The following is a 135,494-nucleotide window of genomic DNA, read 5'->3' as shown; positions in this document are numbered from 1 at the left end:
TAACAGTGCGCCCCAGCGCCCACAGAAACAAGGGACCTGCTGGGCGGCACGCCCGACCCCAGCTCTGGAAGTTCGGCCGCCGCGGCCAAGTTGCCCACTTTCTGTTCTGCGCGGCGCGGCGCGGCGGAGGCTGGGCGTCTGCTTCCCTGCGTTTGGTTTGAACTCCGGCGATAGAGCGCTCGCCCCCTTCACCCCTCCCACCCTGCATTTCCTGAGGGGCGGGAGTGGGGGCGTCCGTCCCCGGGAGAAGAGGAGGAGGAGACTGGAGACAGAAGCAGGAAGAGCCCCGGGAGGGGTGGAGACAGCCGCCAGCAGTGAGACAGCGGCTGACCTGCCCCAGACACGGGGCAGGAGGAGGGAGGAGGGAGAGCGAGGCGCCTCCCCTTTCCTGAGAAGGGGAGGGGAGAGCGGGGGAAGAGGGTGGAGGGTCGGATGTGAGTGAATAAATAAATAAACTTAAAAAACTAAATAAAGAAGCCAGAGGTGGTGGCGCACGCCATTAATCCCAGCGCTCAGGGAGGCAGAGGCAGAGGCAGGAGGATCTCTGTGAGTTCGAGGCCAGCCTGGTCTCTACAGAGTGAGTTCTAGGACAGCCAGAAAACAAAACAGAATTTTGGAACCTAATAGAAACCTTTATTATCTAGCAGTGACAATATTTCACATGAAGGAATCTTACAGTCGGCCAGCAGATCTCACTAGGAGCCAAGCGTTAGCTGTTTCAGGGCCAGGATGACACTGGAAAGAACAGAAAAGCTTCCTGCTCTCTACGTCCCACAACCGGTACACCCAGAGCGTCCTGTAGCTGGACATTCCTGGGGCCACTGGCCAAAGAAAAACAATATTGTCTAGTGACCTCCCCCCACCCCCCGCTAAAAAAAAAAAAAAAAGATGACCACAGCCCAGAGAAGAAACACCAAACAGCCCAGCCACACAACAGGTTTCTGGAAACTGGAGTCTAAACGTAAGACCCAGTATTGTCCCATGTCTGAGAGCCCAGGCTTCTGGGTTCTCAGACTGCAGGACTTGCAAGGGCCAGTCTTCCCTCCTCCTCCTTCCCTGGGGCTCCGTGGGAAAGTATACTTTCACTCCACAAGCATTTGTGGAAATCCCGCTGTGGTGGTTTGCATAAGAATGGCCTCATTCGCTCACCTGTTGAATACTCAGGGCTCCAGGAACTCGGCCACCAGTGGAGCTCTGTGATAGGATTAGAAGGAGTAGGGGCGTGGCCTTGGTGGAGGAAGTCTCTCTCCTGGTGGGTGGGTTTTGTCAGTTCAAAAGCCCAAGCCAAACCCAAACTCTTCCCCCTCTGCCTTTCTCTCTCTCTGGGTCTCTCCCTCTTGGCCCATCTTTCTGTGTCTGTCTCTGTCTGGCTGGCTGGCTGCCTGTGTGTGTGTGTGTGTGTGTGTGTGTGTGTGTGTGTGTGTGTGTGTGTGTGTGTGTGTGTGTCTGCCTATCTCTCTGTCTCTGTCTCTGGCTTCCTCCCTCCTCCCTGCCTATCAGCTCCCTCTCCAGCACGGTGCCTGCTCTGTTTCCCTCCATGGCGACAATGACTAAACCTCTGAACTGTAAGCCAGCCCTCGATTAAATGTTTTCTTTTATAGGAGCTGCCTTGGTCATGGATTCTCTCCCCAGAAGAGTAAGGAAGACACCTACTATGCGCAGGGTCTCTGCTCCTCACCAGTGTCTGACCAAGCCGGCCTGTGTCTCCTCCCCTCAGCCATGAGGCTTGAAAGCCGGAGGTTGTACTCTGGCTTCTCTGACGGCCACTCCAGACTCCCACCTCCCTGCTGCCTGGTCCTTCTTGGGTGAAGATTCCAAAAGATGTCGCCAGGACTCCGTCACTCAGTCACTGTCCTGGAGCCAGGCAGAACTCCCTCCATGTCTCCCTCAACTAGGCAAACTCGGAGGTCAGGAGCACACACACACACCCATCCCACGGCGAGGTCAAAGGGGGGAGACCCACTGCCAGCCTGCTGCACACTGACAGCCTCCAGGAATTCAGGGGAACACCCGGTGCCTGGGCCAGTCACCTGCTCCTGCCGAGCCAGCTCTACCTCCGTCCTGGGTTCTGAGGTGGTGTGTCTTTAAAGAAAACCTCAGCAAGTTTTAAAAAAACTTAAGCACCAGATAGTGGGCTGCAGGGCAGCTGAGTGGTAGGGAGCGCTAACCATTTGAAATCCCAGCCCCTCCCCACGAAAGGAAAAACCCTCTTCACACGAAAACTGGATGGGTTCCCACTATCCCAAGCCATGGCCCTGCAGCTTGAGGCTCTCCAGGGGCTCCTTGCTGCCCACAGACAGGGTCTGCAGAACCCAGCCAGCATGCAGACCCTCACCCCCGACTGTCTCTCCCTCCCCAACCTTGCATCCTCTACAGACACCCAGCTTGCCTTCAGCAAGGAAACCTGCTGTGGCCCAATCCAGGGTCCAGGAATAGGTCTGTGGGTGTGGCTCATTCAACAGCGTGCTCGCGCAGCAGGCAGGAAGCTCTGGGCTCCATTCCCAGCACCTCATCAGTCAGGGGTGGTGCAATCTCAACACACTGGAGGCAGAGGCAGGAGGATCAGAAGTGCCTTGCCTACAGAGGAAGTTCAAGGCCAGCAGAGGCTACCCGAGACGATGCTGTCTTAAGAAAGAGGGGAAAGCCAGGCATGGAGGCGCACGCCTGTGATCCCAGCACTCTGGGAGGCAGAGGAGGTGGATCGATGTGAGTTCGAGGCCAGCCTGTTCTACAAAATGAGTCCAGGACACCCAAGGCTACACAGAGAAACCCTGTCTGAAAGGAAGGAAGGATGGAAGGACGGAAGGACAGAAGGACTGAAGAAAAGCCAGATTCCAGGAAAGCCATGTGGCACACCTCTCCTTAACCCCAGCATTCCTGAGGAAATGCAAGGGTGACTGAGCTCCAGGCCAGCCTGGGCTGTGCAGTAAAGACCCTGTCTCAAAAATATCAGTTCCTACTGGGCATGGTGGTACATATCCTTAACCCCAGCATTTGAGAGGCAGGGGGACCTCTGTGAGTTCAAAACCAGCCTGGTGTACCAGGTGAGCTCCTGACCAACCAGGACCACATAGTATGATCCAGTCTCAAAAAACAGACAGCCGGCTGTGGTGGTGCACGCCTGTAATCCCAGCACTCAGGGAGGCGGAGGCAGGTGGAGCTCTGCGAGTTCAAGGCCAGCCTGGTCTACAAAATGAATCCAGGACAGGCAGGACTACACAGAGAAACCCTACCTCAAAAAACCAAAACAAACCAACCAAACAAAAAGGACAAAGACAGCAGGAAAGAACACAAATTAACCCAGAAGCCAGGGTCTAGACGCCTCAGTTGTGGGGGAAACTTCAGGAGATGCCCTGAAGGAGTGGGGGAGGAGCACGGTGGCCCACCTCTTCCGAGCGGCCAGAGTGGCCATCAGGCTGGGACCAACTTCCTGAGAGAGAGGTTGCCACTCCCAACAGAGCAGCCTAGCCCAGGGCCTCTCCTCCGTGACTATCTCCCAGCATCCGATGGTCCCAACTCCAGGGAAAGCAAGCAGAGGCGACGGGTGATGCTGCCAGGAAATGCCAACTAGGATCCCCAGAAGCCAGACCTTTGTACTGAGGATCAAGCCCAAGCCCTCCCGCATGCCAGGCAAATGCTCTACCACGTGCTACACCCTAGCCATCTTTTTAAACTTTATACCCTGAGGACAGGGTCTTTGTTGTGTTGCCCGAGGCTAGCCCTCAACCGGTGGTCGCACGGGCAGACCTTGAACTCCAGATCCTCTCCCGTCAGCTCTGGAGCCGCTGCAGCTACAGGCCTACCTTAGCAGGCCCGGCAATTTCACACCTTCCTTCCTTTTCTGTCTTTTTAATTTCAGACAATGCAGAGCTCCAGCCAGAAGAATGAAAATGTTCAGACAGCACAGCAAAGTGCCCGAAGGCAGCCCCTTCCATGATGCCCACTCAGGCTGAGGAGGCCGGGAGGGGCCTTCTCCCTGAGGAGAGCAGTCTGGAACCCAGGTTTCCTGCACCACTGTCCCCTCTCAACGCACCCCCCCCCCAGAGCCGACCCGGCTCTGTTGTGTGGTGTTGGGAAAAGTGCAGAACTGTCTGCAGGTCCTCCCGGTAAACAGGTTTCTTGCCACCACCCAGGTGCTAGCACAGCCTGGCCTGGCCCTCACGGACCCTCAGATTGCAACTGGAAAGGCTAAGGATGCCCCACCACCACCCGCTCACATCTCATGGTTTGGGATGACCAACAGTTCTTGAGGGGTCTCCTCTGTCCTTACTTCCATAGGACAGCAGGAGTGGGGAGGAACCTGGAGGGGGCGGGACCGGGGTGAAACCAGGAATGGGCGGGACCCAGCCAGGCCTGACCCAGTGTGGCAGCCACCAGCTGGGTCACCCCTGTGGGTGTGGTGCCAGTCCAGGCCCACTGGGTTCCCAGAGAATTCCTTCCCGATGCCATCAGCTCCCTGGCTGGGCACCCCACCCACAGCGGCAGGGGAGCGTGTTCGGGATGCCCAGGAGCCTTCCTTGTTCAGGACACTTTTGCTCACGCCCTTACCCAGGAAGCCCAGACTCAGAGTCTGGGGAAGCCGGAGGCTGAGAAAGTGCTTGCCTTTTCTTTACCCCACGCCCTCACTGAGGTATCTGCTTATTCCGGACGTCGTGTGACCACATACACCGCACGAGAGGAACTGACTAGGAGACCAGCCAGAAGACTGGACCACAGGCCGTGGGTTCCAGCAACAGAGGAGATAAAAGAGACCAAGGACTGGGACTCGCTGCTGGTCACAGAAGAGAGCCCCTCCCCCTGCCTCCAAAGGGCCTTCCTACAGTACAGACTCTGGTTCTGGAGTCCCCAGGCCAGATGGCCTCTCCTCCAGGCCTTTCCTGACAATGCCTGACCTGGAAGTTTCCCATGCTGGGCCCATCTCAATCACAGTGAAAGCCGAGCCTGGAGGCCGAGCCTGGGAATCTCCAGCCGCTCACTGATGCAAAGAAAAGCCTGTTCCATGCCTTAGCATACTGGGAACACAATTCCGTGTCACCAGGCAGATACCAGCACAGTCCAGCTACACATGCCCAGGAGTGATTCAAGGGAGGCTGGGACAGGCCTGCAGAGGCAGGACAAGGTGAAGGAGTAATCAGGACGGTGAGGTGCCCTGGAGCTGGCCGCTGAAAGGGCTACCCCTCCTCCCTAGGAGGACGCTCCAAGAGGCAGGCCCAGCTACTGCCGACCCGGGTGTGGCTGAGGGAGAACAAACACCCCCACATTTTTCTCTTCCAGCTCTCCAGTCTCTCACCAGGGCCTCCCCCTAAAACTGCAGGCAGCCAAAGGGGAGCTGGGTAATGCAGGCCCCATAGGACAGCCCCCTGGGCAGGAGGGAGAGAGAGAGGGAGAGAGGGCAGAGCAAGCCCACAGGTCTGGGCTGTGGGTCTGGGGGGCCAGATCGGAACATCTGGTGGACGGACATGATTGTTCCGCACGGCTGGGCTGTCAGTCTGCACTTTCTCAGTCGGGTGTGGTGGCACACACCTACAATTAAAGCAGAGGAAAGCAGAGGGAGCACAGGTGGAGGCCCAGCCTCGGCAAAACACCAAGACCCTGTGTCAGAGAGACAGTGAGAGGGCTGACCAGAGGGCTCCCCAAGCCTGCCTACCCAAGTCCTCCCACCGTCCACCCCCCAGAACCTGCGCGGCCGGAAGAGAGCAGCCGACCCTGTGGGTCACATCACGCCATGACACACTCACGCTCTCACACATACACAAGCAAAATCAGCTACTTAATTACAGGCCAGGGCTCAAAAAAAAATAAAAAATAAAAAAATCAGAACCAGAAGAAAAAGGGGGAAATCAAGGAGCCCGGGTGGTGGCTCAGAGGGGAAAGCGTTTGCTAAGCTCCAGCGTCCACAGAAAGCTAGGATGTGAGTCTGTGTCACCTCCTTGGGGCTGACCAGCGGGTGGCTTGGCCAGGCAGCCTAGCCGATCACCGAACCCGAACGGTGCTGTGTCCAGGTGGGAATTGCCCGAGGAAGACACCTGACATCAGCCTCTCACACGCACACAAATACACACAAACACAGAGATACACGCCTGCATGCACGAACACAAAACCACAAACACACACACACACACACAAACACACACAATTGTTTTTTGTTTTTTTTTTAAATGCAGCCTGGCCGTGGAATTTGGGTTGTATGGACGACCCAGGATGGGGCAGGACATTTTATCTAGATGTCCACAAAGCAGACCCAAATCGCCTTGATCTTGAGTAATGTGTGGGGACACGCTTCCCACGTTCAGAGACTGAGGGAGCTGTCCGTGCTTCAGCGAGGTGTCTGAGGGGGGGTGGGGGTAGCTGCAGTGTGGTCACCCTCAGCCTCACACCCAGACAGGCTTGGCGGGAGCTGCCGGGGGAGGCGTGTACACGGCCACCTGCAGGTGCGTCTGCTTGTGCCTGAAGCCACGGGGAGTTGGAATACAGGGATCCTGGGCCTTGGAAGTTTGTGGTGAGGGAAAGCTACCTGGAAGGCTGCCCAGGCCGTGGTCAGGCAGGAGCAGGCCTTGATCGGCAGGAGGCGAAACCCTGGCGCCAAGTCTACCTGGGACTGGCTCTGGCCTCCAGCCGCACCCACACCTACCTTGGCAGGAAGGAAGCGTTCGAGCCAGCCTTGCCCAGACTGCCTGGCCTGGCCTGAAAACTGTTAAAACACACATGGCCGCCCACTCCACAGCTCCCACAGGGCCGCTCCCACACCCAGATGGCTGGCCTGCTTCTAGAGCCTCCGTAACTAGGGGGTCATGAGGAGGGTGTGCCATGCCCTCCTCAGGGGGCAGGAACGGGTCACGGCCCAGGCGCTCTGAGTGGAGAGGGAGAGAAAGGCCCGCTGTTTGTCCAGGAGCTGGGCAGACACTGGGGCCCTTGTCCTGGGTCAGTCGGGGAGGCCTCCTCCGGCCAGATGGAGAGCAGCCGGCCTCTTCCTCCTACACCCCTTTCCAGCTCCTGTCTGTGAGAGGACGGAGGAGCGTTCCCTGCAAAGCCTGGTGAAGCGCAGCCCCAACCCCAGCCAGACACCAGGCGCTGGGACGCCTAGCCCCAGGCCGCCTTGCCAGACCTCAGGCCTGCGGAGCTGGGGAACCCTTCTCTGTGAGGGGCTCTCCGGCTTCAGAAAGCAACCCCAGCTTTAGAATGTGGGGCCAAAAGCCTGGTTAGGGGGCTGAAATGTGTGCTGGCTGCTCAGGGAAATGCCAGGGCGCAGGGAGATCCTGAGGGCGCACGCCCCTCCCTCCTGGAATTGGGGTTCTGGTGCAGATCCGGGTCACTCCCCTAAATTACATGCACGTTGGCTGCGTGCTGTGGAAGTGTGGGTGTGACGCAGAATGGAGCTCCCAGAGAGGCCGGGGCCATAGTGGATGGGCAGGGAGGAGCCGAGGCTTTACCTGGCAAGCCGGACACAGCAAAGACTGGGCAAAGATCCTGAAACAGGGAGGCGTGAAGAAGGGAGGGGCGCCAGAAAGGAGACAGCACTGCAGACACAGCAGTCAGTAGAGCTGAGAGAGGCTCCATGGGTCAGGCAGGGCTTGGGGGTCGGGGAGGAGGCCCAGCAGTTAAAACCACTGACTGCCCCTGAGAGGACAAAATTGGGTTCCCAGCGTTGTAACTCCAGTTCCAGGAAGATCTGACGCCGTCTTCTGGCCTCTGTGTATACTGCATGCTCATGGTACACAGCCGTACATTCAAGCAAACACTCATAAAATAAACATAATTTTGATGGTTTTGTTTTGTTTTTTTTTTTTTTTTTTTGAGATGGGGTCTCACTATGTAAGCAGCTAGCTTTCCTGAAACTCATTATGTAGACCAGGCTGGCCTCAAGCCCACTGATATCGGTCTGCCTCTGCCTCTGGAGTCCTAGGATTAAAGGTGTGTGCTATAATGCCTGGCTAAGATTTTGTTTTCCAAAATAAATAAATAAATAGGTTTTGGTTTTGTTGTGGTTGAGACAGACCTATGTAGCCCAGGCTTGCCTCAGCCTCAAACTTACTATTTAGCTAAGGATGACCCGAACCTTCTAAGCCTCCTGCCTCTGCCTCCTCTTCCCACCTGCTGGGATTACACGCCTCCAATTCCTAGCCTAGACTTATTATTTTTTTTTTTAAGAACACTCTAAGGTTCTAGGAACCCTGGGTGATGGCTGGGAGCGCAGTCCGGTTGGCAAACTGCTTGCCTAGCATGCTGGACGCCCCCAGCTCCATCTTTAGCACTACGTAAACTAGGGCGGTGGTGCACCTCTGTGATCCTGGTACTGGGGAGGCAGAGGCAGGAGGGTCAGAGTTCAAGGTCATCCTTGGCTACATAGTGAATTGGAGACCAGACTGAGCTGCAGGAGACTGCCTCAAAGGGGTGAGTGAGCTCCCATGGCCAGACCTGCTGTCCCCTACTGTCACTCCCTACGGCTGCCCAACGCTGACGAAGCAGCTGAATCTCGTGTTTGCAGCAATGCTTACTTCGAGGTCGATTCCGTAGGGTTTGACAAGGTCACGTGTCCTCCCTCACCACATCACACAGGAGTCCCCCCGGCCTGGGAGAGCAATCCTGGTGCAAAATCCACGGGACTTCCCAAATCCTCGTCTGGGCGTGGGCACCATTAAGACTCTTCAGTGGGCGAGGAAAACCCAACCCAGAGACAAGGCCTGGGATCTCATTTCACTTGGATTCCCCCAAAGCTGAGCCCAGGGTTATGTCCTGGGAGACAGTTTATGCAGGAGGCCCTGGGAGCTCAGGCCCGGTGAGTCCCCAGAACCTGCTGGCGGCTGGCGCACTCAGGCTGGGCGGAGTCTCAGTGTCCCGGGTCTCAGTGTCCCGCCTAGGGGTGGAGAAGCCTGCAGGGTATTCATCCACCTACCCGCCCGCCCTGGGTTCGTGCCAGCCTGGGGACTTTAATCCCAGCCAGTCTAACCGCCTGAGGCAGGGTAGATTCTAGAAGGTTTCTATGGAGGAAGTCTGCAGCGCTGGGCCAGCGGCCAGTCCAGGACTTCTGGCTTCTCCTCCAGGAATCTCCACCTAGTCCTTCGTCCCACACGCCTGCTGTGCCCAGCCCTCTGCCCAGCCTGACTTACACTGTCACCCAGCTGCAGGAAACAGAAGAGCTCAGACTCTTCAGGTCTCTGGAATAGGTCGCCCAGGGCGGCCAGCCTCCCTGAGGCCTGAGAGGTATAGTCTTAGAGCTGGTTCCCACAGATCCCTGTACCCTTTAACCTGCAATCAGGTCAGCCAACTCTAGAGGATGCTGGAACCACCTCTGAGCTGAGACCGGATTCCCTCTTCCCGGCTAAAGCATTTAGCTGGCTGTGACTCTTAGCCCTGGCCTGGCCTACGTGACCCCCAACCACAAAATTATTTTTGCTGATACTTCATAACTGTAATTTCGCTACGTTATGAATCATAATGTAAAGATCTGACATGCAGGACATGAAATAGGTGTGGAAGGGTCGAGTTTTTCTTTTTTTGTTTTTCCTTCAAAGGGATCCCAACCCACAGGTGGAGAAACACTGATCTATAGAGTCCAGGCTCTGTATTGAGGATGACCTTTGACCTTTGGCCCCCCTGCCTCTACCTCTCACGCACTGGGATACTGGCCTGTGACATCACACCGGCTTTTAGGTGCTGGAGGTCAAACCTGGACACATGCTAGTCTGGTCACTCTAGCAGTTACACCCGCAGCCGGCTGGTTGGCTGGTTATTTTGTTTCTTTGGTTGTTGCTGATACATTGATACAGGGCCTCACTCTGTATCCCCAGGGCGGGCCTGGATCTTCCCGTGCTGGGTTACATTCAGACCTGTGGTGTTCCTCTGCGCCAGACTCCACAGTGCTAAAAAGTAACAGCTGTGAGCCAGCCCGCCTAATCCCACACTGAATCTTCTGTTTGTTTTGATTTTTCCCTTTTTTCTTTTTTCTTTTTTTTTTGAGATGAGGTCTTGCTGCGTAGCCCAGGCTGGCCCAGAACTCCCTGCAGAAACCAGGCTGGCTTATCCACCTGCCTCTGCCTTGCCATTTGCTGGAATTAAAGACCTGAGCCACCATACCTGCCTTAGCTGGGCTCATCTTATACACAGGGAAACTGAGTCTCCTGGGGCTGAGAACGCGTGGGTCCCCAGCAGCTGATGGGACAGCCCATTCCAGAGCTTGGCTGCTGCGGATACGAAGCGGGCACACCGCCGTTTGACATCTGGCCTTGCCGGCAGCCTGCTGCAGCGAGGAGGGGATTGAATGCCTCTCACGGACAGACAAGCAGAGAGAAGAACACCACCAGACCACAGAATCCGGGCCTGGAGCTCAGTCTCAGACCTACAAAACACTAGACCCTCCCCGTGTGCCAAAGAGTCTCCGGCAGCAAACAGGGAGAACCCTCAACATGGCAGTGCCCAGAGGACAAGGGCAGCCGGCAGAGGACCATTCAAGAGGAGCCCAAATCAAGACAGGATCCCAGCTGGGCACGGTGGCGCACACCCGTGATCCCAGCACCCAGGGAGGCAGAGGCAGGCGGATCTCTGTGAGTTCCAGGCCAGCCTGGTCTACAAAGTGAGTCCAGGAAAGCCAAGGCTACACAGAGAAAAAAAATCTGTCTCAGGGAGAAAAAAAAAATCTGCGTTCAGCCTCCTCCTACAGCAGCTAGACCTCTGCTTTGGCGCCATCTTCCAGAAGGGGCCCAGTCAGCTTCCACCACAGCCCTGGGCCTCTCCGCGTCCACCTGCTGCTCTCTGGCCACCAGTCTGTGGATCACGTGCGGGACTGCTGCCCCGGTTTCATGTGACTCCAGCCTGGCAGCTCCTGTCCCCATCGATAGGGTTCAGGCAACAGGAAGGCCTTCCTGGTGGAGAGAGGCATGTCAGTGGTGCCAACTGAGCGCTTTCTAAAGGGACATGCCAGGCTGACTATGCAAAGGCTCAAGCCTGGGACCTGTCAGCCGTAACTTCTGCTCTTCCAGATCCCTAGCACCCACAAACCAGGCATGGTGATAGACCCCTGTAATACCGGCACTCCGGAGGTGGAGGCCAGAGGATCAGAAGGCCAAGGTCATGCTTGACTGCATGGTAAAGTTAAGACCAACCTGGGCTACCTGAGACCCTGCCTCAAGAATGAAGCACAGAAACACGCTCACACATGCACACTGGAGCATGCACACACGCACAGGCATGAATTGAGATACCATGCTGTCCAGGACATGCTGTGACAGGCCTCAAGAGCTAGCTCACAGACGCTAACCCCGAGGTCTGCACGTGGTCAGCAGCCAGTGAGGGCCAGAGCCGCCCTACAGGCACTGTCCGCCTGGATGTGAGCCCTGGCTCTGCCTGCAGCGGGCTCGTGGTTCTGGCCCAGGCTGGGAGCTAGGATGGAGCCTAATGACCCTTTTTCTCCTGCAGCTTCAAAATCTTGTGGCAGCTGACTTCTGTGTTGATGTTTTTGAGACAGGGTCTCATGTAGTCCAGGCTGGCCCCGAACTTGCAATTTTCCAGCCTCTCGCTTCCTAGGTGCTGGGCTTTGCTGGCGTGACAGCTACAACTGTGCTGTGGATTCAACTCGGGGCTTCACGCATGCTGGAAAAGCACCCTACCCACTGTGCAGACGGGGACACAGACCCAATCTCTGGGTGCCAAAGATGCCAGGAAAAAAAATACGGATAGGTATAGATGCAGACGGCTACTCTGTAGTCCAGGCTGGCCCTGAACGTCTCCTGCCTCAGCCTCCCTGTGCTGTGATTACAGATCTGGGTCACCGCGCACCACTTAAGGGCTAGATCTTAAAAAACCATCATAACCAACATCTCCAACAGGCATCTTCCGTACCGCTCAGCACAGCCCTGATTCTGATTCCAAGACCGGGGACCTGAGAGCATGAGGGGCCCGTCCTGTGAGCTAGGCCATGCAGAGAAGGCTCCCGAGGATGCTGAGTTGGGAATGGGGCCTGCAGGAGAGGTGCATCTGATTCCAGGCTCGGAATGGAGCTTCAGAGTCCTTAGAGACACTGGTGGCTTCTTGGTGGCGTGTGGTCAGCCACAGAGACAACCTCTGCATGGGGGAGGAGGGAGAGAAAGCCCTGCGATGGCTGGAGTGGTTCTGGGTGACCCTCTCTGAGGGGAGAGGGCAGGAAGTGTCCCTCCCGCCCCTCCCTCCTCTCTGCAGAACCTGCAGGCAGGCCTGGCCAGGCTGCAAGCACCAAGTACCCCGCCCTGGGCCACTCCACGGGGCCACCCCCAGGCCCTCAGGCAGCCCCTGAGGAGTGGGGTTCATCCTGCCCTTCAGCTGCACACACGGCTGAACAGCCAACATCCGAAAGGAAGAGCTACTTTGTTCACCTCTGGTCCTCTGCCCGGCTGGAGCTGCCGTGTCCAGGGCTGGGTGAGCAGGGCAGAGCCCAGTGAGAGGCTGGAGAAATCAGGGTAGAAGGGCCGGGCCAGGGTGTGGCTCCATGTCCTAGGCTCCGAATCCTTTCTGGCTTTCTTCCTTCTTACAATTTCACTTCCTCTGCCCATCCACGACTTTCTCTCACACTCTACTCATCCATCCACACCTCGAACACCCTTCTGTCTCCCAACCATCCACCCACTCATCTACCCATCCACCATCCTTCTATCCGTCAGTCAAGCCAAGCTCACAGACTGCCTCCTAGACCTATAGTGCATCTTTAATCCCAGCACTCGGGAGGGAGAGGCAGGCAGATGGCCATGCACTTGAGGCTAGCCTGGTCTACATGCAAGTTCCAGAATACCCAGAACTACAGAAAGACTCTGTTGCCAAAAGGAGGAGGAGGAGAAGGAGGAAGAAGAAGGGGAAAAGAGAGAAGAGAGACAGAGAGAAGTGGAGGGAGAGGGAGAGAGAGAGAGTGTGAGAGAGCGTCATGTCTGTGCCAGCTCAGGGACCATAGCAGGCAAAACAGGCACCAGACAAACCCGTGACACTGGGGTTCCAGTTGAGACAGACAGTGTGTAACCAACTAGAGGACGACAGACATTAAAGGAAAAAAACAATGCAGCCAGGAAAAACAAAACAGAAAAATAAAAATAACAGAGGGCAGGGTGGCTCGTGCCTGAAGCCTCAGCACTTAGGGGGCAGAAACCGGAGGATGTCTGCAACTTTAAGGCTAGCCTGGTCTACAGAGTGAGTTATAGACCAGCCAGGGCTACACAGCGTGACTCTGCCTCTAGTTTAATATAAACAGGCATGGCTTGGGCACGTGCTTTCCTTTATATAGAGTGGTTTAAAAAGAAAAAAAGGAAACAAAACAAGAGTAAAAATAAAACTTACAAGCGCCCCCACCTCAAGGTGGGGCACAAATCTAGCATCCTGAGTTCTTTCCCCTGAGTTCAGAGATCTCTGGGGGACCCTCCGATCCCTAGAGGCAGAACCTCCAAGGGAGAAGAGCAGCAGGTGCAAAGGCCCCGGGGCAGAAGTGTGGTCAGGCAACAGCAAAGAATCCAGTGTTCACCGAGCACCAGGCAAGAAGCGGAACCACAGATGGGGCTGAACACACAGGAGGAGCCCGGGGCCTTGCCAGCCTTGGGAGGACTCTGCGAGAGGGACTAGGGCCAGGGCTCTCAACAGAGGACTGCTGTTTCCAAATGGCAGGAGCCTCCGGTTACACAGAGCCTGTGTGTGTCAGCCGTCCTCTGCACTGGCACGCCTGGAGGTCTCCAGTAACCCGAGTGAGACAGGAAGCCGGATGTGTAGAGTGAGTGCAGTGACTGCCTGGGGCTGTCACACAGCTGATGTACACAAGAGCCAGGCTCCGGACGACCCCAGGCAGCCGGCCTGCTAGAGCTCAGGTGTGTTTCCGGTGCCCTCCACACAGGAGGCGCTTTCTTTGAGACAGGAGCTGGTAGCCCAGTCTGCCCTCTGAGGCCCCGCTACCTGAGACTAACCTTGAACTCTTAACCCCCCACCTCTGGGATTGCAGACTCGTGCTACTGTGCCCAGCTACTCTGCTCCCTTCAGCATTGCCATCTCCCCCTGCCAGTCGCCCCGACACATCGACCTTTAGAGCCCAGATCACTTAGGTGGCCTCAGGCAGCGCCGGGAAATCTGGCTGCGGCTGTCGGTGGGTAGCCAAGTGCTCTGGCTCCCCATTCACTCCTGTGCTGGGGTGGCCCTCTGAACACCACCCCAGGACCACCCACCAACCCTGCCACGGTGCCATGGAAACAGCCCCATGTGCCCACCGTGGAGATCAACAGCCCCGGGGCCATTGCTGTGGCTCCTGAAGGCCCAGGAGCCTGCCTGGGAGCCAGGAGCTTCGGCACAGCAGGGCCGGGCGAGAACAGCCAGGACCTAGGTTGTCGCAGCCTCAGTGAAGGCTGGAGGGATGCTGGGCTGGGCAGGCCGGCTCCGTGGACTGGGGAGGAGCTTGGAGTGACCGAGGGCCCAGCCCAGACTCTGAGGAGACTGGCGGCCTTTCAAGGGTCTAGCCATCAACTGAGGGAACTGAGTCAGGAAAGCAGCCGGCCTCGGTGACAGTGACACTGTTGCCCCAGCTTTTGGGAGGTGGAGGCAGGAGGATCAGTTGAAGGCCGTCAGATCAGAGGATAGGGAACGTGGCTGTGGGGTCAGAGGTTATCCCCCCCAGGCCCCTGTGGAGAGGCCCTGCTCCCTGTCTCCCCAGTCCAGGTCCTGCTGCCTCCTCAGCCCCTATCCATGCCACTCGTGACCCAGGCTGGGGACCCCATTTGCAGACAGGAGCGCCTGCAGTCCTTTAACAGGCTGTAGGCCTCTGTGCCTTGGGCGCCGGAGGCCGGGAGCAGAACCTCGCACGGCTGGGTGGCGGCAGCTGCGTGGTGGGCCGACAGCTTCTCCGGGCTGCTGTGTGGCCCCAGCCTGCCCACCGCTCTCCAGCTGCGGATGCCCGAGGGCAACCCTTCCAGTACTCCACGCCCCGGGCCTTGCTTTCCACGCTCTGCAGGGGCAGGGGCACGGGCACCACCTGAGGGACTAGGGCACTTCGCAGGGATACACCCCCAGGGGCAGCCTTCAGGGGCAACCCAACCCATTGCATCTCATTTGGCAGGGTCTCAGGTAGCCCAGGCCAGTCTCAGGTGTCCAAGCGTGACCTTGAACTTCTGAGCCTCCTGCTGCCCCCTCCCAGTGTGCTCCACCAACACCAGTTGTGCCTGGGAGGGAACCCAGGGCGGCACTCCCTAACACGGAGGTGTGCGTCTCTCCTCTTTAAGGATGCTCCGGGAGGCAGGGTCGTCTTTGGCTCTTCGGCAGCCTACAGGAGGGGCGTGTGGCTTTCCGATTCAGGCTGAAAGCTGGACTCAGCTGTTACAGTGGGAGTGTCCCGCCCTGTGGTCCTGGCCTCCTCCACCGCCCCCTCCCCCAGCTAGAGAACAGAGACTTCTGCCGGTGCCTGCTGGTCCCCCCCACCCCAGGCTGGCAGAGCCCGCGTACCAGCTCACCTGGGAGTCCTGCCCACCTGCCAGGCTCCCAGCTCCCAAGTGCCCACACCTCACGCCTGACGCCTCCAGATCAGCCCTAGTAACAGACCTGGAGTTGCTTAAATACAGTCCAACCCCACAGCACAACACGAGGCAGTGTGCGCAGAGACCTTGGATTCCAGCAGAGAGAGAGAGGAGAAGCCCTGATGGAGACTCAGCACCCTCTGCCTAATGGCCCCGGCTACAGACACCTGACCCCGGCCACGGCCAGTCCAACTGGTCCGAGTGAGCAAATCGGAGGACGTTCCCTGCCTGGTGCGCTGGGCCTAGACAATGGACTTCAGGCCTGCGAAGCTCAATTCGTTTCCGGCATGGAGCCTGCGCAGTGAGGCCTAAAGGCCTCCTGGCTCTCACAACACACTTAGAGATGTCCCTAGTCCAGGCAGGACCCAGGGGTGTCTGCAGGCTCCCACTCACTGCCGGGGAGCCCCCTCCTCCCCACTCCACAGAATGTCTACCATCATCACCGTGTGCCAAGCAAGGCCTAAGCCAGCCCTGGTCCCCTCAGGGCTGGGAAGAGACCTCGTGCCTGTGCCAGCACACACACACACACACACACTCACATTCTTCCTGTCCCCAGGACAGCAGCTGCATTCATGCCCTTGCCCCTCCCCCCATCTTTGTGGTTCACAGGAATCCTGAAGGAGATGGAGCCATGAGGCTGGCCCACAGACATGGCAGAGGAGGGAGAGAGAGAGGAATGGCAGACAATGTAGGGTCACACACTGAAGCAAACCTTGGCCCCCGGGGGTCCTTATGTCCCTTAAAACCCTGCTGCCTGCCAAGGCCTCACCCTTCCCAGCAGCCCCATTCAAAGGAAGTGATTAGCAGAGAGCAGTTAGGGCTCAGGTGGGTGAGTCATTGGTCACAAGGCGGCCTCCTGGCTGACGCAGCACAGCTGGCCCTCCACCAGCCTCCAGCTCAAGACTGAGTCAAGGCCTCCATGGGCCATGGCCAGGAAGCCTTGGAGAAAGCTCCTGCCCCTCTGTCCCTACTCCAACAGTGATAGCTGGGGGGGAGGGGGAGCAGGCGGGGAGCCCCTCACCAGGACAGTGGGTGTGATCGCTGTGGCTCTTCAGCAAGGCCAGGCCATGCATGGCAGCCCTCACCTGCATTCCCAGAACTCGGAGGCAGGGCAGAGAGAACGAGTCGGGAGCCAGTCTGGCTTGCTTCCTGAAACCCACCTACCCAGAAAGATGGTGGACCTCAGCTGATACCGACCTCCGGTTCTCTGACCGGGCTGAGGGTGGGATGTGTGGGTGAACAGGAGCCAACTCTCTCAGGGACGCCTTCAGCCAGCCGAGGCAGCAGAGACCTGGAGCATGGCGCTGCTGGTGGGGTCCCAGGAAAGCAGGCTCAAGGCCCCTCCACGCCCAGGCTCCCCTTACCTCTGCTTTAGGCAGCGCTGGGCATCCCCGGTAGCCACAGGGCACCCCCATAGCCTCCCTGCCCAGGGTCCCCGAAATGCCCGGCTGTGAGCAGGGAGGGGTCAGCACCTCTCCAACTGCCTCAGTGCACGGTGACTGCAGGACTGGCAGACTGGCCTGTGGGGTGTTTGTGAAACCTTCTCTTGACTGCTAATTGATGCCCGAGGGCCCAGCCCACCGTGGGCGGTGCCGTCCTCAGGCGGGTGGTCCTGTGCGGCTTCAGAAAGGTAGCGGAGGGCCCAGGGCCCAGAGACTAGGGGACGCGGCCTGGCTCCCAGCCACCACACTGGGCTCCTTACAGCTGTCTGTAACTCCAGCCCCAGAAGCCTGACACCGTCTCCTGGATGCTGAGGTCACCTGTACTCAACGCGCTCGCGCTCTCGAGGACACACACACACAGGCACCACACACACGCACCTCACACGTGCAATTTCAAATAAATCAAAAAAAAAATAAAAATAAAAAAGGTGGCTGCCTTCGGGTTCCTGCCTTGAGTTCTGGCCCTGACTTCGCTCCAAAGCAGACTGCATGCTGTAAGAGCAAATAAACCCTTTCCTCCCAGACTTGCTTTTGGGCAGTGTTTTATCACAGCGTCAGAAAAGCAGCCTAGAACACACAGCAGCGTCAGGGAAGCCCTCCTCGCCCATGCCCCTCTGCCCCGCCGCCCTCCCTGCCAGCTCTCCTGAGGCAGGTCCCCGAAGTTCAGGGCCCCTTTCCTGGCTTTGTCCGGGAGCTGGCTGGGCAGGAGCTTCCTGCTGGGAGAATTCCCGGATCCTCCCGGTGAGTGTAGCTAGCCTGGGAACTCAGGGAAAGGGGGGAGTTTGGTACTCTCCTTCCTGCTGGCAGGCAGCACCCCAGGTTAGCCTGAATCCTCCTGCTGCACCCCCCCTGCCCTGGCGGTGGCCAGCGGTGGCCTCCACACTAGTTCTGTGGACACAAGTTAGGGACTAGAGACCCTCAGAACCGGCCCAAGCCAGGCGCGAGGGGGCGGGGCGAGGCCCAGTGACAGACGGCTGAGGAGGCTAATGTCAAACTAAGTTTTTAATAACATCGTCTGCAGTATCTGGTGGGCAGGGACAGCGCTGGGCGGGCCCACCGCACACACTCAACATGCTTCTCATCCCAAAGCCCAGGGCCCCTGACTGGGGTCCCAGGGGTGTGGGCGAAGTGGGCTCCTGCCGGCACAGGCCTCACTCCGGAGGGGGCCAGTTCCCCATCTCGTCCATCTCCTCCAGGAGCAGGTGCTGTGGGCGGACATGGGGGGAAGGAGATAGCCCCCGCTTGGCATTTCCCTCCGCCAACTCACCCGGCACCCCAAAGCTGGCCCAGGTGCACACACACTGAGCCAGCTGCCCCACCACGTAGACTCTCCTTCTTCCACCTCTGGGTTCCTTGAACACTAAGGACCCCACAGTTCCTTCCCTTTTGCCTCCGTCCTGGGGGTCTGCACTTTTTCCAGCTGAGTGGAGGAGCTTCAGCTGCCTTAATGAACAACGCTCAGGGCCCCAGCATTCCCCAAAAGCTGAGGGTCTTTCTCCCCCTTATCAAGTAGCCCCAAGAGCAGAGGAGGAGAAAGTGTGGTGGGAGGTGATGACTTTGAAACCCCCCACTACAGGAGATGTAGAGGATTAGCCCTGACTCCCGCAGAGAGGACTCGGGCCCTGCATGCACTCCCCAGGGAGTACACACACACACACCACAGGTGCCATGGTGTTGCCAGTGCTAGCCCAGGACTGAGCCCAGGATGGGTAGGGCAGGCAGGCACACATGGTCCTGGAGATCAGGTCCCAGGACCGGAGCCTCTCAGTGTGAGGGGAAATTCAAGGGCCCAAGCAGCTCGTGTGGTTAGGGGTGTGGGGCACGTGGGCAGCCTCAGGACAGCCTCAGTGCCCGACAGGTGTGACTCCTGGGGGGGTGTCGAGGCCTGCTGCACAGCCCGCCAAGCCGAGGTCACCCAGCAGGACGGTCTCTGATGTCTCTGGTGAGACTGGCTCGTGAGCCCTGGGCTCTTCCCTTTGGCAAACCACAGACCATCAGAGCAGACAGCACACTGAGTCATAGAGGGGATGATGAATGGGCGGAGGCTGACTCGGAATTGGCGCGGATGCTAGGTGGTGGCTCCCCAGAGCCTGTGTGTGTCTGTGGGCTTCGGAGGGAGTGGGGAGGGGAGGGGGGGAAGAGGAGCGAGACATCTGCTTGGGTGCTAGCCCATCTTGCCAGATCTCCCTGTCTGTCATTCCAGCACTGGGGAGGTGGAGGCAGGAGGAACAGAAGCCCAAGGCCAGCCTCTGCCAAATAGCAGGCTAGCCTGGGCTACAAGATAACCTGTCTCCACCAAACAAAACGAAACGGGGACAATAATGAGGTGTCTGTCTGTCTGTGTGTCTATGTGTCTGTGTGTGTGTCTGTCTGTCTGTGTGTATGTCTATGTGTATGTCTGTGTGTGTGTGTGTGTGTGTCTGTGTGTATACATTACTCCCAGAAGGAGGGTAGTACTCAGGCCCTCCCCTAGAAGAACCTAGGCAAATGGGGGCTGCAACCAGGGTCCAGGGCCACGTGAACTGGGGGGCCCCACCCTCATGAGTTAGCGGATCTGATGGACACCCAGGCATACCTGGCCGTCCACCATCCCTGCCTCCTCCAGCGTGATGTCTGGCCGGGTCATCAGCTCCCGGCCCTCCGGGCTGCCCACCTTCCAGAGGCGGCACTCCCGTTGCACTGCCAGAATCTTCTTCAGCTCTGACTCCACGAAACCTGAGGCAAAAAGACGGGCTGTGAGCTGTGGAGACTCACACTGGGTCTCTGGTCCTCTTTCCTGGCATGTGGCCCTAGCACCCACAGACCTTCAAAAGCACCGGGTTTCCTGTAAATGATAATGGCAACCAGCTCCTCTGCAGGCAGGGTGGGGGGAGGTTGGTCCCCAGAAAGATCGGGACAAAACCCTGGAACTTTCAGCTCAAGAGGTAGAGGCAGGAGGATCACAAGTTCTAAGAGAATAAAAAATAAATCCCTCATACCCTCAACTCTGAGAGATGCTCAAATAAGTTATCTGAGCATCAGGGACGGAGTCACAGAACCCTGCCCGCTGGCACAGGCAGAGCGACCTAAGCTTGAGATCAGGGTCTGGAGGGGAGGACAGCGTGGCCACATGAGGCCCTCAGCCAGCAGGGATCTGGTGCCATCTCCAGGATGTTTTATCTTCAGGGCTGAGGAATCTGCATGGCTCGTCAACTGGCTGGGGTGTGGGAAAACTAAGCCACCCATCTGACGTGACCGAGCGTGCAGGAGGAATGGAGTTTGTGGTCCCCGGCTTCCCAGAGCGTGGGACAGGCAGAGCCTGGGCGGTCTCAACCCCACGTCCCTCTCAGCTCTGCGATACGCCTCAGATCTGCAAAGCCTCCTTTGGGTACCTGCAGCCAGCCAGCCACTGCCCATCCCACGCTTCATTTTCCTGAGCTTGCCCGCTGCAGCGGGGGCTGGGAGGCTGCTCCTGGGCAGAGCACACCAGACACTGCCACGAGCCGCCTGAGGCGAGGCCCCAGCTCCTCCGTCATGAGTGGCAAGCTGCTTGACCTCTCTGGGCTTCAGTTCCCATGCTGCTGCTGCTGAGGTTATGCTGGCGCCCTCTTCAGAAGCACCAATTCACATTTTTAAAGAACAGCCCCAATAATGGCTGTGTAAACAAACAATATTTGGGGAGTATTTTTTGCTATTGTTTTTACTGCCTCATTCGTTTGTTCTTTAATGTGTGCCTCTGTGCACAGGAAGCCGGAAGAGGGTGTTGGAGCCTCTGGGGCTGCTGGGAACTGAACCAGGGTCCTCTGTAAGAGCAACAAGTGCTCTTAACCGCTTAGGCCCCTCCAGCTCTCCAGGCCTAAGGAACCAACAGCTACTGTCTGGCCTACACTGTGCAAGGCAGAAACCAGGCTTGGGGGAGCCCTCTCCTCAAAGCGGAAGCCATAGCTCCCCCTCTGGTTGGAGCCTGGGGCTGGGGGTTGGGTGGCAGGTCGCCGAGGGGTCCCACTGAGTCCTAGCCTGGGCCTGGAGGTCGGCCAGGCAGCCTTTCCAAATCAGCCATCCTTGTCCTCTGCTGCCACCTCGTGGTCGGTGCTCGAGTTTCCTCCCCAAGCCCCTGGCCAAAGCCGGACTTGCCGGGCAGACACGCCTACCCACTGTGTCAGTGGATCTGAATGTCTTCTGCAGCAGGGATGGGAAGGCGGCAGGGCGTGGGGCGCACAGATTGGCGCAGCTCTCCTCCTCCTCAGCTTCTTCTCGCTCCCCTTTCTCCTCATGGGGCAAGCCATCCTTGAGAGGAAACTGAGGCAGCCCCGGTCTCTGAGCCTGTGAAGGGGGGATGGGACTCTAGGCCTGCAGTCCCTTCTGCCCAAAACCAGGAAACAAGAAGGAAGGCGGGTCCCAGGTGGTCAAGAGGGAGAATTCCCCCCTGGGGACCCAGGCGAGCGGGGGCGGGGAGGGGGAGCAGCCCCGCTGACCTTGCCCAGAGCTGATTTATGGAGCTGCTTGTACAAGCCGAGGATATAGTTCCACGGGTTGGGCCCCACCTTGCGAGAGGACAGCCTGAGGTCTCCTGTGGGGCGGTAATGGCAGGGTGAGGGGCTCCAGGCTCCGAGGGGGGGGGAGGGCACACACGGCGGCATGTGTACGGGTTCCCACCCTCTGCATGAGTCCAGGGAACCAAACTTGGGTCCTCAAGCTTGGCAGCATTCTCCTTTACCTGAAGGCCCATCTTGCTGTTCCCTGGCCTCATTACTTTTTGTGATTTTTCTTGTTTTACGTTCTTGAGACAGTTTTATGTTCTGCTATGCAGTCAAGGCTGGCCTTGAACTCCTGACCTTCCTGCCACCTGGGAGTCCAGGTGTGTGCCACTATTCTCACTGTTTGTTGTTGCTGGTAGTTTTCTTGTTGAGGGAGGTACGTCACTACAGAGCTGGGCTGACCTTGAGCTTGTGGCATTTCTCTTGTCTCCTTCTTAAGTGCTGGAACTAGAAGCCTGAGCCACCGCGCCTGCCTCTGGCCTACTGTGAGCCAGGGCCAGATGTGGCCCTTGAAAAGAAAGCATCTCACTGATCCTAGCAGTGCACCTAAGAGACCAGTTTTATCTGGTTTCCATTTCATAGATGAGGAGCGGAGGGGCAGAGACTCAGCAATGTTCCACTGTCATATAGCTTGACGTGGAGGAAGTGGGGTTCAAACCTCAGATATGTCTCATGTCCCGCTGGGCTCCCCGCCCCCAGGGGCCAGCCCCCCCCCACTGCATACTTACGGATCTCCATTAGGCAGTGCCCGTCCTCTTCCTCTTTGACGAAGACCCCAGGGGTAAGTGCCAGCGGTCCGGGAACCCACTGCAGACATTCTTGTGCAGCCTCCAGGGCCTGGGTACAGTGTTCCCTAGTCCCAAAGCGGTCAGGTGACGGGGTCAGACGCCCACAGAGCCAAGCCTCTCCACAGACCCGCTTCATCTCCCTTCCTCTCTCCCAGGCCCCTGCTCTGTTCCCAGGGGTCGCTAACGTGGGGGTTTTTCTACCACCCCTGAGAGCCAGAAAGTAGGGGTCAGGGAGCCGGGCCCCTTCCACGCAGGGAGCGGCTGCTGAGAGCAGAGAAAGCCAGGGTGGGAGCGCGGGAGGACTGGCCACAAAGGAGCCGAGGGCACAGAGCCCCTCCAGCACACCCCTGTCCAGACCCTTTGTCATCTCCGCTATTATTTTGTCTTGCCGTCTTTGGTTTTCCAGCCCCGGCTGCCCTAGAACTCGCTCTGAAGACCAGGCCGGCCTCGAACTCAGAGATCTGCCTTCCTCTGCCTCCCAGGTGCTGCCGCCATGCCTGGCTGCTATTTTCTCATTGTGCTGGGGACTAAACCCAGGGCCTGGCTCATGCTAGGCAGGGCTCCACCCCAGCGCCCTCTTCGGTGCTCATCCCGCAGTCCACCCCCCTCCTTCCCTTGGCACTACAACCCTCAATCATGACCTTCACCACTCAGGACCCTCACCCCTGCCCTTTCCCCATCCATGGGCTTCCACTCGTGGGCCTCCTGTCTGCGTCCTGTTTCCCCTCTCTGGACTGTCCTCCTCCTCCCTCCTCATCCCTGCCACTAGCCCCAGCCTCTCACCTGTCTGAGGCCCCAGAGGCCTCCCCTGCTGGCTCTTCCCCGTGTCTTTTCTTCTTCTCAGACAGGTGCCCCAGAACCTCCTCTGCTCCTCTGCTGGGGACTGATGTTACCTCTGTTCCGTGGAACCTGAGCTTTGGGGCACGCTTGCAGGTGGAGGTCTGGGAACCTGTGTCCCCGGTGCCCAGGCCGAAAGCATCCTGCAGAGGTGGGTTTGGGGGAGCCGCGGAGAGGATCCTGGGTGCTGCGGTGTGCAGCTGCGGCTCTCCTCTTCCATGATCTTCCCCGTGGTCTACCCTTGGGGAGGCAGCATCCTGCTCCGGTGGGGGGTTGGGCCGGCTCCTGGTCAGGGGCGTGTTAGGACCCTTAGAACTGCCCTTACTCCCCACCAGGCTTCGGAGAAAGCGCAACACGGAGGAGCAGCCCAAGATTCTTGGCCGTGACCGAGGGGTCCGAGCCTGGGCCGCCATCCTGAGAGAGACCCTGGCTCAGGGAGAAGTCATGGCAGCCAGCCCAGGACCAACTGCTAATAGAAACCTCCAGTTGGAGACTTCCAGGAGTTCTAGAAGGCAAAGAAAGGGTGGGGGTGGGGTGGGGGTGGGGAGAATAACTGGAGACAGTGGACGCTGCTGCAGGGAGGAGGGTGGGTACAGGGAGCCAGCCAGGGCCCAGCTCAGCGGGCATCAGGGCCAAGCTGGAGATCAAGGGAAGCTGAGACCCAGAAAAGGGGCACCCTCAGGCCATGAAAGGGGCACCTCTCCCTGGCTTGGGGAAGGACAGGAAGGCTGGAGGGTACAGACCCTGAGAACAGGACTCCGCACAATGTCTCTCTGGAGTTGATTCTGTGCTTGAGATCAGTCCCTAAGGCCTGGCAGTTTGCAGAGGACTGGGTGACTGCACAAATTCCTTCTCCTCTTCCTCCTCCTCTTCTGCCTTCTTCTCCTCACCCCACTTCTCCTCTCCCTCCTCCTCCTCCTCCCAATCCCCGACTCCCATTCCTCCTTTTTGGTGTCACGTAAACAGGGTGGCCTGTTTTCTCTACCCTGCCTCAGCCTCCTGAGAGCTGGGTCTGCAGGTCTGCACGGCCACCCCCAGCTCCGTCCTGGTTTCTGTTGTTTTTCTGTGTTTTGCTTTTCCCTAGAGGGAGAAGATGGAAAGTGAGGACCGGGAATCAGAGGCAGGAAAGGCCGTGAACAGAAAGCTTCTCCCCTTGTCTGGGACAGGGCATGCAGGGGGAGGGTGCACAGCAGCTGCTCCCAGGCCTGGCCCACAGGACCTTCCTCCAAGCAGCAGCCTCCCTGTGTGTCTGCATCCGGCGGCCGGCCAGCAGCTTCCTCTAGAGGGAGCTGATCACTGCCGGGAGCTGCCGGCTGCTCTATGGTCACAAAGTCGCGAGGCTTCCTGGGCCGAGACGACCCGTGGCGGCGGCATCTCGACACCGGGAATTCAGACGCCGGTCCCTGCAAGTCAGGCCTGAAACCTTGCCCCTGGAGGAAGCCAGCAGCCCCTCGGGATTCTGTCTCCAGACCGCTGAGCCAGCCCACATCTGGAGCAGAGTCCGGCAAGTACCCCGGAGGCCAAACCCCATCTTCCTAATCCTGGCAGCTCCTGCCCAGGGTGGGGCAGAAGGCTCCATCCAGAACCGGGTGAGGAGGGGAACCTTGTAGTGGCTTCCCTGAGAGCTCCTTGAAGCCAGGCTGGAGGCCTAGTGCAAACAGAGCTACCTCCAGCGTGACACCAGAAAGCACACTTCTGCCTAGGCTCTGGTGGCCCGGGGTGCCAGACAACTGGGACTTTAGCTGTCTGGAAGTTGGGGCAAGTCAAGGTCACCACAGAGGCACAAGTTTCACGGTTGACCCCCTGCTGTCCCAGGCCCACCCTCCCCTCCCACACCGATCCTAGGTAAAGCCTGTAGTTGGCTGTGGGGACGTGCATGCTGGGATGTAATTCGAAGTCAAGGCCACTCGGATGGGCTTGGGGGAGGAGGCCCAGGACTGTCCGGAGACGCCACCTGCTTCCCCAACAGTGAGCTTCCAGGGTGGGTTTCTGGGAAGGTCTGAGTGGGGTCAGCACCCCTGGCCCTGCTGGCCTTCCTTTCAGGCAGAATATGCCAAGTGGGTGGCTGCCTTCGTGAGGCCTGGCTCTCAGGGATGAGGAGAAGAGGCCTGCCCGCCCCATCTCTGTCACCGAAGCAGACGGTGAAAGGGAGCTGGCCCTCCCCGGCCCCCACTCAGAGAGCTCCTGAGTGACCTTTAAATACGGCCCCAGCCTGAGATGAACGGAGGTGAGTGTGGGCGCTCAGCCCCACGCAGGTACAGACGGGGCTACTGTGCTTGGCCCTAGCTGGGTCTGCACCCTCCTCCCTGACAGGAGGGTCACTTCCTGAAGTGATGGAGGCAGCTTGGAGAGGAGGGAGACTCTTGAAAGGGGTGCAAACTGAAAGTGAAAGGTCTTGCCTCAGGAAATAACTGTCGACACAGCGGAGGCCAGGACGGGTCAGAAACGAGCGTGGTTTGGGCGTGGTGTGGCAGAGAACAGCCATAATACCCGAGCACCGATGTCTGAGGCCGGAGGGTCAAAGGGCGCAGGGTCCTCCTGGGGCTGCCTAGGGAGAACCTGACTAAAACAAACAAACAGACAAGCAGACAAACAAACGTATAACCCAAAGAAACCACTTAGCACCAAAGAGCAGAGAGTGGTGAGGTCGCGGTGTGGGGCAGGGTGGGGAGGCCGTGAGGCCTGCAGTGCAGGGCGTGGAGCTCAGCTGGTAAAATGTGTGTCCAGCACTCACAGGGTCCTGGGTTTGAGCCCCAGCACCAGGTCACATGCGGTGGCGCACGCTCCGGTGGCAGACAGTGGAGGCAGGAGGATGTTTCTCTGCCCCATACTCAATTTGAGGCCAGGGCGGGCTACGTGAGACCTGGTCTCAAAAACGAAAAATTCTGAGCCCGTGAGATAGCCCAGCAGATGAAGGGGCCCGCTGCCAAGTGGGACAGCCCAGGTTCTATGGAAGCCACAGGGTAGAAGGAGAGAATCCACTCCCGAAACCTGTCCTCTGACTCCACACACCCTTCACCATGCATGTGCATGCACGAGAGCGTATGTACGTGTATGTTAAAGGGGCTGCAAGGATGGCGCAGCAGTTAAGAGCACTGGCTGTTCTTCCAAAGAACCAAGGTTCAATTCCCAGCACCCTGTGGGCAGCTCATACCCGTCTGTAGTTTCAGTTCCAGGGGACCCGACACCCTCACACACCCACAAACAGGCAGAATGCCAATGTACATAAAACAAATAAATCATTTTTAAAAAACGAGACAAAACAAAAACTCAGAATTTTTGTGCCTGACCGTGTGGCCCAGATATTCATTTCTTTCTACCCTCACTTTTACAACCTGTAAAATAGGTGCAACCTGTGTTGTGGGAACTCTCCCCCCCTTTATTTAATTGGGACTGGATCTCACTACGTAGACTTTGGTGAGCCTGGGACTCTACGTGTAGACCAAACTGGCCCAGAACTCACTAGCATCAAAGCTCGCCCCACCACAAGCGGCCAGTCATGGGGACTTTGAGCACATCACATATTGAAGGTCCCCTGAGTGGCAGGAGTGTGGAGCAGACTCTGAGAGTTTGCTGCCAGAAGGCCCTACTGGAAAACACGTATGTCCCAGCAGCCATGGGGAAGTGGACCATGGAGGAAGGTCTTTGTGGCTGGGGGTGGTGGGCCGAGGAAGGGTCAGGGAGCCTCCGAAATAGCAGCAAGGACCCCCAGTCTCTCGAAGCAGTTCACACTCTCCAGGAGTGACTGAAAAGGGACTTGAGAGCCTTCATGGCAAGGCTGTGCCACAGCCTCAAGGCCTTGACCCCACTTGTTCTCTGCCTGGCTTCCCCAACGGTTATGTCTCCCCTGCAGGGCTGCAACCAGGTCCTGAGTTCCCATCACTCCCCGGGGTACCGCCAGGGCCCCAAGGTGGCAGGACTTTAGTCCCAGAGAATTGCAAGGTCTTCCTGGCAGTGGGGGAGGTGGGGTGCCCTCACTCTGGGTGACCAGGCCAACCTCTCTGGGGTCTTCAGCCAAATGCCCCTGCTCTGTGCTCTCTCTCTTTCTCTCTCTCTGAGATAGGGTCTCACTGTGTAGCCCTGGCTGTCCTGGAATTCTCTCTGTAGACTAGGCTACTTTCCAACTCAGAGATCCTCCTGCCTCTGCCTCCCGAGTGCTGGGATTAAAGTCATATGCTGCCATGCCCAGCCTCATCTCTGCTTTTTCTCACCACTTTTTTCTCTGCAGGTGAGACCTGTCCACCCAGACCTGACAGATGGCATCTGGACAAGGACCAGGTCCTCCGAGAGAGGGCTGTGAAGAGCCTCCCTCCCCTTCTGGTAAGGGTCCTCCTGCCCCTCGCCATCCCCTAGCACAGGAGAGAAGCACCTGGGGCTGGTGTGCAGGTGGCACAAGCCTTCTCAGGGTGGAGGGGGGGAAGGAGGCAGAAGAACCAGGCCCGGCTGCCATGTCCCTGCAGAGGGAGAAAGAAGGAAGTGACCTACCTGGCTTATCACAGTCAGGTCTGTGAACAGGGAATGCCATTCTCTTTAACCTTGGGTGGGGTGGGGGCAGGAAGTGAGATAGCTACCCTCTCCGCTTCCCTCAAGTGGATGGGCGGGGAGGTCAGGTTGGTCCCTGGACCTGGGGTTCATATTCCAGCTGTGTGAGCGGGGTGTGGTAGCTCCTGTCTGCAATCCCAGGTCCATCTGTCCTACAGAATGAGTGTCAGGCTAGCCTGTGCTAGAGAGAGGCAGACTGAGACCCCGTCTCAGAACAAAAACACCAATCCAAGCAGTGCATAGCGGTGCACGGCTTTTTTGCAACAGGGAGGCAAAGACAGGATGTGTGTGAACCTGAGGCCAGCCTGGTCTGCATGCTGAGTTCCGGGCTTGCCTAGGCTCCACATCCAGACCTTGTCTCTAAAAATGAAAAGACAGAAACCGTTGTCCTCTGCCTGATCTTTCTGGGTCCAAGGTGCCCAATTTCAGCTTGGGTTTCTCCTGCTGCCTGCAGCCTAAGGACTTGGGGCGTGTCCACCTGGGAGCGCAGGGGCCCAGTGCCGGGCTGTCCTTCCTCAGTGCTGCTCCTTAGAACAGCACAGTGCACACAGTGAGCGTAGATCACAGGGGCCCTCGTTAGACTGGGGTGCAAGACGGGCTGAGCAGCAGTGCAGTGATAGCCATGATCCACAAGGTGCAACACTCGGTGGTCCCAGCTGGTGCCGAAGCCCAGGAAGATTCCTGGACAGCCTTGGGTCTGTTCACAGCAGAAGGCCGGGGTGGCCAGGTTCTGGTATCAGTGAAAGCAGCAACATCCTGGTAGACCTACTTACCCACAGGCAGTGGGGAGGGCAGGTAGTGGGGGAGGGCAGGCAGTGGGGGAGGGTGGGCAGTGGGGAGGGTGGGTAGTGGGGGAGGGTGGGCAGTGGGGAGGGCGGGTAGTGGGGAGGGCAGGCAGTGGGGGAGGGTGGGCAGTGGGGAGGGTGGGTAGTGGGGGAGGGCGGGCAGTGGGGAGGGCGGGTAGTGGGGAGGGCAGGCAGTGGGGGAGGGTGGGCAGTGGGGAGGGCGGACAGTGGGGGAGGGTGGGTAGTGGGGGAGGGCGGGCAATGGGGAGGGCAGGCAGTGGGGGAGGGTGGGGAGTGGGGGAGGGCACGCAGTGGCACTGCCATTGGACAGTGCGTGCTCACCATGGGGAAGGCCCGTCCTTCCTCAGTCCTTCTGGGAAGCACCCGCAGGCCTGCCCGGAGTTGACCCATGAGTTGACAACCAAGGCCAACAACTCGTCCCCAGCCGCATGACCAAGCTGCACGGATTGGCCACCTGTGCCTCTGTTTCCCCATGTGTAGGCTGGAGCTCACTCACATGGCAGGACTGCCTTTCCTGAGGGCTGAATGATCACACTGGCCCTACTCCAGGGGGCAGTACCCTGTGTCCATGAGGGGCCGGGGGAGTCATGAGCGCCGAAAGGGAGGGGGCTGGGGAATGGCCTTCTTGACCCCCACCTCTGATCCGCAGAACAGCAGGTAGCCCGGGACACAGAGGAGGTCTTTCGAAGCTACGTTTTTTACCTCCACCACCAGGAGCAAGAGACCCAGGGAGCGGCTGCCCCTGCCAACCCCGAGATGGACAACCTGTCCCTAGAACCCAATAGGTGAGCCTCAGCCCAGGGCGGTCCAGGGTCCCTTGGGGTCTTGTCTCCCTCAGCCTGGCTTCTCGCGGCCCCCGTCTGCAGTCCTACACCCTTTTCCAGGACACTCCTGCCCTTTGTCCTGTCTACCAACACTGTAAACACTATCAGGGACCCTCAGAGAGGGGCAGGGTAAAGGCGTGCCCCGCCCCAGCCCGGGAGCGCCCCTCTGCCCTGAGCCTGTTCCTGGGACTTCACACTCCTGGACTCTGTCCCCGCAGTGTCTTGGGTCAGGTGGGTCGGCAGCTCGCGCTCATCGGAGATGACATTAACCGGCGCTATGACACCGAGTTCCAGAATTTACTGGAACAGCTTCAGCCCACCGCCGGGAACGCCTATGAACTCTTCACCAAGATCGCCTCCAGGTACCGGCTGGTCCCTGCCTGCAGGTCATGGGCTCCCTGGCTGGGGTGCAGTGTCGGGGTGCACTTACAGGCGGTTCCCACCGTCTCCCCGTCTGGCCCCACTCACCCTCTGTCGCACGTGAGCGCCAGTCTCTGGAGCTCTGGCACCAACGACTAGTGAGTGCCCTGGGGTGGAGATGTATCCAAGCACCAGCTGGCGGTCGGGCCCCCAACATCTGTCAGGTCAATTGGGATTCGATGGCATCTAAGAGGCCACCTGATGCTGAGGCCTCATCCCGGCCACCACTGTGAGACCTCCTAGGAAGCAGGGAAAGCATCTCAAATCAGTGTTCCCACAGTTGGCCACAGCCAAGTTGGCTTGAGTTTTGTCGGTGTTTGATTTTTAGCTTATGTGTGCAGCTGTTTTGCCCAAATATGTGTGTGCACCGCTTGCGTGCCTGGTGCCTGAAGTGGCCAGAAGAAGAAGGTTGCTGGGGCTGGAGTTACACAGTTGTGAGCCGCCGTGTGGGTGCTGGGAATCAACTCGGATCCTCTGGAAGAGCAGCCAGCGCTCTTAACCACCTCTCCAGCCCCTTGCTGTTTCTGAGCTAGCGCCTCATGTAGCCCAGGCCGGCCTTGAACTTTTGACCATCCTGCCTCAGCATCCAAGTGCCAGGATCCCAGGCATATGCCACCAAGCCTAGCTGTGCTCACTGCTCCTTCCCTGAGCCAAGAGTCAGAGTCAGCACAGGTGGAGGAGAGGTGACAGGCTTAAAATGAGTACTTGGAGCCGGCATGTCCTGTCCTCAGCCAGGTCCCAACCCGTGCAGGCCCCTGTGACTTTGGGATCTGTTATAATCTCTCTTGTGCTTTTCTCTCTGCTGTCCCTCCGGCTGCTAGGCCTGCAGCAACACTCACAGGTAATCCCCTGACGTCTCCTCTGCTCAGTCTTGCCTCTCTGGGCCCTCTGTACCAGCCTCGGCCAGCTTACTGCTCTGTCCGCTTTCTCCTCTCACAGACAGCCAGGCCCTCCCTGACTGGCCACCAGGCAAAGGCAGGCTTTCTGACCTGGACTGGCAGCTCAACCGTTTAGCTTCCCAGCTTGGGGGAGGGGGCAGAGGAGAAAGGAAAGGGACAGGCTCCCAAGCGGGCTCCCGTCCTCGTCATCCCGGAATCCTCTGCCCACAGCCTGTTTAAGAGCGGCATCAGCTGGGGCCGTGTGGTGGCTCTCCTGGGCTTCGGCTACCGCCTGGCCCTGTATGTCTACCAGCGTGGTCTGACCGGCTTCCTGGGCCAGGTGACCTGCTTTCTGGCTGACATCATACTTCGCCACTACATTGCCAGGTGGATCGCGCAGAGAGGCGGCTGGGTGAGTGCCTGAGGCTGGGCCGGGCCCCTGCTGCTGCGGCTGTCCGGCCACCCTATAACCTGCCGTGTCTCCTGACAGGTGGCAGCCCTGAATCTGCGCAGAGACCCCATCCTGATCGTAATGACCATTTTTGGCGTGGTTGTGTTGGGCCAGTTCGTGATACACCGATTCTTCAGATCCTGACTCCCGGGGCGCCCTTCGAGGCCCCAGCCGGAAAGCCTGCCTGGGCTCCGGCCTCAACCTCTCCCCACCCCAGTCTCTCGTTCCTGCTTTGGAGAACCACTGGCCAGGGTCATCGAGGCAGCATGCGTACCCCGACATTGCATGGTGCTACTGGACCCCGTCCTGTTGGGGGGGCTGACTGATGCCCTGCAAGGGCCATAGACTGGCAGTGCTTCACAGGAAGTTTTTAACGGTTTTGCTTTTTATACTACCCTTTGGATACAACACCCCTCCCCACCCCACCCCGCCCTTTTCTTCCACTGTGCTGGGGACCAGCCCTTCTAACCTGCCTTCCCAGGACTCCTCCCGTTGAGGAAGGCCAGAACTTGAGAGGGGCCCTACCCCAGCCCCAGGAATAGGGTGCTAGCTGTAGGTGTACATGACCTGCTCAGTCCCCATTTTCTACCCCCACGCTCACCCCGTCCACCCTCCACTTCCCCCTGCCCCCCTTCCCACCTCCTGCCATGTTCCGGTTTGCCTTTGTGGCTGGACTCTCAGGGATTCTGAGCCCGGAGTGATGGTGGTGAGAGTTCAGGCCATGGCTGTCTGAACGCGTCCATCACTGCCCTCCAAACCTGCATCCCTTCCTGACATCCACCCAGTTCTCAGCCATCCCCTGACCTAAAGACCACTCCTCCCAAGCCGGTGGGGAGGGGAGGCTCTTACCTTCTCCCCAGGGCCCTCAGGTGAGCCTGCCTGCTGGGGAGGCCCCGTAACCCACTGCAGAGCCTCGGACTCAGGCATTAGGACAGGGGAAGGGTAGGCACTCACTTGGAGGTGTCCGGGCAAGAGAAGGACTACACCAGCAGGGACAGTGTGGACCGGGTGCAGTGTCACCCTGGAACCTGCGAATACTTGAACCCCACCACCCATGCTCCTCATCGGCCGAGGCCCTCCTTGGGTGGGCTAGGCCTGTCTTCTCTATCTTGTACAATAGAGAGTTAAGGGGAGAGAAAATTCCTGACTAAGCCAAATGCAAGGAGGGAAGGCAGAGGGGGTCCCCCCCCTCGACTGTGTCTGGAAATAAACTGTGCAATCCCCCCCAACACCTCACCTGGCGTTTTTATACTCTGCTACCCCCCCTCCTATGCTGGACTTCCGGGGGCCGCACGCACTGCTGTAATGTAATCCTAGCTCCATGCTTCCCAAGTCCTTACACTGAGATTGCAGAACCCTGGGTATGAAGCTGCGGATGGTTGGAAGAGCAGAGCTAATCCCAGCCAGTCCTTTGTGACATTCCCACCAACTCTTTAGCCCCTTACTGACTTTTTTTTCTTTCTTTCTACGCATGTCTGATGGGATACACGTGCACTGTGTATGTGTGTGTAAGTCGGATGACATCAGGTGGAAACCAGTTCTCTCCATCACATGAGCCCTGGGCATCGGATTCAGGTTGCAGGGCCTGTAGCCACTGAGCCATCTCACGCCCCTCTTACCTCTGTATTCCAGGCAGTTTTCCACCACCAGGAAAGGCAGGGACCCCTTGCCTGGGGAGCTGATTGGCAGGTGCACCGCTGTGGGGAGCCACAGCCCACACCAGCCCAAAAGGCCCCTTTGCACACTCAGCTCTGCTGGGGACGCATTGTTCCAGCTTCCCCATTCCCAACGTCCCCACAGCCACACACGCACACACACAGAGCTTTTTTGATCCTGTGAGTTTTGATGTTGCATAGGAGCCCCTACAGAGAGGCAGCCAGGGGGGTTAAAAATAACAAGCCGGGGGCGTTGAAATGTTCCGAAATTCACAAAGATTCCTTTTCCCCTTCAGTCCTGGGCACCCGGGTTTGTGTTCCTGACACCCGCCCCAGCCTGTCGCATCACGTGTCGGTCCGAGGGGCCTGTGAAGCTGCACTTTCAGTGGCCTGGCTTGGCTCTCCGAGCCCTCCTTCAGCGTGCCCGCAGGCGCTGGAGGCTGGAAGAGTGTTTGCACCCGCCACGCCGAGCCCAAAGCCAGCGCTTATGGCGCCATGCACCAGGGTGTGTTCTGAGAACTTTTTGATACTGGGACAGTATGTGATGGGTGGGTGCGTTAGCCTCCCACCTCCCCGAATGGCAGGTGCCTTTAGGAGTCACATGGGGAGCAAAGACTACTGAGCTAGAACGCGCCGCAGGGCCGCTGGCTCGAGGTTTTACCTGCAGGCAGGAGGGGAGGGCCGCTGTCCTCGGGACCACAGGCCCGCCAGGGTTTAGGGGGACAGAATGTCGCGGTAACTCTCTTGGTCCTCGGGTGAGCCCAACAGCCTCAAGGGGAGGGCGCTGCCCGGGTCCAAGATGGCCGTCGGAGCTTCGCGGGCGCATGCGTGCCCTTTTGAGGGTGGAGCCAGCAGGGAGCCAAGTTTTCCTGGCTGCTCTTTGGTTTGGAAAGGAGGGTAAGGAGGCCGGAATTTCCATCCGCCAGGAAGGCGGGCGCCAGGTTGTGGGCTTGACTTCTCTGGTCCCCTCCGCACCGAGATGACGCCCCCCCCTACACCTGACTCCCCGTTACTTTCCGGAGTTGCCCAAACCAGGGGGCGAGAAGTTAAGGGTAGCAGAAGGAGCAGGCTGAGAGGCTGCTGGGCACAGATGGACCCTGCAGGTGCCGCGGTTATATCGAGAGCGTGCACTCCTACGCTTCAGCATTTGTGGGTCTCCTGAAATTGTACCTTCTTTGCTCCAGATACATCTGGATTTCGTGAGGCTACAAAAGCGAGTTTGAGGTCAGCCCGAGCTACGTGCAGTTTAGGTCATTAGGTCATTAGTTACCTGTCCAAACAGTTTAATTGGAAAAATCCTTCCCTTGCCCCAAATCATTCCTTTTTCTGCCGTATCCACCTACACAGTACACGCCTGAGATGTCGGGAATCCCAGGCGAAGGCTGGAAAAAGCTAGGTTCTAACGCACGTTCCTGGTGGGTGGGAGAGCCTGTTGCAGAAAACGAAAGGTCACAGCTGGAGAGACGGCCCGCGGCCATGAGCCGTAGCTGCTCCTGCAGAGATCTGAGGCCAGTTCCCAGCGCCCACACCGGGTGGCTTAGAGCGGCCTGCCCTTCCAGCGCCATGGATCCGCCGGATCCGCTGTCCACTCCCGCCTCCACAGACACCTGCGCCCCTGTGTACATACCTGACCACATAAGTTAAAAATTAAGAAGGGGCGGGGGCCGCAGTAGGTACAGGCTCCTGCGTGATGCCCTGGCCCATCCAGCCCTGGGACCCACAGGATTCCTGGGAGTCCCCTCCGCCCCCGACAGGCGCACCGCACACACGTAATTACGAAGAACGTAAATAAACTAAATAATGGATGATAAAGTTCTCTGAGAATGTTTTATGTGCCTGAAACTTTTTCTCATTTGACTTGTAAATCTGTCCTGTGAGGAATTTGTGCTTGGAAAATAAAATCAAGTATGTTAAATTTGCAAACATAGTTTAAATATTTACAAGAACTTAATCAGCTAAGTTTGTAAATGGTACGGGTTATGCTCAAGCAAATTGCTGTCAGCCCACCGGCTAACCAAACACCAACCAAAGGGCATGTGTTCACTTTTCCCCCCATGCACACTTTTTAATACACTGTATATTTTAGTATACGAAATATATAAGGATTCTAAACGGAACACCAGCATAGGAAGTTAAATGTAAAAATTTAGGAAAGTATGCCTTTAAATTTACAATCTTAACTAATATATATTTAACTACGTATATACATATGTATTTGTTAAAGTGAGTTTACAAACTTAACTAATATATATAAAATTAAGAGAGAGGGAACAATGTGACATGGGCTAGCTTTGAACTTGCTGGGCAAAGGATGACCTTGCTAATCTTGCAGGGAATTGCCCAAACGTGGGTGCTGAAGATTGGCAACTGCTGAGCCACCTGTCTAATCCTGAGAAAGTCCTTTTAAAAAGTCATACCAACAGCTTCTTTATTTGATCTTGATGATTTTAAAGTTGAACTATTCAAAGGATTGAATACGAAGTTGTTACGTTTATTTCTTTTTAACATTTATTCACTTTCTGGGTGCCGTGGCGCACACCTTTAATCCCAGCGCTCGGGAAGCAGAGGCAGGCAGATCTCTGTGAGGCCAGCCTACTCTACATAATGAGTCCAGGGCAGCCAAGGCTACACAGAGAAACCCTGTCTTGAAAAACCAAGCCAAACAAACAGACAGAACCGAAAACATTTCTTCTTTTATGGGGGAGACACATGTGCTACCGAGACCTTGGAGGTCAAAGGACCCCTCTCCTTCCACTTTCCTTGGGCTTCAAGGATGGAGCGCCTCTACCCACTGAGCCTCCTTCCAGCCCCTCAACAGGATTCTTTGAGACAGGGTCTCTATGCAGCCCTGGCTGTCCTGGAACTCTATGTGGACCAAGCTGGCCTCGAACTCACAGAGATCTGTCTGCGCCTCCCTGCACCGGGGTTAAAAGCGTGTTGTCTTGTTAGTGAGACTTTCTTGGTTTGTTACTGTTTGAGGGGCTTTCTCTTCCCATGTATTCCCACTTTTCCTTTCTCTCCTGCGTCAGTTTCTTCCTCTGCCACTGGAATGGAACTCGTGAAAGCGTTAACAATGGTGACTTTCTATAGGACAATGCTAGACTATGCATCATCATCGTTATTGTTTTAAATGACAGCGATTCGCGTTTCTCAGTCTGGCTCTGAACTATGTAGTCGAGGCTGGTGTGAACTCCTGGTCCTATCTTTAGCCTCTCACCTGAGGTGCCCAGGGAGAGACGCAGGGGAGCAGCACAGGGGACTCCAAAGCTGGGCTTAAAGGCCTGTGGCGCCAAGCCCAGCACACTTACTTGTTTTTGATTAAGACATGGTCTCACACTGTAATCCAAGCCATCCCAGAAACTCTCTGAAATCCCCTGCCTCAGCTTTCCCAACACGGGGCTGACAGGTGGGAGCCACCACAGCGGCCTGCAGATTTTCTGAGGTCCTTGCTCCCGTGAGTTCACATCAACACTGTTACACAGCGACTTGTCGCTTTCACCGGTAGAACAGCAGCCCTTGTCTTAGTCACTGTTCTAGTGCTGATACAAAGACTGATAAAAACAAGTGTTTCCTCTGGGAGCTCATGGCAGAGCGTGAGAGTCCTTGACGCTCACGGCAGCAGGCACGCATGGCGCTGAAGCAGTAGCCCAGGGCTCACGTCTGATCTGCAAACAGGAGACAGAAAGAGAGAGCCGACTGGGAATAAAGCTTTTGAAATCTCAAAGCCCACGCCAGCGGCAACCTCCTCCGAGCAGGCCACACTCCTAATCTTCCCCGACAGTTCCACCGAGGACCAAGCTCTCAAATGTATGAGCCCATGGGCACCACCCTCCTTTGAGACTCCAATGCCTCCATCTCCCCCTTACCAGCCTCTGGAAACACCCTCCCTCTGCCCACCTCTGAGAGCCTCACAGTGTACCCAGCTTTATAAAAGTGGGGGCAGGGGAGTGGCCAGTCAGACCACATCAGGGTCTCCCCTCCATCTCAGAACTCTCAGTAAGGAGCCAGTCAGGGTAAATCTGTAAATCCTAGTCTGGAGCATGAGGCAGGAAGATTAGGAGTTCAAGGCCAGCCAGGGCAAAAAAGCGTAATATCTCAAGAAAAGAAAAGAGAAAGATATTCAGCAAGTGACACAGTCGAGCCTGTGAAGAGGGCAAAGGCTGGTGCACTCCCAGGATCCCGGTCTACACTGCTGGGCTTACAGTGCCCACACAGGTGCCCACCAGGAGCTGGGGAGGCAGTTGAGAGCACTCGTTCTTGCAGAGGACCTGGGTTCAGTTCCCAGCTCGCGTGGTGTTTCACAGCGGCCCATAACTCCAGCCCCAGGGGATCTAACACGCTCTTCTGGCTGATCAGTCACTGGCACACACATGCAGGTCCCCAGAGACATAGATAGATAGATAGATAGATAGATAGATAGATAGATAGATAGATAGATCTTTAAAAAGAAAGAGAGCTGGGTATGGTGCCACATACCTTTGATCTCAGCACTCAGGGGGAAGAGCTCTAAATTCAAGGCCAGCCTGGTCTACAGCTACATAGTGAGTCCTAGGCCAGTCAAGCCAAGGCCACATAGTGAGGCTCTGTCTCACAAAGAAGGAAGGAAGGAAGGAAGGAAGGAAGGAAGGAAGGAAGGAAGGAAGGAAGGAAAGAGAAAAACTCCACTCGGGAGGCTGAGGCAGGAATTGAATCCCAGCCTAGCCTGACCTACACAGCAATGCTGTTTCAAAACCAGAAAATACCGGACATAGAGGTGGCGTGTGCCTGGAGTCCCTGTGTTTGACCACAGAGCCTCTCGCAGCCTGTCTCTCTCCAGGAAATCAGGCCACGCCATCCGGCAGCCTCTGCTGGGGCAGGTTGATAGAATGAGCTGTGACCTCATAACTCTTCCGGAGCTCAGCCTTCTCCCTCCCACTCGCAGCTGTGAACGCGCCCAGCCTCCCTGACACTCAGACCAAGGACAACCGTGAATTATAACTTGACTTTTGTCTAGGGCTGTCTTGCCTTGTGCCTCCTGGCATGTGGGCTAGTCAGGGCTAAGTCACATGGCGCGACCTTCGCCTCCTCTCACTCTGAACCTTAAGGGTCGGAAACCCCTTCCATCCTTCAGAACTAAAGGCTCACTGTCCCTTCAGGACTCCATTGTGTGTGTGGAGAGACGGCTGCATGGTTAAGAGTGTTTGCTGCTCTCCCAGCGGACCTGACATCAGTTCCCAGCACTCACAACCGCCTGTAACGCCAGTTCCGGGGACTCTGCCTCCCGCTTCTGGCCTCGGGGATGTCTGCACTCATATGTGCACGTAATTAAAAACAACATAAAATGTAAAAACACAATAAATATTGTGCTGTCTATACTGCAAGCCGTTTCTCAGAAACCAAGGGCCACGGCTCCCAGAGAAGCCAGGTCCATCTATCGCTGGCATCCCCCACCCAGGACAGCCCTGTAGAAATGTGAGAAGGCCAAGGACAACGGCTCTTGGCTGTCCCCTCTTGGCCCTCTCCCCAAGGGCTCACCTGACACAGCACAGGTAAACAGAATGAAGGATGACGGCAGAGGCGCAGAAGTAATCCATCTTCTGAGCATGGGGGAACAGCCCACGAGGGAAGCAGAGCATGGCACCACGGAGCGGGGCCCACAGAGGAGTCACAGGGGGTGAGGTGGGGAGGGGACAGAGTTTGGGTTTGCAGTCAGCAGGGGCCCCACCTTGCACCCCCTCTTCCTATGGCTGATTCACTGTGTCCATGTTATAAAACGTTTAGAATGGTTCAGCAGGGAGGTATTCACAGCATCTAGAAAGTATTCCCTAAGAGGGGACAACATGGAGGACTTGGAATGTCATTTGGGATGTGATTGACAGACATGGACTCCCGTTGTGATTACACTAGCTGGGTGACCCTGGGAAAGGGACTTCATCTCTCCCAGGCTCAGTGGCCTTATAGGGCAGAAAGCCAATGACAAAACTCTCCTGGCAAGGTCTAGGGAAGGCTCCATGCGCTGCCAGGTTTGGGGTGCCAGGCAGAAATGTGGTTCTGCAGATGGAGCTGCCTTCACTCTGTGGAGCCTGCCCTGCCCTCTCCTGGGCTCCTAACTCTCTTGACACCAGTCATAGCTGCCCAAGGCCGTGGGGCTCTGTCGTGGGTGGAAGAGGCTTGGCCTCCATAGACTCTTGTGTGTGAATGCTTGTCCCATAGGGAGCGGCACTGTTAGGAGGTGTGGCCTTGCTGGAGGAAGTGTGTCACGGTGGGGGCGGGCTTTGAGGTCTCATACGCTCAAGCTATGCCCAGTGTGGCATACCGTCTCCTGCTGCTGCCTGCGGATCAAAACGTCGAACTCTTGGCCCCTTCTCCAGCACTTCCACCCAGTGCCACGCTTCCACCATGATGACAATGGACCGAACCTCTGGAACGCCACGCCAGCCCCGATTAAATGTTTTTCTTTGTAAGAAGTGCCTTGGTAGCTGGGTGGCGGTGGCGCACGCCTATAATCCCAGCACTCAGGAGGCAGAGGCAGGCAGAGCTCTGTGAGTGTAAGGCCAGCCTGGTCTACAAAGTGAGTCCAGGGCAGCCAAGGCTACACAGAGAAACCCTGTCTCCCTCCCTCCCCCCCCAAAAAAAAACAACCAGTTTCCTTGGTCACAATGTCTCTTCACAGCAACAGAACCCTAAAACCCTTCTCTCCTGATAATGCTCACCTGAAGACTGATTTCACCTCGGCTCCACCCTACTAACCTGGTTTTTTTGTAGCAAGTCATAACGCTCAACACATGGGGGTGGGTGGGTGGAAGGATCAAAGCCACCCTTAGCTACAGCGGAGTTTGAGGCTACCCTGGGCTACAGAAGACCCCACGGCAGACCACCAAAACAGCCATGAGCACAACCAAGTCCGGAACTCAGCCCTCTTCCTCTCCTGCGCACGGGTGAAGAGCGTGCTTCTCCCTCGCTGCTTTTGAGAGGGCCAGGCCTGATCCCCCTTCCCCCCAAGTCACCAGTCCCAGGAACCAGGCCATAGGTCACCAGTCCCAGGAACTAAACCATAAGATTCCCTACCCAATGAACAGCCTGGAGGTAACCGAGAGGATGGGAAGGTATCTTATCTCAGGGTGGGGCATCTGTGCCGGGCATCGCCCGACCTGGTAGTAGAACATTCATGGCACAGAGCTCCCTAACACCCCTGAGGTGTACGGCTAGCTCGCCCGATGTCAGTTATGCTAGTTAGCCACAATCACTCTGTAACAGGCCTGCCCTTGCTGAGTGTCCCCCAATCCTGTAACTGCTAAGCTGGGAATCCCCCAACTCTGCTGTCATCCTAAATAAAAACCCCCTCTCTCCCTGAGCTCGGGCTCTACCCTCGAGAACCGATGCAGCGGTGCCGGTGGGGGCCCGAGCTTGAGCTTGTAAAATCATTGTTTGCCTCGGAATCGGCTTCTCGGTGGTCTTTGGGTTCCGAGGGGCTTGGGCAGAACACTTTCCTGCTTGAGCTGTAAGTCTCCCCCCGATCACATCTCATGCCTGTGTGTTCTGGGTGTCTCTAGACTAGAACGTATCTAGCCAGTGGTGCCATTTTGAGCTGTGTGGAGCCGCGTGAACAGGAGGCCCAGCTGCCGACACAGGATGTAGGGGTGGGGCTTGAGGGTGACAGGCAGGCAGGCTCTACTTCCTGGTGTGACCTGAGCCTCACGTGGCATCCGGCAGGGGGGTGAGCCCGTCCCATTGCCAGGATGGGCTCTATCTCTTGAACTATGATCTGGAATTGATCCTTTCCCAGGTTGAGGGCTTGGTAAAGTAGAGGAAAATAACCGGCATTGTGGCTACACAGGACACTGCCCTGTCTCCACACGGGGAGCCTGGGGGATCTTCTTATTGGAACATTTTCCTTTGGCAATATCTACCTTTCACTTTTGTTTGTTTGTTTTTTCAAGACAGGATTTCTCTGTGTAGCCCTGGCTGTCCTGGAGACCAGGCTGGCCTTGAACTCACAGAGATCTGCCTGACTTTGCCACTACTCCCATCTTACCCTTTCACTTATATCTTATTATTTTGGCTTTTAGATATAAGGCTTTCTGTGTGGACCTGGCACGTCAGTCATGTGGGCGCAAGGGGGCTTCTGATTGCTGGACTTCGATACTTCGATAGCCCGACCTTGGTGGTCAGCCTCAGGAGGACAAAGTGGCCAACCAAGGGAGCAGGCCTTGAGGGCTGGCTTTAGGCCTGGAACTCACTATGTAGACCAGGCTGGCTTTAGGCCTGTACTGGAACTCACTATGCCAGGCTGGCCTCAAACTCACTGAGATCCCCCTGCCTCTGCCTTACAAGTGCTGGGATTACAGGCATGTACCACCTGCCTGGCTCTCTTTCTCTCTTTCTCTTTCTCTCTCTCTTCCTTCCTTCCTTCCTTCTTTCTTTCTTTCTTTCTTTCTTTCTTTCTTTCTTTCTTTCTTTCTTCCTTTCTCAAAGGACTCACTCTATAGGCCAGCCTTGAGCTCCTTACGTAGCCCAGGCTAGCCTTGAACTCTTCAGTCTTTTGCCGCAGATCACAGGCGCGGGGCACCACACCCAGCGATAACACTGTTTTTAGTGGCCATGTAGCCTTATATTATACTTAGGCACTATAATGATTTTATTCTTAAACTGATTCTCTATTGTTGGACATTTATGTAACTTCCAAGCTGTTAAAATTAACCAGCATGCCAATTTATGGGAAGTCTCTCTGGCAAGTGAGTTAGATCACTCTGCAAGCTGTCCCGCGCTGTTTTCCCACGAGAAAGCACACGGGAGCACTAACTGGATCTCAGAACTCCAAGGTTCCTATTGGCCCAGTGCCCGGAGTCAGCAGCCGTGTGACGCTCTGTCCCGAGTGTTGGGATACTGTCCAGTGAGACCCTTCATTTCAGCTTCCATCCAGCGTGGTCCCGCACGGTTAGAGGGGCCCGAGGGATGGCGCTGCAGGGAAAGAGTATCAGTTCAGGACCCCCAAGACCAAGTTCTCACACCAGAGAAGATTTATTTGCCCCAGAAAGACAGAGGGCAAAGATAACGGACAAAGAAAGAAGACAGAGGAAGGGGGAAGGGGAAGGGAATAAAGGAGAGGGAGGGGGGCAATGGAGACGGGTAAGAGGCATTTGTCCTGGAGAGACAAAGGGCTGTTCTGGACGGAGGAGATAGACAGGGCTGCAGCAAATGGCGGTTTATAAAGCTAAAGCGGGAAAGCCCATATTAGGGTGAGTGAGCACGTCAGTCATGTGGGCGCAAGGGGGCTTCTGATTGCTGGACTTCGATACTTCGATAGCCCGACCTTGGTGGTCAGCCTCAGGAGGACAAAGTGGCCAACCAAGGGAGCAGGCCTTGAGGGCTGGCTTTAGGCCTGTGCTCTAACAGTTTTTAGCAAGGCAGATGGCATGGGCAAGAAGAGCAAGGCCTGCCAGAGCCATGCTGGCCAGGGTCCCCTCAGGCCCTGCAGCCTGCTCACCACCTTGGGGACCCTGAGTGCTGGTCACCAGCATTTGGTCTGACCCTGAACGGTTCACACACTCCTTCAGGACAGTGGCCCACCTATCGATCCTTTCTGTTTCTTTTCTTTTTCTCAGCGTTCACCTGGCAAACTCTGGTGCCGAGGACTATCGGAGCGCTAAGGCGGAGGTGGTCAGTGCCCTCTTCTTCGGGGAGACATTTGCGGGATGATTCTTTTTTTCAAGACAGAACTCACTCAGTCCCCACCTCCCGGGTGCTGGCAGCCCAAACATGCTCCAGCGCGCCCAGCTTTCCACGGCGCTGAGAGTCGGATCCAGGCTTTGACAAGGCAGCGGCCGCTCTGCCAATAGGGCTGTCTTCCCACCGTTTCATTTAGCGCCCCCTAGCCGGCAACTCAGTAATGCCGCGAACCTCCGGCCCTCACCCGCCCCGCCACACACTGATAGGGCCTGTTCCTACTGTAATTGACTTTCTTATAGGTTGACAGGATGTGTTCCAGGTACCACGAAGCCAAGCACACCTGCGATCCCAGCATTCAGAAGACCGAGGCAGGGGCATCTCTGTGAGTTCCAGGTCAGCCTGGTTTACACAGTGAGCTCCAGGCTAGCCAGGGTTACAAGTGAATGCCTGTCTAAATAAATAAGTAGATAAAACCGAGTAGGAGCATGAGATGAGTCTGTGGGAAAGGCGCTCCCCACCAAGCCTGACAAGCTCAGTTTGATCCCCAGAATCCATATTAGAAGGCACGGAAGGGCCCTGAAGCGGTCTTCTGAGCTCCATGGCACTTGAGTGTGCGTGCACACATCAATCAATAAGACAACAACAACAAGAGCCACGACCTGAGCATCTGAGACAAAGCTAGGGGAGGGAGAGTGTGGGTCAGTGTGTCACAGAAAGGGCCGAAGGGGCGCGGCCTCAGGAGTGGCCAAGGAGGGTAAAGGCAGGCAGGGTGGGGGAGGGCTGGGGGAGGTTTGGAGCCCACCAGGGGGCCTGGCAGTGAGAAGAGGGCTGGGGCAGAGTCCCTGTGGGTCCTGGTGACAGTTTGAATGAATCCTCTCCCTGAGGCCATGTGTAGAACTGGCAGCAGAGTGTTGGCATGAGGAAGGGACTAAGAGGCCGCCGAGTTGCCCGGTGGCCTCGACTGGGCTGAAGCTAAGCAGCCCGTCTGAGGGTTGGGAACCTGGCCGCAGTTTTCCTGAGCCCTGTGCTTCTGTCTCATGAGGAAGTGACTGTCCTGCCAGCCAGGGCTCTAGTTATCTCAAGACTCAACTGGGGAACCTACTTCAGAGCTCGCTCAAGAGTGGGCAGTAGCGGGCAGGGCTAGACTGGCCAGAGCCCCGATGTTCCTTTGCCGCTGCACTGTGCTGAGGCCTTCCCCCAGATCGAAGGCTCATGGGTAATGCTGGCATCCTAAGTAAGTGCCCACACCAGTCAGCTCAGAATTGCCTATGACTCTAGCTCCAGGGAATCCAACACTTTCTGGCCTCTGAGCTCTCGCACCCACCCACCCACCCACCCACACACACACACACACACACACCCCACATGCACAAATGAAAATAAAAAAAACATATGGGCATGGTGGCACACACCTTTAATCTCAGGACTCGGAAGGCAGAGGCAGCTGAATCTCTGTGGGTTCAAGGCCATTCTGATGTATATAGTGAGTTCCAGGGCTTTGTAAAGAGACCATTTCAATCCACATATTCACACACAAGGGAGGGCATGTATTAGTCAGGGTTCTTATTCGGATGATTTACAGGCTGTGGTCCAGCTAATCCAACAATGGATGTCTACCAGTGAGTGTCCAAGAATCCAGTAGCTGGTTGGTACACGAGGCTGGACATCTCAGCTGTCTTCAGGATATGCAGGAATCCTGTGAAGGAGGCACTAATGTGAAGAGAGAGAGAGAGAGAGAGAGAGAGAGAGAGAGAGAGAGAGAGCAAACAGGCAAGAGTGCAGACTTCCGTGTTTCCAGCGGAAGGTGTGGCCCGGATTAGAGGCGGGTTTTCCCATCTCAAAAGATCTGGATTAAAGGTGTTTCTTCTCACCTCATAGCTCCAGATTTGAGGTGGATCTTCCCACTTCTAAAATTATAAAATCCCTCACAGGTGTGCCCCATTTTGGGGTTTTAGCTAATTCCAGATGTAGCCAAACTGACAACCAAGAATAAACATAAGCACTGGCTGAACTCTTCAGCATCCTGTTAGCTAATAGTAGCAGTAAAGGCTCCCTTACTGCTCCTTTTTATCCCCATTGTGTGTGTGTATTCATGATCACACATACTCATGCACACATGCATATCCTATCGCCTGCATATGTCATACACATGCTGGACACAGGACAGTTGTAGGACCCAGATCTAGCCGTGGATACTTCAGACCAAACTCAGGTCATGCCAAAAGTGGCAGTGCACACCTTTAATCCCAGCACACAGTGAGCAGAGGCAGTGAGTTGAGGCCGGCCTGGTCTATAGAGGCAGCTCCAGACCAGCTGGAGGTCAGGCTTGGCAGCAAGAGCTTTTACCTTGTGAGCCATCTCACCAGCCTTGGTCTTTCTAGGCAAGGTTTATTATCACTTCTCTTATGGGTATGAGTGTTCTGCCTGCACCACATGTGTGCCTGATGTCGTCTTCTGGGGCCTGAAGAGGGTGTCAGATCCCCTGGAACTAGAGTCACAGTTGTAAACTGTGACGTGAGTGCCGGGAATCATCTCTGGGTCCTCTAGAAGAACAGTCAGTGCCCTGAATCTCTCAGCTCTCTCTCCTCCCTAGCTGTGTACCTTTGCTTGTGGTGGCAATTCTGCAATTTTTGGTTTCTTTAAAAAGAAAACCAAAACAAAACACAGAGAGGAGTATTATAAGAACATGCCTTCATTTTAATCCCAATTCAGGGCTGCCTGGGACTGTCCGAAGCAGCTGACTGACTTACCTCGCGCTCCAGCAGAGGCATGGTTTTGCCTGCTGCAGACAGTTTCTGCAATTGTGTGACATTTGGAATTCTGGGAACTTTTCAGAGGATACATAAATGCTAGAAGCCAGATTTTGGGGGTGGCGGGTTGTTGGCTGTTGGTTGTGCAGGGAGTTTGCTTGTGGCTTGTTAGTGGTCAAACAAAGAAGAAAAAATAAATTAGTTTTAGGTACCTCTATCTCTCCCCCACTCCCCATCCTTCTTTCTCTCTTATCTGGTGTTAGGAGGTGGATAAAGGGTAGGGAAAAAGAAGATACTGAGAAGTAGCAAAGCCCAGCTACATCTGCTCTTTTGAAAAACGGCATTTGGAATCCAAGACCTTGCAAACACTAAGCGCACGGTCTGCGGTTGAGCTTGGCCCCAGCCCCTTTTCCTGATGTTTTCCTTCTCTTCTTTCTTTGTACATTTATGTATTTGCTTATTTATTTATTTATTTTGAGACATTGTCTTTCGCTGTAGCTCTGGGTGGCCTGGAACTCACTATGTAGGCCAACCTACTCCCGAATTCTTGGCAATCCCTCTGCCTCAGCCTCCCAGGTGCTTACAGGCATAAGCCACCATGTCAAGCTGCTACATCTTTCTAGAGGAATAATCTTTGGAAGTGTTTCTAAAAATACAATGGGATGTCTCTATTCAATCTGCCCAGGCAGGCTGTTTCCAGGGTTTAGATGCGTTAACCCCCAGAAGAGCTTTAAACGCTGCATCTGCTGAGGTGTGAGGGGTGGCTTGCCGTGTGGGACGTAAGGTACTGGCGGAATAAACAAAGCTTAAAAGCATGATGTCTCCGGGAAAGTTAATACAAGTGTGTGTGACTCATTAGGACATCTTAAATAACTGAGCTCTGGATGGATGGAAAACATGTCCAGGTTTACCTAAAATTAGGTGGTGGTGGGGAATGTTACATAAACGGGAATATTTAATAATGGAAAACCAATGCATGTTAGCTGTCGGCAAGCATGCCAAGCTGCCAGAATTGCCTCTGAATTGTCCTTTCCGAGACACTGGTAGGTCTGACTCAGGGACACGGGGAAAGGTTCCACGTCCCAATGGTTACGGCCCAGGCACCGAGCAGAGCCGGCTCCGTCTGCGGGGTTCTTTTCAGGAGCCGGGCAAGGTTGTTCTGTGTGTTGGAGACGGCTAGGGAGGGCAGCCCAGGCAGCTCCCCGGCTCCTCTTTTCCCAGGTCCGTCTCCAGCACGTGACCTCCTCACGGTGACCTCCTGCTCTGAAAATGGCTGCTGCGGCTCTCCCCGTACTCTTGCACCAGGCAGAAGCAGAGCAGGAGCTCGGTCCGGGAACTGAACACTTGCGGGGCTGGAGACATGGCTCGGCACCCACCGCGTGGCTTACAACTGCTTGTGGCTGCAGGCTCGGGGGAGCCAGCGTCTTCTGCTCCGCTGTGCATGAGCTACATGCCAGCCTCCCCCTGGCTGTTCTTGCTTTTCCTTTGGAGACCAAATTGGGGGTGAACTCCCCCAGTACCTCAGGTTGGCCTTGAATTTCCCATTCTCCTGCCGCAGCCTCCCAGTGGCCGGGGCTGCGGCTTGTGTCTGGCCCTGCTTCTCCCTGTTCCTCTGAAGTCAGTGTTTATGAGAACGCAGGTCAGGCCACGTAGTGCCCCTCCTCCAGAGCAGAACAGCGAAGTGTCGGCTCTGAAGCACTGCGGGGCTCAAGGCCTGCCCTGGGCGAGCCCCCGATGTCTGCTCCATCCTGAGAGACCAGGGGCTGCCCAAGACAGTGAGGGAAGCGCGGGAACTGCCAGGAACTCAGGTCCTACAGAGATCCTTACCGCAGAGCATCCGGAGCATCCTTTGCACAGCCCTGAGGGTGGCTTCCTTTGGAGTCCTTGAGCTTGTAGGACGTGTGAGAAGTCACGGTTTGGGATACGCTGTCTCCTGCTCCTCTGACCTCATGCCAGCGCAGCTGCGTACTGCCACGAGCGTGGGAGCCTTGCCACGTACTGCCGCCTCTGCCCAGCGCAGAAGCTCCCCACGCCAGGAAACATGGCTCAGGAGCTGCCCTAGGCTCCTGAGAGCGGAGGCAGCAGACCCAGCAGGAAAAGCCTGGGAGATGCAGCAGCAGGCGTGGAGGGCCTTCCGGGGGCGGGGAGAGGCCTCTCCTCACACCAAACTGGCACGTGCAGAGAAGGCGCCGGAGGCCACCTGTGTCGTGTCGGCAATCAAGCGATTCCTGCAGGGAGAACTTCCAAGGGCATGAGGGAGCCATGAGGGAGGAAGTCTGGGGAGTGGCTCCGAGGTCAAAGTGCCCACTGCTCTTCCAGAAGACACAGGCTCAATTCCCAGCACCACCCCAGGGCTTACCGCATTCAGTAACTCCAGTTCCAGTGATGACACCTCCAGTGGCCTCTGTGGGCATCACATTCGAGAGGTGCAGGGACGGACGAGTGCTGACCAAACACCCATACACACGACGTAAAATACATCTTCAGGGCTGGAGAGTCGGCTCAGAGGTTAGCAGCACTGGCTGCTCTTCTAGGGCTCCTGAGTCCGATTCCCAGCCACCACACAGTGGCTCACAACCATCTACAGTGTGATCTGGCGCCCTCTTCTGGCCTGCAGGCACAACATACATAATCAGTTAATCAATCAGCCTTCCAAAAGATCCAGGTGACAGGTGGTGGTGACATCCACCTTTAAATCCCAGCACTTTGGAGGCAGAGGCAGGAAGAGCTCTGTGAGTTCCAGCCAACCCTGACAGCCAGGGCTACACAGATAAACACTGTCTCAACAAACAAATAAACAACCCAAAACAAAACAAAAAGATGTGGGGACTCAGAGGGGAGAAACCTTCTGTGATAACTGGACTCTCAGAGCCCGTCTCAGCCTGACAGCAGGGAGCACCCGGAGGCACCGCTGGGAGGGAGAAGGGAAGATGGTGGAAGACTACAGGAGTCACGCCGGTTCAAACCGGAGTGAGTGATGGGTGGGATGAAGGAGAGGACCCCTCCCCAGAGTTCTGGCGGACTCGGAGAGCCTTCACCTGTGGCTGATTCACTCTGGCAGGCTGCCTCCTCAGGGCTGCAGAGCGGGCACACGAGGCTGTGTGGGCTGCTGGCTGCTGCACAGCTGTTCCTCTCTGCTGCTGAGCCCTGAGCAGCCACGGACAGTGCGGACAGGGATGATGTGGCTCACGGGACGCTTCCTTGACAAAAGCAGCTGAGCCCCCAGTGGTGGGCTGCCAGCCTCTGTGGCCAAGGCCCCAGGGAGGGGTGCTGCTGGACTGGGTGCCTGCAGAGACATCCAGCAGAGTCAAGCTAGCCCAGTGCCACCAGAGAGGCCCAGGGGCCTGGGCTTGGCCACCAGGCAGCTGCAGGACTAGCACCCTGTTAGGGGCCACTGGGTCCTGTGCAAGAGCAGCAGAATGCATGGGTTCAGCTTGGTAACTACAGTTCATTTTTAAGACAGGAGCTCAGGTAGCCCAGGCAAGCCTGGAACTTTTCTTTTTTTGAGACAGGGTTTCTTTGTGTGGCTCTATCCTGGAACTCTCTCTGTGTAGAGCAGGCTGGCCTTGAACTCACAAAGATCCACCCGCCTCTGCCTCCTGAGTGCTTGGATTAAAGATGTGTGCCACCACCCCCTGGCTCACTCTTTTCTAAGCTGCTGTTGAGCCCCTGCCATGCTGGCCTCCAGCCTGAGGAGTTTCCAGGCTGCTGCCCTCCAGCTGGTGGTCACAGTCTCCTGACTGGAGGTGTGGGCGATGTTAACAGCTGTCTCGGGAAGGCCCAGTCAGGACCTCTGCTGCCTGGAAGTCAGGATCAATAGGGCTATCCAGTGTGAAGATCATGAAAAGGCTCTGTGCAGCAGGAGACCAGCAGCATGGGGCCAGGAGGGCAGAGGGGGTGACAACTGCCCTTCCCTAGCTCAGAGAGTGTTCGGGAGAGGCGTCTGATTTGCCAAGGTGCTGTTTCCCTTTCTTAGAGCGAAGTGGCTTAAAACAATGCACACGTATTCGCAGAGTTTGAGAGGCTAGGAGTGTAATGTCAAGATGCCAGGTGTGTGAAGGTATGTACGCACAGGTCTGCGCATGTCTGTTTTGATTAGTAAATACTTTCTTTTTGGAGGCAGGGTTCTCTGTGGTGGTCTGAAAACAATGCCCCCATAGGCTCAGAGGGAGCAGCGGGATTAGAAGCTGGCCTTGTTGGAGGAGGTGTGTTCCTTTTCCTTCCTGCTGCCTGCTGACCCGGATGTAGACCTGCCTATCCCTTCTCCAGCACCATGTCTGCCTGAGTCCAGCCATGCTCCCCACCATGACAATAACAGACTAAACCTCTGAAACTGTGAGCCAGCCCCAGTTAAATGTTCTCCTTTGTAAGAATGGCTGTGGTCATGGTGTCTCTTCACAGCAATAGAACCCTAAGGAAGACAGCCTCTCAATGGTCTGAGCTCACCAAGTAGACTGGGTTCGCTGACCAGTGAGTCCCAGGGGTCCTCTTGTCTCCATCTCCGGGGTGCTGGGGTTATAAGCATGCATCACCACATCTTGCTCCTCCCCCACATAGCCCTGGTGTGATCGTGACCATGAACTCAGAGAGATCTTCTGCCTCTGCTTCCCGAGCGCTGAGACTAAAGGCGTGTGCCAGCACAACTGGCAACGTCAGAACTCAGGCTGTGTTTGCACAGCCAGCACTTCACTGACTCATGCCCACCGCCTCCCAGCCTAAGACAAGCCGGGTGATCCCCACTTCTGAAGACACCCCTTTTACAGTTCTGGTCACCTTACAGGTCCCAGGACTAGGGGGTGGACATATATCTTTGGTGGGAAAGACTTTTTTCACTCTATTTGTATGAATGGAGAGAGCAGATATAGGGGGCTCTGGGAAGAATGACGGGTCAGCATGGGCTCAGACAGCAAGCAGGCCTCACCACACAAGGATGACTGGGCATGGAAGCCAGGGCCCTACTGCTGTACAGCCATTTGGTCCTGGGGAGAGGAAGGAGGCTGGAGAGATGGTTCAGCAGTTAAGAGCACTCAATGTTCTTTGAAAGGACCAGAATTTGGTTCCCAGTACATTTCAGGCAGCTTACCACCAGCTCCAGGGGGACTCCAGTGCCCTCTGTTGGCCTCCGCAGGTACTGCACTCACATGCTAAGACACAAGGCCACATAACTAAAGAAAACCATAAAGGGCCCTTCGGGCAGTAGGCACTCCCTGCACTCACTCACTCTGTGAGTCTTCACTGTGCCAGCGTTGTTTTCAGTGATGCTGCAGCTCACTAGTCACCGATGCTCTGAGAAAAGCCCTTTCCTACTGTACATGCCCGCTGGCTCAACAGCTCAGCCTTGGGTGGGACTGCTCCATGGGGATGTGTTGGGCAGGTAGATGTTTATTCATGTCTTCCCAGGAAGAGCTGCGCAGCAGCTACCATCAACTCGGCCCCTGCCATACCCATTCCTGTCGGGGGAAGAGGGAGAGACTCTAGCTACACAGCCCTGGTTGCTGTCTTTCTGGAATCCAGAGCCTCAGTGGGCAATTTCTCCAGGGTCTCCTGTTGTTAATTTAAAAGTATGGTCTAATAATGTTTATTAGTCCTATGGTTATTGCGGCAGTATTATCTAACCTCTTATTATAATCAATAAAAGACACAGACACCTGCTAGGTTTTAGAACAGCTTTGTTTCACCGGGACAAGGCAGACATTACCCCTAAGCTACCTTTACCTCCCTAGACCCCACCCCACGCCATCTGCTCTAACAATTGCTAACTGGGCTACCTCCCAGTCATAATCCCAACATACTTGCTAATGTTCTTCATCCTGTCTGCTTTCCTCCATCCAGGCCATCCAGCCATGTGCTTCTCTCCGAGATAACCCATGGTGGCTCTCCTTCCCAAGATCCTCCTCTCCTCAAAGCCCTAGAACTTTGGCACACCTACTCTACTCCGCCCTGCCCGTATGTGTAACCATTTATCCAGCCCATCGGAGATAATTGGGGCGCATTCCTTCTCATCACACGGCTAAAGGGGATGGTTCAACACTCATAACAATGCCCATGGCAGGGCGGTCACCAGGTCTCCAGGCACTGAAGTCAGCATCTGAAAACACAGTTGGACCTTCCTCCCACAGTCTCTAGGTCCTTTTATCTTCCTTTTCCCCCCAAGACAGGGTGTCTCTGTGTAGCCCTGGCTGTCCTGGAGCTCACTCTGTAGACTAGGCTGGCCTTGAACTCAGAGATCCACCTGCCTCTGCCCCTGCCACATGAGTGCTGGAGTTAAAGGTGTGCCCCCATGCCCAGCTGTCTCTAGCCTTTTAGTGGCCAAAGGAGCTGACCAGCAAGAGGGGGAAACAGTGCTGCCAAAGCCAATGGACAGAGGTCCAAGGGAACAGCCTGGTAGGGCCAGAGTTGCTCTTTGCCCTCAACTGACATGCCTGGGAGGCTGCCTGCTGGTGGTAACGCCCTGTCCTGTGGTCTGTTCCTGAAGGGGGCACTGCAGACTTATGGAGATGGGATTGCCTTCTGTCAGTGGCAGTGATGGGTGGGGTGGGCACTCACTGTGTCCTCCCTACGGCCACCCTTCCTTTTTCCACAAGATTCTTGCCCTTGGCTAGGTGAACAACCCAGCCCACCTCTGACTGTGAGGCAGGTCTTGTTGGATGTGGGGTGTCCCGACTGCTGCCCAGCCCCTCTGTGCAGCCCATTCCGCAATTTCAGCTTAAGAGCGGAGACACAAATGTGTCTTTGGGGAATGGTGGGTTGAGGCCACCTCAGAATCTAAGAAAGAAGGTCGTGGTTTCGGCCAGAGTTGGCAGGTTCCCGTCCGCAGTCTTTATGTGAAACCGAGACTGGAGCACTGAGGATGATGTCTGGGATGCAGGCTGTCTTTCAAGCCTGGGATTAAACATGCCTTTTTGTTTTGTTTTCTGAGACGGGGTGGCTAGCCCGGAAGGGGCCGTGTAGACCAGGCTAGCCTGAAGTTGCAGCAATCCTTCTGCTTCTGAGTGCTGGGTTTACAGGTCCACACACCCCACGCCCAGCCCTTATCCTTCCCGGGCCTCCGACATCCCCACCTCCGTGTGAATGAACAGAGGAGGGCGGAATAAGCCACTCCTGTGGTCTCTGTGTGGCTCGCCCAGCACAGACCTGCCCGACCTTCCGCTTCCCAGGTCTGGCTGAGCCTGAGGTTTGGAGAGCCTGGGGTAGAGGAAATGGAAGTAGAGTCTAATTCTATTTCCTCCGGACCCTCCTTTTAGCCTGGAGGGGTGGTCCTCAACAGCCGAGTGTGGGCAGGGCAGCCTAGCACTGCCTTCCAAACTGCCTGCAGTCAGGCAGCAGGCCTGCGAGGGGGAGGGTTATGAGCCTTGAAACCCCGGGAGAGGTGAGAGAGAACACCGCAAAACCTAGAATTGCTAGAAAGCCACAGACTCCTCCTCTGAAGTGCCGGAAATAGAAAGTGGGAAGTCAAATTAATAGCACCGGGGCTGACAGAGGAAACGAGGCCGTGTGTGCGGATCTTTAAAGGCAGACGATGACACCCACCCCGGAATGCCTCAGGAGCCAGGTGCTGAACTCAGCGAGCTGCACTTTCCATTTTACCCCCATCACAGCCTGAGGAAAGTGTGCTAAGTCACTGGTCCAGAACTGCCTAGTGAGCAAGGCCATGGGAGAGGGATGCACAAGCTGGCCAGTCAAGACGGCTCAGTCTGCAAGGGCACTGGCCATCAAGCCTTGGTCAAACTCAAGGGTCCTCCTGAAAGCTGTCCCCTGACATCCACTCATGAATTCACACACACACACACACACACTGTATAAAAACGTAGGAAGAGTTAAGAGAGAGGGGCTGAAGAGATGCCTCAGTGGTCACTGCCTTTCCAGAGGACTGAAGTTTGGTTCACCACTGGGTGCTCACAAGCCCCTGCAGCTCTGGCTTTAGAGCTCCAGCGCCCTCTTCTGGTCTCCTCAGTCACCTGCACACACGTGGCATACACACATGAATTCTTTTAATTAAAAAAGAGAGGGGATTTGGTCATGTTTCCCACTATCCAGTCCTTCACCTGCTTATGCTGAGCTGGAAAACTCCTTTCCCCTTGACCTCCCCGTGCTGGGATTATAGGTCTACACCACCATACCTGGCAACATACATTCTCTTCTGAGTCAGAGTATGTAGCCCAGGCTGGTCTCACACTCACTTTGTAGCAGAGGATGACCCTGAACTTCTAACACTCCTGAGTCTACTTCCTGAGGGCTACTGGAATTTCATGTCGACATTACTACACCAGTGTGCTAAGGAAAAAACCCAGGGCGCTTTTTTTTTTCTTCTTTTCTTTCTTTCTTTTTTTGGAGACAGAGTCTCTCTGGGTGATCTTGGTTGCCCTGGAACTCACTATGTAGACCAGGCTGGCCTCAAAAACTCACAGAGATCCACCTGCCTCTGTCTCGAAAAAAAAAAAAATTGTTTTCCGTCATCTCTGATTGGTTAATAAAGAGCCAATCAGCCTAGAGCTGGGCAAGAAAGGACAGGAGGCAGGACTTCCTGTTGTAAGTGGCGATTAATATTTACTATTGGTTTATCTTTTATTAAAGCTGCTGTTAATCCTAAACAGCTGTATAACCAAATCACCACACAGAGACTATGTAATTTAATTAACCTAGAACACAATGCTGGGCAATAGTTACTCCATCCTAAACCTCCAAGCCCACATAGTTTCCTAACATTCAGATTTCCCACATTATACTTGCATTTAGTGAAATCTTAGGTCAGGTTCATTTCTCCATATCGGTCCAAGACCTCTCCTCCAGCCCTCTCTCCTAGCTTTCTCCTGCCCTTCTCTCCTCCTCTGCCTCCCATACCTTCCTGTCCTCTGGCTCCTCCCTCTCTTCCTGCTTCCTTTCCATTGCTCAACATTGTGGCTGGTTGCTTTATTTTGGCATGTTTACACAAAGTTGAGACAGGTGATAAGTATACTTCGAATAAGTATCACAACACAATGTCCGGATTGAAACCAGAGAGTGGGGGAGAGAAATCAGCATGTGAATGAACAAGGGTAAGGTGTGTACATTCCAAAAGAACATTACACCAACAACTTCCCATCCATCCCAGTCAGGGCGTCTCAGGTACGGACCAGAAGGAAAAGAATGAGAGAAAGAGAGAGATGCAACGATGAGGAATGTTCCACGAGGAGTTAACAGACAGATGGAGCAGAAGCAGCCAAGGAAGACAAAGGGCATGTGGCTGGGAGTAGCGAGGCTAGTATAGACGGCTTAGAATAGATCAGTATCTGCCCAGCTCTAGTGCTTTAAAGGCTTTTAACAAACCTAAGACATCTCTGTGTCATTATTTGGGAGCTAGAATGGATAACAGGAAAAGCACCAACTCGTACTTGATTTCAACAGTGAGCTCCTGAGAAACCCAACTTTGCCATCTCTTCAGCCCCAACGGTGAGGACACTGAGAGTCCTGTCCCGTCCCAGGCCTGGGAGTTGGTTCTGTGCAGCACAGCAGAGACCCTGCCTTGGGTCACTGAGGAAGTGCCATGGGTAATGCTGGCAGTGAACTGTGAGCAAACCAATGGGGCAGCTGGCAGAGGGAGCTGCAGCGTGCTCAGGGAACACACCAGGCTCACCCCAGCACCCCTCAGGTTGAGGCAGGAGAATCCTCTGAACCCAGGAATTTGAGGCCGGCTTGGGGGATGGGAAGAGTGCCTGTAGCTGGAGGCCTCTGTGAGGCACAGGATGAGTTACAGCCTACATTACAGCTTTAGGGCCTGTTTCATAGAGCCACTACCCTGCTAAGCTCAGGGACCCCCACTGCGGTGTACACGTAAGAAGTTTCCATGCTCTGTGGCCGCTGTGTGCTCCGGGAGCTCCTACTGTAGCTTCTCCTGCTGAGCAGCCTGCCACTCGAGAGCCTGATTACCTGAACTAGGTCTCAGCACCTCTCTATAGGCAGCCTGCTCTCCACGCTCGCAGCTGAGTTGGCAGACGCTGGCCTAGCACTCCCAAAGCCCTGTTCTTCCTAGCTCCGTACCCACCAGGTGTAGTGGGCACCCCTGTGACCCCAGTACTGAGGAGGCGCAGGCAGGACGATCAAAAGTTCAAGGCCGGCTCAGCCACGAGAGACTCCTTGGCCATCTAGGCTACATCAGAGCCTGTCTCAGAAGCAGGCAGCAAATAAAAGAAAGGGTGAAGGACAGGACATTGCTTTAATCAAAGTGGCCAGTTTAGGAAGAGGAAGATCGAACAGCCCATTTTCTGGGTCTGGGACCTCAGACTCTAACAGAGGGAGACCCAGGCAGGGGAAGAAATCCTGTGTCTCCAACAAGGTGACTCCAAAGAGGAACTTCTCTGAGAAGACGTCCACGAAGGAGAGGGGCAGCCTCGGTTTCCACCCAGTTGGAGGATGATCTCATCACAGGGTGACCTTGCAGACCCCTGGGTGCAGAACAGGGTGCTGTGAGAGCTGACTCTAAAACACTTTCCTGTGTGACTCAGTTGCCCCGTGAATGACGAGCAGAGATCCAACCCACAGTCAAAGTCAGAAACGGAAGCGGAGAGGAGGCTTCCGCCTTGCGAAGAGCTGGTCTACAGCCTATCACACAGCTTCATCTAAATGAATCCATGAGCTATGGGTCTGGAGAGATGGCTCAGTGGTGAGGAATGCTCCCCGCTTCTTTCGGAGGAGTCCAGTTCGGCTCACAGCATGCACAGGGCGGCTCACAACCATCTGTAATTCCTTCCAGTTCCAGGGATCCCACGGCCTCTTCTGACCGCCAAGGGCATTTGGCACACACGTTACAAATACAGATGCCCAGGCAAAACACTCATGGAAAAAAAAAAATCAAATCAGACCATCTAAACAGCAAGAAAGAGAGGCAAACCCGTGCCATCTCCTCCCATGCACTGAGGCTGTTCAAGCACACACCACTCGCCTGAACACGGAGGCGGAGTCAAGCAGAGGGGCCAGCAAAGCTCCCCATTATTCTTTGTCTTCGCTCCCCCCATCCCAGGCTCCTAAGTTATTTTGGGGTTGTGATTCTGTCGTCCAGCACTTTGACTGTCCCAGTTTCCTGACATCTGAAACTTTGATGATGTGTCATCCATTTCCAGGTCCATGTCACCGTGCAGAGTGCTGAGCACGAAGGAAGAAGACCACAGCCCTGGCCTGTGTTCCCAGGTCCTCCCAAGTGGCAAGCGGTGAGTTCATGGCACCGTTCTGAGGAGCAGGTCTTTAACCCTGGCCGCTGGGTTAGGAGCTGAGCGCGGAGAGTCGGTAGACTGGAATAGGTTCTGAGCCCTGAGGGCATCCTCAGCTTCTCGGAGGAAACAGACGTGGTAATGTCCAGTACCAGTACGCCACAGCTCACACTCCGCAGACCCCTCCCTCCCGGATCCTCTCCCTACCACAATTAGACCACAGTGGAAGAATATCAGCTCCCGAAAAGTAGCCTCCAACCTCCCCACATGCATTCCATGGCACATGCATGACTGTCCTTACACATCTCTGTCTCACATACACTCACACACACACACACCTTCTTAAAAGAAAAGACAGAGGGCTGGAGGGCTAGCTCACCGGTAACCTAAGGGCACACACACATGTACACGCACATAAAAATAAAATAAATCTTTAAAGAGAAATTCATGGAAAGAAAAGTATTCAGCTGGGTGTAGCAGTGCATCCCTTCAGCCCCAGCACTTACGAGCAGAGCAGCCGGACCTCTGTGAGCCTGAGGCCTGCCTGGTCTCAAGCCAGTCAGGGCGCACGCGAGACCCTGCCTCAAACAACAACGACATTTTAGAGAGAAAGAAAATTCCTTCCTCCACTCCTAGTCTTACGGCAACTTGATACGCCAAGGCTGGTTGGCATCTGTGGAAGGCCTGCCCTTTTCTGAAAAGACAAAGAGGAGGAGTGGATGGGGACGGGGGCGGGGGGTGCTGGGAGAAGAGGGAGGGGAAACTGAGGTCAGGATGTAAAAAAAATAAATAAATGAAAGTAATTTTAAAGGGGGGAAAAGGAAAAATACTGAGAGAGAAAAGAAGGGGGACTGGGGAGATGGCTCAGTGGTGAGAGTTCTTACCACACAGATAGAAGGGCCAGAGCTTGGATCTCCAGACCATGTAAAGCTGTGGGCATGGGAGACACGCAACTCCAGCCCCTGAAAGCACACACAGGGGCCTCCTTGCTGGCCAGGGAGGCTGGCTGTGCTCTGGGTTTGACTGACAGCCCCCGCCTCGGGCAGGTACAAACAAAAAAACAGGCGGAGGGAAGGGGTTCTCTGTGAGTTCTAGCTGATCCTGGTCTACATGGCAAGACCCAGGCTAGCCAGAGCTACACAGTGAGACCTTGTCTCAAAACAAACACAATAGCCAGCTATTGTAGGGACAGCTCAGCGGGTAAGAACTCATGGTTCTTTTAAAAAGAAAAAAAATCCAAGTCTGGCTCCCAGTACCCATGTCGCGAAGCTCCACCTGAAACGCACGCTCTGTGGGTAGGCACATACATGCCTGTACACACACAATACAGACACATCGTCACAAATGAAAATTTACAACTAAGCCCCACAACACCACCTGTGTATGACTGCCGATGCCTCGGGCCTCCCTGTCCCTCTCCTCAGGAAGAGGATTCCTAGAGAGCTGCTCAGGGCGGGGCCAGAGCCAGCAAGTCCAGGGGACATGGGCAGCAGGGCGGGGCCAGAGCCAGCAAGCCAAGGGCCCCTCCCCCCCCAGCAGCAGCGCTGCGGGCTAGTCTCTGTGAGGCTGCGTTTGCAGGCTCCCTGTTAGCAGCTTAGAGCCACAGGGGTGTGCTCCCGTGCCCAGCTCAGATAGGCTTTCCTGGGCTGAGGAAGCTCTAGGGACCTCTGAAGAGTAAGCCGCCTGTTTAATGGCTTTCTGTGGTATATAAACAAAATCCCAAACTGGAAAAGTGAGAGAAAATAGGGTAGGAAAATTTCTCTCCTTAAAATGGTAATTGTTTTGTGGTTTTAGGCATCCTTTTCCCCATTCCATCAATTATTTAACACATCTTTATGATCCGTGGAAGCAATTGGCCTGATTCAAAATTAAAACTGGGAAAAAAATACTATGTGGGGCAGGCAGCGCCGTGTCTCCCCACCAGCAGGCCTTCAGGCAAGATGAACTCTATTTCCACCGGGACCTGCTTCGCGGCAGGGTTTCCCAGTGAGCTAAGTCCATGGCTGCCTTGCAGCTGCAGATCTGCAAAGAGGCACCCCCTTCCCAGGCATCAACCGAGGGGCACCAAAGAACACACAGAGAGGAGGGAATTTTTAAAATTATTTGTGTTTACCTGCATATATGCCTGTGTGACACATGCGTGTCTGGTGCCAGAGGAGGCCAGAAGAGGACCTTAAGCCTCCCGGGACTGAGTTACACACAGTTGTGAGCGAGCCGGCAACCTCCAGAAGAACGGCCAGTGCTCCTAACCACTGGTCCATCTCACCAGCCTAACTTTTTAAAAGATTGAAACAAAATTATCTTTGTTTTGTGTGCGTTGGTGTTTGGCCTGTGTATGTCTGTATGAGGGTGTCAGGCCCCGTGGAACTGAGATTACAATTTTGAGTAGCCATGTAGATGCCGGGGATTGAACCTAGATCCTCTGAAGAGCACCCAGTGCTTTTAACCCCTAGGCCATCTCTCCAGCCCCCTCTAAGATTTATTTTTATTCATGTGTATGTGTGTAGGAGTGTGTACCATGTGTGTGCAGGTGCCCACAAGGAGCAAAGAGGGCGTCAGATCCCCTGGAGCTGGAGTTATAGGTGGTTGTGAGCTGCCTGACCTATGTGCTGAGTCTCTCAGTACATGTGATTACAAACACCCTTGAAGGCCAAAAGAGGGCACTGGATCCCCGGAGTGGAGTCAGAGATGCAGATGGTTTGAACCACACCTCACAGGTGCTGGGAACTGAACTCGGGTCCTCTGCGAGTGTTCTTAAGCTTCTTAAGTGCTGAACCGTCTCTGCAGCTCTTCAGAATCTTGTTTGGAGTTCTGGGTTTTAAGATAGGGTCTCACTGTGTAGTCCTGGCTGGCCTCAACACAGATCTACCTGCCTCTGCCTCCTGAGTGCTGGGATTAAAGGTGTGGCCACCACACCTCCCGAGTCCTTAACCTGGTATCTCACTGACTCCTGACAAGCTTGGTAGCTCCCACGGGCTTCTGTGTCTGTGTTCGTTGGGGGATGGTTTTGTGCACTGTGTATTCAGATGCTGACTTCTGTACCCAGAGAGCTGGTTTCAGTCCAGACTTTGGCCTTGTCGTTATTGAAGCATCTCCTATGCCAATGCTGTGCAAAAATTGTTCTGCATCACTACTGATTGGTTACTAATGAGCTGAATATCCAATAGCTGAGCAGGAGAGTGAGGGTAGGACTTCCCATCCCAGGAGGGGGTCACAGGTGGAGAGGGAGAGGGTGGAGGAGGGAAGGGGAGAGGCCATGACGATACAGATGCAGCAGGAGCAGCCAGGGCGAGATGAAGATAACAGGAGTGTGGCTGGGAAGCAGCCAGGCCAGCATACTCGGGCTAGAATAGATGAGCATCTGCCCTGCTAGAGTGCTCGAAGCTCCTAATACATATAAAGGTCTCCGTGTCATTATTCAGAGCGGGGTTGGGCATAGAAAACTTTTTATTTTACACATGTTTCTTATATAACTTGGGTCTTGCTTACCTTACTACCAATTCCTTTCATATGATTTCATTTCTCCACAGACTTGACACACACTTCCATAAAAAAAAAAAACAAACAAATTTAACAGAACCCCAAGGAACAGAATCCCAAGGCTGTTCACGTGAACTCATAGTCTGAAATCAGAAGGTACCTAAGGGTGTACGCTTTTAATCCCAGCACTCAGGGGCAGAGTCAGGTGGAGCCATGAGAGCAAGAGGCTAGCCTGATCTACAGAGTGAGTTCCAGGCCAGCCAGGGCTACGTGGTGAGACCTTATCTGGGGTGGAGGGGAGGAACACATACAAGGAGTTAACCCGCTGTGTGTATGCTTACACAGCAAGCAGCAAGGCAAGAGCCCAAGGCACTTGAGCCTCCCAGGCGCAACCAAGGCTGGGTGACCTCACCTGTGGTTCTGCATTTAAGGTCATCCTGCTACACAGCAAGTTCGGGTCACCCTCAGCAAGGGCTGAGCCACCTGCCTCCCGCAAAAGAAGAGGTATGGCAGGTAAAAGGAGCAGTTCCCAAACATCTCCAGTATAAGCAGGTGGGAAAGAGAGGGGAAGGGAGGAAGAGGGAAAGGGCTGTTTACAAGCTCCTTCAACAACTATTTCTGGCACCAACTTGCACCAGGCACTATTCCTGACTCTTAGAACAAACAAGAGCAGAGAGGAGGCTGAGGCTGAAGATCTTCCAGAACTGATCTGGGACAAGAAATCTCAGTGTCAGGAAATAAATCCCAAGATAGACCAAATCCTCTGCTGACATACCAGACGAACTCAATTCAAGGGAGGGGGCGGGGCTTCCACAAATCAGAGCGAGAACTCAGCTTCCCACAGAGCCCTGATGCCCAGACAGATGGCAAGCCTTTCAGTAACTGCAAGGGCACTCTGTCTTCATGGCGGCTGCAGTGCTGGGCATGGAGTCTAGCACTCGGGACATGTTAGGATGTGCTCTGCCACTGAGGGCACCGAGCATGACTGTGGGGCACAGACAGACATACAAACAAAAGACCCATGCACAGAAGATGAGTTTTTAAAAACTTAGTTAAACAAGTAGGCTATTTCCACGGCTATAGCAAAGCTAGGCATGACAGTGCGTGCCTGTGGTCCAAGCATTCAGGAAGATCACAACTAAGAGGCCAGCCTGGGCTACACAGTGAGAGACCCTGTCTCAAAAAAAAAAAAAAAAAAAAAAAATCTATGCACCAGGCTAAAGGAGGTTACCTAGGGAAGTGTAAGCCATGACAGCATGCACCCATGCAAAAATGCTGACAGCTACTCTGCGTACCTATAATCAGTCCCAGCCCTGGGAAGGCAGACAGGAAGATCCCTGAGGCTTACTGTCCAGCCATTCTAGCCTAATCTATGAGTTCCAGGTTCAGGGAGAGACTCTGTTTCAAAAAATAAGGTGGCGGGGTTGGAGAGATGGCTCAGAGGTTAAGAACACCAGCTGCTCTTCCAGAGGTCCTGAGTTCAATTCCCAGCAAGCACATGGTGGCTCACAACCATTTATAATGAGATCTGATGCCCTCTGCTGGCCTGCAGGTGTAGATGCAGATAGAACACTGTATACATAATGAATAAATTAATTAAAAAAAATAAGGTGGCAAGATGGCTCAGTGGATGAAGACGCTGTACGAGTCTGAAAGCCTGAGGTTGATTCCCAGAACACACACAAAGATGGCAGGGGAGAGCCAACTCGACAAAGTTGTCCTCTCATAGTCACAGGTGCACTGCGCGCGCGCACACACACACACACACACACACACACACACACACACACACGCACACGCACTACCGTAGGAGCTCATGTCCTACAATCCCCAAACCTAGCTGTTTCCTGCTCCTCACAGCACAGTCCTCAAGCATTGCTGCAGACTCCTCAGAACAGTTGGGCATATAGGTACCAGGTCCCTCCTCACATACATACTGCCATACCAGACAGAAAGCTATCAACAAAAGACGTTATTTGGGGGCTGAGAATTCAGCTTAATCACAGAGCATTTGTCTAGTGTGTGTTCAACCCCAGCACATAGAAAAAGTCTCGCTTTGAAGCCCTGGCTGGCCTCAGACTCAGAGAGATCCGCTGCCTCTGCCTCCAAGTGCTGGAACCAAAGTTCTGCTGTTTCCAACTTCTTAATTAAAAAACAAAACAAAACAAAATCTTTATTTCACTAGCTGGGCATAGCAGCACACATACATGTTTAATCCCAGCACTTAGGAGGCAGAGGCAGAGGCAGAGGCAGGCGCATCTCCATGAGTTCAAGGCCAGCCTTGTCTACAAAGAGTTGCAAGCTGCCAGACCTTGTCACAAAACGAGCAGTCAGCATCTGACTGGAGAGATGGCTCAGCGGTTCAGGGGACTTGTTGCTGCTGCAGAGGACCCCTATGGTGGCCCACAGCACACCGCCCCCCAGCACAGCACAGGCCTAAGGCGGGGCCACCTGCAGGTGCAGCCCCACAGGCTGCAGACCAAAGACAGGCAGAACTCACCTGTCCTGCTTCTACGCCGATTGTCTCAGCTTTTGCTACAGAAAGAGAAGGCTCACACAGAATTCAGAAGCCACGTCACGCCCGGGGTTGCGACTGGTATCTCTTAGCACAGTTCGGATTCTCCTGGCCCCTCGGCAATTGCCTTCAGCCACTCCTGCCACACTCTAAGATCTAGTGGGAAACGCGCTGTTGTCGTGGGTCTGGAGGCAAGTGCCCGTCGAGGTACCAGCCTCAGGTGGTTTTGTTTGCTTTGGGAGACGAAGTCTCTGTAGTACAGGCTGGTCTCAAACTCTGAAAATGACCCCAAGCTCCGCTTCTCCTGCTGTGTCCCTAATGGAGGAATCACACCGTACCCAGTTTATTCTGTTAAGTTTTTGTGCAGAAGAGAACGGTTATCCTGACCCCAAAGGGCAAGCCATCGGCCATCGAGGGGCTCCCTGGGGTCCACCTCGCAAGTGGACGCCCTATTTCCACATCTGGCCTACAACGGCAGGCAGTTGTCCCCCCTACCCCAGCGACTCACTTGAACTTTAACCCTTCGAGATGTCTCAACCTCAAGCTTCGGGGTTCTGAGGTTGCTGATGTCACTGGGCGACACGGCGCTTGCTAAGCATGCCCATGATGCTGGCTCAACCTCAGGGTCCCGTTCTTTCCAGGTCGATTTCTGTCTTGATAAGACACCACAACCAAAACAAACAAACAACTTGGAAGAAAGGCTTAGCGCCCGTCTATCACCGAGGGAAGTGAAGGCAGGAACTCACACAGGTTAGGAAGCCTGAGAGCTGCCGCCTGGCTCGCTCGCTTCCACAGCGCAGGCGCAGCTGCCTGGGGTGGCACCGCCCACAGAGAGTGAGGCCCCTCCCACATCAATCATTAATCAAGAGAATGCCCCCACAGGCTTGCTTACAGGCCAATCTAGGAACATTGTTGTCAGCCGAGGATCTAGCTTGACTGAGTCAAGTTGACTAAAAATTAGGACAATGTCTGAAAGCTGACAAGACCACAAGTTCGATTGTCATCATTTGACAACCTGGATAATTCAAATGTGCTTTTCAGCAGCATCAGCTTTGCAGGCATAGGCGGTCCTTTCAGGCTGTCATGGACGGTGAACACCAGCATCTCAGGGTTTCATTGCTGTGAAGAGACACCATGACCACGGCAGCTCTCTCTCTGTTTTTTTGTTTTTTTTTTTGTTTTTGTTTTTGTTTGTTTGTTTGTTTGTTTGCTTGTGCTTGTTTTGGTTCATTTTCTTGACAGGGTTTCCCTGTAACTGCCCTGGTTGTCCTGGAACTCACTCTGTAGACCAGGCTGGCCTCAAACTCACAGAGATCACCTGCCTCTGCCTTCCGAGTGCTGGGATTAAAGGCGTGCACCACCACGCCCAGCAACAGCAACGTTTCTTTGGGGCTAGTTTACAGTTTCAGAGGTTTGGTCCATTTTGTCATGGCAGCACGCAGACAGAGGTGGTGCTGGAGAAGGAGCTGAGAGGTCTGCATCTGAATCAGCAGGCAGCAGGAAGTGGGTGTCACACGAGACCTGGCTTGAGCATTTTAGATCGCAAGGCCCGCCCCCTGTGACACATTTCTTCCAACAAGGCCCTACCTCCTCATAGTGTGGCTCCCTGTGAGCCTACAGGGACCATTTTAATTCAAACCACCCACAAGGAGGGTCTTCCAGGTTCCCATCGACACTCTCTTTCCAACCCGAGACGCAGAGGACTGGCAGACCTTTCCCTGCATGCAAACTCATCAGAGCCTGAGCCCACAGAGAGTGTCGCTCCACAGCCAGACTCTCTCTCACGGAGATCCGCCCGCCTCTGCCTCCCAAGGGCTGGGGTTAAAGGCATGTGTCGCCGACTGGCTGCCAAGCAGCTTTCTAATTTTTTAAATAAAGTTTTGTCTTATTTAACCCTTTGACAGAAAAGAGGCTAATTTTCTTTTACATTGCCCACAGATTCTCATCAGCAAGGAGGCCGCCACTGTTCAGTCCAAGAACAATCAACCCAATGCCCAAACCTCTCCTGAGCTTCGTTTTAACTTTCACTTGTACTGGGGCTTTGCCTGTCTGTATGTCTGCAGGAGGGTATCAGCTCCCCTAGAACCAGAGTTACAGACAGCTGTGATCACCATGTGGTGGCTGGGACTGAACATGTGGGTTCTCTGGGAGAGTAGCCATCGCCCCAGCCCCTACTGCTGCTTTTCTGGGCAGAGCCTTCCATAGCTCAGGGTACCCTCAACCTTGCGATGCAGCCAGGGGCTCACGCAGGATTCAGACTGGCCTCAAAAGATTGGAGCTTAGTGTGAGCGACCCCACGCCTCTAATTTTGATCTTATGTAAGCAAACAAGATCTAAAATTCCCCTTAAAGACTTGTGAAGGAAGACTGGCTAGTCAGGGGGGATGGTTAGACATAAGTGTCATGGACAAGGTGCCTCTTTATTTTTCTATCTGTCTATCTATCTAATGAGACAAGGTCTCACTATTCTATCTACCCCCAGCTGGCCTGGAATGTGTTATCATCTCCCGATACACACAGCATAATCAATGGCTGAAAACAGAAAGGGGGAAATGCAGTGAGGATTGTGGGATTTTAGTTTCTTTAAAAAACAAAGAATATGTTTTCATTTTAACCCCAGGTGTGGGGAGGTGGGGCTGCTTTGGATTGTCTGCAGTGGCTGGTCATGATTTGCCCTGTGCTCTGCCATGGTTTTGCCAGCTGCGGATAGTTTCTGTGATTGTGTGGTATTTGGAATTCTGAGGACTTTTCAGGTTATATAAATGCTGGAGCCCTGAGAGGTGGGGTAGATGCTTGGTTTCAGTTTGTTAAGCAGATGTGAGCAAAGAAGAAGAAAGAAGGAAGAAGGAAAAAGGAAGAGGAGGAGGAGGAGGAAGAAATAATTAGATATCCTGATGGCAAAGATCGAACTTGCCCCAAGGAGCCTGACACCCCCCCATCAGCAGGAAGTAGTCTAGCGATAGCAACAGCCTCCTTCCTCTCTATCCTTCTTTCTCTCCTATCTAAAGGGGTTGAAAGAAAGGGTAGGGGAAAGGAGGAAGAAAAAGGAACCCACAAAGTAGCAAACACTCCAACGCTGGGTTACAGAGACCCTGCCGCTCCTGCCTCCTGAGTGCCGAGGTCAAAGGTGGGTGCCATCGTGGCCAGCCACGAACTTCTTTTACATCATCCTTTCCCCCTTGCAAAGTACTTCTGTGTGTCGAGCTGCGCTGCCTGCCCTCCGTTCGGCTTTGTTGACTAACATGGTTCCCCGCCCTAGACATCTTCTGTGCATGTTGGCTCCGAAGGCGTCATCATTTTCAGTGTGGATATTTTGGGCAAGACTAACGCATACGCGGTGGTGGCATTCTCTGTAAGTGGAACATAATGTCTGCTTGTCTTTTTGTGAAGTAGTCACTGATGCTCAGTGCCTTCATCCACTCATTCACTGGGGGCTCTCTGTTTCTGAATTCCGACTAAGTAAGTTTACCACTTTTGCCCGTTTTTTTGTTTTTTTTTTTTTTTTTTTTCTGTAGTTTTGACAGTAAGCATGCCCACCCTGCTGTGGAATTATCACTACTGTCCACCCACCTCCAGAACCCAGTGCTCTGCTGAAACAGAAGCCACACACCTATGAGCCAACAGTGCTCATACCCTGTCCATCTGTGACAGTTAATCTCGTCATCTTGACAGGATTTAGAATCACCTGGGGAACAAACCTGAGGCTTTCCAGGGAGGCGCTCCTGACATGAGTGCAGGTGACATCCATAGGCTGGCTCTGGGCTGAAAGAAAAGGAGCGAGCGCAGGAGTGATAGAACCCACCTCTCCTGGCGCCAACCAGACTGCGGCGGAACACCAGCCGCCTCATGCCGCCCCGCCCCGCCCCATCCTAGCAAGATGGACTGAGTCTCCTCAAACCAGAAGCCGAAAATAAACCTGTAGGTTGCTTCATGCCAGGCATTTGGTCACAACAAGAAGAAAAGCACCATTGGAGGCTGGGTATGAGCCAGGAGGGCCACACACTGGAGGTGGAAGCAGGAGAATCCGGAGTGCAAGGCCATCCCTGGCACACAGTGAGCCTGCTGTGTGCTCCTCCGGGCTGTCTCAAACAAACACAGGTGAACAGCTTCCACAACGTGCACGTCACAGCTGCGTCCTGGGAGTGCTTCAGTCAGCACAGGTTCTCATGTGGCACGTTCCCTTCAGCTCTGCGCAAGCACTGTGCAATGTTCCTACAATGGCAAGATGACCAAGGACACATTTCCCTGAGTGTGTCCTCACTCTAAGTGAGGCATCCTGGCACAGGGATAAAGGGACAGAACAGTCCAACTGCTGTGAGGGCCAATCCTGGGAGCACAGGGGAAGAAGTGCCTATGGTACAGCAAGGCAGGGTGTGGCAGGGAGGCTCAGTGGGCAGAGGTGCTGCTGCTGAGGCTGACAGCCTGAGTGTGCGCTCCAGAACTGACACGGAGAACTCTGGCAGCACACTCTGGTGCTTCCTATCTGGTTGTTAATTCATCTGCTCCCCAAGGTCAGCTTGCCGTCTCTTAGGAGCACATCCTCACGCACACCTGTCCCTGTTGTCTGACCCTTGCTCCATTTAATTTAAAGTTGATTGGTTTAAAAAAAAAATGCCAACACACTTGGACAGGGCAGAAGTTTGGGAGACGTGGCCAAGGCCAGGGCTCTTGGAGGGAAAAGCAGCTTAGGGGTAATGTCTGCCTTGGCTCAGGTGAAATAAGGCTGTTCTAAAATCCATCAGGTGTCTGTGTCTTGTATTGATTGTGCCAGTGGGTTAGATGACAGCGCCGTAATAATTATAGGGCTAATAATAAACACTATCAGACCACAGTTCTACATTCTCTACAGCAGAGAACAGAGTCTGCAAGCTGTCCTGACCTCCACACACAAGCAGCCTGTGCGTGTGCACACACACACACTCACACACACGCAAACAAACACATTCAATAAAAACCTTATAAAGAGCAAAAGCTGAATATCCTGACTTCCCCAGGCGCACAGAGGGTCAGCGACTTGAGCTCAGAGCAGAGGCTGGGGTGTTTCTGGACATGCCTGTCACTCTGAAATGGGAAGGCCATCGCCTTGGACAAGGTGTGCGGTGCCCAGCTATTCAGCTACACCTGGGTCAGACAGTATACCCTAATGGTGTCCTATAGGTGTGCTTAACTCCTGCAGTCCCTGACTTTCCATACAGATCACCCTCCATGAAGGGGTCAAGCCTTGTCTACTAGGCCAAAGGCCTTAAGAGGTCGTGAGCATCCTGCCTGCCCGCCTTCCTCCAGGCATGCCCTCACCACACCTGTGAGGCAATCCCTTAAGACTCTGAGGACAGGCACACGTATCCCTCAGTTCTCTTCCTCCACAGAAACTTAGCCAGTGTAACTGCTATTATCAAACCGTGACGGCTCGGGAAATTAGCTTTTGCTGTAGATATGGAAGTGTCTTGATAGCTTTAAGCTAAAATTATAAGGCAGAAGGGTGCTTACACGGGGGGTTTACACTGCGAAGCTGTGTGGGTCACAGGTGAAGCCAAACTGCCTCTTATGTGCCCTGTGCTCGCTCTCAAACTGCAGCAAGGTCCCCAGGAACTTGGGTACACTAATGTGTTCAGAAGTATTCTCCGAGCTCAAACTACAATTTCAGTAAGTGTTTTGGACTTGATTCAAGCGAAAAGGAATTTCCACAGTGCCTGCCGTTAGTTTAGTTTTGAGACAGGGTCTCGTGTAGCCCAGGCTGGCCTGGAATTCAGTGGGAGAGGAGGAGAACCCTGAACTCAGGATCCCCCTGCCTCCACGTGTGGAGTGCTGGTTTATGTGGACTCCTGGCCTATGCAAGGCAAGCATTCTAAAACGGCCCCGGCCCATAGTTCACTAAATCGTGGAACGGAGGAGCTTCCCCCAAAACTTCAATTGGAGGTGACTAGCAATGTAATGACACTGGCCAAAAAGTGAGTGTCAGGGGAGAATAATGTAGAATCTTAAAATCCCCTCCACGTAATACATAGGCCCAACTGAAATCTTAGGCTACACTGCGCGGTGGTGGCGCACACCGTAATCCCAGCACTCATGGAGGCAGAGGCAGGTGGCTCTCTGTGAGTTCAAGGCTAGCCTGGTCTACAAAGTGAGTCCAGGACAGCCAGGGCTACTCGGAGAAACCCTGTCTCAAAACAGCAACAAATCTTATGTTTTGGGGGTCACTATCACGGCTACAGCCATGAAATGTTGAAGCATGATTGAGACAGTGTGGACTGCCTCAGAGAACCAAGTGGAGAGTGAGAAAGGACATCCAGGGCCTTCTTTTCACAGGTATGCATGTGCTCACGTGCACACACAGTAGAGACTCGGGAGCCAGAAGCTGGGTGGAAGCCTGCCTTTGTTCTTACACGGGGCCCTTAAACTCTCCGTGTAACAGGCTGACGCTGGATCCTTGCCCTCCTGCATCACCACGCCCAGCTCGGCCCAACAATCTCGGCCCATACCTGCAGGTTCACTCGTCGTTCATTTATTCATTTGTGGTTTTTGAGTCAGGGTTTCTCTGTGTAGCCTTGGCTGTCCTGGAACTTGCTCTGTAGACCAGGCTGGCCTCAAACTCATAGGGAACTGCCTGCTTCTACCTCCCAAGTGACAGGATTAAAAGTGTGTGCCCCTACCACCAGGCCTCTCTTTATTTTTTAAAAGTTCATGTCTTTATGTGTATGGAGGTTTTGTCTACATGTATTATCTGTGCACTGTGTGCATGCTTGGTGTCCTAGCAGGCCACTTGTGATATGTAAATATGTTTTTGTTTTAGTCCCAAGTGTGGGATTTTGGTTTGGGCTTCAGAGTGTCCGCAGCTGATATCTGGCTCCTGCTGGGCATGGTCTTTGCCAGCTGGTAATGCCTGCCTCAGGCAGCATGAAGGAAGGGTGGTCTAGGACTCTGAGAGCCGGGAAAGAGAAGGTGTGGCAGTTTGCAGAGACAGAGACAGACAGATGGTGTGGCGGCCTGGAGGAGACAGAAAAGTTTCAGCCTGGAGGAGACTCCTTGCTGCGTTTGCCCCCGAAGAATCCATCGGTCCTCAAGAGCCAGGAGACGAAAAGGGGTCTGTGACCCCTCTCCCCACGAACCTTCTCTCTTACCTAGGTTAAAGGGTTGGTGGAAGGGAGGCCAAGGCTTAACTACCCCAAATAAGAGTTTAACAAAGAGTGCAACAACACGCATTTTTCCCTCTTCTACCTCAGGACTTCATCTCTTCTTTGAAGACTTCACAGTCACACTGACGGGAGGTCAGGGTGCCCTAGCTGGAGTGTAGGTATGAATCTAAAAGTTCCAGTGAGCATTACTTATTTGTGGGCCTGGTCAAACCAACCTTTTGCACTGGCAAGTATCTACCACTGACTTACAGCCCCAACCCTCTCCTGAGAAATTTATTTTCAATTCAGTGCCACAGCAAGAATCAAGGGGGCTGGAGAGACGGCTCAGTGGTTAAGAGCACTGGCTGCTCTTCCAGAGGTCCTGAGTTCAATTCCCAGCAACCACATGGCTGCTCACAACCATCTACACCTTCTACTGCCCTCTTAGAGTACTAATATGCATAAAATAAATAAATAAATAAGATCTTAAAAAAAGTTAAAAAAAAAAAAAAGAACAAGAATCAACCAGGCTTGTAGCTCACTTGTGCGATACATAATTCCAAGTGTGAGGTCCTGGACTCAATTCCCAGCATCAAAATCAAACGAAACAACCCCAAGCAACAAGAAAAACAAAATGACACTTGGTGATGGCACACGCCTTTAATCCCAGCACTCGGGAGGCAGAGGTAGGTGGAGCTCTGTGAGTTCGAGCCAGCCTGCTCTAGAGAGCTAGTTCCAAAACAGTCAGGGCTACACAGAGAAACCCTATCTCCGAAAACCTAGGAAGAGAGAAAAACGAAGCAAGCAAAACCTGGCAAGAATGACCTGGTGTGGCAGTGTGCCCTGTGACCTCCTCACTCAGGAGGCAGAGGAGAGAAGGCCTAACAGAGGAGGCCCTGGATACAAAAGGTTCAAGACCACTCTGGGCACAAAACAAACCACTCTGATAGCAAGGTCCACACCAAGAACAGGAACTCTTGTACCATGAGCCCTGAGGGGACTTGTCCTTCCACGGGCAGGCCTCCTTTCCTTCCACTGCAGGGGCCACTTCCCAATCTTCCGTAACTCTGATTTTAGTATGGCCATCTGCAGCCAACTTCCTATGCTTGCAAGTCGAGACAAGGATATGACCATCTACCTAATGTATGCCAAGCAGGTTCGTAGTCAACCCAAGACACCCTCACTACTTTCTTTCCCAGTGCAACCTCCCTTACCAAGGACAAAAGACCATGGCATGTCTCTTGAGAGTTTGATAAACCCAGCTAGAATTCACTATCTTAGCCACAAACCTCATTTTTCTTTTTCTCTTTTAAAAAACTGTGTGGGTTTGGGTATGCACATGTCCGCTATGGAATGCATGTGAAGGTCTGAAGGTCTGAGGGCGACTTGCAGAGCCATATGTTGTGATCGATGTCATTGTGCCTTTCACTTTTGGGCTCTGGTCTCTGGGTGTTGCATTTTGGAGGACTTTCTGCATTATGATTCATCTTATGCCTTTTCCTAAGAAAACTATGCCTGAGTCTTCTTAGGAAAATCCTAAGGTTAACTTTATCTGGCCCTATTTGGAAGTCTTCCTTATGCCCTGGAGATTAAACTCAGAAAAGAACATTGCTAGATAAGGACATTACTTCAGGAATCTTCTTGGGGTATCTGCCCCCCCCCCCCCCCGCAAACTTAAACAGTGTAACTGGTGCAGGGTAAACAGAGACAAGTGACTACCTCTGGCTAGGAGAACAGGTTACAAATTCAAGTTCTTTTTATTATATGCTTAGAGCTCTCTGAAAATGTAGTTTCAAGATAGAGGGTCATACAGGGTACAGCCCCGGAGAAATAAAACTCAGCAAATATGAGACTGACTAAAATAGACTTTTCCCACCTTATAGCGTAGAGGATAAAACATGCAGTGTAAGAAGTCAGGTATTCGGACTTGCTAGTCATAAAAAGGCTGGTTCAGATGTTTTCTGTTTGTCTGGAGTGCTTTCAAACTGCAAACACTGCCAGACTAAAACAGGCTGTAACAAATACATTTGCTTTGAAGAAGACATTCTTTAGATTCTTTAAATTGGAGCTATAGGGCTGATGATAAAGAAAATCTGTTCTATTTGTACTTTCTAATTGTGATTGAACTTGTAACCCTGGACATGTAATGAAAAGCCAAACACATAACCTGTACTCCTTGGATAATCATTAGTCTGTCTTTGTTCTGTGAGACCTATCTAAACAAAAAAGCACCTGATTGCTAGTCAGTCAGAGCTCTGAGATTCCCCGAAGCTCCCATGCTTTACTCCCTCTCCCCACTACTGCCTCCTTCTCTCCTCCAAGGGGCCCCTGTCAGCAACACGTGACCCCCCTCCTTCTCAGGCAGGTTCTCCTTCCATGTGGGTTCTGGGGCGCAAACTCGAGTTGTCAGGCTTGGAGTAGGCACCTGCTAAACCTCCCTGTCAGCCCAACTTGTTTTTATTTCACAGGTGCTGGGATCTGAACTCAAGTCTTCATGTTTGGGCAGTGGGTATTCTTATTCACTGGGGGAACACTGCCCAGTGAGGGAAAATCAGGGGCTAGCGAATTGCTCCCCTCTAAGTATTTGTAGAATAAATCAAAGTACTATCCAACACTATGCATAATGCAGTAAGTTAGGAAATAATTTAAGCTAGTATTATGTAACCCAAATTTGCCCTTTCAAATAGTGGGCATAAGCCAGGCATGGTGATACGTGCTTGCTGAGTGAGGAGGATCGTGAGTTCGAGGCCAGTCTAGGCTAGATGGTAAGGTGAGGTCTCAGATAAAGCAAGCAGAGAACCAGGTAGTTCAGAGTCTGGAGTAGCTCACGTGAGGTTCCTCAGCAGCAGGGCGGGGCCTGGGCCCCGTGACTATCGGAGACAGTCTCATCTGTTCCCATCAGTGTAACTGGACGCAAAGGAACACATTTGTCTCCCACAGCACCCTGCTCTCACACCTCTCCCACATGCATTACTCAACCCAGTCTGTCAGTCTAGATATCAGGGTGGACTTTATTAAAGTAGCTTCACATCTCCCTTCATCTCATTCTACTAGCTACCCTGCTACGGCTACGAAGGTGTTGTTTCTATCGGATGTGGATGGGATGGAAAAGGAAACAGTATGGTCCCACTGTAGTTACTCTGCAGACGTCACCATGCACAGTCCCAACCCTGAGTCCCTCTAATCAGGGCAATTTGTTCAGAGAGCAATGGTGCTACCCTAAGAGCATTTTAGGTCAGCTGCCATCTCCTGAGTTCACTGGTCACATTTGTCACTGTGATCATAAGCAGGTTATCAGTGGTAGTCAAAGGTAGACAAGAGGCAAAGGCTACTGAGGGAAAACCCTCTATTGCACGGTTTCGGAATGACATGTGAAATGCTCAATTTGTTAAAGTGCTCAAGTACTTTTTTTTTTTCTCCCTAAAGACAGGGTCCCACCTTGTGGCCCTCACTGGCCTGGAACTCCTTTGTAGGCCAGGCTGGTCTGGAACTCAGAGATCCACCTGCCTCTGCATCTCAAGTGTTGGGATTAAATGCATGTGCCACGACATCTGTTGCATGCTCTGGTACATTTTTTAAAGGATACTTGGGGAGGTGTCTGCTGGTGAGAAAGCAAAATAGAAGCTAAAAATCTGGAAAGAAACGACAAAAAGAAGTATAGAACCAACACTTCCAACAGTGAGGGAGAGGCCTCTTAGAGCTTGGCCTGCCAAGTACTTGAGCTCATGAATCACACACACTCCTAGCTGGAAGCTCCCTTTCCTCTGGAAGCTTCCTTTCCTCCTCATAAAGATGAAGTAAAAGTTATTAGGTTATTTTGCTCCAACTCTTCTCCCACTAATATCATCTCAAGTCAGTGGTTTCCTCACTGGCTATCAATACAAAAGGGCCATTTAGGTTAAGTGCTCAAAAGTATGATGTTCTCTACAGTCTGTTTAATGCCTGGATTGAGAAACCTGAACTTCCAAAAACACCGGGAGAGGCCCACACCCAAGACTAAGGGGTTCATGGCATATAGAATCTCTTGGAATGATGATTACACAACCCAGGACTGAGGCGGTGAAGGGCGAGAATTCAGCAGCAGCAGCAGCAGCAGCAGCAGCATCGGCAGCGGCAGCAGCAGCGGCGGCAGCAGCTCTCTTGTCCTTGAAGTCAGTACAGAGCAGCAGCAGTCATTTGTAAGTCCAGTGGGCAGTGGCCCAGCCCTGTCCCTTGCATAAGTCACGATGGCGAAGGTAGAAGGCATGGACACGGAACCGGCGGCCACAATGGGGACATGCATGCAGAGCTCTAGCATGGGTTTTCATGTGTTCCGTCAGATGGTGCTTCAACTTGAAGCGTTTATTACAGATACCACATCCAAAGGGGCGAAGGCTGAAGGTCAGCATGATGTGCCGGTCTCGTTTTGGCTTCACTGCAAACCGTTTTCCACACAAGCAACCGAAGCATTTTCCATCTGCAGGCGGTGTCCCTCCTAGCTTCACAGGCCCATGCACAGCCTGCCCTGTTCCTCCCGGTCCTCCACCCCCAGACAGGATTTCATTCCCATGAAGGTCCACCGGTTTCCAGGATGCATCTCCTGCCCCCAACGTTTCCCCTCCTCCAGAGGACAGCAAGTACCTTAGCTCCCCGTTTCCCTCCGAGTCCCCTCCTGGCAGAACTTTGGCCTTCTCCTTTGCTCCTCCAGCTGGAGTCCCACCTCCTGAGGTCACCTCCTTAGAGTCCAGGGTCTCCTGATTAACATATATGATTTGGGAAGCTCGAACAGGAGGGGCAGGAGCCTCAACTGTTGGACTCTCCTCCTCTGGAGGCCTGCTGGGGAGAGCAGATGTAGGCAGTGGGTGGGACCCACAAGCTTGGGGAAACCCTTCTGATACACTCTGGGCTTGAGGAGTCGGAAAGAGCGGGGCCGCTGAGCCCTGCTCCTCCTCCTCCTCTTTCACCTGAATCTGTAACACTTCTTCCAGTTCACTCCCGTCCCCTCCGAGGGGGCTCTCAGCAGAAGCAGAGGACCTCGCTGGGTTCTGGAAAGGGGAAGAGCGAATGCACCAGCCTCCGGAAGAGGTTGTGGAAAGCAGTGTGTGGTAGGAGGCTCCACCACCGGCCGAAACACCACCGGCCGTTTCTAGTTCTCGAAGAATCTCAGAGCACTGATCTACTACCTGCCACATCTGAAGGCCACTGGCTACTAGGAGATGGGCAGGGAGAGCATCCAGTGGCAGGCGGAGACGCCCCGAATAAATGAGCTGAAGCAGTCCCTCGAAGGCGTCTGCCTCAATGACGCTCGGCAAAGTGAGTCGGGGCGCATCCCCCAAAAGCAGCTTGTCATGGAAGTAAGGAGAAGCGGCGGCCAACACTGCTTTGTGAGCCCTGAGCTCCCTGCCCTGAACCAGGACGGACACATCACAGAACTTCCCCTCCAGCCTGTGGCGGTTCAGGGACTCCAGCAGCGAAGAGCTATGATGAGGGAACTCAATGTGGATTGTGCGTGGGGCCGGGTTGCACCTCGGGGAAGGGGATGCGGGAGGTAAAGGAGTCGAAGCATCCATGGTCACCTCGGAAAGAAATCCCAGGGGGCCGGGAAGAGTAGGGCTCTCTACCGGGAGGAGGCTGCAGAGGAAAGTCACTGGGGTCACACAAGTTGGCGGTGTGAGACCTGTCTCAGCGGCTCCCCACCGACACTTGGAAACTCTTCAGTGACAGTTTCTGGACATTACTTCCGCCCACCACGAAAACCGACCAAACCCCCAGCGGGGTTTTCACTTCCAGGCCCCGCGGAAGCCGGGGACCGGATCGCGCCCACCTCGCCAGCACGGGCCGCTCTCCGCCGCCGCTCGCCCCGCCTCACCGTGCTCACACAGGCCGGCTCCGCCAGCTCCGGCCCCGCGCCTTCCCGCCGACACGCCCCCAACCGCACGCGCGACCGCGTCCTCGCTCCTCGCCCTCCACGGCGCCCGGCCGGCCGGAAGCTGCCGCCGCTCCGCCGGACGCCGCGGCGGCCGGGCGCGCGGGGCGGGGCCAGGCCTGCAGCCAATGGGAGGGCGGGAGCGTACAAGCCCCCTCCTCATTGGCTGTGCGGCCAGAGGGGCGGGGCTGAGGCGGCGGGCCGCCCGAGCGTCGCTGTGGGAGACGTGTGGGTCGAGGACCGGTCCGCGGGCTCCGGGCGCTCGGCAGCGCGGTGCGGGGCTGCTGTCCCGCCCCGCGAGGTAGGTGCTGCCGCCCTCAGTGTACACGCGGGGCAGGCAGGCCTGCAGCCTGGGCGCACGCCTGCCGCGGACCCCGGTTCCCTCCTCCGGAACGCGGAGGAGCGTCCTCACAGCTCAACCCGATCGATACCGAGGGGGTTTGGTGAAGACCGCTGCTGGGAGTCTTTGAGACCCCTGCGCAGCCTCAGCGCCTTCGGGTCGAGTGCTGCGGCGGGTGGTTAGGTCGGGAAGCCTCTGCGGTATATATTGTTCTCCCGACTGGGTGGGACAGTGTCAGTGCAAGAAGACTGGCGTGTGACAGCTCGCAGGCTGGCAGCTTTCTCCCAGAAAAGTAGTTCTTGTCACCCCTCAGGTGGGCCTGGAGACCCCGAGCTAAAAAGTCAGCCTAAAGCCTGGCTAGGCAGCGCACGCCTTTAGTTCCAGCACTAGGGAGGCAGAGGTCGAGGACCAACCTGGTCCACAGAGCGAGTTCCAGGACAGCCGGTCTCGAAAAAAGCAAAAATAAATAAAAGTGAGCCCAGCGATAAAAGAACAATCTCCGTTTATTAAACATGATTTTTCTGTTTCACCACACACTCCAGAAAAAAAGGAAATGGGGCTGGGAGTGGAGAAAAGGGGGCAGTGGTAGGGGAGCCGAGAGGCTAGGGGTAGGGGCGGGAAGGAGGACGAGTAAACAAACAACAAAAAAAAAAGAAAAATAGGAGTAAGAAGAGCGTCTCCCTACTCTTAAGGTGGTGGGTGGGGAGGGGAAGGAGGGGTGAGGATAGGGAGCCAGGAAGCTCTGTACAGAGGGTTCGCCTCCCAGCCCCCCCCCCAATTATGTACAGTACAAACCCCAGATAATTACAACAGCCAAAGAGGAGGAAGGAGGTCCAAGGGTAGGGCCTGAAGTAGGGAGAGCAGAGGAAAGGGTACGGGATAAAATTTCACATATTTACAGCTTTTATATAAGTATAAATTTGGCCCCGGCTGGGTGGGTATGTGTAGAGGATTAAGGTTGAAGGAGAGCTGTCCATACAAAAGAAAGGTCGAGTCTGGAGTCTGGGAAGAAGTCTCAATACCAAACGCAAGAAGGAGTGAGGAGACAAGGCTGGGTAGGGGACAGCAGTCAGAGAAGAGGGGGTACCCAGGAGGGGTTTCTCCCCTTCCATGGCCTATCCACCCCAAACCCCATCCATCCTACCTCCCCTGTCCCGCCAGAGAGCTATGTACAGAGAAACACCGAAAGTGGAGCTGGCGGGAGGGAAGGAGACTGGGTGAGGGGGTAGGGTGAGAGGGAAGCCCAGCCCTGTCCTACCTCCCCCAGGGGACAGAGTCATGTAAGGGGGCCCCCAAATACCCATCCTCCAACACAGGTCCCCCCACCCTGGGGGAGAGAGACATGGCTTTTCCTAGAGTAAGTTCCCCCCTCCCCATGGGAGTAGAGACAAGAGAGGGAAGGGTAGAGAGCACGGCTGTGTCAGGGGCAGGGCAGACCAGTTTGTCTGACCTCTGCAAGCCAACACACGTGCCCTCGACCCTAACCCCTCATCCGAACCTCAGTTCCACCCCACCCAACACACTGGGGGAGGGGGGGGCATAAGCCCCCTCACCCCGCTCTGGGACCAGCCAAGAGCAGATCAGGTGTGGGAAGAAGGGGAGGCAACTCCCATTCCCCCCTTGCCGCCCCCTCCCTGCCCCGGTGGCCCCCTCCACCCCATCTGGGTTATGGGTGGGGAGAGGAAATGTAAGAGTGGAAAGAGGAGAAGGAGTTTGTGCGTGCTGAGCCCCCCCAGACGCTCCTGAGAAATCAAGGGGTAGTAGGGCCCCCTCACCCGGGGTCCCCTCCCCAAACAAGGGGGACAGGGGAGGCCAAAATGGGGTGGTGGAGGGGGAGTTAGATTGTCAGCTCTGGTCACTGCTAAAAAATCACCCTGAAGTTGAAAGTTTGGAGGTGCCACGCCCCCAGTGTGGGGGTGAGGGTCTGTCCCCCAGTGCTCAGGGGAACTATGAGGCAGAGGATGGGGATAGCACCCCAGAGTGAAGGGGTCTGTGTGGGGTAGGTGGTGTCCTGGGGTCAAAGAGGGCAGCTAGGAGTGGAGCAGTGCAGGTGGCAGATGGGTGCCCCAAGGAGGCATCAAGGGAGGCAATCCCGCTGTCCCTCGCGACGTCCAGTCCTGGTGGTTGGTTGGTGATGTTCTGGGGTTGGGTGCACAAGGAAGGAGGTCTGTGATGCTGGGTGGGCTAGTGGTCTGCGGTGTTCCGGAACTCGCCGTTCTCTGTGATCTGCAGCCGGGGTGGGGGTGGGGGGGCTGGGGGGGCCAGGCCGTTCCAAGGTGGGGCCAGAGTCACACGCGGGTTTGTTGGACCCAAGGGGGGAAGCTGCCTCTCCTGCAAGATACCAAAGAGGAGAGCGCGGACTTATTGAGACGCTTCGTGGGGGCCAGGATGCCAGCCCCAAGCCACGCTCTCACCCACAGCCAGCCCACTCCACAGCCATGTCCGCCCCCTCCTGTTTTGTTCTCACCTCCACAGAACCTCACCCCAACTCCTCCTAACAGGAGTCTTCAAACCAGACTCCCACCAGGACACCAGCTCAAGAGCAGCTAGTTCTCGCTTTCCCTGAGACATAACTCCAGCTTCAGGAGCTGTGGACTCCCTATCCCTGCCCAGCCCCCCTTCCATGGAGCACCTCCCAGCACCCTCCACCCCAGGCAGGAACTTCACACTGAGGAACCAGAGGAGGCAGCACAGTAAAACCTCATTAGTCCAAACCCTACAGCTCCAGAAGTTTGTTCATAATCTGAACAAAACCAGGGCTTGAGTTTTCCTTTATCTGTGAAGAAAGGTTGTGCTAAACAAGTCGGTGGAAATGTGTCTGTGGGAGGGAGACTTAAGCCACACAAACAGACTTCCTTCATTATGCCATGCTCCCTGAGGGCCTGTGCAGAGGCCTTGTGCAGAGTTCTACTTACTGTGTTTTGAAGACAGGCATTTCACTAAATAGAGCCTGTCATTCAGTTTTGTCAGTTATTCAGAGTGGACCTCTCACATATATCATCCCCAGTTAGAGAGGTTTAGCTGTACTGGAAACAGGACGGGGATCAGGGAAGGGTGTTCATGGGTATCCTCACACTCGGGGGGGGGGGGGTGGTTCAAAGGTTTAGATCAGCGGTTCTCAACCTTCCTAATGCTGCGACCCTTTACTGCAGTTCCTCACTTGGTGACCCCAACCAGAAAAGTACTTCATTGCTACGTTGTAACTGTAATTTTGCTAGTTATGAACCATATGTAAGTATCTGATACAGCACTCCACAGGGGTCACGCCCCACCCACAGGTTAAAAACCTTGGCTTGGAGACACTGTGCTCCAGTCTGCATTCCCAGTAGTCTGACTTCAGCTCTTCTCCACAGATTTCCAGCTAGAGTAGCAGACCCTGTGCCTCTCCTGTGCCTATTTTGAGAACCTTCTGTGGCTCTTCCTGGCTCGTGCTGTTAGCCTAGCCTTCTGTGCCTCTGCTGGGGGAGAAGACCTCCTGGCCCCACACTTCTGGACATGTACTTGGCTTTAAAAAATCTAGCTTCAGACTAACCAGCTGAGCTGCAGTGGGGTCAAAGCCTAAAAACAGTTTGGAACACACATCAAGATGACCGTCTGAACCACGAGACGTTTAGGTAGGCAGCATGTAGCTATCTCTATCTGACCCTGTCTCCAAAGGACACAAAGAATGAAGGCTTCCAAGATCAGCTTTCCCCTCCATACCAGAATCACAGACTCACCTGATACAAGGCCACCCAAAACATAACCTTAGTCAAAGCTGCCCTTTTGGCTCTCTGGGTACCTCACAGCCAGTCAGTGGGTGAGGAGATTAAATGGAGTAGGATACCCTGAGTACATGCAGCAAGAGAGCAGGGGGAAGAACCCTCAGATTGCCTCCACTCTGCTTGTCTGCTCATGACGACACATGGGCATGCCCCCTACGCCCTCATGAACCCAAATTTAGAAGCTGGATAAATTAGGGTGCCATTATTCATTTTACAAAAGAATTCACTGCAGGAGTCCTTTAGATGGTGAGGTTCCCTGGCGTCTTTCAGCATTTGTTTACAGATCACTAACTACTTTGACAGAGAGGCCCGGCCAGGCACAGAGTAAAAATTACAGTGTAAGGAGCCGCTGCCCGCTACAGATCAGCCCCACAGAAAAGTGTCTTGGGACAGGTGTACCCGACAGCTTCCCATTTGCTGGTTTTTAGATAGGACTGTGTCCCCTGAGAGGCTACTGGGTGGCAGGAGAGGGGAAACGAGTGTCATTGGCAACCCAGGAACTTGAGCTCTGGGGTAATTTGACACACTGTTCCTGGGGTCCCTGCCTGGTGCTAGACGTGGCTACTGAGCCCTGGACTACATGCTAGGGAGCTGTTTCTCCTCCCTTCTCACTCACAGGCCACATGGGTAAGTGCAGCCTGACATGTGTCCAAGACTCCTGTCTTGCTTGCTGTACGCCACCCACTGCGGTCACTGCCGGAACGTCTCAACAGCATCTTTTCCAGGGCCTGTTAGAGTGGCCCTGAGTTAACTGCCCATTCCCAACTTCCCCCCAGGAGTAACTAAGGAAGGCTTGGCTTCCATCTGCTTCCCAGGTGCAAGAGAGAGCAGAGGAGTGAGCAGGAGGGGGTTGAGAGGCAGGAAAGGACAGGAAACCCCAGCCTGCCTGCTGCAGTCAGCACAGCCCTCCAGCCTGACCCCAGCCCAACATCCCCCCACCCTCCCACATCCCAACTCCCCAGGACGCTCGGTGAAATGGGGGGTGACAGACAGACACTGGATAGGTAGAGGAAAAGGAGGGTGGTGTCAGGAGGTGGATGGTGGGGCCGCTGTGGAGAACTGGGGAGCCTGTACGTGTCTTTCTAAGAGTCCACGTTGGTACTGTTAGGGCATCAAAGGGTAGGTGTGGGTTGTCAGCAGGTGCGCTCTGGCTGTTCACTGGGAAGGTGTCAGGAGGGTGGGGTCTGTGCAGGAGGGTCTCTGGGTGTGGTGGGCTGCAGTGAGAGGGGAGAGGCTCCAGAGAGTTGGAGGGGGTGGGCTTCACCACCAACCTGCAGTGGTCCGGAGTCACCTCCCCCAGTGTCCTCCGCCCGTGGTCAAAGCGGAACCAGGAGAATTACCTGATGAGGAGCTGCAGGGGGAGAGAGTGGGGTCATGGGATCAGGAGGCTTGGTGGTGGTGGCAGGGAGGCCTGGTGGTCAGAGCAGAGGGGGAGGAGCATGGAGAGGTTAAGAGCAGAATCTGAGGAAAGCAGGGGCAAGGGTGCAGAAGGGCCTGGAAGCTGGCTGTGAGCAGAGGGGGTGGTGACAGTTAGACTGTAGGTTCGAGGAACACCAGAGGCCAAAGGCTGAAATTGAACTATGGGAAGGGTCTCTGGGGGAGGCCTTTAGGATCTGAAGTGTCAGACCTACCAAGGAGTCAGAATGGGAAGTCAAGAGAACCCTGAGTCTCTAGGGTACCCAGTGTTGGACAAACTACAGCTCAGATTATACTCTGCTCCGTCCTGTCAGTAGAGCCTCCAGCCTTCCTAGCTAAGAGGAGCCGAGGAAGCAGACAGGAGTGGGCCAGCAAGAGGCAGAATTCAAGGGTTTGGGGGCAGGGGAGCTGAGAGGCTGAGGCTCTGGTGAAGGTCTTGAGATGCAGGCAAGAGTTGGAAGGCAGGACAGGAAGGCACGGGAGTACAGCTGGCAGTGCCAGGAGTGACAGAGGCACAGACAATGGGATGCGGGTGGTTCACTGGGGGGGGGCTGCAAGAAGGAAGCAGCCAGTAGACAGACTGAGGACGACAGGAGACAGATGGTGATGGGGCCGCAGTGGCTGGTGCAGTGAGTGCACAAAGACAGTGGGATGGATGGGGATGGGACACGGAGAAGATAAATGACATTGTAATTTCCACCTGAGCGTCGAGCAGCCTCTTCTTGGGTTCAGGCAGCGGCTCAGCCATGGCGGGGTGGTCCCGACGTAGCTCCTCCTCCACCAGCATCAGCCTGAAGGGACGAGCTTCAGTGGGGTTAGTGGCGGGCACGGACTCACAGCCCACCTGTGGCACTCCTGACCCCCGTAACCCCTGCAGCTCTGGAAAAACCTTGGACATTTCCCCCTCCTTACAGAATTCCTCTGCTGCCATGATCCAGAAGATGCCCTGACACCAGAGTCTTGCTTTCCACTTTCTCCCAGAGCTCCTCGTGCCAGTTCTCTGAGGGACTGTCTAAAGACGTGCATCTGCTTATTCACTCATTCATTTGGCTTTTTGGCAGTCTCACAGTGTGGCTTTGGCTTGCCTGGAACTCACTGTGTAGATAAGGCTGACCTTAATCTCGGAGATCTGCCTGCTTTTGCCTCCATAGTGAGAGAATTAAAGGCATGGGTCACCACACTCTGCTTTTTTTTTTTTTTTTTTTTCTTTTTTCTTTTTTTTTTTTGGTTTTTCAAGACAGGGTTTCTCTGCGTAGTGTTGGCCATCCTGGAGCTTACAATGTAGACCAGGCTGGCCTTGAACTCACTGCCCAACCTATGTTTATTGTTTTTACCTGTGTGTATGTGTACACATGAGTGCAGAAGCCTGAGGTCTCAGATACCCTGAAGCTAGCACAGTCACAGACAGTTGTGAGCCACCTGGTGTGGGTGCTGGCAGGGTAACTCGGATCCCCTGCATGAGCAGTGTGTCCTCTTATGCATTTGAGTCGTCTCTCAGACCCATGAAGGTAGACTTGACTTCTCCCATTTGCTTTTGTCAGGCAGTCTCACATCGTAGCCAAGGGAAGCCCAGATGCACTATATGTAGCCCAGATTATCCTCCTGCCCCAGCCACATGGGTACTCCTGGATCCTGAAGTTAGATTTTCTGTGTCATTTTTTTGTTCTGTTTGTTTTTTGAGACAAGGTCTCTCTATGCAGCCCTGGTTGTCCTAGCACCCTTCTGTGTAAACCAGGCTGGCCTTACACTCACAGAGATCAATCCGCCTCTGCCACCTGAAAGCCGGGATTAAAATTGTACACAACTAAGCAGGTGGTGGCGGCGCACGCCTTTAATCCCAGCACTGGGAAGGCAGAGGCAGGCAGATCTGAAAGTTCGAGGCCAGCCAGGTCTACAGAGTCAGTTCCAGGACAGCCAAGGACCACACAGAGAAACTCTGTCTTGAAAAACCAAAAGAGTGTGCACAACTATGCCCAGCTAGATTTGTGTGTCTCAAAGACCCCTGTCAGCTAGAGACCCCCAACTCAGCCATCCCTCCTAGAGATGCTATGTGGCAGATTTAGCTTCTGTGCCCCAGGCCATCCTAATGAGCCACACTGTTCTTCAGTTGTCGGTGAAGACTCTCGTCCCTGTCTCCTAAGCTAGCAGTCCCTAGCAGTGGTTCCAAATGTCTCAGGTGATGGAGAAACCATTTTCTTTTAGATCTCACTTAAAAATGTGTACAACAGATCAGAGTGGGGCTGGCTCTGGCCCCTGTTGAGAGAGTTCCTTTGGAGCAGTGACAAGCTAAGAGCCTATTTCTCATGGAATCCCTTCCCGAGGATGGAGAGGGAGCTCTGCCCAGGGACAGAGGAGTGGTTCAGAGCTCCTGTGGCTAGGGACTGCTGCTTAGCTTTGTGGGGAACCTCACAGGCTGGATTAAGAATATGAGGTAGGGAGGCGAGGCCTAAGCTAAGTCCAGACAGGAATGGTTAGACAGTAATTGGCCTGTTTCCCCAGGGCTTCAGAAGTTAGTGAGCACCACTGGAGCTTGGTGAGGGATCGTTCAGTGCCTTGAGCAAGTTCTTTCCATCCGCCCTCCCCGCCCTCCCCGGGCCGCCCCTCACCTGCCAATGATGCTCTTGATCTGGGAGTCCTTTTCCACCTGCTGCTGCCTGAGGCGCTTCTCACTTTGCTCCAGGCGGGCTTGGTACTGCATCAGGATCTTGCTGGTCTGTTCTTCCTGGGACAGCAGCCTCCGCTCGTACTCTTCCAGCTTCCGGTTGGACATGTGTAGCCTCTCCTTCAGCGAGTGTATCTCCTCCTCGTACTCCTTCACCTGCCCGCCGGGCACATGACCCCGCACTGTGAGGGGCGCCCAGCCTTGGCTTTACCAGCCTGATCCCATCCCTGTCAGTTCAGCCATGGCATGACACAAAGAGTACCCGATCCTTTCTCTGCCTGTTGAACACACTTGATCTGCTTTTAAGAAATCTCTGATGTAATCCCGAGGCTTCCTCAAGAGGGAGCAAGGTCAAAGTCTCACACCTTAAAAGTGTGTCATGCCCTCACACATGCATGGGGAGTACGGGGGCCCCAGAGGGCACTCTGGCAAGACTCCTGGAAGACTCCTTGAGAAGCTTCTCTAGAAACTAAAGACAAAGGGACTGTAGTTTCAAACCAAGATTGAGCACATGGAGGGGCAGGAAAAGATGCAGGGTGAGGCGGGGCCAGGTGCTGTCTCCTGTGTGACCCCCTGCAGACAGGAGGTCAAGGGCTCCTGGGCTGAGAATACAACTATTAATAGGAATCTGGGATTCCAGGGCCAGAAGAGCTCACGCCAGTCACTTCATTTCCCTGTTGCTTACTATAGTAGCCACATGTAGTTCTTTTATGTTTTTTTTTTTTTTTTTTCTTCATTGCTAGGGATCAAACCCAAAGCCTCAGTAGTAAGCTCTACCCCCGGCTTATATATAGCTATTTAAAGGTTAAATAACTCTAAAATTCCAGTTTCTGAATTGCAGCAACATTCACGTCATGGAGGGAGCCACTAGCCATCGGCAGTGTGTATCCCCAGCCTAGTCTCACTGCCAGCAGCTCCGGTGTATGGTGTATAGTGCTGGACCGGGGCCTTCCTCATCTGAAGCCCGGGCAGAGGCAGGCTGAGAAGCACTCACCACCCTCTCAGGGGCGTGCATAAGCAAGGCCACTGTTGTGGCACAGGAGAGGGGCATTCTTGGGGCGTGAGTTGCTCAACCCTCTAGTGAACTTGCTGATAACTAGGCCTCATGCATTCTAGGCAAACATTCTACCATAAACTATATTCCACAGCTTTCTTTTACTTTTTCTTTTGAAGCAGGGTCTCATTAAGTTGCCCAAGCTGGCCTTGAACTTAACATTCTCCTGCCTCAGCCTCCTGAGTGAACTGTTGTTCACAGGTCTGTGCTGCCAGGCACATGCCCTAATCCTGCAGCCATTCTCTTCCTCAGAGCCGAAATAAATTGTTCTCTCCAATCTATAGCCTATATAACCCCCAAAAGAACTCGGGCCAGGCTTAAAGACACAGATACCTACCACCCGTAACAGACCGGAGAAGTCTGCCTGCCTTTTGTTTTACCCTACTGTCTGAGCATGGGTGTCTTCCCCTTGGAAGGTCTGAAGCCTTCCCTGGGGCTCGGAGGGCAAAGCCAGCGTACCCTGTCCAGCCGGCTCTCGTCCATCGATTTTGAGTACTCCTTGAGCTTGTACTCTTCCCTCTCGATGTGAGCGCTCTCAATGTCGGCCGACAGGTGAGGCATATTGGAGACCCAGGCTACAGTCCGCTCTGAGGCCGGCATTGTGGGGTTCAGCGTGGATGGAGTCTGGGAATGCTGAGGCAAGCAAGGGGGGAAAGGGAGCATGTATTTAGAGGAAGGAAACACAGAAATGACAGCCCAGACCTGTTCCTCTGCCTTAGCTCTTCTCTCATCTGAATATGAGTAAACGATCCTGCCTCTCTTGGGGGTGAGTGCTGAGGGTAGGGGACCCAACTGCTCATCTACACATCCTTGGTGCCTGAACTGTTCATGGCACACTACTGAGGCCCTCTTCTTAGGCTTGTGAATTTTTTTCTTTGTTTAGAATGTCACTACCTAGCCCTAGCTGGCCTCAACTTGCAATCATCTTGCCTCCTGAAGGCTGAGAATACAGGCCAAATGCCACACATTTGTTCGGTGAACAAAGGAGGCAAGAACACTGTAAACCAGACTGCACTGTTCCCTCTCTCCTCTTCACCCACCCTACCTCCCCATACCCTCACCTACCTGCTTGGTGATGGAGGGCTTGAGCCCCCCACCCCCTCCGCCACCGCTGCCCCCGCTGCCCCCAATGCTGCCCTCTTTGCTGAGGCTCTGTTGCCGTGGGCGGGCAGGACCATAACTTGGCTCCGGGGACTGCAATAGGTTCCCGCTGGATGGCCGGGGTTTCTGGGCAGCGCTCACTGTCAGCTGTTGAGACTTGCCCCTCTGTAAGGGAGGCGGCTGGCCCCCACCACCCCCACTGCTGCCCCCACCACTCCCACCTCCGGGCCCTGAGGGAGCTGGCCTCTGGGGACCGATGGTGATCTGGGGAGGGGATAGCATGTGCTGTAGGTTGTCCTGAAGTGAGAGCTGCCGACGGGTAAAATCAGTACCAGAGGGTCCAAACTCATCACTGTAGCTGTGGCTGTGAAGGATGGAGGCGGCAGGGGGCTTAGGGACCCCTGAAGAGAGGTCCTCGCTCTTGCTATAGCCATGGAATGGGGCAAAAGTGTCCCCTGGGGGCTCTCCGCCTCGGTGGTGGTGATGGTGGTGGTGGTGGTGATGGGAGGAAGGTGGACCATGACCACTGCTCCCTCCGTGGCCCCCTGGGGGCCCTGGCCCATCAGCAGCCATGTGGAAGAGAGGGTTCTGGAAGGAAAGGGGGATGCGTAGTTGCTGGGCAGGGACACCATCCGTGGTGACGCCCATCTGGCTAAGGCGCATGCCAGCTGCTGTGATGGACGAGCCACTGCCTTGGGAGAGGCGCCCGGCAGGTGCAGGCCGCAACCCCAAGGCTGCTGTCAGTGAGGCCTGGCTTGAGTGCAACAAGTCCCCAACGGCTGCCAGGTTGGAAACACTACTACTGTTAAGGCGGCCCCCAGGCCCGTCACCCTGCAGGTCCAGCATGGACACACTCTTGTTGACACTCAGCATCTTCTGCTCCGGCTCTGTGATGTCCGAGCTGCTTGTGCAGTATGCTGGGGATGACCGAGCCAGCGGCGGCCGGCTCACATAAAACAGGTCTTTACCCCCACCGGGTGGCGGCGGTGGTGGCTTTTCCTTGGTTGGGGAGGGGAGGCGAGCCATGTCCATAGAGCTGTTGGAAGGGAAGGAGGACACACAGGCAGGAGTAAGGCCAGGACTACAGGCACCCGAGCTTCTCCTCTGGTGCTGGCCTTAGGTGGAAAGTGGGACCCATAGGGAAGGGCTGAGAGCTACTGGTGGCAGCCCTGAAGAGGCAGGCAGGGAGGATGGGAGAGGAAGTTGGAGAAGGGAAAGGACAGGCCTAGAAAGGGCGCAAGGCCTGGAGAAGAGGGGCAGCAAGAGAGCAGTGAGGGCTGGTCTGGGCAAGTATGGAGGAGATGAGGTGCAGTGAGGAGGAGAGGAGGAGAGGAGCAGAGAGGCGGGTGGAGGCCAGTGAGGCAGGACGGGAGGGTGGGGAGGACAGAGCCCTCACCTGTTGAGGCCTCGAGCCATGAAGGACTGAAGGTCGATGGAGCTGGAGAGAGATGCAGAGGGGCAGGCACAGACAGGAGAAGAAGAGCAGTGTGGGACAGATGATGAGGGAATGGTGGGACAGGTGTGTCACAGAGGAAGACATGGGTGAGGGACAGCAGAGCAATCACAAAGTGAAGGACAGTGGCCGAGCCCCCCTCCCCCATCAAACTGGATGGTGGGCTCCAGTGCCCACTCAGCTCCAGCTGCTTCTCTGTATGGCAGATCACAGAGCTGTCTGGGTTAAGGTGGCAGGCTGGGGTGGGGGTGGGGTGCCAAGGCACTCAGAGACACCAATTAGTTTGACACCACATGGCTGCACCTCAGCCTAAACACAAGCATGGGCTGGCTGCAGCAGGGCCCCTTTGGCTTCAACTGAGCCTAGAGCAGAGCAGCCTCAGTACTGCTGGCCTCTGAAGAGCTCTCTGCCTGGCCCCTGGCTGTACCCTTCCCACTGTCCCCTAGAACTTCGGGTTTTCCCCGGTTGGGGCCTGGAGAGAGAGAGACAGGGCCCAGCGAGAAGCCCCTGAGCACAGGCGTGTGGGAGCAGGTGCTCACCTATTGAGATCCCGCATCATGTAGCCCTGCATCTCGGCTGATGGCCCTCGCAGCACCACGGGCTGAGGCCGAGTCCGTTCACTCTGGCGGCTTGGCTGCCTTTGGATGTTGGGGTTCCTCAGGGCTGTGCTGATGTCATTGAGGAGCCGGGGCAGTGGGCCCAGCTTCAGGAGGGCTTCCTGGAAGGACAAGACCGTCACCTGATGAGGAAGTGCCTCAGAGGGCATGGGTAGAAGCTGTGGTGTGCACTGGAAGTGCTGGTGACACGTCTGGGGACAGGAAGCTGAGAAGATCTCTGCAGAGAGGTAGTCTGTCAGGCCAGGTGCCTCTGGAAGTACCTTGGGGGTGCGACAGAAGGGACATCTACTGACCTTGCTGAGCTGGGGCAGCACCTCCCAGAGCAGGGCATGAAGTGTGGAGAGCTCTCGGCCCAAGTCTATGTAGCCCTCAAAACTGCTGCTGTTGGTCAGTGTGTCCAGGTTAGAGATCTCGTACAAGAACTGCTGCATGGAACCCCACTCCAGCTCCAGAAACTCATTCATGAAGCCCAGGAAGTCCTCCTTTGAGGTAAACCTGACCAGGGGTACAGATGCCTGGTGACTCAGGAGACCCTTCCAGAAGCCCACAGCTCATCCCACCCTTCCTGACGTTTCCCTCACTTGGAAAAGTTGGCCAGGTTCTGGATGACCTTGGCGATGAGGGTGAGGGTTCGTGAGGTCTGCTCATCTGGGTACTCCTGCATAAGCCCAAATAGACTGGGCGACATAATGGCTGGGCAGAGGAAGCGCAGGAAGAGCGAGGCGCTGATCAGCCTGTCGGCAATGTCCTCCCGGCCCCGCTCTGCGCAGCGCAGCCGCCAAGATGCAAACACCTCCTTCAGCTCCCTCGGGAACACGCTGGGGGGAAGGGGTGGGGAGACAGAGAGAGAAAGAGAGAAAGAGAGACCGGGACTGAGCCCCAGAGACCCTCAGCTTTCAGGGAACATGCTGAGGGGGTGGTAAAAGGTGAGGGTGTGGAGACAGGTGAGAGAGACTGGGAGGGAGGGACTGCAGGAGAAAGACAGGAGGAGGCCGCTGAAGAAGAGGCCATGGCAGAGGGAACAGATTCTGGAGAGAGAAATGGAGAGGGAGAGAGGGCGAGGGGAGATAGACACGTGGGAGAGAGACGGAGGGGTGGGAGAGAGACAAGGAGAGGAGGAGAAGAAAAGCAGACACCGGGGAAGAGACAGAGATGGGAGAGAGATGGAGGGTCACTTGAGGTACAGGGAGCTCGGACCCCCCAACTCTTCTGGATTCCAGGGAAATGGGGATGGACGTGCCCCAGGCATGATCCCCAGTCCCTGGAATGGCTTGGCTCACTCTTCCCCGCCTCCCAGTGCCACTGATGTCCCAGTGACACCTTAAACTTGACTAGTGTAAACTAGAGCTCACCGTCGCCCCCACACCGCCAGCTGGCTCCTCCTTTTGACTTCCCTGGTTCTGTCAATGAGGCTATGGGTCTCCCCAGCACTAGTCTCATGACCTTTTGAGTCATCCTGACTCCCCACACAACCTCTCAGACAACCCCTGCCGATCCTTCCTGGAGAGGACCCTAATTAGGCACTCCCTTTCTAGGCTTTCTGACTCCACTGTGGTTCAAGATCGGGTTTTCAGGCCTGTCCCATTAACCGTCACCACCAGTGGTCTGGACTCTCTTTCCCTTTCCATACAGCTCACTCAACTCATGGGACAAGCTCAGTCGCGCTACTTCCTGGGGCCAGCACCATTAAGGTCCCCGCAAAACCTTCTGCTGAGTGCAGACTCCCGAGTCCAACCAAGGCTTTCCAGATTCCCTGCTGTCCCAAGGCACACCTTGTTCCTCTTGCCTTCACTACAGCCATGTGCTCCACTAAGTCTGTCCCAGCTGCCAGCCATGTCCTGAGAGCCTCCAGGCCTTCTCACAGCCCTGGGAAATGTGCCTACTGTGTGCAAATGCCAGCCTCTGACCCCAGCCTTCAGAGCCCAGGCCTGGGCATCTCTTAGTTTTGACACAGCCTTGTCTTCTCTGACTTGGTGTTGCACAAGGGACCCTCCCTTAACACACATCACAATGGTTCTGTGGCTTTTTACGCATCTTGTGTTCCTACTCATTTTGGTTAGAAGCCCTCTGTGGTCAGGGACCAGGCCTTGTTCACCTCTCTCTGCTCTACAACACCTCAGAAAATGCTTTGCCCGTACTGATGCTTAGTCCTCTGAGGATGGACAGATGGATGAACAGATGAACACACAACTGCCCAACCCTGGCCCCCCAGCCCAGCGTTCCCAGTCTCACCAATGGGAGTTGACCACCTTGCACAGGGCCAACTCACAGCACATCCGCAGGTTGGCCTGGTGCTCTGCCAGACTGGATGCGGTGCACTTGATGGGGTCCACCTCACAGTTCTCCTCAGATTCATACAGAGCACGGATGAACTCCCCTGGGAGAGGGTGTATAACAGGGAGCGGTCACCCTTTCCCAGGGCAGGGACAGGGGCCCCCTGGGTCGGAGGAACGGAAGAATCAGATGGTTGGAGGTTGGGGTCCTGGGGCTCTGAGGAAGCGGATGTAGGGTCTGGGTGGCCGGGTTTAGGGGTAGTGGGGTGGGCAAGGTAAGGTCCAGGACAAAGTCCTGAAGGTGGGCCATACCAATGGCATCCTTGAGGTATTTCTGACCAATCAGTCTCATATACTCTTCTATGGCTTTAGTGGCGAGCGTGTTCTCGCGGAATATGAGGTGTTCCCGCTCCATGAACCGGTCTACCTCTGACATGGCCATGTCTGAAAGGAAGTCCTGGGGCCCAGGGAAACCCAGGCGTCAGCCTCTGCAGAGCCCAACCTCATGGGTCTACCCTCTCTTCACTGCCCCCGAGCCAGTGCCCATCCTCAAGCCGGCTTTCCCTGGAACACAGTGCTCACCTTGGCCTTGCCTGTGCTCTGCAGTATGTGAACCAGCGCACTGGCGACCTCCTCCTTGCCCTTGACGTTCAGGGCGGGCTCCAGCACTGCACACAGCATCCGGTAATGGTTGGTGACATACTCTGCAAACTCCTTGTACAGCTCCATGGGCAGGATGCTCATTGTCTGGTAACGGGCTTTCAGCCTCACAGCAGGGCAGCCTCCTTTCCCCTTGCCCCCTGAGCCACCCCCTGAGCCCCCACCTCCTCCCGAGCCCATGCCCCCAGAGCCCCCACTGCCTGTCGGCAAGGTCACGGGGTACCACTGCTCTGTGAAGTGGCGCCCAGCCAGGGTGGCCACCGGTACAGTCACCAGGCCAACATAGCCTGCCTTGTCCTTCTTTCGCTTTTTGTCTGAGTCACGGTATAGATGCAGCCGCAGGGCCCGGACGGCAGGCAGGTTGTTAAACTCGAAGTGCTCGCCCCAGAAGACGGTGTCTCCCGAAGCTGAGCGGGGCTTGGAGGTGGTGCGTGCGTACAGCATGTCGTCCAGGCACAGCTCGCAGTAATAGCGCTTCTTGGGGGGTAGCTCGCGGGCCTCGATGATCCATAGTTTCAGCACGTTGTCTACCCGGCGGCTGTTGTCCTGGCACAAGGAAGCCGTAAGGGGAAAAGGGAAAGGACAGACACACAGAAGAGAGACAGTGAGCAAGTGTGACTGAAATGGCAGCCAGAAGGTGAACGGTACAACTGGACTTCAACAGTGCCCACCACGCGCAGAACTCTATCTTACTGTTTCTGGTTTCTGGAACAGTCTCAAGAGGTAGCTCAGGCTGGCCTCAAATGAGCCCATGCACCTGAGTACTGGAAGGACACACACCACTACATCCAGCAGTGACCCCAAATTCTTGTCTCTCTAGAAACTGAGTGTGACTTTATGTGGAAACAGTGTCCTGGCAGATGTAAGACAATTAAGGTGAGGAGTGAGGACATACCTGATAAATGTCACCTCTTAATCCAGTGATTGGTGACTTTGTCACAGGGAGAGAGCCATGTAGAGACACACAGAAGGAAGGACTGAATTTAACAGCTTCAGAACCGGCATGGCCGTGTTTAGAGTGGACTCTAACTTCCTGAACTATGAGAGAAGGGCTTTAATTGGCCCAGTTCATGGTGACTTTCTATAGCAGCCCTGGAAGCTGACCTTGTAGGTCAGCTCCCATACTGGGCAACAGATTAATGCTGGCAAATTCTGAAGCAACAAGTCAAAAACATTGGGGCCAGCAAGATGGCTGACTTGGTGAGGCTGCAAAGCGTGAGTGTGAGCTCCAGAGCCCACAACAGAGCGGAAGGAGGGAACCTGCTCCACAAAGTTCTTCTCTGGCCCCCTCATGTGTGCTGGGACAGCCCTCGGCTCGCCTCCCCCACAAATAAATAAATATGAAAGTCTTTATTTGTCTTTTCTTGGTTTTGGTTTTTCAAGATAGGGTTTCTCTATATAGCCTTGACTGTCCTGGAACCCACTTTGTAGACCAGGCTGGCCTCAAACTCAGAGATCCGCCTGCTTCTGTGCTGGGATTAGAGGCGTGTGACACCATGCTTGGCAACTTTTTCTTTTTTCTTTTCTTTCTTTCTTTCTTTTTCTTTCTTTTTCTTTTTTTTTTAAGTAAAGCAGATCTCAAAGATGAGAATGAGAAAGTCCTGCAGACACATCTCGTGTTGCACAACAAAATGATCCTTGCATACGACTAGACCCAACTGTTGGCTTGAGAAGGCCCGGGTGCCTGGTGAGGCCACACGACACTGCGACGTGGTGAAGCAGCGCGGCACTTGGGCCCTGTGCGGCTCACATTCTATCTAGGACTTTAAGGGGATTCCTTAATAAAGGCCCGGGGAGACAAGAGGACGATGGCCAGGGTTGCAGTCAGGGACCAGCAGACAGAGCGGCAGTTTCCCTCAGGGAATGGAAGTCTCGGCTGGAGCGCTAGGTGAGGTCACGGAACCCAGCCGTATTTACACAGACTTTACAGAGAGAGCCACGGTTCACAGAAGGCTGTCAGTGGGGGAGGGGGCACCTGTTGGCTGTGAATGAGGCCGTCCGTCTGCAGGGAAACTGGACTGGGCAGCTCGGAGAGCCCTGTCGGCTCTCTAGCCCCGTGGCTTTCATGGTAGGGAAGTAGAACATGACACGGTAGCAGTACAGGAAGAAAGGGGAACAAATGGGGGATTCAGAATAATGGGAATTAGAGCCCTGGTTGTCCAGTCCAGGTCCCCTGTGCCTCTGTCCCTGCTTCCAAGTCCCTACCCCTCAGCCCACTAGGCCCCCAGCCTCCTTGCTTCCCCTTCCTCCCAATTACCTTGTTGGGCTTCACAGCCCGCTGTAGGTTCTCAATCCACTTGTCCCTTTCGGCTGCAGACCGGCAGGCGAAACATTTTGTTCCAGACGATGTTGTTACCTAGGGAGGAGTGTGGGTCTGAGATGGGGCTCCAAAGAGAGGCAATTCCTAGAGAAACCCGCCACCATGTCTTCCTGGCCCCAGATTTGTTTCCTCGACATCCCCACATATGCTACTTCTTCCCCTACCCTTTCTCATCCCTGCCCTCTCAACTCCCCTCAGCCCACGAGAGCCACTACCTCAAAGCAGAACTCCTGGCCCAGGATGGAGCTGTGCACCGGCTTGATGATGGAGTCCTCATCCAAGTTTAGCTCCAAGGCCTCAGCAGCGCTACTAGGACTCAGCAAGGACTCATGAGAGTGTGACTCCTTAAAGCTTTGCATCAGCCGGGCCCTGACAGGCAGGAGGTGCAGAGAAAGATCAGGGAAGGCCCTCTCTCCTTACACTCGACACTCTGCCTCACCAGGGGCTCTGGAAGACAGCTTTCAGTCCTTCACACACAGACTCAGAGAAGGAAGCCCAGGCACAGGAGGCCCAGGGTACCAAAGCCCTTCAAGAGACCTCTCATACTCAGCTCAGACTCCAGGAGTTGGAATACCTAGAAATAACTCAGAATTGCTGGACACAGACCTTTAATCCCAGCACTCAGGAGGCAGATGCAGGTAGATCCCTGTTAAGTTTGAGACCAGCCTGGTCTACATAGCAAGTCCCAGGCTAGCCAGAGCTACATAGTGAGACTTTGTCTTAAACAAAACAAAACAAAAACAACAGAAAGAAAGAAAGAAAGAAAGGAAGGAAGGAAGGAAGGAAGGAAGGAGGAAAAAGAAAGAAAGAAAGAAAGAAAGAACGAACGAACGAAAGAAAGGGAAAGAAAAGAGAAAAGAAATGGCCTGGATGTGTCTAGGTGACTCCAGAAACCAGAATCTCAACATAAAAAAAAAAAAATGGAAGCAAATAATTAAGGCACAGTGAAAATACAGTAATGTCTGGCTTGGACCTGGCACACAGCTAGTGCCTAATAAACATTTCATGATTCAAACTATGAATGAAGTAAGAGAACAGTTTTTAGCACAACCAGGGGAAAGAGAGGAAAGCATAAGAGAATCTGTGGGCAGAATGAAGGTCAGAGACGGGAGAGCAGCCTTGGGGAGAAGGGGAGGCAGAACAGCAACCAGGAGCAGAAGCAGGTGCGGTGAGGCTGAGGAAGGCAGCACTTGTCAGAGGACAGAGAGAGCACGGCTCGGCTTGAAGGATAGGTGGGGCTGAGGGGCCAGCATGAGGGGAGAAAAGACAGCAAGCACTGTGGAAATGGGTAGGGGACGAAGAGAGAGAGAGAGCATGGGGAAGCAGGGGGGGAGCTCGGGTGTGGGAGCCTCCATGAAGTTATTTATAGCAGCCCCGTCATCACAGGCTCTGGCTGCCGTCAGCACCACGCTCCCCCGGCCCCCCGCCCCCGCGGCCAGGAATACCATGCCCTCAGCCCCTGCCAGCCCCAAATCCAGCACTGGTTACTTGGAAGGGGGCAGGGAAAGGTGTGACTCACCTGATCCCAACCTTCCTACCCGCCTAGTCCCTAGGACAGCCAGACACAAGGGAAAACAAGGACTCTCTCCAGGGAGTGAGTGGACCAGGGGGAAGCCCAGAGGACAAAAGCAAGCAGACATGTCTTCTTCCTCAGTAGGTGGGTTAAGCCCAGCCCTTGCCCCCATTCTGTTACCTGCATACCAGACTAACTGCCTTTTCTGTTGCTCTATTGCTCCCTGCCACCATTACTGGGGTCTGAGTCCTCACCCATCAACACCAGCTACCCCTCACCCATTTCCAACCTGCTGCCCTTAATCCGTGCCCTCTCCTCCCCTCCCACCTAGGTCCTGCTGGCCCCTTCTCCCCACCCAGTTCTGTCACTAGTCTGTCCTATCCTACCCTGGGCAGGAGCCCACCCTTCCTTCCACACTAAGAGCCCTCCTTGGCTTCACCTTCACCCCCTTCCCTGCCTCTGCAGGTACCCTCCCATCACCTCCTGTTTCCCCCTCTCTGATGCCTCTGCACCGCAAACAACACGAGCCTGTTAACCTTTGTAGTCAGGGAATCCCGGTCCCACTCGACACCCTGAGACTGCAGCCATCTCATTTCAGGCCCTGGACCTACCGGTCATGGTCAGCACTTCTGAAGCGAGGCAGGATCTGTCGAAAGCTGCTGGTCCGGTCAAGTTTGGGTTGTGACTTTGTACGTTTGATAGAGCTTTTCAGCCTCCGGCTCAGGAAGCCTTGCTGGGGAGCAAATGGGAATAGGGGTGATTGGGGCAGGGCAGAGTCTCCCTCGACACCCCTCAGCTGGCAGGAAATTCCTGACAGAGCATGGAGTAGGGGAAAGGGATAGGAGCCCTGACACCAGTTTGTCTTCCTTGTTCCCACGGGTGCTGTATGATGTGAGCAAATACACAAACACACACACTAGCTTGGAAAAGGTGGGAGGGCTGGTCCAAGAAGTAGGGGCAGAGCCAAGAAGGGGTGAACCAAAGAGGTGGGGATACACACACACTCTCGCTCGCTCGGTCCTCTTTTCTCAGAATCCTGGAGCCCCAGCTGGGGCTGGAAGAGAGGGCGCCCAGCTGAGCCACATCTGGCAGGCACTTCCATTCACTCACCGAGGGCCGGAAGGGCGCAGCGGGGGCGGCCTCCATGCTGTACTGCTTCCCCCCTGGGACACTCTTCCTCCTCGAGCGACCCAAGTGGTATTCTGGAGGGGAGGAAAGGGCCCGAAGGGAAGCTGGGGAAGGGGCTACAGGACCGGTCGTCCCAATTTCCACCCCGGGGCCAGCATATTAGCCACCTCCCTCAGGCCCTCAGCTCCGGCCTCACCTACCCCCCGGAAAACAGCAAGAAGAGCAGCGGCGACGGAGAGGTTGGCGGTGGGAAGGAGGGGGCAAGGAACCCGAGCCGGAGCCCCCTGATGGGGTCGGGGTGGGAGGCTGTAAGCCCATGACTGGGGCTGGCAGTCAGCGGGGGCGCATAGTCAGGAGGGTCAGCAAAACCTCCGCAATGAAGAATGCCCACGGCCCAGGGGGGGCTCAGTTGCCCGTCCCCTGCCCAAGGGAAGGGGCTTGCTTAGGGGGGAGATGGGTTAAAGGTCATTGCCCATGGCTGGGCTTTGCTCTTTTCCCAGCTGGGCACATCCTCCCCCTGCCCCACACTCCCCAGAGACCCTGTCGGTCTGGAGGTCCAGGGCTGCCTCCCATGACCCCCTCCCAGGACTGGAGGGGGAGGTCTCAGAAGAGACCTGTGCTGAGTGGAGGGGAACAGAAAATCTGAGGAAGGGGCAGATGGGGAGTGGGGAGAAGGAGCCGGTTCCACGTGCACCGCAGTGCTAGTGAAGGGTTGAGGAGGAGAAGAAAAGAATGCAGGGGAGTGGGGAGGATGGGCAGTGGGATTCTGGGGACTCCTAAGTAAAGGCTGGCGAGGAGGGGGAGGTGAATGCGGATGAAGCTCAGCCTGCCAAGAGTCTACAGAATGGGAGCTTGGAAGGGAGCTGAAGGTCCGCTGCTAGGGAATTTGGAGGGGCTGAGGGGCTGAGGGAGAATGAAAGTGGGGGGATGCCAAGCTCCGGCTCCAGCTCCAGAATGGCTGCCCAGGCCTGGGCTCCCCCCTCAGCCCCACAGTCACCACTGCAGCCAATGGGGGGGCTGGTGCTGCATCAGGGGCGGGGCCACCATCTCCATGGCAACAAGAAGCTACAGGCTGGGGGGGGGCAACCGGAAGAACTGCCTGTTAACCCACTAGGTTCCAGAACTGTGAAAGCCACACTACATTTTCACGCCTGCTTCCAGATTTCATATTGCCTGGGCGCCAGTCCCTTCTGGAGCCAGTCCCTCCTTGCTCCTTACAGGCCAGCTCAGGTTTGCACACACACGTCTGGACCCCCAGGCAAGAGCACCCTCTCAGTCTCCCGGAACATGTGTAGAGCACGAAAGAACACCAAGCAGCAGGGATCCGTGCAGGTATTACAGCCGCATTATGAGAAATCATAGGAAACTCTGTGCTTCGGAGACATAGAGACAGCATGGAGCAAGGGCGCCAGGGACCCGCAGGGAGAGCCCAGGTCCCCTACCCTGCGCTTACACATGTGAGCACTGCAGCAGGGTATGCAGACTTGAACTCTGACAGCCACATGAGAACTGCTGGTGTGGACTGTGCTGCCCAAGTCCCTTGGGCTGCCATGTGGGCAGTAGGCTACACACGTGGGCAGGTGAGCCTAGGACAGCTCATGCCCCATAAGCAGGAACATGTCTGTTTAGGCCCTGAGACACATGTGTAAGTATCCTGTGGTCCCGTGTGTCAGCCCTGCACCGCGTCTATCCACCAGGAGCTCAGTGAGATGGAGGAAGCACCATAGCCCTAAAGCACACTCACAGCTCACACTAAGAGCACAACCACAGTTGCTGTGGGGACAGCGCCCCTCCCCCGCCCTGCTTTCTCAGCCTTTCCATGACTCTGACACCAGCATCTGTGATGGCTACCAGAGAAACACAGCAAATCAAACAAAAACTTGGAGCAAACATGTTAATTAGCCTCTGTCACACAGTAAACCGTGAGCCTGAAGGCCCCGCACTTCTCCCTAACCCACTCCTCTGCTTTTCTCAGCTATGTCTGGCTTACTCTCATTCCAGGAAACTTAGTTCAGCCATTATTTTCACACACAAACATGTCTACTAAAGGCATAAAAGCGTTAAGCTTAAATCCACTGAAATTTTCTTTTGGAGCTGAAAGCATTCACGGAGGGGAGGGGATCTGCTAATTGCTCTGCTTAGTTCCTGGAAGCAACACACATAAAATACCAGGAACTCACAAGTCAGTCACAGGTGCATGGAGGCCACACGCACATGCCCACCAGGACTCTGACACAAGGAGGAGAAAGGCAGAAGCAGGAAAGAGGGCAGGGCGGCAGGAACACGGGATACCCTGTTGTTAGTGCTGCCTGCGGGGACATGAAGAGAACTGCACACAGCCACGCACACACCGCAAACCTGAAAAGCAGACACTGCCATGCCGGCTCTCCATGTCCCATCTCCGCATGATGTACACACTTATGCACACACAGAACAGCCACCTCCACAGACCCGTAACATAGGCATTGTGCACCCACCCACACAGTACACACTCTGTATACACACACCCACACACACACACCCTGTATACACACACAACTGCACACACACACACACACACACACACACAGCAAAGGCTTGGACTCCGCCTCTCCAATGTCTCTAATCTTGACTTCACCCACAAACATTTCTCCTACCCTCCAACCCCCCAAATCCCTACCCTTCCCATACATTGCCTTTCTTCTGCATACCCAGCTCTCAGGGGGAGCCAGGGAGAAAAGTAGCCAGAGAGAGATGAGGAGCTAGGCTAAAGAGGGGCTGGAGAAGTTGGGGGAGGGCACGCTCTGCAGTCTCCGTGATGACAGGCCTCGCTGAAAAGCAGCCTCCTGCAGTCCAGCTAAGCCTGAGCCTACAGAGCCGGGGCTGGGCCCTCCTGCACCCATCCCTCTCCCCTCAGACTGCTTCAGAGAGAGACCTGGCTCCTCACCTGCCTCCCAGCCTCCCTATCTTAAGCCTGTGCTCTTTGCTCTCTTCTGGGTCCAGTTCAGCTCTCTTACACTCCCATTCTCGGGCTATTCTCTCTCCCTGACTCTTTGCTGTCCCCTTCTTGATGACTCGTCCCTACTTTCCCTCTTCACCCTATTCCTTCAAGCTTTTCTATCCCCATCTGGGGACCAGGCAGAGGCCCACACCTGCCTAGTCCAAAGGTGCTTCATGCAGTCAGACTCCAAGGAACCATTCACACACTCTGTCCCCACCACCAGCACACCACCCACATCCAGACACGCCCTGGACACCCATGCCGGGACTGACACAGATACTCAGGCCAACGTTAGAACACGCATGCAAAGACACACAGCTGCCACCAGGGACACTGGAAATTCCTACACACCGGCCTCAACCATGGTCATGCACGCTCAGGGTCAGAGGTGACTGACGAGAATCAGTATGGCCAGTGGCTAGCCCCACAGGCCCTCAGGCTGTCAAGACAGGACGTACCTGCACAGTGCTGGCTACACATGTGTGCAAGAGGAATTGGGCCCCATGTGCACACAGAGACACACGCACGGTCACGATCACACGCAAACACCAGGACTGCCCCTCAGTTAGGGCTCCAAGACCCCCTCACAACAGCCGCCCCCACGCGCGCTCAAAACCCTGTCCCCACGAAGCTGCCCAGACCCCCTCCCTCCCAACCTCTGCTGCCCCCCCTCCGGTTACCATAACTCCCCCCACTCGGAAGATGCAGCGAGAACATGCGGAGGGAGCAGCTGCTGCCGCCGCCGCCGCCGCCACCGCGGCCTCCCCAGCCCCCTCCCGTGCCCACGCACACGCGCGCCCCCGACCCACGCGCGCGGCCCCCCACGAGCGCGCTTCGTCCGCCCGGCCCCGCCCTTACCTCGCACCGCCCCCCGGGGAGGGGGTCGAGGGTGTCCCCGGTGGGGGAGGGGCCGCCCTGCGCGGGGGAGGGGCGGGTGCGGAGGGAGAGGGGGCGGCGGCCCGGCTCGCGCCGCCCGACGCGGTGGGGCGTCGGCGGGGCCCGGGACGGCCTGGACGGCCGCGCGGTGACAGCCGCGGGAACGGCTCCCTCCGCCGCCGCTCCCGCCGTTGCCCGGGCCCCGCCGCCGTTGCTAGGCGACCGCTGCTGCCGTGGCCGCCTCTGTCACGAGCCCCGTCGCCCGGAGACAGCGCGAGAGGGACGGGGGAGGGGGACAGAGAGACCCCCCAAACCAAATAGGCCTCCCATCATCGCCTCCAGAACAGGACCCCCACCCCCCAAAAAATGAGAGCGCGCGAGAGAAACCCGTGAAGGGAGTGAGGGTTTGCAGCTCCACCCAGCAGAGGAGGAGCCCCGGATTCCAGTGCCCTCAAAGGTCCGGCGACCTCTCCCGGGCTGGAGCGTCCACAGCCTCAGCAAACACCTTTGCAGAGCTGAGTTCCCAAAGCCCCGGACCTTTCTGTCCCCTGCACACCCTCCATGTCCTCTACACATTGTTTCCCCCTGAAGATCCCAAACGTTCAGCAGCTATTAACTTCTACTCGACCCTACCCCCAAATATACATACATACATATGTGTGTATATATACATATATAGGTATAGATAGCTCAAGAGACCATGCCCAGCCTTTGCTAAGCCCCAATGCAGTAACCTTCACAGGCCACCTTAACTCCACCCGGACATAGGAGACCCACATCAAAGGCCCCAGCACTCTGAAGACCAGCATAAGGAGACAGAGAACTGTGTGGGCAGAGCGGACAACCGCAGGACACACGACAAACAACCTCCATGAGCATGTTACCGTTCCAACGCACACTGCACACACACACACACACACACACACACACACACACACACACACCACGCTCCAGACATGGACACGACAGAGGAGCATCACCCATCATTCTCTGTGTACTCTCCACCACCACCTCCTGGCTTGCCTCAGAGTGCTACCTAGACCCTGTGTCGGTTTCCATGACAATGACACACATCCCGGACCACTGGCCTGGGGTCCCAAAGCTGGCCCCCAAGGGCAGTGAGGCCTGGGTCTATCAGAAGGCAGCTGGCTGGAGGCAATGGGTAACAGGCCACAATATCTCTAAGGAAGCAACTGGAAGCCTGTATCCCTGGGGAAGAAGAGTGGTGGGATGCAGGGGTCGCCTGGGGTTGGATGGGGGTCATGGAAATGCTGAGAACTGGGCAGCGGCAAGGGGGTTTCCGGCGACTGAGGGCGTCTCTCTGCACCTTGGCTACAGATCCCTGTTCTCTGCCTTCATCTCCCCTCACTGTTCCCATGGAAACCTTTTAAGCGAACTTCTCAGAGGAAGACAAAAATCTTTTTTTAAATGACTAAAGAGGGGGGTGGGGGGGCAGAAGGGAGGAGGAAGGGGAAGAGACAGATGGAGAGAGGGAGAGAGTTGGAGAGACAGTGAGGAGATGGGGGTCTGAGAGTTCTGCCGGGAGCAGAGGGGAGGGACACGACACGGGAACCAAGGGGGAATGGAACATGAGACTGGGAGAAACAAGAAAGCAGGGTGACACAACTGCAGAAAACTGAATCAGTGAGGACAAGAGAAGAGGGAAAGGCCACAGGCCTCAAGACCTGGAAGAAGATGGGCGCTCGCGGGTGGGACACAGATCTGGTGGAGAGCGGGGACTAGGTCAAGTTCTCAGACCGAGGATGTGAGGGCCCGGGCCAGGAGACTGAATCTCTAAGGAGACTGTTTTTTTTACAGGCACCGGGAAACAGTCAAACTTCTCTGCCGGAGAGGAAAGGGGAGCGAAGCGAAGCAGCGTGGGGACACGCGGGGGCCGCTCACCAACAGCCCCGGTACCCCGCGCAGCCCGGATGAGGGCGCCCTGTCCTCGGGATCGGGATCGCGGCTGCTCTCCGCCCCCGCCCGCTCCCCGCGACTGTCCGGGGCACGAGCCTGCTCGGCCGCCGTACCATGCTCGCCGTGGGGCCGCCCCTCCACCGGCACGGAGACCGTGCGTCTCAGCAGTTTGTTTCGGCTGGACTCGCTCCTCCGGTCGCGGATCAGAAGGGGGTGTATCTAGGGGATTGGGGAGTGTGTCAGACCCCACGAGCCTACGCCGCCCCTCCTCTCCCCTTCCGTCCTTGCCAGCCCGCCTGCCCCTTTCGCCCCTGCCCACTTCACTCGGCCTTGATGGGGACTTCTCGCTCCCTGTTCCTCCATTTCTCTTCAAACAGTCTAGAGACTTTCCCCAAGCCCCGCTCAGCACATCCTGCAACTCCACAGGAGTTGGTTTCCTGACTCTGGTTTCCCCTTGACCTTCAGTTCGTCCACTCTCCCTGCGTCCCTCCCAACCTCCTACCTTCCTCACCCCCTTCTCCCTCGAGCTTGTCACAGCTGCATTTATAATCAGTTCCACAGCTTGTCTCCCTCCCACAGCCCGGCTTGCGGCCAGACTGGGACCCAACCTCCCCTCCCCCAAGAGGGGCCTGGTCACCTCCCCCCTTTTCATCGCCCTCCTTTACCTCCACCTGCATCACCGTCCCTCTTCTCTCAGCCCTACCTTTCCCTGGGCCTCACCTCACCCCACCCCCAGTCGTCCTAACTCCCACCCCTACCAGAAGCTAGACTCCCACGATGCCCCAGCCCCACTATCCACCCAATTCTAGCTCCCTAGGGCCTTCATTTTTCCAGCTCCCACCTTCCTACCAGACAGGCTATTCCTGCTGGCCTCAGCTGCCTAGTGGAAGCTCTGTCTCCATGTCTGTGCCTCCCTTTCATCCCTGCACTAGCTCCCACTCTGGGGGTTCTCCCTTCCCCCAGCCCATCCAATGACTTCAGATCCGTGGTCAAGGCTGATGACCAAGAGCAAATCACTCAGACGCCTTCCTGTACCCCAAGCTTAGGCCACCAGGCCACCTCAGCTGCGGCCAGAGTTACCGTACCCCTGTCAGATCCTTGCGTTTTATGGGCCTGATGTTCTCTCTCCACATTCTCACTTGCCTTGCTTAGCCCCAAGTCCAATGCCAGCCTCAACAGTTTTTAGGCACAACTTTCAGCGCTTTCCCAGGGTGCCCTATACTCTAAAAATGGCTCCTAAATCACACCCGGGGTCTCGCCCTTCACAACTGGACCTGACCCTGGCCCTGCTGTGGAAGGCACACAGGGGATCTGGGACTCTGAGGATCTGAGAGTCTGGGACTCTCAGACCTGACGTCAGTCTAAGGTCTACACAATCTCCTTCAAGACTCTCTTGGCCATCCCACCTCCTCACCCTGGCTAGTCCAAGTCCTGCTCCTGTACACAGCTCCCACCCACTCCAGTCATCTGCCTCCTCAGGCCTCTCTCCCTCTTTAGTCTCCCTTCCTGAAACCCAGCCTGCCCTGCAGACACATGAGTAGACACTGGGCCTCAGCTCATGCTCTTCGATCCCATTCATGCCAAAATCCAGTGACTCTGTCATCTGTCAGTCCCTCCAGCTGTTCCCGCTTCCCCTGCCTTTTCTTGGGGTAACTCAGTGACCTTTGCACTTTGCCCCAGGATGAAGAACCAGGAGTGGCAGGGGAGGAGAAAGCTGAGGCTCACTTTGGAGGAAAGCCTGTCCTCCCCATTTCTTCACTCTTTCTCTAAGCTCTTCATTTTCCCTCCCCCATAATATGGATGGGGTGAAAACAGGAGGCACCCTCAAATCTTCAGAACCATAGCTCCTCCACAGCTCTTCCAATGGCCTCAAAGACCTCCTAGCAAATGACAAAGAATGGCTGTCTTCTTCATAACACCCTGACCACATCCCAATGACCACCCTCCTCCCATCTTGTGCCTGCCTTCCTTACTTTCTTGGGGCTTGCTCTCCCCAGCGTCCTCTCCACTGCCCGCTTTCCCAACCTCCTCATCCCGCTCACCTCATCCTCATCCAGCATGAGCAGCTGGTTCCCCGAGATGATGCAGAACCGAGGGTTCCAGCCGGGACGGTCGTACGGGGAATGAACGTACTGGGTTCGGTGCATAGGGGGTCCCCGTACATCTGGGGGACAGAGACACACAGACAGTAAGGGAGGCTCTCTACTTTGGGTGTAGAAACCTAAAGTGGAAAGAAGACTCTGCAGAGTGGGGAAGGGAGTGTCAGCCTTGGGTGTGAAATGCCTGGCAATTTTGAAGGGTCAGAAGATGGGCCTTCACACTGAGTCACATCCTAGGAGGCTCCAGGAAGGGGATGCACATGGCTTCAGGATGAGAAGTTAGTCTAACAACAGAGTGTGGCTTTATTGGGGGCAGAAGGTGAAAACTCTACTCAATCACTAGTCTAGGGGTGGGGTGGATTCCTTGAAACTGGCAAAAGATACAGAGAGGTCAGAGGAAGGGCGTGAATAAGCTGCTTACGATAGATTGGGAGAGTAAGAGGTACCCAGCTGTGGGAAGAAGATGGTGTGTTTAACAACATTTGGGTCACGGGGATTCTGAGAGCTAAGCATCTGGAAGAGAGGAAGGGAGGCTTACATGTTCAAAGAGGCATGGGGCCTCCCCTCCCTTATCCCCTAGTCCTACCCTGTTCTTCCTTTGGGGGAAGTTGCCAGGGGGAAAAAAAAACAGCTCTTCTGGCCATCCAGCTGGACAGGGATCGAGGTGGAGAAAATGGTAAGTATACTGTGTGCATAACCAGAGTCCAAATCGGCCTCCTTGTCCGTAACATGCTCAGTAGTCAAGAGTCAATCCTGCACTCCCCACCTACTCTTCATGGATTAGAGGGAAGCCAACTCCACAGGTTGAGAGCCTCACCTGGACACAGTGAGGAACTTTAGAAGGAGTTAGGGAAAGGTCGGAACAGCCAATCCTGAGGAGAACATCCCAAGATGAGATCTGAAGATAGACAATTTTCCAGAAAAAAATGGGACCAACAACTGTGCATGCTAAGATGCCTGTGGGTCTCCCTGCCCCATTTTTGCTGTCTTGCTAGCATCGTTGCCATATACCACTTATGGGGACACAGTGAAGGGCCTTAAGGAAGTTATTAAAGTTAGATTGGCGACATCAGAGTGATAGAACTAGGCCTAAGAGAATGTTGTAGAGAATGTTGACAGGAAGGAAAAGCCATTGCTGTCACCCTTGTGGGATAATGACCTTGGGCACATTTCAGGAAAACTCGCCTTTGAGCTTCATTTCAGCACCTTGAGTAACTTTAGAAAACTCCACCCCTTACTGATTATGGTCATATTCCTCAAATTTACCCAAGCTGCAGGTCAGAGAGAAAGATGCACCCCTGGGACATCAGTGCCTAGACATCACAATACATTCAAAGTTTCACTGCCTCAGTGCTTTCTTGGAGACTCTACCAATCTTCTCTAGATACAAAGATCACTGACAGGGCTGGGGATTATAGCTCAGTGTTAGGGAAACAAAACTAAACACACAACTCCAAGCCCCAGCATCACAACAACGACAACCACCACCAATAACTTAGACCACAGACATGGAAGGCAACGGGCCGACTGCATCTCGACAGCCGGTGTACCCAGAGGGAAAATCTGTTGATACATATAACCAAAACAGAACAGAGCAGCAGCTCCAGGCTGCAGTTGGGGCAAGCAGGTTAGACCTCAGGAGACACTATTCTCCCGGGAACAGGAAAAGGACACAGGGAAACTTGGCTTAAGAACAACTCTACACACACACACACACACACACAGACATGTCTATTAAGAAAGGTAGTGATCCTTGGGAGGCAATGGAACATGCTAGAGAAAGAGGGAATGGGAAATTTTAACTGGAATGAGAAGTTCCACAAGGGTTCAAGATAAGGATTTCTTAGAGCCCCTGTTCCAACCCTCAAAACCTGTGTTTTGGTACCCCAAACCTCCATCACCCCAGGAAGCACAGGGGACAAGAAGAGAGAAATAGTGATCAAAGTTGGAGAATAAAGGAAAATAAATAAGTACAGACCATGTGACAAGATGGGAAGCAGGGGAGAAAGGGGAGGAAGGGCTGAGGGGCAAGTAAGAGGGTGGATCTAAGAGAAAAGGAAGATGATGGTAAATGCCTAGAAGCAAGGGGACTGAGCAGAAGGTGTCAGCCAACATGGGGCAGACAGAATGAGCAAGACCCAACAGGGGGCTGAAACATGGGATCCAGGAGCAGTGGTGGTATAACAGCTATTAGAAGAGAGGGAGAGAGAGGGGAGACAACAGATATGAGATAGGGGACTAATACAGGAAAAGGACAGAAGGGGGACTCATATAAGAAACGGACACCATATGGGGGGAAAGATATAAGTGATGGACAGCAGAGGAAGGGAGGGGGAATGGAAATAAGAGGTGGGGTGGGGGAAGGGGTCAGAGTGATTAAGTGAAGAAAACAGATGAGACCCCAGGGATTGCATTTCACCCGCCAAGAGTCCTAATGAGGGTCTGTCACCGGCAGGATTTTCACCTGGCCCTTGCTCCCATCACTCAGTCTTACTTGCATCTCCCCCTACCCAACCAAAAAAAAAAAAAAACACTTGATCCTCCCCCTTCCCTGGTGTCCCCTCCCCCAACCCTCTCTCTCTCTCCTCTCTTCCCTCCATCTGGACCACCCCCCACGCCACTACCACCCTCTTTCTCCATCTGGCCCCTTCGCTTCCTCCATCCTCCTTTTTTCCTAACCCCTACCATCCTGAGCCCCTCACCAAATTCCCTTCCCATCATCTTGGTCTCTCTTTCCGCCCCTGTGTTTTCATTTTCCCCTTCTACCCTTTCCTAAGCCTGTCTGTGCCTTATCTCCTCACTCAGCTCCCAAACCCAAACCATTTCTGCAGCCTTTCCCCAAACTCAATCCTCCCTTCTCATCCCCTTCTGACGTTCTTTCCCCTCGGCCCCTTTAAGGCCTGGGTCCCAGCCCCTCCACCCCTTACCTACCCCTATGCCTCTAGTCTGCAATCCCTCCTTCCCCACTGTTCCCACCTCTGCCAGCCCTCCCCTCTCCCTCCATTTCAGCCGCTCCTTCCCCTTGGTGGCCCCGGCTCTCCCCCGCCTCCTGCCCCTCCCCCTCTCGCCCCCCATCTGGCCCTCCCCTTCCCCCTACCCCACCGTACCTCTGAAGGGGGCATAGGACATCGCGGGGATGCTCCCCCGATGGATGGAGGCTCGAGACCTGCTCATCAGGCCTGAGGGGGAGGGGGCGGGGGGACGGGGGGAGAAAAAGAAGAGAGAAAGAGGGGGAGAGAGAGGGGGAGAAGGAGGAGGTGGAGGAGGAGGAGGAGGAGGAGAGAGGAGGAGAGAGGAGCGGAGAGGAGCAGAGAGGAGGAGAGAGGAGGAGGAGGAGGAGAATAAGAGCCAACGGCAGCAGCGGCAGCAGAGAGAGAGGGGGGGCGGGGGAAGCGAGCGAGAGAGGAGAGAGCAGGAGGAGGAGGGAGAGATTCTGCAGCCCCCACCCCTACTCTCAGGGAGACCCGGTAAAAGAGAGAGCCCGAGACCCCTGACTCATACACATGAGAGGCAGCAGTCCTGAGGAAGCTGACCCCAGACCCTAAGACAGACCCCAGACCCAGAGAAAGATACCTCGCTACCGCGCCCCTCACTCTACTCTCAACAAATAATCTCACAGACCCAAATCTTGAAGGAAAAAGACCCTCTGATCTTAGAAAAAACAACAACAACAAAACACACCCCCTCCCAAAGGAGTCACAGATCAGAATCTGAGAATCCGGTCCCAACAAGGCTCTCCAGACCTATGTTAATCTTATACTTCGGACCCTGGACTGGTGGCAGTTTTGGGGACCCAAAACGGAGACCTAGACTCAAAGATGAAACCAGTGAAAGAAAGAGCCCCATCCTAGAACTGGATCTTAGAACCTAGCCAGAGAAAACCCGGATCCCTAGCTCAAAAAAACCGCAACCTTGAACGTGCGGGAAGAGACATTTAGCTGACCCAAAGATGAAGATGACCACACAGATCTGAAATTCATTACATCTGAAAGAGCTGAATCGGCGACCACTGGCCTCAATTCCCTAAGTCAGACCTTAGAGCCCAAATATTGGACCCCCTTCCCTCCCCCACAAGGATCTCTGACAGAGCTCGCCCCCAACTCAAGAGGGGCCTAAGCATCAGCCTGGGCAAAGTGCAGCCACCCACGCCAGGGACCCCAGGCCTTGAAGGGGTGATACTTGGGTGGCAGAGCCTTCTTCCTTGCTGTCTGCCCGCTCACTGGGGCCCCTCTCCATTTTTGGGTCACTGGATGTATTTGGGCCCTAGGGAGGTTATGTAGGGCAGGTCCCGGCTCCTAGGGGGACTGGATGAAGGTAAGGAGACCCAAGACTTGAGAGGTGGGCCAATGCTGGGGAGAAGAATCAGCAAGGGAGCAAAAACAGGGCCATCGCTCCGACCCCTAACCGGCAACGCTCATTTCTCCTTTCCTCTCCTTTGCCAGTCTGCCCTAAGCTTTGGGTTTTCGCTGCCTTCCGTCACCCGCTAGCCCATTTACAGGTGTCACCCAGGCCTTTGGAAGGCCTCTCCTCACCCAGCCATGGCCGTGCCATGGCTGAGCCTGCCTGATCACTGCCCCCCACCCAGGGACAGCTGGCTTCTCAGCTCGGTGCTAACGCGAGGGCGAGGGGCACTGTCCCCCCCCGGAACTGTCATCTCAGCGCTCTCCCTTCCTCCCCGCCTCTCAGCGCGGGGAGGAGGGGGCTGTTACTAGGCACACTCCGGGGCCCAGGACGACTCCCCGGCCCCAGCCTGACGCAGCGAGGGCGCGGGTCGCCAGGTCCCGCGTCACGTGGCCCGCGAGGCTGGCCGCCCATTGGCCTCCGCCCGCTGCTCCTGAGGCGGCGGCGCGTGAGAGGACGGGCCCCGTCACGTGACGGCGGGCCGCCGCAGCGGCGTTCCTCCGCCAGCGACCGGCGAGGGCTTCCCGGAGAGGGGCGGGGCCGCTCCGGCGCACGTCCTCAGCCCAGGCTGCCGATTGGCCTGAGGGCCCTCCGCCCCGCCCCTTTCGGGAGACGCGGCCATCCGGGCCACTGGAGGGCCGGGATTGGCCAGGTCCGGGCCTCTGGGGAGGCGGGGCTGCTCGTGTCACGTGGTGCGCACTGGCTCCCCGTCACGTGGCTGCTGCCCAGGTAAGAGGAGGCCGCTGTTCGGGCGCTCGGGGTTCTTCCTCCGTGAAAGGCGCGGCCTTTGACCTCGTCCCTTGTCCACCAGCGTGGGCTGCATGAGCTGGGGGCGGGTGCCCGGCGTCCTGCTCGGCGGAGGGGTGAGTCTGGCCCCGCCCCTTCCGGTCTCCGGGTCGCTCTCCGAGCTGCAGCACCCGGGCCAGACGCGGTGTTCCAAGTTTTAAGTTTGAGGGGTATTCTCCTTCCGGGTGCGGAAAGGGCGGGGCGGAGGCTTGGTGTGTGCCCCTGAAGGCCCCCCGGGGTGCAGTCTTCTGGGGCAGTTGTGGGGACGCTGGATCCGCCCCCCGCTCTCAGGCCGCGCTGCTCCTGTCCGTTCTTTGGATGCCTGCGCTGCTGCCCGTGGCCTCCCGCCTTCTGCTGCTGCCCCGAGCCCTGCTGTCCATGGCCTCTGGAAACCCTCCTTCCCAGCCCTCTCCGGCTTCGGGCTCCGCCTACGTCCCAGGATCAGTTTCTGCAGCCTTCGTCACTTGTCCCAACGAAAAAGTCGCCAAGGAGATCGCCAGGTGGGGGTCCGCGGCAGGATGACCTCCCAGGCAGAGCTGGGGCTAGAGGGAGGGTGCTGCCCCTGCGGGTGGCTCTGGAAGCCGCAGGCCGGCCGCGTCTGATGGTGCTCCCGCCTCACCCTCAGGGCAGTGGTGGAGAAGCGCCTGGCGGCCTGCGTCAACCTCATCCCGCAGATCACGTCCATGTGAGTTGCCAGAGTTAGAAACTGAATCTAACTTTGAGGGGCTGGGTGGTTTTTTTTTTGGGGGGGGGTTGTCTTTCTTTCCCAAGACTTTGTTCCCTTTTTTTCCTCTGACCTCTTCAGCTATGAATGGAAAGGAAAGATCGAGGAAGACAGTGAGGTGTTGATGGTGAGAAAACCTCCTCCTTTGACAGTACTGGCCCTCACGTGACTTCAGTTCCAACCTTTGGTTGAATTGTGTCTGTCTTTGCCCTTTAGATGATTAAAACGCAAAGCTCCCTGGTGCCCGCTCTGACAGATTTTGTTCGGTAAGAGCCTTGAGGTTTCCCTTTGGTGGCTGTGCTGGGGGATGAACCGGGGCCTTGAGCGTTCTAGGCAAGCGCTCAGCGCTGAGTGGTGCCACACAGCTTGAGCCCTGAAACGGACACTGTGTGGTGGGAGTCCGGGGCTGGTGTCTTGAGGGGGCGTGCCCTTGGGTGTCTGAATAACCACAGCCCCCTCACTTCTGCAGGTCTGTGCACCCATACGAAGTTGCTGAGGTGATTGCGTTGCCCGTGGAGCAGGGAAATCCCCCGTACCTGCACTGGGTACATCAGGTCACAGAAACAGTCTCAGATTCTGGCAAAGCCCTGCCATGATGAGCCCTGTTCTCTGCTTGATGCCCTCTGCTTCCCAGGTGGTTATGGCTGAGCCCCCAATAAAGCCTCTCCTGGTGCTGCCTTTGCCTTTCCCCGTGTAACACGGATGTGGTTGGGGGAGATCAAGAGCACCTCTGGTCCTTCTGTCCATCTTTCAGAGTGACTCACGCCTACTAGGTTTGTTTATTTCTCTTTATTACAGTCATACAGAGTCTGGAATTCTGGACACCCCCACCCCCCAATCTCTATACCCAGGGGTTAAATAGTTTTAAAAAATATTTTAAAAGCTGTAACAAAATAACATCAAAGTAAATGAGAAGGATGAGGGGGGTCAGGAGTCTTGAAGGGGCAGAGAAGAGGTGTTCTTCCCTGCTCCCCTGGATTCCAGCCTGGGCATGAGGGAGCATCCCTCCCTGTCCAGGTACATCCCAGCTGTAGGTGAGGTCAGAGGTCAGCGCGTGAAAGTGCCAGTGTGTGAATGGGGAGTAAGCAGGAGTGGGCTGTCAGAAGATGCCCCCTCCCCCCCACTCAACTAGGTACTGCACAGAGCCGTCAGGCCGCACTCTCCGAGCAAGCACCCTCACGGGGTCCCCTCGGGACAGGTAGCCAACCCCACCTCGGACTCCCCCCCCATTCCCCGGAGACAAACTACGGCACAAGGGAGAAGGGGGAACTGAATGTCTAGACAGGCCAGGGCTCAGGGCTGGGACCGAGGAAGATGGGGTCATCACAGAGTGGGGAGGACTTTTAGGGTTGTCTGTGGGGAAGCCAATGTGAAGTTCCAGGGGTGACCTGGAAGAGAGGAGACAGCAGTAAGGCCAGACAGGTCAGACGTGGGCGGCCCATGCCTTTATCCAGCAGTTCAGAGAAGGGCTGCCATGAGTTTGGGGTGGTTCTGAGCTTAAGAGACTAAGGAGCCTGAGGGCACAGAAGGAAAGGAGGGAAGCCTCACCTGTCTGGGGGTTGACTGTCCCCAGAGGTCCCTGCGGTGCTGGCAGAAGGGTGGAAGGAAGCGAACATCCGGATGGGGCTGCTGAGGTTGGGGAACAGGCAAGTCAGGACCCGAAGCAGGGAAACATGTCTTCCCTGCGACACTCCCACAGTGCACCTGCACTCCCAGAACACTGGGCATCAGTGGGTGCTAGAGGTCTCTTTGGGACAACAATTGGAAAATGAAGGCGGAAAGGAAAAAGACTACAAGTGACAGTGTCTGCAGGATGGAAATAACGGGTATATCTGGATGAGGGACTGACCTGGGCAGACAGCGGGCATCTGTGGGCCGGAAGTTGTAGCCGCTGCTGCCCTGGTAGCTCTGGTTAGGGCTGGGGGGTGGCGGAGACACTGAGGCCTGTAAGAAAAGGACTGAGATAGCCCTTGGCCCTCTCCCACACCCCACCAGTTTGCCCGCGGGATTCCCCCTGCCCTTGTACCTGCAGCGCCCTCTGCAGACGAGCCCGCTCCCTCTGCTCCCGGGACCCATGCCGACTGTGCGCTGCTGTGGGCGGCCCCTGTTCCTCCATGTTCCCCTTCTGCCTCCTCCTCAGGGGTTCTGCCTCCGACCTCCGTCGTTTCCCCAGGGGACGTGAGACCCCTCCCCCAGGGCCCTGCCCTGAAGGGAAGCTGTAAGAGGCCTCCTTATCCCCCCAGCTCCCTCCCAGGCACCCCAAGACCTCCCATTCCTGCACATGTACCCTCCAAACTGATCCCTGAACAAATTTTCCATCCCCCATGGACCAGTGACCTGGTGGGGGCTCCATCTCCAGTGAGAGGCTCCACAGGAGGAGGGGTCCGAGCATGGAGACCAAAAAGACATTTCCTCTTTTTAATCTCCCTCCCTGAGATGAAACTGGGACAAGAGAGAATTGGCAGGTCAGTGCTGTAGCAAACATCCCTTATCCAACTTGTGCTGCATCCTGAGCCTCCCTCTTCTGACTCACCGGTCCTTGTGGCTGTTAAGAGCGGAAAGGAGCTTGGAAGAACGTTCTCCCTTGGGGGTGTCCGAAAGCTAAAGGAAGAGGGTCAATGGGTCAGGGAGCAGCCATTCTCCTCGTCCCACCCTAGATCAGAGCTTTAGAACCCTTACCTCCCCCAGGAGCAGACTGTCCCAATTCTCAGAGGTGAAGGGGAGGATCTCTCGGTCAAAATCAAAGTACTTCTTCTTGCAGCAAACGCTGAGATGGTAGAGCACAAGATGGGCCACATCCACCCTGGGGAAGCATGAGGTGGTCAGCAGCAGTGCCATGAACAGCAGGAGTCGTTAGGGTGAACCGGCGCGGAGAGCGCAAGCCGTCTCACCAGCGAAGCTGTAACCTCCGGACCTTCTCGGGGCCGCCCCGGCAAACACAGCACTCAAATTCATAGAACCTGCAGGTGGCCAAGATCAGAGAGTACACCACTCAACCCCACCGCTCTGTCAGGCTAGCAACTGAGGAGCCACTGCGCGAGGGCAGGAGAGCGCGGCGGGCCTCACCTGTCCCCGTACAGGAGGGGCTTGCTCAGACACTGGGTGCAGGCCTCATGGAACCACTGAAGGCAGCTCCGGCACTGCAGCATTTTCAGGTTCCACCTCAAGGAAGACAGCCTTCTTGAACGCAGCCCACGCCCGCACCCACCTCCCATCCCCACAGGGCTCCCCTCACCCTGTTCTCTTTCCCGGTTGTTTCTGGGCTCCAGCGCCACCGCCCCCAATGCATAACCTGCCTCCCCTCATCACTTACTCCCCAGGGCCTCCACAGTAACAGTAGCTCTGCTGTCTGTTGCTCAGATGTCCAGCATCCCAGTCCAGCCCCTTAAGTCCATATGGCAGTGCGAGTTTCATGCCCAGCATGGCCCGGGCATAGGGACCCTTCTTCAGTGCGCCTCCCCTCTGCAGAGGAACAGACGGAAGCCTCAGAGAGGCCGGACAGGAGAGATGACGGGAGGCCGGCACAGGAAGAAGCAGAGAGGCACCTTTACCTTCGTGGCGATGGCAAAGACACACTGGCGGCAGACCCAGGATGTGCTCTCTCCTTCCCCGGGGGCTGGGGCCCTGGGAACGTGGCAGTCCTGGTGATATGCTGGATAAGGACATGTTGAGAGTAGACCACTGTGTGCACACGGACGTGGTCATGGCAGCCTTCCCTTGTGCGCCTAAGTCCTGACCGTGGTCCTACCGGGGGTGTGTATTAGCCTGACCTTCACGGGAATGAACGGGCTTCCGGCAACTAGGGGCCTTGCCCAAGGAAGCACGCTTAGAAATCAGCGTATGTGAGCCACCCTCAACTTCACACGGCTTAGGTCACCTCCATTCTGCAGCTCCCTCTCCCTGTTCTGAGATGAGGTGACGGGAAAGCCCAGCCAGGAAGGAGGGGCTGATAGCACCGGAAGACCCAGGGCAAACTGCACCACGCAAGCACCCTGCCTGCTCACCGTGGCGACACTTCTCACAGCTGACCAGCCGGTTCCCAGGGACCACAGTCTCAGAGCGACAGACACAACAGAGGAGCTCCTCCCCGGGGAGGGCGGCTGTGAAGGAGCAGGGTGTCAGAAGGCCTACTTGGAGCCAGCGTCTCCCGCCGGCTTCTGTCCCAGGCTGAAGGGTCTCACCTGGGCTGATGTCCTTCCACAGAACCAGAAACTGGGAGTCATCCTCAAACTGAACCAGACACACCTCCCGAGCACTGTCCACCTGGAATGGGTGAGCAAAGGTTACAAAAGGGGGCGGGAACCAGACAGCACATCGGGGAGAGGAGAGGAGAGGCGGGCCTTACCTTCTTGATGGTGCCCAAGTACAGCAGCCCATCAGTCCATCTGGCTAGCACATCTTGACCCTCCCAAAGTCGAGGTCTGGGGCCTGAGGTGGCAGCAGGAGAAGCTGGATCCCAAAGAGAGGGGGCACCCAGGCGGCTTAGCCGGGGGAGCTGCGCCATTGCATCCTGGGAGTGGGGGGGCGCTAAATCGAAATAGGTGGAAGGGTTTATGAGCGTTGAGGGCGCTTCCCTGCCTTCTTTGCCTACTTTCGCCGTCACTGATAAAACACCAGGCATCTCCAACCCCAGCCTCCCAGCCCTTCAGACATCTACGGAGGTGGGTCACCTGGTCAGCTTCTGGCCTCCACCTTCCCCCTACTGTCTCCCCAGCCTGGTTCTCCTGCACCCCAGCTCCCAGGGACCCCATGGAAAGGATGCTTGCAGAACCACCACTCAGCTTCACCTTTCCCAGATGTCAGAGGTAGCCTAACTGAGGCGCTCGGTTGCCACAGATGTTTTGGGAGCTTTCTCTGGAGATGTTTCCCCGAGTAGAAACAGCTGCTTCCCCAGGCCGGTGCGTCTCATTTAGAACCACCGTCCTGGTGCCAGGTTATGTTAGGTCACCCTCAAATTTGGGGCTCCTTGCCCCAGGATTAGAGAACTTCCCTGAGTGCCCCAGGAGGGGGCGTGTCCCTGTCCAGGTCTCTACTCCCCTACACAAGTCTGACTTGGGACTTGATTGGCCCCAGTGCAGACCCTAAGCGGGGACCAGGAGGCTCTCCCACCTCTTCCTGCACGCCGACCCCCGGTTCCCTGCCCCCTCTCAGGGCCTCCTTCTTCTCCTTACCGGTGACAACTGGGACACCTGGGACTCAGGCAGGAGCAGACCCAAGAGACCTGGGTGAGCCCCCGGTGCGGGAAGAGTGCGTGTGGGCGCTGAGGGGCGTGCAGGAGGAGGCCAGGGGGTCCCCGGGCCCAACCCCTCTGTCCTGGCGGCTCTGGAGCGTATGACGCAGCAGCCAAAGCAGCGGCAGCGGCGGGAGGAGTCGGCAGAGGGAGGGAGGAGAGTGGAGGGTGGGGAGCACCGGGAGGAGGAGAAGACGAAGGGGCGGGCAGGCAGCACCTCCCTCACCTCCGGCAGGCCCGGAGGGCGCTGCACGGTCGGGGGTGCCGCCGGCCGGGGAGGACCAAGAAATCCCTGCAGCCCCTTTTTCGGGTAGGAGGCGCGCTCTGAGGGCAGCAGGAAATAAACCTCTTGGCAGCTAGCCTGCAGGTCAGGGCCGGCCCCGCCCCATGCCACATCCGTTAGCTGTCCCGCCCCCGGGGCCACTCCAAACTCCGCCTCCGCGAACGGCACCGCCCTCCCCATTCACGCTTCCTGTCGCCCCGCCCTTCTGCGCACGCGTGGCCCCGCCTGCACGCTGCACCTGGGCGGACAGCCACTCCTCCCGCCGAAAGCACCGGAGTGGCTGTGCTTCCCCTGGGAGGGGAAGGAGGTCGAGGCTATTCGGAGCTAGGAGCGAGGTGGTGACGCGCCCACCCCAGCCAATGGCACCAGGCGGCCGGGAACCGGGGTTCGAACCTCGTGAGCAGGGAAAGGAGCGCCCGGCACACCAGACAAGGGCATTCCTGTCCCAAGCCCGGCAGCCCTAAGAAATGGGTGACGGGGGGGGGGGGGGGGGCGCAGTGCGGGCAGCTACGGACACAGTTCGCTGTGCTGAAAGAGAAGAGGCGTCAGGACAGCAGTATGTGCCCCGCCAAGTGAAAGCCAAAGCCTCGCTCGGTCAGAACGAACGGCTCTGCATGCTTCCAGGTACTTAGAATACCAACAAACCTGTAAGAGCTGTAATAAGCTGGAGAAGTGGCCCAGCGGGTAAGAGCGCTTCACTGCTTTTGCAGAAGACCAGGTTCTAGGACCCACATCCCAGCTCACAGCCATGCATAGTTTCAGCTCAGAGGACTGAAGCTCTCTTTTGAATTAAAGGAGCACTGGACATATTCAGGCAAAACAACTCCACAAAACTAAAAAGTCTAAGATCAAGAAAACAGTTTTTAACCGCACAGCAAATTTTATTTGATAGTTAGGCACATAATATTTTTCACCCAATAAAAGAAAGCATCTCTCAGTCCCCACCCCTACTCCCACCAAATACATAGACACCAAAACACAGAGATGAAGCACGCTCATTTGCACAGGATCAGGCCCTGACTCCATCTTCACTTCTTATTAGCCTGAGCAGTGCCGATAACAGAGATGAAGCACGCTCATTTGCACAGGGATCTTCACTTCTTATTAGCCTGAGCGGTGCCGATAACACACTGGTTCACCTGTGGACCAACAGGGTTACACACGATCAAAGTCTGCAGGCAACACGACAGCCTCCGCTCTGCCCCAATGCCAGGGCTGCCCTCTGAATCCCCGAAGTAAGGGCTACGAAAGCAAGTTCAGCCTGGCCAGATGAAGGGATAAAGATGGTATGCCCACTAAGCCTGCAGGAGGCCAGGGTCTGAGGAGATGAAGTTCTGTAGTGCTGCCTAGTTTTTATGTCAGTGTGAAGAAGGGATTTCAACTGAGAAAACGTGCCCTCAGATTGGCCTGTGGGCAGGCCACAGGGCCTTTTCTTCATTAGTGATTGCTGCAGGAGGGACCAACACTCTGGTAGGCAGTGCCACCCCTGGGCCGGTGGTCCTGAGGTGTCTTAATAGAGTAGGCTGAGCAAGACACCAGGAGCAACCCAGCAAGCAGCACTCCCCTGGTGGAGGTCAAACGTGTCTGTAAAGCGCCCCGCCCCCATAAAAGCTTACGGGCATGTCTAAGTTGCTCAGGAAGGGAACTCAATACTAAAACCAGTAAAGAATTCAGCATTGAGGCTGTGTTTAAAAGCACTTGCTCTTGCAGAGGACCTAGGTTTGTTGCTAGAAGCTGTATCATGGCTCATAACCATCCACTAACTACAGTTCCAGAGAATCTAACCCTCTTCTAACCTCATACCAAAGACAGATGCTGCGCACATACATGCATTTAAGCAAAACACTCATTCACATAAAATACAACTTTTTTTTTTCCTCTGCTTTTTGAAACAGGGTTTCTCTGTGTAGCCCTGGCTATCCTGGAACTCACTCTGTAAACCAGGGTAGCCTCAAACTCAAGAGGTTTACCTTTTTCTGCCTCCTGAGTGCTGGGATTAAGTCTCGTCTCGAAAAGCAAAACAAAGCCTAACCCTAACCCTTAACCCTAACCTGTAGACCAGGCTGGTGCTGAACTCCAAGATCTACCTGCCTCTACCTCCCAAGTGCTGGGATTAAAGGCGTGTGCTGCCGCCACCACCACCACATCTAGCTACCCAGCTAAATATTAAAAAATAAACATACACAACCCTAGCATATGGGGGCTGGAGAGATGGCTCAGAGATTAAGAGAACTGGCTAGATTCCAAAGGACCTTGGATCCACACAGCAGCTCACAGCTGTCTGTAACTGCAGTCCCAGGGAACCCAGCACCGTCTTCTGTCCTCCTTAGGCACCAGGCACACGCAGTGCACAGAATACAAGCACACAAAACACACACACAAAAGAATTATGCATCCACCTTTCCTCCACAGTGTCTCCACCTGACCAATGCTCGTGTCCCTGTCATTTCATCTACTTCCCACTTTATGTGTCCTTGACAAAGGGGCGGTTTGTGGGAACCTTGCATTGAATAAATCTAGCTGGTGCGTTTTTCAATAGTTCAGGTAATCATTACCACATTTTAGCAATTACTTATTTTAAATTAAGATCCGCAGCTTTAAAGCTTAACGGGCTACAGTGTATCATAAATATAACTCTCATACGCACACTTTATGCCTCTGCTTTACCAGTGTTCACAGACCTGAACCCACAGCACTATCTCTGAGGTGTGTTCTCACATGCTGGGGGAGAAGTCCTCATCCAAGAATTATGATTAATGAATACTGATTAAAAACCAGCATCTTAAAGCCCTCTACAATGATGGATCTAGACGGTTACGGTTTTGTAAAATCCCTAGTTGAAAACCAAGGAGCCTGATGTTGGCACAGCTCTAGTCCCAGCACTTGATAGGAAAGCAGGAGGACGAGTTCAAGGCTACCCTAGGCTACCCGAGTACCCATCTCAACTAAAGAGATAACAGTGGCAGTGGTGGGTGTGGCTTAGTGGAGGAGCACTTGCTGTAACACCACCACAAAAAAAAAGAAAAGAAAAAAAGAAAAAAGTTGGGCTGGAGGAATGGCTCAGAGGTTAAGAGCACTGGTCCTGAGTTCAATTCTCAGCAACCACATGGTAGCTCACAACCATCTATAATGAGATCTGCTGCCTTCTTCTGGCCTGCAAGTGTACATGAAGGCAGATATTGTATAAATAATAAATAAATAAATCTTAAAAAAGAAAAATAGCTACGCCAGTACACAATAATGACAGAACTAGACAGTGGGAGTTTCTGATGTCACAGAGGTATACCACTGCCCCATCTACTAAATAGGCCAAGAATTTGAACTAGAATTACTAGAATTATAAATCTAACCAAATCAAATCTCTAAGTCTAACCACCAAACAGCAAAACTGAGGGGGAAGAGTAGGAACCAGCCAGAGTCTGAAGATAGCATATTAACAGGACAAGACATTCTACTTCCAATAAATACTTCCAATAAACAGAGGCCCTGTTACACATTAAAGTAAGCAAGTATTCCCCCCAAACAAAACCATCCTCCTCCAAGTGAGAGCAACACCCTTGCTAGGACTGAAACAAACCTAATCTATGAGAGACATTCCTGAGACAGCTGGGAGAAGGTGAACTGGACATCAGAAGTTCACGACAGGCAAAGGGCACACTCCTGTAATCCCAGCCCTTGGCAGCTGGAGGCAGATCAGTTCAAGATCAGCCAGTGTTACTGACATGAGAAGCTGACCTAACAGCCCTCCTGCCCTACAGAGTATGGACATTAACATGTAAGACATTAGGCTGGGGCAGCAAAACAGCTCAACTAGTAGAGGTGCTTGCCACCAAATCTGACAACATGGTAAGCCAAGTTTGAGCTCTAGAGCCCACGTAGGAGAGAACCAAAGTCTACAAATCCTCTGACCTACACACAGACATGATCCATTTATTTTATATGTGTTTCATATGAGTATTTTGCCTGCACCTTAGTGCATTCCTGGTGCCTGCAGAGGGTGTAAAAGTCCCTGGAACTAGAGTTAGGGATGGTTGTGAGCCAACATGTGGGTGCTGGGACTACACTCAAGTTCTCTGCAAGAACAGCCGGTGCTCTTAGCCTCTGAGCCATCTGTCCAACTGTACATTGCTTTCAAACTGCTCCCCCCCCTTTTTTTTTTGAGACCGGGTCTCTCTACACAGCTCTGGATATTCTAGAACTCACTTTGTAGACCAGGCTGGCCTCCAACTCAGAGATCTGCCTGCTTCTGCCTCCCAAGTGCAGAGACAAAAGACGTAAGCTACCACTTATGACAAAAACCTGCTCATTATCTTTGAGAAATTAGGCTAGTCACACAGCCCATGCTTAATGTGACAAGGACCAAGTTCAAGCCTCAACACCAAAATAAAGATAGGTGAAAGACAGGCCACATAACTGAGAGAAGAAACCGCCTTAACTTTTCACTGAACTTGCCAGGCAGAGGGCAGACCCAGTCATGGTCAGAGTCCAACTAAAGTCACAACTCAGTAAAGAGCTCTAGCCTCAGGAAACGGGGAAATCACCCAGCAAGGCAGAGAGTGAAGAAACTAAGGCTGCCCAACCCTAGGGTGGATGAGGTCAGTGGTGCTGTCTGGCTAGCCCCTGATGAGATCTAGAGCGTGAATGTCTACTTGAGGTACTTCAGAAAGCTTACATCTCCTTTGTTCTGACAATTCCATTTTAAGGAGCAGTCCTCTAAATGGATATAACTAGAAAATACACAAATGCGTCAACGTGGCCTTGTGTGATATCAGAGCAAGGCGGGAACAACGCAATGGCCCAGCAGTTGGAATTGGTGAGACTTTTTGGTGGACCTAAAACTAATGCGGCAACTGGGGACATATGGGAGCGATCTGGGGGCTGTTTTGAAGAGCAGAGTAAACAAGGGACAAGTTCATAAATACAGTGGAAAGGAATCAGACCATGGACATAGCTTGTTTTTGCAATATAGCCCTGACTATGTGGCTGTTTCTTCTAAAGACGTTAATTCAAAGGCCAGTAGTTCAAAATGGAATCAGGTAGGTATTACCCAAGAGGCCTAGTAAGTTTAAATCCTTTCTGGATGGATGTAGCCTAGCTAGAAAACAGGACTCATGACGGAGATGCCTACGAGCGGCCAGGAGTCCTCCCAGTGTGGGCAGTGGTGGCTTAAATGAGAATGGCCTCCACAGGCTCATAAATTTGAATACTTAGGACCCAGATGGTGAACTGCTTGGGGACGATTAGGAGTTGTGGCCTTGTCAGAGACGCCTATAGGTGTTTGGGGGAGTGGGTGGGCTTTGAGGTTCCAAAAGCTCGTGCCATTCCCAGTCTCCCTGCATCATGGCTGCGTCCCAAGAAGTGCGCTCTCAGCTACTGCTCTAAGCCTGTGCCTGTCTCCTACCGCCCAATTTCACCTCCATGATGGCCATGGACTCTAACCCTCTGAAACTGTGAACTCCAAGTAAACTCTAAGTTCCTTGGTCACAAGAACAGAAACCACGACAGCGGGACAGCAACTGTACCTTGGAAGCAAAGCGCAGTGAATTCAGGGACTCAGAGACATTCTCTTCCAGAGGGGAAATGTTCACAAACATGAGCCTGTGGAAAGAGAAGGGCCCCAGCCAGCATCAGTGGTCTACACACATCAGAGGCTGCACATACATAGCTGTGTTAAGACTGTAGTTCCTGGGCCTGGAGAGATGGCTCAGTGGATGAGAGCACTGCCTGCTCTTCCGAAGGACCTGGGGTCAATTCCCAGCACCCACATGGCAGCTCACAACTGTCTCTAGCGCCAATTCATCCCAAGGAGTCTGACACCTTTCCACCAACACACATAAAATACAATTAATTATTTTAAAAAGACTAGTTCCTACAGTCCCTCCACTCACATCTTGGCACTGCCACCCAGAGAGTTCTGCAGCAGGTAGGTAAGCTTGCTGTTCCGGTAAGGCACGTGGGACTCCTGGAAGGTTAAGGGTGCAGGCAGTTAGGATAGGGCATTCTTCCCCACAGCCCATGCCTTTCCTGCCCAGGCATCCATTCCTACCTTATTGCTCAGAGCCATTATGACCAGCCCCAGCGTCGACAGACTGCTGTTAATGGCCTGTGTCTCCCGAAGACGGTCCCGCTCCCCGGGGCCCAGGGTGAGGCCAGGGTCCAGGCGCTCGCTCCCAGCCAGGTCCACCAGGTTGAGAGGAGCGCCACACTGCAGGCCGCGAGCAGCGTGCTCTCCGGAAATCTGCAGCTGGAACACACTGTGGCTGCGCGATGATCTCTCGTTCTGGGCAGTGCGGGCCACAGCCCGGTTCTGGTGTGCCAAATGGAGCAGAGTCTCCACCTAGGGCAGAGGCAGTCAGAAGCTGGAAAGTGCTGGGGGTGTTGGCACTCGATGAACCTGTCTAGGCCATCTTTTAGCAAAACCAGAGGCTAAGAACAGTGTGTATACACATTTAGACACAACAGCCCAGACTGGGTCTTAGCACATAACTATCATCCCAGCTACTTGGGAGGCTGAAGCAGAACCCAAAGTTTAGGGACTCCCGGAGATACAAAGGGAGTTCTGGGCAACTTAGTGAGGCCATGTCTCAAAGTAAACGGGCCAGGTGTGGTGGTTTACACCTATAATTCCAGCACTCAGGAGGCTGAGACAGGAGGATTGCCTTGAGTTCAAAGCCAGCCTGTGCTACAGTGCAATATTCTCAAAAAAGAATAAAAGGACAACCCAGGTGACCTCACTGCCTGAAGAGCTCCAGAGCAAGAGTGAGCTTCGAGTACCCCTGAGAGGCCTGAGATGGGACCAGCCAGGTAGCCGTCCTGGCGAGGGTGAACTAAGCCACGTAAGTAGCAGGAAATGGGTCCTGAGGCACACCTGGGAGGAGATTAGTGACCTCCCACTGGGGCGCATCACGCCTTCCACTCCTTGGCCTCACCACAGCAAACTTGCCTTGTAGCCTACCAGCTAAGTCTGAAGTGATGCCCACCCTCACAGCCCACCCTGCGCCCTTTGCTGTTTTGTTTGCACCATTCTGCCCACTCTTCTGGCTCCAGCCCCTACTTGTCCTCACCTCCTTCTCACAGGAAACAGGGACATAGCGTGCATTGGTGACGGTAAGCTCCTCACTTCCCGGGCCTGCCCGACGAATCTCGCACTCGCCCCCTTGTCCCTTCCGGGTCCCAGTGGCTAGCAGGTCTCGGACAGTCTCATTGTAGATCTCCACGTAACTCGCCACAAAACTGTATGTCCAGCCCTGGCCACTCATCTCCTGGGCCACAGAGAACAGATGCCGCAGGGCCCGAGGGATCAGCCCCTCCAACTGGGGGTCTCCCCCAGCCCCACCCTCCATAGTGAAGGTCTTGCCACTGCCTGTCTGTCCATAGGCAAAGATGCACACAGGGTAGCCATCCAGTGCTGACTGGACAAGCATGGAGATCTCCTCAAACACTTCTTCCTGTTTGCTTCCTGGTGGGAATACCCGATCAAAGGAGAAATCATGGCGGGTAGTGGGGGCTGGTGCCCCAGTCAGGGTCGATCGCCGATCATCCGACCGTGAGAGGCTAAGGCGGGTTGGGGGATCAGAGGGTCCAGCAGGGCCAGGGGGAAACAGGAGGAAGCCGGGGGATGGAGTGGGTTCCCCTGCGAGGACAGGGCGCACCCGGCAGAATACCCGGATGTTGCCCTTCAGTTCCTGCAGCTGGTTGTGCAGCCGACGGCGCTCCATCTCCAGCCCGTGGACCCGGTCTCCTTGCTCAGCCAGTAACGTCACCTGGGCTGCAGTCTTCTCCCGCAGGCAGAGCAGCTCTGCCTGGCTGCTCGACAGATCTGCTTCCGAGGCCTGTAACCTCCTCTGCCCGCAACAGAGAACAGAAGGTGGGACGCAACCAAGAATTAGCAAGTTCTAGTGCCACAATGGGGTTGCTCCCTAGCCCCATGGACTTCACAGACCGTTAAGAAGAGGTAAGAAAACGCTGTGTGGGTCCCTCTGACTGTGGCGAGCACTCAGTGACCAAGCAGGAAGACCCAAGTTAAATTCACAGCACCCATGTTAACAAAAAAAAAAAAAAAGCTGGATACGGCTCTGTGTGCCTGTAATCCCAGGGCTGGAGAGCAGAGCTAGAAGGACCCTGGACCTTGCTGGCTAGCCCAGGCAGAACAGGGAGCTTCAGGCTCAGTGACTTCTCACCCCCTGCTGCCAAAAAAGGAAAAAGAGAGAAGGAAGCCTGGCCCTAGGATGAGGCGCACGGAGGGAACTTCAGAAAGACGCTGTCCAGGGGAACCTCGGTTAGGGTGGGTGTGCACACGGAGAGCACCAGTGGGCGTAAGCCGTGCCGTCTAACCAGAGTGCACCCGAGTTCCCGGGCGTGGAAGAGGGAGAAATATGGGAACTGTGAGCAGAGGCAGCAGGGCCAAGAGCAGGCACAGCATGAGAAGCTGCTCAGAGGACTTGATGCACAGTCCTGCTGGAGAGGTGAGGCCTTCTGCGCCTTTAGCAGCCTTGAGGAGAGGAGTGAGCCGCTGCAGGGAGAAGCAGCCCTTGTGAACACCTGGCCCTTACCTCTTGCTCCTCCAGGCGGGCGCTCAGTGCCCTCCGCTCCTCCTGCAGCTCCAGCCGTTCTTTCTGGAGCTCCTCAATCAGCCTTCCTGTGGTACTCAGCTGCTCCTCCAGCTCCAAGACGCGGGCACTCAGAGTCTCCAGCTTCTGCTGGCCCTGCTCGGCCTGGGTGCGCACACTGGCCAGCTCCCCTTCCAGGGTGTTCCGCTCTGCCCCCAGGCCTGCGGCCTGCTCCTGGGCCTCTCTGAGTTGCTCCCGAAGGCCCTGGTTCTCCTGGTCCAGTGTCTGAGTCTTCTCCCGATAACGTTTCAGGTCTTCATTGAGGTCACACAACTGACCTTTTAAATCCCAGGCAGGGCGTTTGGCACGTTTCTTTATCACCATAGGAGCAGCTGATGCTAACATGGGCACAAAAGGGGCAAAGGTCAGGAGTCGTGTCCCTCTACCCTTCAGGCTAGCCAGGAAGACAGCACACGGCGTTTCCTGGGCACTCTCCCACCTTCCCCTCCCCACCCTCTCACCCCAGGCCTATGTGTCACCTACAGGCAGGCTCTGGAGCAGGAACAGTGGGAGCTGGCTTCTGGTTCCTCAGCACTGGAGAATGAGAGTTAACATAGAACTCTGTGTTGAACATGCTAGGACACACCTATAATCCAGCACTAGGAGGCCATGGCAGGAAAATTGCCAGTTTAAGGCCAACATGAGCTACAGTGAGACTCGGAAGAAAACACAAACCCCACAAAGGCTGGGCTAGAGAGAGGACTGAGCAGGTCAGAGCACTCGCTCCTCTCAGGGAGGACCCAGGATTGGTTCCCATCACCCTCAGGAGACTCACAACCACCGTGACTCCAGCTCAGAAAACTCAGTGCCTCCCTCTGTGCACATATATGCTCAGTTACACACACATGCAGTAAAATAAAAATAATAAAGTTTAAACACTAACAAACTCAAGGGCTGTGCTGTACCTTAGTGTAGCATTACCTCCCACATGCAAGGCCCTGCACTGGATCCCCAAGACCACCCCCTACAGAAAAAAAGACTTGTAGGGTAGAGTTCGCCCGTCCCAAATCCCCGGCCGGGCCCAGCGCAAGACTGTTACCTGTAGCGACTGTAGAGCAACCTCGAGGTCCTGTCTTCTTAGGGCCTTTCGGAGCTGTGCAAGGAAGGAAGAGAGGGCAGGTACAGCACGCGCTCTGGGCGGCGTGCACTGACACACGCTTTAAAGGGTCAGAAATAAGACAGCTCACTGTCCTTGACCTTTAAGCATCTGATCAGCTCCTGACGACCCTTCTGGGACCAGAAGTGACTCACTACGCCCAAACTCAGCAAGTAAAACAGGCAAACAGGCGGAGCCGTGCACGCGGAACGCTGCTGCCCGTCTGTGCCTGCTTCCTCGCCCATCTCTTCACTCTTCCACAGCTGCCCCGGGGGGAGCCAGACTTCCAAGAACAGACGTGAGAAGCAAGACTCTAACCTCACCTCTGTGCCTTTGGGATCTCAACCAAGTGAAAGGTTATCATCGACTCAAAAAAATAGATAAAATTTGAAAGAAAAGAGTGAAAGAGCAGCGCGCCTCCACACCCCTGGTCCCAACCCACCCCTAGAACCCACCTGCAGTGTGGGCCTGTGTCTGTGACACTGTGCTGAGGCGTGGTGCTCGGGGGCAGCCTGTGTCAACTCTGGTCACTGTACCCAGGCCTCGTATCCGTTTCTAGGGAGGGATAAGGATGGAGTTCCACAGTGACCTGTCCTTATCACACATACCCCCCTTCCCTTCCCGTGCTCTCCTTTCCAGACATATCTCACCTTTGCAGGCTCCAAGGCATCCTCCATCTGGTCAGCACCCCTCTTGAGCTTGCTTCCTGGAAGGGGCAGTCGGGAGGAGGCCTTGACCAGGGTTGTCTTCAGCTCCAAGTTTCTCTTCACTTCCAACAAAGGGGGCCTCTGTTGGGAAAAGAGACTCTTAAGATAGGACCAAGCCAGGAGGTTGTGGTGTACATTCTTAATCTCGGCAGCACTTGAGAGGCAAAGGCAAGTGGATCTCTGAGTTCAAGGTCAGCCTGAGTTCTAGGACAGCTGGCGCAACACAGAGAAACCTTGTCTCAAAAACACAAAACAACAACAACAAAAGACAGAAGCAAAAGCCCACAAACTCCCCTTTTTGGAGCTCCCCTCAAGCCTAATTTTCAATCTCAACTATCAGCAAGCATTAGCTGAGTATCATGTGTGCCAAAAGTTGGCACTGTGTGCCAGATAAACAGCACAAATAGATGGAGAGCATGACGGAGGAGAGGGGAGTGCTTCTAGGGAAAAGCTAGAGGGAGGCTGTACTTCAGCTGTCTTTCAGGATTGAGTTCAAGCAAACAGAATCAGATATTCCTGGAAGACAAAAACTAGTACAGTACCGCTGCAAAGCCAATAGTCCTTGTAGTTAAAGCTCGGACCTTAAATAAAAGAGGAGGACTTTTGCTAGGCGGAGCAGGGGTTTACAGAGCGCCATCTTGAATGCTTCCTCTCCAGGCACCATTATTAACTAATTCTGAAAATGGGGAGGGCAGACACCATGAGGTGAAATGCCTGTCTATGGCCACACCTGTGGACCGTGCACATGCAGTACCAGTGGAGGACAGGAAAGACAGCCAGAACCCCTAGACTGTGGCTGACCACCGTATCCTGGGGATCCAGTTCAGGTTCTCAAGCTTGGTAGCAAGTGCCCTAAGCTCTCACCAGCCCTTTTCAGTACTTTCAGAAGTCTTGAGGATAAGAGTTGGCTTCACAGCCAGGCGTGGTGGTACACACCTTTAATCCCAGCACTTGGGAGGCATCTGCCAGTTGAAGGCCAGCCTGGTCTACAAAGAGAGTCCAGGACAGCCAAGGAAACCCAGAGAAACCCTCTCTTGAAAAGCTAAAAAAAAAAAAAAAGAGTTGGCTTCCTGAGTATGGCCCAGGGACAAGCTTCCCAGGAGAAAGGAAAGGGGCACACACAACGAACAGCAGTGTCTTATTCAGGTCACACAGCAGCAGAAAGGGGAGCGAGAACAGACGGGAGGGAAGCAATTGTGCTGGGGGGTGTGGACCACCCAGGAGGGTCTGACACTCAGGGAGGCGGCGCTCTGAGGTCGTCAAGGCGGGGAGGTGGGACTCGATCTGTTCTCAAGAGCTCATGTGGCAGCACACGCTAATCCGGGCACGCAGGCGCCTGAGACAGCAGGATCACAAGTTTGAGGCTGGCCTGGCTGGGTTATACGCAAGACCTTTCGAGAGAAAGAACAACTGTGAGCACCTGAAAACGGATGCAGGTAGGAGAGGAGAGACAGGCGACGTTTGCAGACTGCATCGCTTATGCAGCAAGGACTTGGTGCATACGGCTTTGCAGCACACAAGGCATGTGCCCAAGAGTGCCCAAGAGAGACGACAACCACCAAGTCCTTCCTGCTCAGAGCTTATTTTCCACGGCAACTGCCAAACTGCAGATCTGCATATGAACTAGGCTACAGGAACAGCCTGTGTTGTCAAGAATGTTAACACCTCGTATCACTGAGTGCCTGGGACAGAACCTACTTTGCTAGATCTAGTGGCTAGCTGCAAAGGCTGTGCGTTAGTGCCAGGGCCGCAATCTCTCGAAGCTCAGCGAGAGCTGTAGCTGGGCCCGAGCACCCGAAAGTACTACTACAGTTCCATGACCACGTCCCAGGAGGAGGGGCTGCCCAAGTTTAATGCTGTTAAACTCTTGGGGGATTGAGGAGATGTATTAGCCGGCCCACTTGCCAAAACCTACAGTCCCAGCCCAAACCCAAATTGCTTGCATCCTGGCCGGCCCTGGGGCAGATGGGCAGCAAGTACACCCAGCAACCAAGCCCTGCAGCTGGCATCACAGCATTCGTCTGTGCCCTCTTCACTCTGGGTACAAACGTGCCTTTGTGAGGACAGAACTCTTGGTTTTAACACAGAAGGGAGGGATCTGGTGATGCTGTAGTGCACACTAGAGAAAGGGCTTCTGGCTGAACATAAATTCTGGCCACCCCACGTGTCAGTGACACAGCCAGGAACAGCTAGTAAGCTCACCCAGCAAGGAACTTCAACCAGGACAAAGAAGTAGGGCCAAAACACTCAACGACAGGTACAGGCCCATCAAGACAAAGTCCTGCTAGAATGGGTTTTGATAAGGCCAAAGTCTAAACCTCCTTAGTATTCATGTGCCCCTGCACATACTATGGGGGAGGGGAGTTTAGACAAGGTTTCTCTGTGTAGCCCTAGCTGTCCTGGAACTGACTGTAGAGCAGGCTGGCCTCGAACTCATGTAAATCCACCTGCCTCTGCCTCCTCAGTGCTGGGATTAAAGGCCTGTCCTACCACGTCCAGGCCCCTGGACATAGTACATGAAGCCTAACTAAGCTGGTTTTGGTCCAGCTCCTGGAAAACAATCTATGTAAGTCATGATGGCAGATGCCTGTAATTCCAGCTGTTTAAGAGGGTGAGGTAGAAAGAGTCCAAGTTCAAGGCTAGCCTAGGCAACTTAGCAAGGATAGGTTTAACTAAAATTGGGGGAAAAAAAAAAAGACAAAGACTTGGGTATAGCCTATGAGAACACCCATCAGGAGCCATTCATGCCCAAAATGAAAAATAGAGAGGTTGGCAAGCTAGTTCAGGAGGAAAAGGTGCACACTGGCAAACCTATGCCTAAGTGTGACACTTAGCTTAGGCACTCCCAACTCCAGAAAGTTGTCCTCTGATCTCTCTAAGTGTGAGCACATGCTCCCATGCACATATGCTCCACACACACACACCAGTAAATAAACAGCTTTGTTTGCAAATCCTAACATTACAAGCTGATAGCTGCACTATCTGAACTGATGGCAGTGAACACAGACAGGCGTCTGCCCACTCTCTCCAGCCTCCCTCAGCTACTGTGCACTTAGCTGACTTTCTGTGCAGAGGCATTGTTAAAAGAAGCTGCCCTGGCCAGCCGTCCAGCTACATGAAATTCCAGCTCAGCCTGCGTGACACCCCTGTAACTTGAAAAGTAACCAGTTCCTTAACTGCCATGCATTTTCTAATGTTTGACTAGGACTCACAAGCCATGTGCGTCCCGCTTAGCTATTACTGAGGCAGAACATGTTTGTGGATGACAATGTGATACCACAATGTTTAAGCTGGAGACCTGTGACAGGGGAGGCTCCTGAGAGGATAGGGGTGACTCCAGCTGAGACTCCTGGTCGCGGGAGTCATGGAGACTGAAGAGGCCATCTTCAAGCCAGTCAGGACTTCCAGTGCAAGGAGGGGAACACAACCCACCCACAAAACCTTTGACCTGGAGGGGACAGCGCTCTACAAGAAGACCAACAGAGTCAACTAACCTGGGCCCAGGGAAGCTTACAGAGACTGAAGCAGCAACCAATGACCATGCATGGACTGGACCTAGGCCGCCTACACATATGTACCTAATGGGCAGCTTGGTCTTCATATGGGTTTCCTTGTAAGGGGAACAGGGATTTTCTCTGACAAGGACTCTGCTGAATGCTCTTCGATCACTTTCCCCTGGCGGGACTGCCTTGCCAGGCCACTAAGGAAGAGGATGTGCTCAGTCCTGACATGATTTGACGTCCTGGGGTGGGTTGGAGGGGGGACTCTTCTTTTCTGAGGGATACGGGAAGGGGGAAGGGTGATAGGGAGACGAGGAGGGGGCTAAGATCATATAAAGTGAATAAATAAACTTGTATAAAAAATGATGTTTTCAGGGCTGGAGAGATGGCTGAGCGCTTAAGAGCACTGTCTAAGAGATGGCTAAGCGGTTAAGAGCACTGTCTACTCTTCTAAAGGACCCAGGTTCAATTCCCAGCACCCACATGAGAGCTCACAACTGTCTGTAACTCCTATTCCAAGGGACCCACCCTCTTATATGCAGACAAAACATCAATGTACAGGAAAAAAAAAATGATGTTCTCTAACTTGGTTCTTATACGTTTTCCTGCATAGAAAAAGCCAGGAGTTGTGATCCCAACACTCTGGAGGCAGAAACAAACGGATTTCTTTGAGTTTGAGGCCAGTCTGATCTATACAGCCAGTTCTAGACTAGCCAAAGTAACATGGTAAGAACCCTGTTTTACAAAAGGAAAAAAAAAAAAAAAAAGACAGCTTATTGCTGATTACTTGAAAAGCACTACCTTTTGTGTTTGCTATTGGTTTATTATTATTATTTATTGTTATTTATCATTATTTATTATTATTATTATTGATTTATACATCAATGATTTATTCTGGACAATTCTAGCCAGTATGAATAGTACTTTTCTCCCTTCTACAAAGGTGGACACAATGACCTCAGCTGTCATAAGCACTTAGCACTTGGCACAGCCAATCACCCAACCCTTTTGACTCCAGAAGGCCCCAAAAGGGGGTGGGTCCTAAGGCCCCTCCCTGTGTGCATCGCAGCAGATCCCACCTCGGCCAGCTCCAACATCTCAACAGCATCAGTTTCTCACTATCATCCCAGTCAGTCCAACAGACCCTACAATTTCCTCTAACCTCAAGCATGCCTCTCTTGACACTGTTCTCTGGCAGCTACTGCCCTTTTTGCTGTAGTTTGTTCTTTGCAAGGGTTCTCAACCCTTGGGTCAGGACCCCCACGTGGGGGCCAAATGCTGTTTTCACGTGGGTACAGTATCAGATATCCTGAATCAGATATTTACAATTCATAACAGTAGCAAAATTACAGTTACCAAAGTAATGTTATGGTTGGGGTCGCCACAACACGGGGAACTGTATTAAAGGCACACATCGCAGCATTAGAGAGGTTGAGAGCCACTGGTCTAGGGCATTCCCTGGGTTCAATTTAGCACCTAAACAAATTTCACTTCCACCATCCCACCAAAACTGCTTTCCTCAAACCCGGCAGTGGTGGCTGGCGCATGCCTTTGATCCCAGTGCTCTGGAGGCAGAGGCAGGCGGAGCTCTGGGTTCGAGGCCAGCCTGGTTTACAGTGCAAGTTCCAGACAGCCAGGGCTACACAGAAAAAGCAAACCAAACCAAAAGCCAAAACAAAGAAACCATGTAAACCCTGCTACCCTCAAACACAGTACCAGCTTCATGTTACTGGACCAACTAGACATTATTTCTTTTGGGTTTGTTTGTTCTCTTCAGTTTTTGAGACAGTGTATCACAGGCTGGAAACTCAAAACCCTTGCCTCTGCCTCTGCACAGCAGATTTTATGGGTTTGTCTCAGCAGATGACTGAACCAGGGGTTTTGGATGCCCACTCAGCACTGTACCACCAAACTCCTCCTTCCAGTTTTTACTCACCGAGCCTCCTCTTAGTTTTTTCCTTCCCCTTGGACCTGCTTGAACCCTTTCTCAACAGTCCTTCACTGCCTTCCAACAGAGACAAAATTTTCTTTATTTCTGTCTCCCCAGTGAATGTCAGCTCACTGGTGGCTGGGACTTCTGTCTCCTATGTAAGTACAGCTGTGTAGGGCTCTCAGAAGACGCTCTGTAAACACTGCGTGAACAGACCTGAGAAAACTTGCTCGCCTTTTATTTTTTCCGAGAGCTGTCATAGTGCAGCGCTCTCCTTTTTGGCCGTCTCTTCCTGTTTGAATGCTGTCCGTGATTCAATCTAAACTGAAATACCAGTAAAAAAATGCAGGCCGGCCTTTCCTGGCACTAGAGGTCAGGTCATAACTGCCACAGACATACACCTCAGATGGCTGCGGGTAACGCAGGGCACCCATAAACCAGTTCACTGGGCAAAGAAAGGGACGAGAAAATAAGGAATTTTTTAGATAGATTGGCCCCATTTGTCCTCTTCCTTCCTCCATCCAGATCCAGAAACAGACGCGAGCACAAAAGGGCATCAACAGGGATGTGCCTTGGGGCAAGGGACAAAGCCTCTCCGAACCCTCGCTTCTCCCACACGACAGTCTGAAAGAACTGAGGCGCACAGACACGTCGAATGCGCTTGGTAATTCGAAATGGGAAGTGCTGGAGCCAAGCGCTAAGGGACACGCGGACCGTCGCGCCTGCAGGACGGGGACGGCGGGCCAAGGTCGCTGCGACCGTTTGGGGGCCTCGCAGCCTGTCGCCCGCACTGGGCCGGCCGCCGGAGTGCACGAGCCGGTACAGCCTTCCCCTGCAGGCGGGCGCGACCCGACCCGCCCGCTACGGCTCGGGCCGTCCTCCCGTCGCGGCGGGAGGCCGCGGCCGCCGCACTCACCTGCGCCTGCGCGTCCATCGCGGTCCGCCCGGGACGGGATGCAAAGGAAGCGGGCGGAGCGGCGGCGCCCCGAGCCCTGCGTCCTCCCTCGCGCCCCACAGACCGAGCGCCGGCGGGCCCGGGAGCCCAGCCACCCACCACACCCGCCACTTTTGAATTTCAACCGCCGCGCTCCAGACGCACCGCTCCGTTCGCAGAGGCCAATCCGCGCCGGCGCCGCGGACGCGAGCCAATCACGGCGGCCCGCGCCCTCGGGGCCACGCCCCCCCTGCCGCGACAGTTTCCCGTCACCAAAGGGCCGGACACCCAGACGCTCCTGGACTCCGGTCCCACTTCCGGATCCGCCTCTTCCTCCTCTTCGCCCTCTCCCCCTCCTCTATGCGGCGCTCGCTGCACTTCCGCTCGGTTTCCGGAGGCCTCTGGTTACGTCAGACGTGCGCGTGTGCGGAGGAGGAGGGGCGGGGCCGGGGGCGGGGCCGGGCGGGCGGTCGCCACCTAGCGGCTGCTGCGGGGAATGCACGCTTCGTCGCCCGCCCGGGGGAGTAGAGGAGGACGGTCCCGCGGTCCGTTCGCGGCAGGGTCTCTCAGATGGGAAAAGGAGAAAGTGGAGGTATGGAGACGTGACGACGAGCGGGAGGTAACATTCACCTAGCACGCTGAGGCCCTCCGTTCGGTCCTCAGCGCAAGTGAAGAGGGAAGAGTTAAAAGGAGGAGGGCGAAGAGCCGGGACACGGAACTCACCAGAGACGGGAGGGTAGCAGAATGGTAAACCCTGGAACCCACATGCTGTGGAAGGAGACAACTGTCCCTCAGGTCTTCGCCGACCTCCACAAGTGTGGCTCTTTCACACTCAATAATATGTTACATATGAACAATATATGTACAGGCCTATACACACCGAAATATACACATACATATTTACATACATAAACTATGTTATACTCAGTAATATAAACATGTGGAAAAATAACATGTATGATAGATATATAGATAGAGTGCTTGTTTGTTTTGCTTTTTTCAAGATTGAGTTTCTCTGTGAGGTCTGGACTGTCCTGAAATTTGATCTGAAGACCAGGCTGGCCTTGAACTCAGAGTCAGTGGAGCTGGGATTAAAGGCACACATCGCCATGCTTTGGGACTAGAAGCCAGGCATTGTGGCACATGCCTTTAATCCCAGTACTCAGAATGCAGAAGCAAGCAGGTATCTATGAGTTTGAGGACAGCCTGATCTACAAAGTGAACTCCAGGACAGCCAGGACTGTGTCAAAAAAAACAAACAAACAAACAAAAAAAAAAACCAACCCTATCTCAATGAACAAACAAAGAAGCAAACAGATAAAAAAATAAGACATTGATATCATAAATACACATAAAATAAATCTCCTTGAAAATATTTTTCATATAGCTGGGCTCAGGAGGCAGAGTCAGACAGATCTCTGAGTTTGAGACCCACCTGGCCTACAAAGTGAATTCCAGGAAGCCAGGGCTCTAGAGAGAGACCCTGTCTTAAACAAATAGTCGTTTCTTGACACCAGGTTGTAAATGTACTGCCTCGAAGATGTTTCCGAGTACACAAATGTTAAGTGGGGAACACTGGAAAATTCCTGGTTGTCATTCTCCAAAGGTTAGTGTTTATAGATTAGATAGTATTTCCATAGTGACTTTCTAGAAAAAAAAAGTTTTAGTCAGTAACAAAGTGTGAGTTTGCCTTCTGCTGAGACGTGTTTTGTGAGTTTCTCTTTCTTAGCCTGAAGCCTGACAGCGAGATAAGCCTGCGAGTTCTTACGTAGGACATGGACTGACTCAGCTGCTGGCTGAGGTGGATGCTGCTAAGCTCCGTGAGCTCCCGCATTACCCATCACAGAGATCTGAGAAGGAAGGACACATTGGAGCAGGAAGTACAAACCACATGGCCTCTGTAACAATTCGAGTAAGAGACACTTACCCACAGCTAGCCTGGGATCCTCCACCTTGGTGATGGCGCTGGCAGTCTTAGGGGCAGAGGTCAGTCTTCAGCTGTCACACAGGGCAGCACCAGTGCTGGAGCCCGCTGGCAGAGTCGAACAGTTCTTGAGTGGGGAGTGAGGATTGAAAGAAAATTAAAAAATAAAAACATTACACATGGGATCTGTTCGAGAGGGCTTCCGGTAGAAACTAGGCACCCCTGTTTATTCCACAGTCCCTTTTTATAGTCAGAGCAAAGCTCTTTGATACAATGAAGTTCACTGAAAAATCAAACTTGATTACCTGGGGGCTGGAGAGATGGCTCAGTGGTTAAGAGCACTGCCTGCTCTTCCAAAGGACCCGGGTTCAAATCCCAGCACCCACACGGCAGCTCACAACTGTCTATTTCCAAGAGATTGGACACATTCATACCAATGTACATAAAATAAAATTAAAAAAAAAAAACTTGTTTTCCTCGACCACCTGTCTGTGTGATCCTCCCACAAACAAAAGGAAATGAACTTGGCAAAAACTTCCTGTCTATCCCTGTCTCCAGGTGAAGGCCAGGGTGAAAACACATTTTTTGCTGAGAGCTCAAGAACAAAGCAGCCTGACAAACAAACAGCCGTTCACACGTCTCCCTTTTTCATATTTTTTAAATTGACTTTAACTTAAGAGCTATGGAGCAGAAGAGTGTGCCTGCCTTAGGTTGTCTCTCTTGAAAGATATATTCTTATCCTCATTGGTACATGAATTCCAACATTCATGCCCTGTCCTCAGAGAGATCTTATTTGTCTTTGACTACCAACCTCTGCTAGGGTAGATGTTGGAGTTTAATCTTATGCAGATTTGCTTTAACATTCTAAAAGGCCTTGATGAAGGTTTTAATTATCACTGGTAGGAGACATGCTCCTAATAAGAGTAATAAGCAAAGTCCTATAACACTCCATAAAAGTGACTTAAAGATGACCCCTTATCAGAATACCAAGCCTGAGACACTCACAGGAACCATAGTAAAAGGCTGTGGAACAACCAGAACCTGCTGTCCATTTGAAACTCAGAAATACAGTTTGTTAGTTTACATTGATGGCAAGAAACATTAAAGATTGAATCTTGTGTAAAAACGTTAACATCTCCAAACAACAAAGCATAAGGAGGATTTACACAGGCAGTTACAGGGCCTCCCAAGAGTTTCTGCAGCAAGCTTCCAAATATAGGTCTGCTGAAAACCAGAATCAGACCAAAGTCCCATAGTCAGTCCTCTTTATCCCATTTTTCTTGATTTTGTTGAGAATTGTCCTGATGACCAGACCAATCAAGTCCAGTCACATTGTTTCTAAAAAGTTTCTCTTCTCTCTGGAGCAGAATGAAACACAGGTGGGTCAGGAGCATAAGCCCAGTACAGCTCTCCATTCACCATCAGCACAGAATTCACCATGGCCAGCAGCAGGAACATCCTCCATCTGGGGAACAACTCCTGCAAATTGCACAGCCTTTCTGGGATCCACCCGTGCCAGAGCCAGGCAGCAGAGTTGAACGGTTCTTGAGTCGGGAGTGAGGATTAATATTAATAAAATAAACACACAGCACACAGGAAACTCTTTTAAAGGTCCAGACTCGACAGCCACAGCAAAAGGCAGACTGCTGCAGCAAGCAGTACCAGCAGCAAATCCCAAGTCTCTGCCTCCTCCTCTGCCTCCAGCCCTCTGTTTCCTAACATTTAGATTTCCCACATTATACTTGCTTTTTGTGAAATCTTAGGTCTGGTTCATGCTCCACGTCCTCCAAGCTCTCTCCTCCAGCTCTGCTCTCCTCATGCTCCTCCCACCCTTTCCTGTTCTCTGGCTCCTCCCATTGCACAACATTGTATCTAGTTGCTTTATTTGTGTCCTGTTTACACAAGAGTTGAGACAGGATGCTTGGAGCATCATCTTCAGCCTTCT

The 135,494-nt window shown here is 54.7% G+C and overlaps 7 protein-coding genes and 3 long non-coding RNA genes across 38 annotated transcripts; 4 read left to right on the top strand and 6 right to left on the bottom strand.

The window, feature by feature from the left end:
• Nucleotides 1-17,926: 17,926 nt before the first annotated feature.
• On the bottom strand, nt 17,927-24,435 carry LOC110543665 (gametogenetin-binding protein 1-like). Of its 2 annotated transcripts, XM_060369138.1 has the most exons (7): nt 24,304-24,435; nt 23,031-24,164; nt 22,188-22,312; nt 21,397-21,491; nt 21,073-21,244; nt 19,518-19,657; nt 17,927-18,147 (listed from the first exon to the last, which is right to left on the bottom strand). In XM_060369138.1, the coding sequence occupies exons 2-7, from the start codon at nt 23,495-23,497 to the stop codon at nt 18,094-18,096; spliced, it is 1,053 nt and encodes a 350-aa protein (XP_060225121.1). In that variant the 5' UTR covers nt 23,498-24,164; nt 24,304-24,435; the 3' UTR covers nt 17,927-18,093. The 2 variants fall into 2 exon arrangements, with proteins under 2 accessions (XP_060225121.1, XP_021485601.1); XM_021629926.2 differs by having other exon boundaries at nt 23,031-24,353.
• Nucleotides 24,405-32,234, top strand: Bak1 (BCL2 antagonist/killer 1). 5 transcript variants are annotated; one of them, XR_009586674.1, is made up of 7 exons: nt 24,405-24,588; nt 27,313-27,404; nt 29,087-29,217; nt 29,475-29,618; nt 30,498-30,517; nt 30,786-30,966; nt 31,045-31,183. XR_009586674.1 is itself a non-coding variant. In XM_021629933.2 (6 exons), exons 1-6 carry the CDS (start codon nt 24,405-24,407, stop codon nt 31,147-31,149), a joined length of 837 nt encoding a protein of 278 aa, XP_021485608.1. In that variant the 3' UTR covers nt 31,150-32,234. The 5 variants fall into 5 exon arrangements, 4 of the variants coding, with proteins under 4 accessions (XP_021485608.1, XP_021485613.1, XP_021485641.1 ...); XM_021629933.2 differs by lacking the exon at nt 30,498-30,517 and having other exon boundaries at nt 31,045-32,234; XM_021629966.2 differs by lacking the exon at nt 30,498-30,517 and having other exon boundaries at nt 24,541-24,588; nt 29,082-29,217; nt 31,045-32,234.
• Nucleotides 32,235-55,231: 22,997 nt separating this feature from the next.
• On the bottom strand, nt 55,232-63,019 carry LOC132648305 (uncharacterized). Of its 2 annotated transcripts, XR_009586673.1 has the most exons (3): nt 62,745-63,019; nt 62,222-62,551; nt 55,232-56,357 (listed from the first exon to the last, which is right to left on the bottom strand). It is a non-coding gene; the product is annotated as an uncharacterized LOC132648305 (long non-coding RNA). The 2 variants fall into 2 exon arrangements; XR_009586672.1 differs by having other exon boundaries at nt 62,222-63,019.
• An 8,066-nt stretch (nt 63,020-71,085) lies between these two features.
• Zbtb9 (zinc finger and BTB domain containing 9) lies at nt 71,086-75,340 on the bottom strand. Its single transcript, XM_060369137.1, has 2 exons — nt 75,196-75,340; nt 71,086-74,957 (listed from the first exon to the last, which is right to left on the bottom strand). Exon 2 carries the CDS (start codon nt 74,894-74,896, stop codon nt 73,520-73,522), a length of 1,377 nt encoding a protein of 458 aa, XP_060225120.1. The 5' UTR covers nt 74,897-74,957; nt 75,196-75,340; the 3' UTR covers nt 71,086-73,519.
• A 737-nt stretch (nt 75,341-76,077) lies between these two features.
• Syngap1 (synaptic Ras GTPase activating protein 1) lies at nt 76,078-107,439 on the bottom strand. 15 transcript variants are annotated; one of them, XR_002476132.2, is made up of 20 exons: nt 106,533-107,421; nt 103,369-103,490; nt 101,440-101,545; nt 95,536-95,627; nt 95,037-95,158; nt 93,128-93,281; nt 92,850-92,948; nt 90,515-91,138; nt 90,245-90,389; nt 89,892-90,036; nt 88,241-88,477; nt 87,953-88,154; nt 87,582-87,760; nt 86,986-87,027; nt 85,554-86,625; nt 84,948-85,121; nt 83,379-83,590; nt 81,473-81,563; nt 80,628-80,707; nt 77,795-77,923 (listed from the first exon to the last, which is right to left on the bottom strand). XR_002476132.2 is itself a non-coding variant. In XM_060369122.1 (19 exons), exons 1-19 carry the CDS (start codon nt 106,597-106,599, stop codon nt 77,777-77,779), a joined length of 4,026 nt encoding a protein of 1,341 aa, XP_060225105.1. In that variant the 5' UTR covers nt 106,600-107,437; the 3' UTR covers nt 76,078-77,776. The 15 variants fall into 15 exon arrangements, 13 of the variants coding, with proteins under 13 accessions (XP_060225105.1, XP_021485574.1, XP_060225108.1 ...); XR_009586668.1 differs by having other exon boundaries at nt 77,869-77,923; nt 81,473-81,576; nt 106,533-107,431; XM_060369122.1 differs by lacking the exon at nt 80,628-80,707 and having other exon boundaries at nt 76,078-77,923; nt 83,379-83,584; nt 106,533-107,437.
• A 982-nt stretch (nt 107,440-108,421) lies between these two features.
• Cuta (cutA divalent cation tolerance homolog) lies at nt 108,422-110,014 on the top strand. 4 transcript variants are annotated; one of them, XM_021629871.2, is made up of 7 exons: nt 108,471-108,555; nt 108,638-108,689; nt 108,904-109,112; nt 109,238-109,297; nt 109,418-109,463; nt 109,553-109,602; nt 109,806-110,014. In XM_021629871.2, exons 2-7 carry the CDS (start codon nt 108,648-108,650, stop codon nt 109,930-109,932), a joined length of 534 nt encoding a protein of 177 aa, XP_021485546.1. In that variant the 5' UTR covers nt 108,471-108,555; nt 108,638-108,647; the 3' UTR covers nt 109,933-110,014. The 4 variants fall into 4 exon arrangements, with proteins under 4 accessions (XP_021485558.1, XP_021485546.1, XP_021485554.1 ...); XM_021629883.2 differs by lacking the exon at nt 108,638-108,689 and having other exon boundaries at nt 108,422-108,555; XM_021629879.2 differs by lacking the exon at nt 108,471-108,555 and having other exon boundaries at nt 108,650-108,782.
• Nucleotides 110,015-110,110: 96 nt separating this feature from the next.
• On the bottom strand, nt 110,111-114,647 carry Phf1 (PHD finger protein 1). Of its 6 annotated transcripts, none has more exons than XM_060369133.1 (15): nt 114,508-114,647; nt 113,682-113,863; nt 113,518-113,599; nt 113,341-113,436; nt 112,888-112,988; nt 112,650-112,798; nt 112,403-112,498; nt 112,228-112,296; nt 112,016-112,139; nt 111,870-111,937; nt 111,624-111,778; nt 111,363-111,541; nt 111,186-111,280; nt 110,885-111,040; nt 110,111-110,724 (listed from the first exon to the last, which is right to left on the bottom strand). In XM_060369133.1, exons 2-15 carry the CDS (start codon nt 113,838-113,840, stop codon nt 110,436-110,438), a joined length of 1,818 nt encoding a protein of 605 aa, XP_060225116.1. In that variant the 5' UTR covers nt 113,841-113,863; nt 114,508-114,647; the 3' UTR covers nt 110,111-110,435. The 6 variants fall into 6 exon arrangements, 5 of the variants coding, with proteins under 5 accessions (XP_060225116.1, XP_060225119.1, XP_060225118.1 ...); XM_060369136.1 differs by having other exon boundaries at nt 110,885-110,965; XM_060369135.1 differs by having other exon boundaries at nt 111,363-111,552; nt 111,674-111,778.
• Nucleotides 113,475-114,608, top strand: LOC132648304 (uncharacterized). Its single transcript, XR_009586671.1, has 3 exons — nt 113,475-113,608; nt 114,051-114,141; nt 114,488-114,608. It is a non-coding gene; the product is annotated as an uncharacterized LOC132648304 (long non-coding RNA).
• Nucleotides 114,648-115,352: 705 nt separating the features above from the next.
• Nucleotides 115,353-124,349, top strand: LOC132648303 (uncharacterized). Its single transcript, XR_009586670.1, has 5 exons — nt 115,353-115,473; nt 119,553-121,685; nt 121,800-121,956; nt 122,532-122,803; nt 123,417-124,349. It is a non-coding gene; the product is annotated as an uncharacterized LOC132648303 (long non-coding RNA).
• Nucleotides 115,852-131,780, bottom strand: Kifc1 (kinesin family member C1). The gene is made up of 11 exons (XM_021629848.2): nt 131,608-131,780; nt 125,205-125,342; nt 125,010-125,109; nt 124,498-124,551; nt 123,942-123,992; nt 123,402-123,796; nt 121,914-122,693; nt 120,896-121,186; nt 120,738-120,811; nt 120,372-120,447; nt 115,852-115,988 (listed from the first exon to the last, which is right to left on the bottom strand). Exons 1-11 carry the CDS (start codon nt 131,623-131,625, stop codon nt 115,944-115,946), a joined length of 2,022 nt encoding a protein of 673 aa, XP_021485523.1. The 5' UTR covers nt 131,626-131,780; the 3' UTR covers nt 115,852-115,943.
• Nucleotides 131,781-135,494: the final 3,714 nt, after the last annotated feature.

The sequence above is a fragment of the Meriones unguiculatus genome, chromosome 16 (assembly GCF_030254825.1).
Source record: "Meriones unguiculatus strain TT.TT164.6M chromosome 16, Bangor_MerUng_6.1, whole genome shotgun sequence".
Taxonomy (NCBI): domain Eukaryota; kingdom Metazoa; phylum Chordata; class Mammalia; order Rodentia; family Muridae; genus Meriones; species Meriones unguiculatus.
The sequence above is the reverse complement of the archived record's forward strand: the minus strand, read 5'-3'. Positions and strand labels throughout refer to the sequence as shown.

Bases quoted from the DNA above. Each gene is read 5' to 3' on its own strand.
- LOC110543665 (XM_060369138.1), bottom strand. From the start codon at position 23,497: ATGGCGGCCCAGGCTCGGACCCCTCGGTCACGGCCAAGAATCTTGGGC. The intron at 21,492-22,187 runs GTAAGTATGCAG...ACCGCCCCACAG, and splicing joins GCACTGCCTAATGGAGATCC to GAGACCTCAGGCTGTCCTCT. The intron at 19,658-21,072 runs GTAGGCGTGTCT...TTTTTGCCTCAG, and splicing joins CAGATCCACTGACACAGTGG to GTTTCGTGGAGTCAGAGCTG.
- Phf1 (XM_060369133.1), bottom strand. From the start codon at position 113,840: ATGGCGCAGCTCCCCCGGCTAAGCCGCCTGGGTGCCCCCTCTCTTTGG. The intron at 112,989-113,340 runs GTGAGCAGGCAG...GTCCTTATCCAG, and splicing joins CTGTGAGAAGTGTCGCCACG to CATATCACCAGGACTGCCAC. The intron at 111,938-112,015 runs GTAAGGGTTCTA...CTCTTCCTTTAG, and splicing joins ACAGTCTGCTCCTGGGGGAG to CTTTCGGACACCCCCAAGGG.
- Kifc1 (XM_021629848.2), bottom strand. The intron at 124,552-125,009 runs GTGGGTTCTAGG...TTCCTTGCACAG, and splicing joins GACACAGGCCCACACTGCAG to CTCCGAAAGGCCCTAAGAAG. The intron at 115,989-120,371 runs GTACAGTTGCTG...GTTGGTCCACAG, and splicing joins CACTGCGCTTTGCTTCCAAG to GTGAACCAGTGTGTTATCGG.
- Syngap1 (XM_021629899.2), bottom strand. From the start codon at position 106,599: ATGAGCAGGTCTCGAGCCTCCATCCATCGGGGGAGCATCCCCGCGATG. The intron at 91,139-92,849 runs GTAATTGGGAGG...TCCTTGTGCCAG, and splicing joins GGGCTGTGAAGCCCAACAAG to GACAACAGCCGCCGGGTAGA. The intron at 90,390-90,514 runs GTGAGCACTGTG...CCTGGGCCCCAG, and splicing joins AGAGCACAGGCAAGGCCAAG to GACTTCCTTTCAGACATGGC.
- Zbtb9 (XM_060369137.1), bottom strand. From the start codon at position 74,896: ATGGATGCTTCGACTCCTTTACCTCCCGCATCCCCTTCCCCGAGGTGC.
- Bak1 (XM_021629933.2), top strand. From the start codon at position 24,405: ATGGTCACAAAGTCGCGAGGCTTCCTGGGCCGAGACGACCCGTGGCGG. The intron at 29,619-30,785 runs GTACCGGCTGGT...CTCTGCCCACAG, and splicing joins TTCACCAAGATCGCCTCCAG to CCTGTTTAAGAGCGGCATCA. The intron at 30,967-31,044 runs GTGAGTGCCTGA...GTCTCCTGACAG, and splicing joins TCGCGCAGAGAGGCGGCTGG to GTGGCAGCCCTGAATCTGCG.
- Cuta (XM_021629871.2), top strand. From the start codon at position 108,648: ATGAGCTGGGGGCGGGTGCCCGGCGTCCTGCTCGGCGGAGGG. The intron at 108,690-108,903 runs GTGAGTCTGGCC...CCCCGCTCTCAG, and splicing joins GCGTCCTGCTCGGCGGAGGG to GCCGCGCTGCTCCTGTCCGT. The intron at 109,298-109,417 runs GTGAGTTGCCAG...TGACCTCTTCAG, and splicing joins ATCCCGCAGATCACGTCCAT to CTATGAATGGAAAGGAAAGA.